The sequence below is a fragment of the Enoplosus armatus genome, chromosome 9 (genome assembly GCF_043641665.1).
Source record: "Enoplosus armatus isolate fEnoArm2 chromosome 9, fEnoArm2.hap1, whole genome shotgun sequence".
Lineage (NCBI taxonomy): Eukaryota > Metazoa > Chordata > Actinopteri > Centrarchiformes > Enoplosidae > Enoplosus > Enoplosus armatus.
The window spans coordinates 8,301,751-8,445,374 of NC_092188.1; the positions used below are offsets into that span (position 1 = coordinate 8,301,751).

Below are 143,624 nucleotides of genomic sequence, written 5' to 3' on the forward strand. Positions count from 1 at the left end.
AGAGCCCTCACTCCCCCACCGTCTCTCCATCCCTCTGTTCTCTTTGCCCAGATTGATCATCCACCAACAGCCAGCAGGTGTTTCTGGGTGGCATCTCTCAGCAGGCAACAGCGGATGTCAGCCATCCCCCTCGCAACAGCGGTTAATAATTTTTTATTTTTATTTTTCTTTGTCGCTTTACTGCTACGCCACTGCAGCTAATTTCCTTTGAAGGGGTGACAGCTGCCAGGAGAAGTGCGTGTACAAATGGACAGCTAATTAGTTTTTCTGGCCTCCTCCCAGAAGCAAACTTTTGACCGCTTTCTTTGTTTGGAGTCGCTCTCCCACTTGAAGCCCCTCTTTCTTTGTTGGTTCTGATGGGTCACTAATCACACGCAGACGCTGCACTAACTTTGTCAGGATGCACAGCAGCACTATTACAATTAACACTGTTTAAAACAATGGCGGCCTAGCCCGGTTGCCACGGTGATGAGTAATAACAGCCATTAGAAAAATAATTGGGATGGCGGTGGCAGGCCCTGATGGCCCTCGATATGAATCACAATATTGATGCAGAGAATGGGAGCAATAATGACTACAATTAGTGGTAATTGTCAAGATTTTTTTCTCTGTTCCATAGAGTATTAGAGTCCCCTTTGTCTTTATCCCCTCTTGGTTTCTTTCCGTCTTCAGTTCAATATCCACTGTGTCTCTCAGTTTCCCCTGATGTGATGAATATGTAGGCTTTGAGTATTTCATTAAAAGAGATTAAAATCGAGGGGAGAATTAAATTTGGATGAAGTTGGCTGGATCAGATGATGTCAAAGTAGCTTAATTGCAATATGTCAACCCCTGCATGTGCACACCCAATGCACATGCCAACCTATTGTGCATGTGCGCACGCACACACACACACACACACACTCACACTGAAAATTAGGACATGCTCGGTTGCAGATATAGACATTTATTTTGGCCCAAAGCAGTCAAGTCAGCAACTGCTGCTATGGCAGCCACCATCTGTTTCTCACAACATTTCCTTCCTTTTGAAGGTGTTTTACAGAGCTCAGAGACACTGCGAGACCCGGCAGTGAAATATATATAGTCCTGCCGTCTTTATCGGCACACCTTATTGCCTGCTTTATCATCATGCTTCAATATTGATGTCGTTCTTTCTCTAAACCCTTCGCATGGCCAACACTTTGCCAGGGAGATAGGGAATGCAAATGGAGATGCAAATTGGTAAATACTAGTTTGGGGAGCTCAGCAAGCTGGTTCTCTCTTCAAGGCAATCACATTCCACTCCTGGCTGCAGCCTTACAGCTAATTGCGCATAAATCATTTGAATTCAAATGGCAGAGCTCGGTGTCCATTGTGCTCAGCGGGAGGTGTGACTCAGCCGAGCCGTGTCAACAGCCTGACCCACAAACACGGAGGGCGCTCCAATCAGAGCATAATCAACCTCCTCATTACTGACTCTTGGGCTGTCAGCAACATCAAAGAGGCTCCCTGCTGTTCCTCATCCCCCTTGTCTAAAAATATTGGGTTTAGGGGCCAGACAACTTTGTTTGAAAAAAGATAATGTGCAAAAGTTTCTGTGAGTGTGCATGTCACTCCACATGACTGCATATTTCTGTGTGTGTCTACACATCCTTATTTGTGAGTGTGTACTTGCCAGAGCACATGCACACAGGTGTCTGTGTGTATGGGCATATTCACTCGCAAGAGCCAAAGTTGGTGCGCGATCCCCCCTAGCACTCTCCAAATACCTGCAATAAGAACCATTACATCAGGATAATGGAGTGTAATCAATTGGTTTAGCTTGCACCTGGATGAGAAATGGCATTAAGAATGTGTGAAGTGTATTGGAGGCTGCCACCATGGTCTCACTGCTCTGTACTTTGGCCGGTGTTTTCACACTGAATTGATCACAGACTCATACGATAAGGCTGCAGTTTAAACTACAACTATAGACACAGGTGGTGGCAGGGCCGCAGTCCAACCTGTGATCGTTTGTGTGCCTTTGTGTGAGTGTGTTGGTCCATATGTGCCCACGGTTGTGTTTGTGTATCCATTCATGTGTGTGTTTGTGCTGGTGTGTGTTTTAAATTCAAGACCAACAGCCACTTAGAGATTTAATAAGGCATTATGTATTCAAATGTGTGTGTTGATGCATTCTGTTAGACTAGCCAGAGGCAATAGGGCTGTTTATATGTGAGTGTTTGTGCACGTAAAAAGATGAATGGCAGTAATTATAATCATCCCTATTATAATCATAAGAACATATTGTTCATAAGGACCCTCTTTTACTTGTTGAGTCCTTCAGTGTCTTTTCTCTCGCTCTCAATCTCTTTATCTCTATCACTCTGTCTCCTCCTCTCTTTTCCTCCTCCTTTCTTTTCCTCCCCCTCTCCATTTCTCCCTTGTGTCCATATGATGAATAGCAAGTAAATGAAGGATGCTTTAAGTACCTTATTTTGAAAGGCTCTATCTCAAGTGAGGCACAAATTGAACATCTCCTTTTCTCTGCATCTGCTCCTCCTATTTGTCCCTCTCCTCTTCTCTCCCTCTTTTTCTTCCTCTCCATCATCCACCCTCCGTATCACTATATTAACGTCCATCTTTCTCTCCCTCAGCCCATTGTCAGGCGGTGCAGGCGGAGAACGTGACAGTCTTGGAGGGGGGCACGGCCCAGATCTCCTGCCGCCTGCAGAACTACGATGGATCAATCGTGGTCATCCAGAATCCCCGCCGGCAGACCCTCTTCTTCAACGGCACGCGAGGTGTGTATGTGCGCGCACGCTTGTCTCTACAGACAAACTTAATCTATCTGTGTCTATGCATTTGCCCTCAGCGACATTTGAAGGCAGCCTTTTAAGCACATTAGCAATAACTCACCAACACTTGCACTTTACATTTTTCTTATTGCAAATGTCCTCACTTTGCCTTTGAAGCGATTTCACATTAAAAAGGCAGATAACCCCAGAGTTAATTTAGGAGATGGTTTTATTCTCTGCTCTAACAGTGTGACTGCTTTAACTGTTTTAAAAGCATAGTTCGAAGCTCTCTGCATAATCCACTGTTAACCCCTATGATGAGATCAGAACTTAATACAGCTTCTCATTAGAGTATGGCCTTGGCAATCACATGTTTTTTTAAAGGCAGCTTTATTGCAAATTATCATTGTAACTAATATCATAATGAAGGCAGATTTCATTGAGGGCCTCAGGGCAGGCAAACACTACATGTTTTTTCTTAAATAATTAAGGGCAAAAGCTGCCACCTTAGCCAGATTTTCTGCTAGTGCTGCTAGGAAACCTCTGAGCAGAAGAACAAAGATCAAGGATATTAAACATTGCCTTTGAATTTTCAAATTAAGAATCCAGCTTAATTGGAGCAAAATTTTACGTTATGTTTTGCGGTGTAGCAATTGTTATTTATGCCCTACGTAATCTATGTGGTAAACTTATTAAGACGTTAGCTCGGGCTTCAGGCTATGATGTAAAACTGTGGTTTGTAACTGTTTAGAGTTAAGGGCAAGAGGGTGAATTTCAATATATTCAAATAGTTTTGGTCGTTCAAGCTTAAGAGACCACGTCTACAACCAAATAAATGCTAAACTAGTAGTAGCTGCTAGTTATACCAGTAATTGGCTGCGTAAAATCCCCCAAGTCACATCCAAACACGCATGCAAAAAAAACAACAAAAAGAAAACATGGACACTGCATGATCAATAAACAAGAAACAAATTGTTGGATTCAGAGGGCTTGACTTCATATTCATATATAAATCACTGACCAATGTTAATAGGCACTAAATTAGCAAACAGTAACAGGATCCAACTAACAAATCAGCTATCTATTGTAAGTAAACTGAGACTACCCATTAACAGTGGGACAGCTCACACATGCTGGATACGGAGCTCACATTGTATTGTGTGCTGGTAATGCTCTTCTTTTGCACAGCAGTTTTTCCCCAAATCACATCAAAAACACAGTCGAAGTCGATCCAACGCAGAAATGAGCTCAAACAGGTTGGCAGAGCAGCTAATCGGAAGCCCCAAATCCCAATGAAAGAGCACTCACCTTTCATCCGAGGTGCTTTGTGCAAACTCCTCAACAGTGTCTTTTATATCTACATCCTAAGATCTGATCCTCGCAGCTCACAGAATGGTCGGCGCATTCGGTCTCTCAGACGTGCTGCTCCAAAAATAGTTTTGATTAGTTATGATTGTGAAGGATTGTTCTGCTGTTGTGACTGTGTGACAGGTGTTAATTTTCCCAGCATGATTTAGACTCTGAGTCTGTTTGCTGAGTTCATTTTGCTCAAGCTTCTCTAGCTGAATGTTGCTGAGTTCACATTATATTATTTTAATCTCAATCTGCTTCTGTTTACGTTCTTTTTGAACTGTCAATTCAAGAGTCGTTGAATTGAATTGTTGTTGAACTGACCAGAGCATCAGACGGCCAAAATTTTAGTTCAACATGTTAGTCATTGTAATTTGGTTTTGAGCTTGTAATAGATAAAGAATTCCTCTGCAAGGACCATGCAAGTGGCAGTCTCACACAGCCTTAAACTGGCCCTCACTGCAAACACATGGCATGATATTTATGTATGTGAAAGTTTACACTTGTACACAGTTTCACATTTTGAATCATTACAACTTCCAGCACTTGTAATTACATTGATTTGACAATCAGGACGCCCACACTCCCCTCGGGAACAATCTCCGTCAAAGTAGTAGTCACTGCAGGTTTTCTGAGCAGTACGCCAAGATTAGACTAAAATTCTGAAGACAAAAGAGCCACTTTCACTGTTCATTGGTACAGCATTCAAATAGCTTTGTTCTACACAACTTTTCTTCAGTTGTTAGTCACCTCGATCACGGAGCGGCCTTAATTGGGTAGTTGAGGTCACTGCTTTGGGAAACCTTTCTTTCACCTCTCCCCCCAATTCCACCAGATCAGCACTACCGGTAAGTTCCATTAAGTATTTAAACAGAGCCGCCCCGTCTGCTCTCCCACAAGACATGGACTTGCACCCTTCGGAAAGCGCGATGAAGCCTAATCAGAGCGAGGGGGAAGAAGGGGTGTGGAAGCTAGAATGAAAGAGAAAATGAGAAAGAATACAGAAAAAAGTGTGTGTGTGTGTGTGTGTGTGTGTGGGGGGGGGGGGGTTACGAAAGACACAGCAACAGAGAGAATAAGGAAAGGGAGCGTCAGGCGATGGAGAAAGAGACAGCACTGGGAAATGATCCAAAGGTTAGGCATGGTATAAAGTATAGATGGCTTCCCGTAACTAATTTGGTTCCCGTAAGCACCGAAGAGCCTCGTTGGGGACATTTTCCGGGAGCGTAAATTACATCTTACTCTGTTTCTCTCTACCTCCACGTTTGCTTCATAGCTCGCTGTAGGGCTCTTCCATTTCTGCCTATTGCCCATCTGCCGCCCAGATATCAGACTAACAAACTGAAGCCTTTCTGTGCCGAGCCATTCCACACTAACTGCCCAAATAAAGGCGCCGCTGTAAGTGCTGTGAATTAGGCTGCCTGTTTTGCAAGTGAGCAACCAGTCAGGGGTGTGTTTTATGAGATTGTGGGGACTGATAGCTATAATAGAGCGGTGGAACTAACCAAATGGACCCTTTCTCCTCAGTGGTCCATATCTCTCTTTCTCCCCCTATTGCCAACTCTCCTCAGCATGCAAATGAGATAGGACAATAAAGGTGAACTTGGACTTGAACAGAAGTCTGACATTTAGTTGCCATTTAGTGCGGAGAGGGAAAAAGAGATTTACCTATCTGTGGGGAATAGCTCTCTAACAATGCTCTAGCTGCCATCCGGTGGAGGGGAAATTTTGGGGGTGGGGTGGAGAGATTAGTGTGGTGTACTTCCAGGAAGAGTGGACTAACTCCATTGCTCCAGGCCGCTCTTTCAATCCCCTGTGAATTTCTGTTTCTATCTATATTATTTTTTCCCGCCTGCCGCATTATGTGGCTATATTAGACTATTTCTCTCATTCTGTCCTCCTCTTCCTCCTCTCTCTCTCTCGCACACATGCACACGCAAAGCCAATATCTGTACTGTAGTGTCTGTGTTGTGATGAGTTATGCTGTGAGATGGTCGGCTGTTACATCAGGGAAAGTGTCTGCTGTGAGCCAAAACCAACACAAAGGAGCGCAAAGAGGGATAGAATAAAATAGAGATGGAGAGTGAGGGAGAGGTTTCACAGTCAAGTCGATACAAAGTAAGTCTCAAATGAGAATCTATGGACATCGAGCCACTGTCACCCACAGACTGTTATTAGCGTTATTTGTTATTATCAGCATTTCTCCCGTCATTGATTCTACTCTTTCTTCAGTAACAAAAGGAAAATTGTTGTATGTTCACTTCTTCTCATGCCTTCTTTTCTTTCTCCTTTATGCATCGTGGGGTTTGAAGCTCATTGGTCCATGGTCTAGGATTGGCTTTAGAAATTAAGCATTTAGAAAGCTGATGCGTTTTTTACTTTTCGTTTTCAATCTTTGGTTATGTTCCATAGTCTGAACGGCAGCGTTTAGACTGTGTACAATTGTAGTATTTAGCCTGTCTCTCACTGGCTGAAAGGGCAGCAGCACCCAATTCAATAGCTCTCGCAATATAATTTTTGGTTGTGCAATAAGCTTTATTTGCATAGCACTTTTCAAAAGAGTTACCAAGTGCTTCACAGTGAGTAAAACAATAATGATTAAAACCTAATAAGTTGAACAATAAAAATACCAGACTCTAATTAGAAATGGGCTTACAGAGGAATGAAGCAAGCAGTTACAAAGAGAATGAATGAATACATTCTAGTTTAGGTTAGTCCAATCAGTGCTGTGGAAAATGAACAACACTCTCCCTCAAAGCTGGAAGTAAGAGAACCAAGACATCTGTTATGTTGTATCAATGTACAGCCTCGAGCCGCTCCATCGAGACTGACTTTGCAAACTCTCTCTGAACTTTTTATATCAAACTAAGCTTTAGATTTAGCAGCACTATCAATTCCAGAGCAGAAAATTGTCTGGGGTGCTGTCACAGTCACTATTTCTCCCATGTTTTGCAATTTTTCCTCAGCAGAACTGTCCATGGGAGTGACATCACGAATTAGAGGGCGGCGAAAACTCTACTCTTGTTCCAGACTGTGGGAGATAGAACTCACTGTTTGCTAATACAGAACAAACTATCTTGAGGCGAAGGCATAACTGATTGCAAAGCTGAAAATGTCATACCACTCAATCAAAGCAGCCCTTGATTCTCTTGTGCTGTTTGAAGTACTTGCCAATTATTGCCTCCAAAAAAATACTGTATTTTCAAAGATTAACAGGAAAAGAAAAGTCAAAATTATTATAGCCATTAATTAACAAGGATACATGATGTTATTGATCCAAGAGGCCTGCAACCAGGCCTGGCCAATGTCATTCAACTGCAGAGCCACAGCGCAAGGAATTTCAGCCCTCCAACACTGGACATGTAGTTTCAATCTAACCTGCGCCCTTATTGGCAAAGAAAAGTGCAAGCAATTGCAGCAACTGTCACTTTCTTGTCCTGCAAGTAGCAACATCAGTGTACCAACAGCTACAGGTCTGAACTGATATCATTTTATTTCCCTGTAGGTGGTGCAGGTTTTCACTAGCCTGGCTTCAGACCTCTGAACAGTTGGCCACATGGAAGATTTTTCCAGCACTTCAAATAGGTTGTTTCCCTGGTTGGAAAAAGAACCAAGCCAATAAGTATGGTGCCAAAAATAGGCCAGATGAGCCTATGTTTACATTGAAGCCGCCAACTGATTTAGTCACTGATAACATGGCAGTGGTACATAAGACACCGCCAGGATCTCTTCATTAGCACTCTCCGAGGCGAGCTACCCACTCTCCGAGCTAGGCTACTAATTCGCCAAGCCAAGTAGTTCACATGCCTACCATGGCAACCCACTAGATTGGTAACTGACTTTGGCCCGTAACCGGCATTCCTCGGCGGGTAACTCACATTACTACCTCGTCAACCCACTGAATATGTAACTACTGACTTGGCTTATCAATAGCATCCCTAGTTAGTGGTTATAGCATCCAAGCCAACAAAGCAGATATTCCAAATGTAATATTATCTTTCTGAGCCAAAACCAAAAAACAGCTAGCATGAAAACAGTCAGACAGAATAATCAAGTGAAATGGCAATTCAGTCGGATTATCTAGCTAGGTTTGTAGAAATGGTCCGTCAATGACCGAACAGCCCCCCCTTGTGGAGAACCTGCAGCCTGCTAAATGTGAATACTCCCTGAGGTGATTCTCATCTAAAAACAAATTCAGAATAAAGCGAGCAAAAGCCTGCCAGTGAAATGTTTTTAAAGCACGCTATTTAATGTGACACTCTTTGGCAGTCTTATCTTGTGTGTGTGGTGCATTTCAAGCAAACAAAGCACCATGACAAAAACAATTATTCTCCAATGCTCTGTGTTTCTCTGGAGCATTAGAAAAAAATGAATCAATTATGACCCAGAGTAAAATAATTTTTGTTGTTGTTTTTTTCCCTTTGTTTTTACTTTTACTCTTACATACACATGAACACAGTATTTAGTATTTATTTAGATTTAGTCTCACTTCACAGACAGACTGTGATTTTTCTACCAATGACTGATGTACTCACCTTCCCTCTCCTTGGTCTTGGTACTCTTCCTGTCACTTACCCCCCATCTTCATTCCCCAACTCACCTCCCCTCGTCTTCCTTTCTCTCCTCCCCTCCTCCTCAACAACCTGTCTCACCTCCATCCCACTCCCTCCATTATCTTCATCCACCTCCAGCCCTGAAGGACGACCGTTTCCAGATGGTGCTCTTCACGCCACGGCTGGTACGCATCGAGTTGACCAATGTCAGCGTGTCGGATGAGGGCGGCTACTTCTGCCAGCTCTACACGGATGCCACGCACCACCAGGTGGCGACACTCTCTGTTTCGGTGCCCCCGGAGACGCCCACGGTGGAGGTGAAGCAGGAGGCCGTGGAGGGCGGCGAGGTGGAGCTCACCTGTGTGTCGCCACGCAGCAAGCCGGCCGCCACCCTGCGCTGGATTCGTAATGGCCGGGAGATACCAGGTACCTGGACATGGCTGATAGATGGACTGATGATTGGTTAGATGCTTATGAAAGATAAATGAGGAAACTAATGGGCGGGATATAAGGCAGGTGAAGCGGAATGGGTGGATTATATCACAGATTGAGTGTCAAATAAAAGAAGGATGGATGAGTGATTGATTGGTTGACAGAGGGAATGGCAGATGGATCAGTTGAGGGGAGCAGGTAAAGATGGATGGTGGGCAAACAGATGGAGAAAATGAAGGTTTTGGCTGCGGGGCTGCCCAAAATCTCTCCTCTCCTCCTGTTTCCTTGATTTTAATCAAACGCTCTTTGCAATATTTATAGGCGACGATCTACTTTCAAATGATCAAACACACTTTTTGAGATGTGAACAGTAATAACTTTTTTTGTTTCCATTCCTTCAAGGAAGAGCCATAAATTCATAAGTATATACAGGTATCCATGTGTATTGAGAAGACAGACATCAACAGAAAGTATTAGAAAGATTTCAGTACTTTTCTGTCGATATGTCCACTAGTCAAATTCTTTCCCTATCAAAACGGATACACATCTCCCCCCTTACCTATATATCTCTCGCCCTATGCTGTCTCTTGAAAATTGTAATTCAAACATGTTTTATTTGCACCTAATCTGACAAGTACACCATAACATAAAAGCACAGATGCTACATGCACTCAAGATTTTCTCGCTCTACCTCTCCATCACACTCTCACAAAGACACACTTTTTAATTCACCATCCAACGCTCCCTGCTTCTTTGCTACTGATGAATCTATGAGCCATCAGTTTGTTACCTTGATCTATCCTTCTTTCTAACTTGCTGTCTCCCTTGGCTTCTCTCAGTTAAAGGGGCACTTCATTCAATAATACATCTGAGACCCATCTTTCCATTGCTTTCATTGACCCCCGAGAAATCATATTTTTGTATCCCGCCATTAAATCAGCATTAGTGTATAAAGCTACATTTTGATTTGAATTCCTCAAAAACCTTGTTCAGTTGACTGAGCACAAACAACAAAACTCTTGGAGACTAAGTTATGCACAGCATCTCTTGCTCATTTTTAATAAATACAGACAACGTTGTTTAAATATACACAATTGCTGTCAAATTGTTATGTTATTGTTATTCATTAATTCATACTCGGCACCTTCAAAAAACTCACGCAGACCAGATGAAATGATGTGAGATAATCTGGTGTCAACAGTTTTTGGGACATGCATTGAGCAGTGCTCTGCCCTTTCAAACTTTATGTCAGCCGTTGTGTCTTATACTTTCTATTTTTGTCTGACACTCAACGTCTCTTTCATCCTGTCTCTTCCATCCTGTCTCTTCCCTTTTTTCTCTGTCAGAACACGCCTGTCATTCTGTCTCCCCCTTCTCTGTCCTTCCCTTCGACTCCTTCCCCTTCTTTTCTTCTGATCTCCCTTTCTTTTTTTTTTCCTTTAAATTTTACTGGTGACAAAGATGTGACGCTGTTCACCTTGGCTATTGGTTGCAAATGGCTTTAAGAGTCAAAGAGACAGACGGGCTGCACTTTTGTCTCTCATCTTGTTTACTAACGCTTCTCTTCTCTTCTTTACTCTCTTCTCCTCTCCTCTCCTCCTGTTTTCTGCCCTCTCCTCCTCTCTCTTCCTGTCTCCTCTCGTTTTGCCTCTTTATCTTTCCTCCCTTTTCCTCTTCTCCTGTTTTCTTTCCTCTCCTCCCCACCCACCCCTCTCGTTTGGCCCTGAGTTAAATGAACTGTGACACTAAAGGTTAAAGGCAGATCCCAACAGATATGGGAAAGCACTCTTTAATTAAGACGCTATCTTCCCACCGCTCCCTTATTCCTGCTCATCTGCACCCACCGCCGTCCTCTCTCACGCTTCGATTGGGCCTGCTTTCATTTGCTGGCCAGGAATAATTGAAAACTCAGCGCGATATAAGTAATATTGTTGTATTCTGCCTCAACAAGCACAAACTCCCAGTACGTGACCACGTCACACTGCTGTTCTTCCCTCCTTCTGTCTCTCCTCGTCCTCCTCTCTTCTAGCATCTTTCTTCCTCTCTGCATCTGGCTTGGCACTCTTATCGTCCTCTTTCATGTCTGGGCTTGTCTCGCTGCAGCTCTTCTCGCCCCCACCCTCCATCAATCATGCCCATTTTGCTGCCCTCTCTCTGTCTACGAGTTCCTCTCTCCTTTGCCTTTCTTCTCTCACCCTGCTCCTTTGACACCCCTCTCTCTCTCCGTGTCTGGCTCAGTTAAAATCTCAATTCGGTTATGCATATTCTCTCTTTTATCCGCCTCTCTCCCCCATCTCTCTCTCTCTCTCTCTCTCTCTCTCTTTCACTCACGCACACACGAAATATTCAGTTGATTTGCCATCTGCAAACAAACAGTTCTGCTGCTCATAATTGCCATGAAATATAGATGCAAATTGCTTTCTCTTTTCTTTCACTCTTATTCTGTCCTTCACCACTCACCCCCCCCCCCCCTACAGGTACTTGGTGCTGCTGTGAAAAAACTCATTCATCAGTCTCTAACTTCTTCTAACTTGTTGTTCCTTTCAGTCTGCTCTCTTCTTCTATCCACCTGTGTTCTCCTCTAAGAGTCTCCTCTTCTTTCCCCTCCCTGTCTCTTTCCCTCTCCCACCATAGGTGTGATGTCTCAGCGGGAAAAAGGAAGAGCGGGCATGTTTTGGATGCTAACTTGTTTCTTGGCTGCCCCACCTGTCTTCTTTCCTTCCATCATCTCATCCCCTCTGTCTCTCTCCAGGTGTGGTATCCCAGCAGGACAACGGGAAAACGTTCAGTGTGTCTAGCACCATCCGGATCCCAGTAGAAAGGAAAGACAACGGGGCAGCGCTGAGCTGCGAGGCATCCCACACGGCACTGGCCGGGCAGAAGAAGATTCGACACTATCGCTTGGATGTGTATTGTAAGTCTCTCCTTCAGGCAAAATGTGTGTGTGTGTGTGTGTGCATTTTATATCAAAGTGCTTTCTATCCATCTTGGAAACAAATTAAATAGCATAATGTTCATCGCCAAATATTTCAAAAACACAAATTATTCCATCTGTATTGCTGTCACTTAAGTTGTTACTTCAGTGCTATTCATTATAGTGTTTTACTTTAATGCCAGCCATAATTTTGTCAGGGTAGCAGCCTCATTTTTCAAATGGTGGATATCTCATTTTAGAATGAAGCTCATTTATACACAGTCCAGGATTTTAACAGAGTGATATTCAGAGCTGCCCTGTATGAGACCTGCTCTCATTAAAATCTAATACATACAAATCTTGTCAAGCAGAGAGCTGGCAGAAACAGGCCTGCGGCCAGGTTAGGGTCCTGGCCTGTGGTTTAAGGAGCTAACCAACATCCACTGAAAACAAACCTGGGTCACATTAGCATGTGCAATGATCCCAGTGCTGTTGTGGGATTGATGGATTTTTGCTGGCTTATTTGCACACGTTAGTATCCTCTGAAATCTCAGCACATATGTCCATTGGAGGCAGGCAAAAGCAAACAGCAAAAGTTCTGCAAGAGATTTAAATTTATAATTGGCTTAAATCTAATATTCACTCAGGGCAACAAGTTCAGATAGAACCATATTTTTATTTTAAGCTGAATTCTCAATATTTCCACAAATCTGTAGATGTTTCAGAGGGATTAATCTTGAAATGTCAGACAGCTATAATCTACATCCTTTTTGGAAAAGTCTGAAATTCATCATTTAATATCTATGAAATGTAAATCCATTTAGTTTGCTTCTAATCCTATCAAACAACAAGTCTGCTCCTACTACTTTAGTTTTGACATTTCTGCCTTAAAAACTTAACTGTCACTTGCTTACAATTTAGTATGATTACTATTTGATAATGGTATTAATTTATTTTATGTTGTTTGCAAATCCTTTTTTTGAACTCAGAAAAGTATTATCAGAAACTGAGAGGCACCAGATTTAGATTTTCAGTCATTAGTTGATACATAAATATAATGTATATCCAGTGAAAATAGATGCAATATGATTCTTATCCTACAATAAACCAATAATTAATAATAGTCAAACATTCCACAGGCATATATAGACATTTACAGTTGCTGATATTATTCATATTCAGCAAGTACACCTGCGTCAGTCTTTGGGTACAATTCATTTGCTGCATGTATACTAATGTTTGTTGATAGGTCAGAATGATTCATATTCAACAGTGTTGTCAATCTGTGTGCTGATGGTTCATCCAGCCAGAGAACTTGTAATAATGACCAACTGTCAGCGTGGATTTGGCTTCCCATCGCTCTGTTACTGAAGTAAGTGCAGTACAGCAGCTGCTGGAGCGGTGGGCTGCTTATGATAACAGGTGTCTCAACCATAGGATTGTTGGCTGGTTACCTTGGAAACAGATGTTAAAGACCCTTCCTTCTGCTACTTTCTCACTTTTCCCTTGTTCCTCCTTTTTGTTCCCTCGCTGTCTCTCTCTCATTCCTGATTTTTTTCTGCCCTGTCTGATTGTCGCTCCATTTTGATCCACTTTGTGTTCTATTGTGCCTTTCTTTTTTTCATCCTCACATGCATATTCATTTATCTATTTACCCCCCCCCCCTTCTTTTCTCTCTCCACACAGTTGCACCTACAGTGAGAATTGTTCCTCCTTCTGGCATTTTGCGAGAGGGCGACTCGCTTAGCCTCACCTGCTCCGTCACTGGGAACCCTCTGTAAGTAAATTGTTTTGTGTTGGTGTGATCTGCCTTCAGTAAATTAAATCATTGTCCTACTTTTTCATATAACATAATGACACAAACCTACTATAGAACCTGATGATATGGTACACAACATATGCACACATACGTACACAAACAAGGTCATCCTGCACAGCACATGTGCTATCATTGGTCATTTGCTATTATAGAAAATATGTTATATGTAATAATATGAATATTTGAGGTCATTGTTTAAGGACGTATGATGACTTTTTGTAGTCGTCATACTTCAAAAAGTTGTTTGAAAAATAAATTGAAATCATACATGCATTCAGCTTCACTTTCCACTAGATATGAAACCGGCACATTTACCAGCTGGCACCAAACGCTGCCTGTGAGGCATTTTGGGTTGTCATAGCAGTGTGTTTGTGCGTTTTCTCTCATTCCATAATGAATTCCTGACAAATAATCAGAAAGTATAAAAGGTTTGTCTCAACAAAGCGTTTGCGCTTGAAAAGCTGCAATGAGTCTTGACAAATCGGCTTAAGGATACACAGAAAGCGTTTGATTGACGACAACATGCAGGAGGTTGCCAAGTTCAACGACAACCCTTACAAACACAAAATTCCATAAAATGGTAATATGGGACAGCAAGTATACACATTAAAACTGTTTTGGGAAATTGCTTTGAGCTGCTATGAGAATGACATTTAGGTTGTAGCATCACCAAACAGCTGGTAGCTGCAGGTAGCAGCTACACACACCGACAGGGCTCTACTTTCATTCTGGCAATCTGTTTGGAGGGTAAAATTGTGGCTGGCTCTAGACGAGTTCAGTTCACACATTTACCCAGAGCAGCTTTTCTAAGTGTAAGTTAGAATAAGCTTAAATTCTGCAACCTAGAGTGATTGCAGAAGTCGGAGCCGAAAGTGTTTATTGCTGTGACCACAAACTATAGAGAGCAGTTTAGCAGTTAAACTGATGAGGTTGACACTGGGAATGAAAAATGGCCCTGGACCTTTTGACTCTGGTTTTGTTCCTTCATTAAATCCTTGTGCAAGAAAAATGGTGGTCAGTCTCTATTGCTAAGTACTTACTTGTCATTAACTTTTCATGCATAACACTTAGTTCAACATTAGGAAAGTTTGCTGAAGCATGTCAACCTTTTCTTAATGTCCCGCCTCATCCACACTGTAATTGGTCGGTTCGCGAAAAGTGACATTGACGAGCGCGTCGACTCTATGAAAAGTTGAACATGTTTCTACATAAGGCACCCAATAAAAAGCCAGCTAGCCAAACCCAAACCATGCTTATCGTATCCCTATTATCTTCTGTCAGCTTCAGCGGCAAAACCTTGACTAACAGTTGAACTTGTACCACTGGGCTCATTGGTCTGCTCTCTCTGCTCTCTGCTGCCAGTGCCTTCGGGCTCACTAGGCTGAGATGATTGACTGGTAACGGTGCCAAATGAATAATTTGTTGTTTTACAGTATTTGGCTGCATCAGCCTCAAGGGACTTCAACCTCTTCTCTCTCTGCTTTTCAGCACCACCTTTATGTTTTTTCTCTTTCTGTTTGTCCATCTTGCTCCACTCCACTATTTATGCAAATGTCACCACATAACAGAGATGGAAAGAGGCGGGGCCCGGGTAAAGTTAGAATTAACTAGACCAAAAGTAATTGGCAGGGGGTAGCAAGGCTTGATACCTCGCCTGGGTCAGTCAACCACACATTATTTTTATTTAAGCAGGAGCTGGGGTTATTTTAAAATATATATCTTGCATTGCATCTGCAACAATTGTCAAGCTGCCCACCAGGAAAACTCTATAGATGGCCAGTCAGACTCTTGGTTCATAAGTATCTGGTAATATTTCTTCGAAACTTCTTCAAGCAATTTTCAAAAACAATGAAAATGGATGAAAATAATACAAATAATAGTGTAAAGTTTTTAGAGTCTAAACACACAGATGAACACAGAGATACAGCAATGAGTTGGTAAGTTGTGCTACCAAAGGGTTGTTTAACTGAAGTTTGATTAATGGACTATAGAGATTAAGGTAGGTGATCTGTGAGTATCACACAGACAGTAATTACTATCCATCTTATGCAAAAAAACATCTTCTCCTTCTCAGAAATGTCCTTGAGTAACCTCTACCTGCTCCATTGGAGCTTTTCTCTGGGCACTGCAGAAAACAGTGGTTTTCCTGGATGGTTACCAAATGTGTGAGAGTAAAGCAGGGCACCACTGAAAGGAGAACATGTGCGCTTTATCAGCCCTCAATGCAGGTTCCAAAAAAAAGAAAAATGGGTGAGCTTTTCCCCTAAGTAGCTTAGAATATCCAGCTGCAAGAGATCTTACCCCTTTTCTCTTTATTATGTGTTGTTGAGATGAACACTGAATTGACCTCTTTCTATGTAATTACAGTCCCACATAATTCCAGGGTTCTTTCTTGGAAACCTCAAGTAATTAGCAAGTACTTCTAATCTAAACCAACTTCAATATATTCCCTATAATTACTGCATGATCTCTTCGTTCTTTCGAGGAACTATCCTTAGAAATGAACAGCAACTTCATATCAACTCCTTTCTAGGAAATTATTAGGAAGTAGACTATCAAAATTGAGTACGACCACATGCTGTCATCCACAAATGCTGCAGGCTCCCTTTGGGCCAATCAATCCCAAATGCATCACCCCTTCAACTATAATTGAAGTTAAACCAAAGGTGTCTGATATTACCAGCGTCATCAATCCAATCAGGATATTTCTGTAATCATGAGAACACAGTGCCAAAGAGGCATGGTGTTTCTAAGTTTGATCATGAAGAGTTGTACAGCATCTGTGATATCACCTGACATTTAAAGTTTGACGGACGGATAAAAACCACCTGATCCATATTTTATTGCATGAAGGACAGAGAGAAGAAGAGCTTTGGATTGAGGCAGAGAGGTTACTAGAAGAGTGTAAAAGGATACTAGATTTTGAGTATAAATGTGGACATATCATAAACTTGTATGTGACTCTGTGTGTGAGGGTAGAGCTACAAAACCCAATCAGCAGTCAACACTTTTAAGAGCCAGCTTTGAAACAAAGCCTTTTTTCTAGTGTGTTCACAGCCCTTTGTGCACTTTCCAGAAGGGTATTGGGTCCTAAGCTCTTAAACCCTCCCCTAGATGGTCCGTCTGTCTGTGGGCTTCAAGTCCACTAAAGCTCCCCAGTAAAGCTTCAGGCAGCCAAAGTGTGTGCATGTGTGTGTGTGTGTGTGTGTGTGTGTGTGTGTGTGTGTGTGTGTGTGTGTGTGTGTGTGTGTGTGTGTGTGTGTGTGTGTGATGACTTAAGTGAAATCTCACAGTGAGGACTGGCTGAGAAACGTATTGGCCGCAGCCCCACTGAAGCTTTGTAACGGCTGGTTGGGGACACTGTGTGTGTGTTTGTGTGGTGCATGCACGCGTGTGTGACAGCAAGAGATGGGACAGCAAGCTATTCTGGACTCTGACCCTTATCTCACGCTGGACTGCACACACATGCACACACACACACATTACAGTCCCCTTGTCGCCCTCCCGCCTGCTCCCTGGCCCTGTTAACTGCCTGTTAAGTATTAATGACCAATTATATGCCACTTCCTTTTGGTGGAGGGGTACACTCATTGTTTGTCCTGTTATTAGGAGGAGCAATGGAAACGACGTTTTGTCATTTTGCTTAATTAACTGCTTATTTGTGTGTTAGCCTTTGAAGGAATTACTGTGTGTGGGAGTGTATGTGTGTGTGTGTGCAAGAGAGAGGGAGATTTTGTTTTTGCACGTTTAGTAGGATGAGTGAGGGAGTGTGTGTGTGACTAAGCAAGAGAGAGGTTTAATTAGACGTCCTGAGGGATTAGAACCCAGATGAGTCAGGATTGTAATCTGGCCAGGGTGGCATGAGCCATGACTCTCCAGACACACGCGCACACACACACGCACGTATACACACACAGTTTTGTTCGCCAGAATGTTTCTGTAATCCTCACACCTCCTGTCTACTCTGCCTGCCCGTCTATCATGACCAATTCATTTCGTCTGCCTTCTCCTTCCCTTCATGTCCCATCACACCATTTATTCTTCTCTCTGTCTTTCCTCTACCTGTTGTAACATCACGTACACTACTTTCCTCTTTTTTTTTCCAACTCTGCACATCTGACACCCTATTTCTCTCTCATCTGCTCTCCTTTCCCTCCTGCCAACCCTTTCACACCATCGCCTGGCCTCTGACCATCCATCTCCTCATTATTTGTCAGGATGCAGCCCTCTGTTGCCACTGGCTCGTTCTCCAAACGCTTTTATACTTTCTTCTCGTGTCATCGTCCCCCTGTGGGCTTCTTTACCCTTCTTCTTCACCTCTCTTTTTATAGCATCCCCCGGTGCCTGTGCTTTGATCCCTTGTCGTCTTTTACTTCCTCATTTTTAATACCCTTTAGCATTTCAGCTTTTACTAAATGTGTTTAAGACTATTAGTCTTCTAGTGGTCTTAGTTAGAGAGGTAGTTGTTGTGTGGTTATCAGTGCTGGGCAAGATACTTGAAAAATGTAATAAATGATTCATTACTTATTACTCATTGAAGAAGCAATTATATCACTGTGCTAATTACTCAACAGCAAAAGTAACACGTTACATTACTTGTTACATGACTTTTGTTACTCGTCACTTGTCCAGCTTGATCAAAGGTGACCTTAAACAACTCAAAACCACACCCACATGTCCCATCTTCTGTATTTAACAGGTCTTGAAAGAAAAAATGAGACATTACGGTAGCAACCAGCCTACATTTTGGAGCTACTTTACTGACCACTACAGCTACGACTTTGGAGTTATCGGTAGTCCTATTTCTCCTCTTGTGGTGGAGGCTAACCACGTCCCCACACTGGTGGTTGTAGAGGCAATAGAAAAACGAGTAGAAGCAATAATATGAGTGTAAATCAACAATCTAGCTGTATTTAATTGTGCACAGTAGCGCTGAACATGTGGTGGCCGGACTTGTTATATGTTTGAATCTTTGTATAAATGAATGTGCATGCACATGGGAGGCTATGTAAAGTTGACAACAAACAACGCAAAACCCAAGTACGTTCAGTTTACTGTGATGTAAAACAGAGAAAAGCAGTAAATCCTCACGCTTGAGAAGCTGGAACCAGCAAATGTTGGTAAAAGTAAATAAATGAATTAATCACCATATAATTTCAGCACTATCAAACATTTAACCTCTCTCTGTGTGCTTCCCTGCAGGCCCAGGAACATTCAGTGGTCCAAGATTAATGACACCTTACCTGAGAGGGCAGAGATTTCTGGCCCCACCCTTCAGATTTCTCGTCTCAGCCAATCACACAACGGGACGTACCTGTGCCAGGCCCAGAACAACTACGGACGCGCTGCTGATCATTATACCCTATTGGTGTATGGTGAGTGTTTGTGTGTGGGTTTTAAACTTTGATGGCACTTGGCCACTTGTTGAGGCAGCGTTTGACTGCTGAAAATCCAGTGAGAGTCACCTGTTGTTGCAAGTTTCTTTAGAATTTCCACAAGTGATTTAAAAGTTTGCTCCATTGATTCTTTTTCTCTATTGTTTTATTTCCTGTCTTAGTATCTCAGGCAATTGTTGAATAATTTTATTTTCAGTGAATCTTTTGTTTGATACGTTTCTTGTTCTTGTGTTTTGATTTTTTTTTGAGAACTGTTATTGATCCTTTTATCTTCCCAGTGTCTTTGGAGTCTGGCTATTCTGGCACTGGGCAACAGATCCATGTTAAATCGTGATGCTTGTCTCATCTGTCTTTCAGCTTTATTTGTTTTCCTGATTCGGGTACACAGCAGGAAACATCTGCTAAACCTCCTGTGCAATTGATTCAACAGAGATATTGATTCCACAAGAAGACATAGGCTACCGTGCTCAGATACTAGTCACCAACATCATTATTCAGGCTATCTCTTGTAAAGAACCAATTTATCAAGTCCCCTGTGACCCAATCTGCTGTTTAAGGAATTCAGAGGAACTTAAATCTTCGAGTGCAATAATTAAAGATACGAGATTCTGTGACAACTACATGAATTTCACAATACAAGCTGACACGTAGGAGAGAAAGACAACAGAAGTTTACACACACACACAGTGCAAAGTATTAATGCAATGCTGAATCTGTTGAAACTCTTGAGTTTTACATGGTAACATTTGCCAAAAAAACAACAGCGGAACATCTGTTGCATTTAAAATTCAGGCAAATCAACTTTGCTTGTTGCTTGAGCAGAGGTATCAGAGGCGGAGGCAGATGTGGGTAAGGGGCTTTTGTTGTCAGGTTTTACAAGTTTTCCGAGATGTTGCACCTAGATTCACTGGTGGTTTCTAAATTCTTAATGAAGGATGACCCAGATAAACTGCACACCATGGCTCAAAGAGGATGACGGTGGAGCTTGCAACATCGCTTGAAAATCTTGTATCACCATAAAGTTATTTTACAGAAAATGTGACAAATTGGCCAACTTTCCCTCGGAGTTTGAAGCACATTTGAAAACGAGGTTTTTGATGCGTGTTAATGTTGTGTAATCCACACTTGAAACAACTGAGTAAACTTGCAGTTAAATAAGGACAAAACTGAATTTGTGGCATTTTAATGGGACAGCGACAAAGTTGAATTGCAAAGCTAGCTCATCAGTAGGGGCTTCTGTGGTTTCACATCCAATATGTTTGTGATTTGGCCTAATTACATGCACACTACTGTCACTCAGCAGGTTTGCCCTTTTGATCTACACCCCCCCTGCTGGCTGCTCCTGTCATTGCACCTAAGCACCTGATTTGGAGATCAGAAGCACAGGAACGGATGGAGGGAATAGAGACATGATACCTTATGTAACATTTTTTAGGCTGCTCTTGGTTAGCGCCCCCTCATCTATCCATCACACTAACGCTCTCTTTCTCTATCACACGCGCAAAACACACAATCAACAATCGCACGTTCTTGTACAAGCACGTCTAGCATCAAACGGCACACATAATGGCAGCTTTCCACAGGCATCAAGGGTGGCAAGATGAAAGGTGACATCCCCACCCACTTCCCTCCCTCTCTCTCCCTCTGTCTCTGTCTCTCTCTCTCTCTATCCTAGAAGGTTAGACATGTCGAGCTTTGATGTGCGTTGCCACCTCTGTAGAAAAATGTTCTGTCTTTCTCCCTCCTCCTCAGCTTCCTCCCTCACCATTTTTTAGCTGTCTTCTTCATTTGTTTTTCTCTGTGCCATTTCTTGTTTCCTACATTTCATCATTTATCTTCTCTATTTCATGCTGTTGCTCTGTGCTGATCATTAATTTGATTTATCTCGCTTTCTTTTTTTTCTCATCCTCTCTTATTGTGAAAAAAAAGAAAAAAAAGGGTACATTTAAACGAAGGAATCTTGCCTTGAACAAAATCCATAAAAGACCAGAAATCCACATAGCCAACATAAGCCAAGCTTCAGCTCCTCCGCTCTGCACCGTGGATTTCCAGCAATCAGCTTCTTAAATCCTCCTGCTGTAGCCCCACATCAGTGGTGGTTTGCTGTACTTCAAAAAATATGTACTTGCCCACTGGGCAGATTGTTTCGAACCTTATCTCAAAGAGCTCCGAGTTGTTGATTCAGCCATCATATTAATCTGTAGAAGGCTGAAAGTCACTCTTGATTTTCTTGTATGTCACAACTAATAATTTGGCTTACGCTGTGTTAATTCTTTCTCAAGAAATGTCACACGAACTCCTTACATTCAGGCTATAAAGTTTCCAGTAATATCTGTGTCTATGTAAACGTTACATAACTATAAAACGATGTGTTTGCTATACATCACTGCCTAGGCAATTAAACCACCATGGATGATTTAATATAGTCTTAGTAAAGTGCTACTTTCTGATGATTCAAAATGAAGTTCATCAGTCAATATGGAAAATAAATATGATTACACTCTGTGAAATATGTTAAGATGACTCATAACTCTAACACTTATCTACAGTGTGCTTCTTTTTTCATTCCAGCACCCACGTTGTTATAGTAGGTGTCTTACTATTTTTTCTTTTTCCAAATGGTGAATATCTCATTTTATAACAAAACTCTTCACTTATTCCTAAAGACTTTGGTGATAAAAAAAAAAAAAGATACAATGTGCCTCACTTTTTCATTCTTTGTGAGCTTATTTTCTGTTTCAGTCAGAACTATTTCAACCTCTCCATCTCTCTCTGTTTTTCCTCTCCTCCGTTGCCTCTCCTTTTTCTCTCCCTCTCCTCATTCCTTTTCCTCGACATCCTTCCTTTCTTTTACTCTGCCTGCTGTTCTCACCTTTTTACACCTCCTGTCCACTTCCTCTCTCCACTCCTCCCACAACCTTTCATCTATTTTTCACCTTGCCACCAGTTTGCCCTCCGTTCTCGGTTCAACTGCAGTTCAGCGTCTTTACTCAAAGAAGGCCTAGGTTTTAAGAGTATGGCTCGGAGAGAAGTGAGTGTAACTGAGTGAGGAGTTGGGGAGGGATAGATGGAGGAAGGAAGGGAGAGAGGGTAGGGGGAAGTGATGGAGGGATGAAAAGGGAGAGAAGAAGGACGATGGAGGTCGGATGCAGATTGAACACTCAGTACCACAGCCTGTCAGATAAACGGAATGTCAGTTTAGTTGGCTCCCAGCCTTCCCAGAGGGAAACCCAGGGTTCACTGGGGGAGGAAGGGGGGCAAGAAGGGAGCGCTGGAGGATGTGTGTTGTAAAGGATGAGTCAGCAGAAAAGAACCCATTTTATTGCAGGTGCAGAAAAACTACCAGTGCTCTCTCTCGTCTCTCTCCTTCTCATTTCGTGTCAGCCTTCCCTCTGTGAGAGTTATCTGCCATCAGGGTCTCTACAACGGGTACAAACTTAGGCAAAAGTGGCTGCCAATTTGTCGCAGGTGCTTTAGGCGCTGCCACTTTATGAAGGGAGACGGGCTTAATGCTGGCGAAGGAGAACAGAGAGCGAGAGGTGAGAAACTCTCTAGGGAGCCCGGGCTGTGGCAAAGACATGATGCATTGAAGCTGAGCTTTATTTGACTGGTCACACTTGTGTGTATATGTAAGTCTTTGTGTGAGTGTGTGTGTGCATGCGCTTTGATGTGTTTATGATTTAGAGAAAGAGAGTGAGATATTTCTAGTTAGAGTGCGTGTGTGTGTGTGTGCCGAAGTTAATTCGAAGAAATGAACTTTCGGCAACTGTCAGAAAGTTACTAATGATATAAATGTGAGAAATTGTTTCAAATGAGTCACAGCACACACATACTCGTAACACACACAGCAAGTATGTAGGATGTGGCCTCTGTTGGTTGTTTCATCTCTGTGCCACCATTGTTGAGGAGAAATTGGATTTTTTTATGTGCGTATACGCAAAAGTGCATGTGGACGCGTGTGCATGTGACTGGGAGGAGAATGTTGCAGATTGTCTGGTGAAAGCCCAGAGGGCTCCCTTATGTAATTGAACTGAGTTGCTGCACTCAGATGAATCGCCGAGCCAATAAAACCCATTAGAATTGAATTGCATGAGAGAGTGTGGGAGATGGAGAGAGAGAGAAATAGAGAGGGAGAGGTAGAGATGGGGAGATAAGAATTGTTGGTTTGCATATATGTAACACACTTGTATGTGAGTGAGTGAGTGTGTGTATATTTCTGCAAAACAGAGCAGGAAATGAGCAAGGGGAAGAATTGGGAGACTAATGGTTTTATAGAAAGATTCATGGAAAGCAGAGGGGAGTGATAGAAAGATGAAAGGATGCGTACATAGTGAGATGGAGAGGGATTCTAGGTGACCAGGGATTAGTCTGTGTCTCCTCGGCTGTTGTAATGAGCCGTCAGGATAATTGGAATGAGAAACATAGACCTCCATTTAATGAAGTGAGACTTTCAAAAAGCATAGAGTGAGAATGAAAGTGGAGAAAAGGTTGGGGGCTAGTGGCAGAGGAAGCCAGACGGAGATAATGCAGAGTCAATTTTGTTTGAAAAAAATTGTCTTGAGCACTGTTTTCCTCCACACATGACAGCGCAACTCTATTGGCGTCTGACTACATTCTGAATGAGTCTTCAGCTAATCAGTGTTGGCCTTTAAGGCCTCAGCAGTGGACCTCTGACCGATGTCCAACATTCAGTGCGCTTATTGACAGCTGGAGCCACCGCTGCTCTGGGCAAGGCCCTTATAATCAGGAACACTGAACATGAGAGAATAACAGGACTCATCCAAAATGGCGGTGTACTATCCTCAGGCGCACTTCTGTGAGAATGAGATACGAGGAGAAACGTCATTATCGCAAGTGCCGCCACATCCATCCCTGGAAATAACATGGGCTGTGTGCCTGATTGGCAGCCATATAGTGTTAATGAATAACAATATGATGTGGGGGAAAAAAAGGACGCTATCGGCCAAGAGAACGACAGCTGTATGGCATTCTCCTTAATTAAGTTGAGGAGAGGCAGTGAGGGAACGTAGTCACCGAGGAATGAAACCAGAGACGCAGCCGAATGAAGGAAAGTGAAGGAGGGAGGGGTTGCAAATGAGGGGAAGAGAGTTTGGTAGAAGAAGAGCAAGGAAAAAAGAAGTGAGAGATGTTGGTAGGAAGATAAGAAAAAGTTGGAAATAGGGAGAAAGAACAATTTTTAGGTCATTTGTAATAGTCAAGAGAAATTAATCAGCGTCCAGTTAATTAGCGCAGCGACCCCGGCCATTAATCCTCAGGCTTAAGTGACAACCACATGCGCACATACATGTATCCACACACACATGCAACATATACGCACTCATCCAGGAGAGCAGCAACAGAGACACATACTTAGACGACTTCGCTTCACAGAAAACTCTGCTCATCTCTTTGTCTTTCCCACAAAATACACTACGCTTCATGTACATTTCTTTACAGAGAGAAGGAGACCTATCTGGGCTTGAGGAACGAAAAAAAACAGGCTGGGGGAGGTATATTGCTGACATAAGAAGAGTGCAAAAAGAGATTGATGATCTCAGGGCCAGTGGGAGAAAGGGAGAGAAGAGACAGAGGAATACTTACCAATAAATTACTCCTGAGCAGAAAGGGCAGTGTGTGTGTGTGTGTGTGTGTGTGTGTGTGTGTGTGTGTGTACGAACATGTGGTCTGGGCATGTGTTTCAAAACACACTGCGTGTGTGTGCATGTGTCCTGAGACTTGGAGTGTATAGACTACCTTGCACGTTGCGGTTTTATAGAGATTGTTTGATGAAGTGGCATGTTATCCATTCTTAAAGTGCTGATGCGCACACACAGACACACACATTCACACCCTCTCCTCCATCTCCCTTTTAGTTCTTGTCAGCCATTATTTTTGTCTTTAACAGCAATATGAACTTGTCTCTTTCTACCTCTCTACCTACCATTGTGTCTCAGCCATTGATTCGGAGAATGTGTCAAGATCCAAGCTATTGTTCGCTATTGAATGAGACAGTCCTTGCATGGCACTGTTCCATTGGGAATGCATCTGTCACAGACAATGTCTCTGTCTCTCCTGCCATTGTACCATAGAAAATGTGTCAGTGATAGAGAATGTGTTCCCATATATTCCAATTGCCTAGTAGATGAATGTCAGTCTGCCAGGTGTAATCCTCTTCAGCCCGTCCTTTAAAGCATGTCTTTCCCATTGTAAACATCTTCTTTAACCCCCTCAGCTGGCATAGAGGCCTCCCAGAGAATATAATTTGTCTGTGTCCTTATCGCTTGTCAGGGGTTGAGATCGATTCCATTTTGCACACACAGTCAATTTTGGAATATAATTAGTAACATTTGTCTCTGGTATCGAAATGGCATCTGCCTCAATTGCTGATCAGCATGTTTGAAATAAGTCTTTCCTCCTGTTCTTGTACTTTACATCTTTTCCTCCTTCTCAAAACTCATTGGAAGAGACGAGCTGTCTTTGAAAGAAGCTCAATTAGTATTCAACCATAATAGCGCATGTGTCGTGTTTTATAGGCAGTAGTAACTTTGCTATAAAACCCTGCAACGGCTTTGTTGAAATGTCACTGCATGTTGTAGATAATAGCATTTGTGTATGTGTGTGTTATCCCATTCCCTGTCTGTCTGTAGAAAATGTGTCAGTCACTACCACGGTCCCTCCCACCCCTACCACCCAACCAATCACCTCCCATCCCGCCACCCCAACCCTCCTAACACCCAGCTTCGCTCCGGACCCAAAAGGTAACGCACACACCTTTATTATTCTGCATCTGCTACCCTGCATCTCTCTCCTCGTCCTTCCCTGCTCTCCTTTGGTGTCTTTCACTTCCCTACTCATTTGATGACTCTCATGTGGCCCACACACACACACACACATACACACACACTTTTTCTACTGCAACCTTCCTTTGCCCTGCATCTACGTGTGCATACGTGCCTACAGACGCTTGGATGTGCACCGTGTGCAACCACCCACTCTCTCCCTCTTTCTTATCACTGGCTGTTGATGCTCCCCACACACACATTGCCCCGTCAGCATTTGTGTACGTGTGTGTGTGTGTGTGTGTGTGTGTGTGTGTGTGTGTGTGTGTGTGTGCATATTCTCGGGTGGGCCTCTTGGTGCTTGGTGGGTACTGTTGATGAATCTGCGCCCAGAGTTTAAGGAACTGGCAACGCACCCAGCCTTTAGCTGACTGACGCTGGCCTCTGGAGGGCCGAGGAGATGCTACACAAACATATTTATCTGCAAACACACATATTCACAAACACACACATATACACAGTGAGAGAAAGAAAGAAAGATCAGGGATCCAGGTGGTTGTCTAATCGTATTCTCCCAGATGAATGTTACACAGCAGGGGAAAGAAAGGCTGCTTGGCACTACTCTGCTACCCTGAGAGAGAGTGTGTGTGTGTGTGTGTGTGTGTGTGTGTGTGTGTGTGTGTGTGTGTGTGTGTGTGTGTGTGTGTGTGTGTGTGTAAAACTACTCTTTCACTAGTTCCCCTCTCTTTTGGTCTCCAGAATCTATTTATCTCATACATGCACTCACACAAACACTTATCTCTTCTTCTCCTTTCTTTCCGTACCTTCGCCTGCTCTCTGTCTCCTCTCTGGTACTTAAAAGGGATGAAGTGAAGGGAGCGGGAGCATCCTTCTTGTTCTTCTGTTGCCGCTGCCGCTGTCTGTGGCAGGTAGAGGTTGTTCACCTGCTGGGCATGTGTGGAGATGTCATAAAGACTCATAGGAAAAGCCACGGCTTGAACAGTTTGGTGAATGTTTAGTCGATGCTGGTGTATCATCTGAGGGGCTCCTCAGAGAAACGGCATGCTTTTTTAATACTGTCAGTCATTTCCTTTGGAGCTTTGGGCTGCGGTGGATTAAGAACAGGAGGTGTGAGGTAAATGTATAGCGCTTGAGTCCTTGCTTTTTCATCCTCCTGTGAAATATTGCTTGGGCTGGCTGTTCCATCCTGTCCTGTTTACCTGCAGATGCACCATTTCATTTTATTATATGCACATGCCAATACTTGATCATACACGTAAGCTGGAATGTGATGCACTTTGTCACAGTGCTCAATGAGACACTTGTCCAAGAAATACATGCACATTCAGAATTTTTCTTCAGCTGTCAATCCCTGCTCCCCTCCCTCCTCTTCCTTTCCTTCAACTCCTCCGTCACTCTCTCTTTCCCTCCTGATATCCATGTGTTAGGACTGTATTAATGATTCATGTTTTAATTCCGCTCTGTCAAGGTCCAAGAGATGCATCAATAACTCCATGTCCTTGCCTCCTATTGGCCTTATCAGCTCTTACCCAACACCGCCTCAGCCACATCAAAAAAAAAACAATCTTTTGTTGTTGTCAGCAACTCATATGCTGTCTCAGACTCAAAGAGCTGTTTGTTGCAGCGCAGATTACCTTAATGTGTATTTTATCAAGCATTTCTTTCTCTTTCTCTGCACTCTATCAATCACCTGCTTTTGTTGTTGTCAGCCAGTGTTTACTGGTGAAGCTTTATGCATACACATGCTTGGTCTTAAGTTTGCTCTATGACCTATATTAGGGCTGCAGCTAACAGTTCATCTGTTGAAAATTTCCTTGACTAATCGATTAATTGTTTCGTCCACAAAATGTCAGAAAATACATCACAATCTAGCAGAGCTCGCGAGTGATGTCTTCAGATTGGTTGTTTTCCTCACATTTGAGAAGCTGGAACAAGTCAATATTTAGCATTGTTGCTTGATGAATGACTTTAACAATTAATCAATTATTGAAATTGTCATCATGTCAATTTTTCTGTCAGCCGACTAATTGCTTAATCGACTGATCATTTCAACACTAACCATTCGCTTTCTTTCATTATCCCTCTGTTTTTGTTTTAGTATTTGTCCTTTACTTTAAAACAATGTAAAGTTGGTAAAAGGTGAGGTTGACATGAATAACTCCTTACCACTACCACGCAATTTTCTACTACAGAATGTCACACAATTTAGCTTGCCTTTTTTTTTTATCTCTCTTCACTCATCCTGTGGTGAGGAGTTTGATTTCATTTCCCAGGGCTGCACTGCTTTGGGTGTAAACACACTCAAAATTTCCCTCATTCAAAATGCATTGTGGTCTTGACAGGTGCTTGGCTGGAGTGGGTTTTCAGAGGATGACATACTTATTTCTTTATTCACTCTCCTCACTTCTCCACCTTTTTCTCACCCATTCTGACTATCTGACGCTCTGTGCAGTGGGGGGTGATGAAAGGTGATAATGTAAGTTGGGTGGAAGATATTGACTTCTCTTTTCTCCTGTCTTGCTCTCTGTACTCTCTCCCACGCTGGCATTATAATGTGCTGTCTTTCTCTCACTTTTATTTTTTTTTCACTACTTTGCCTGCACTTCTCTTTCCCTTTATCTCCATATTTCCCTTTATATACCCAACACTCCACCCGCACACACGATTTGTCTCTTTTGTTCTTCCTCAGATCCCGGTGCAGTGGTAGAGACTCACAGTGCAGTACCATATGCAGTGATAGGTGGCGTTCTGGCACTGCTGGTTTTCACCATCATCTGTGTCCTCATTGTCACCATCTGGTGCTCTGTTCGACAGAAAGGTAACACACACACTCACAAACACACACACTAAGTAACACAAAAGTTTTTTTCACAAGCAGAGGACACATTTTGGCAATCAGAGTATTTTATCACATTTTTCATAGGCACGTTTTCTCATTTCTCTGCTTTCTGGCGTAACATGCTGTGAAAAAATCATTGCAGGCCAGTTACACCCAGATTCTTAGAAAATAATCTTTTAAACTGAGGTGTAAAATTGTCAGTGCAAAGCAGGCAGGATGGGATGCTCCTCTCCAGGCGAACACTGCCCATGATGGACGACCTTGGCCAGGATAGCGGAAGAGATAGGGTGGGGTGGGAAATGTAGGTGTGGTCCCCATGTTTTATGACTATATGTTAGTGTATCAAGGCTCATCTATTAAAAGCAGCCTCCCTGTGCACCCTATCTTTTTAAGTGCCCCCGTGTTGGCAGCCTTCGACTGTGCCCCACAGCTGCCAAGAAATGATCCGGGAACAGTGTAGCAGGCAGCAACAAGCCACTACTTACCCTATGGCTAGACAAGCCGTCAGTCAACATTCAGTATGGCTTGACCGCCAATCAGCACCGAGACAGGACCATTACAACCAAACCATGTTGAGACAGGGCCATTAGGGCTTTGTCTTCGGCCTGCCGTGACTGTCAGCATGCCAGTCAACCTCTGCGTTAAGGAGGATGAGAGTGTCACTCACCCCTAGAGTGAAGGGACACTCAAGCAGGAAGATGACTTGAGCAGTTCTTGCTCTCTGTAACCTGTACTGCACCAAATCATTAATCATAAAGACCTGGGGGGTGTTAAAATGTGTTTAATGGGTTTTCTGAGTGAAGCAAACGTGCCGTTGTTCTCTTGCACCTAACCTTCCCTCCCACCCTTTTCTGCCAACTTCTCCTCCCTTCCTGTCTTTTATTCTCTATTATCCCCCCCCCCCCCGCCCCCCCTCTTCCGCCTCTTCTATTCACACATCCATCTCCTACCTTTAATTTCCGCCGATAGGCTCGTACCGTACCCGAGAGCCTATTCTTGCTTGGTATTGACCTAACAATCAGTTAACTAATGAATTAATCAGTCACAGGTATGGTACTCAATAATATTAGGGCTGATTGGTTTGATAATGCTGCATGGCGCTACAATGATCATGACGCTTTGCCACCTAACCTTCCCCCTCCAATCTCCCTCTTGGTCTCTCTCTCTTTCTCTCTGTCTCTCCCTCTCGATCTCTCCGTCTCTTTTCATTCAGGTTCCTATCTTACCCATGAGGCCAGTGGGTTGGACGAACATGGTGAGGTGCAGGAGGCCTTCCTCAATGGAAACGACGCCAGCCAGGGCAAGAAGGAGTACCTACTGTAGCCCTTCTCCATCCCTATCCCCCTCTCTTCTGACCTCATCCCTCTATCTCTTACTCTCCCTGTCTTTCACCTTATATACAGTATACACACACACAAACACACACACATACACTTCTATACAACGCGCCATTACAGGCGGCCTTCTGAAAACGACTGTATACAGATACTGCACACAGCCAATCCATCCAACTCCATACCTTCCATACACACACGCATAACCCGAGACAGACTCAGAAAAAGAGAGTTTATAGACCCACCAGCCATTAACGACTGTGCCATATACTGTAAGTCGGAGAAACTGGGGAAAATGTTGAGAGTGGGGGGGCGGGGGGTGGGCGGGGGGAGGAGAGGGTGAGGTGAATGTAGAGAAAAAATAAATGACGCCGTAATTATTGTGATCGAGAGGGAAACGGGGAGCACAAAGAAAACAGGCACTCTGCCCGTGCAGCAGCCAAAGTGGAAGGGAAATTAGGGGCAGATGACTGCAATAATTCCACGCCTGGAGAAAACCATCCATTTCACAAAGCTCAATCTTTAACTGGCCGACACAGTGGGAGCAGTGTGTTTGAGGAGGGAGGGGGGGGGGGTTGACCAGGAGCTATTGAGCGGTAGACACAGGAAAATTGCCGAAGCATCTTGCCTACAGAGTGCAACTCATATATAATTCCCTAACAACACTGGAGTGTGTAAGGAAGTATCCCTACTTTATGAACAAGCTAACTGTCCTGTTTTGCTATCCCTGTTGGGTGGCCTGCCAATAATTTGTGAAAAGAAAATAGCTTTTAGCAATTTTTTTTCCTCTTGCTGCAACAGTGAGGAAAAGGTGGTTCTGTTTCCTTTTAATGAACTCTCCATGTCCTCCTTCCTCTCCGTTCACCTGTTACCATCCTCTCCCCTCTCCCTTATATCTCTCTTTCTCTCTGTCTGTCCCCCTCTATGGCTCCTCCTTTGTTGGCTCCTAATAATGAAAGGATTAGTGTTGGGCTGCGTTCCCGACAAGGAAGAAAGGAATATGACTTGTTAAGGCATTAAAGAAAAGCTTAATTATTTTAGAATGTCATTAAGAGGATAAAAAGGTTTAAAAGTCTAATAAGAAGGGCAAAGGGAGTGATAGCAAATGGAATGAATGAGAAAAACAAATGGATGGATATTTTTTCTGAATGCTACCACACATATGCAGATACATGCACACATTCATACGTACAGTATACATATCTCTGAATTCCTTATTTGTATAAAAAAGAACAGCAACATAAATTAAAGGAAACTTTTAAGAAATAAGAAAACAGTTTACTATTGAAACGCATTATGAAGCAACTATACTAACACAGAATATTAGCCTATAGAGGTGCAAAGCCGAACAAACTACTGTCCAGTGATCTTTAAAGAAAAGAAAGAAAAGAAAAAAAAAAAGAAGTAATTTGTCTTTATGATAAACCAGAGGTCTTATTGATTTTTTTATTAATTATTGTTTTTATTTTGAACAATTATGATTGTTGTTAATGTTATTATTATTGCCGTTGTTATTATTATAATTGTAAATGTTAAAGAAATGTACACTTCCCATGGTTTGTTTTGGGTTCTACTGTAGAGAAACTGCTGTCTTTTTTCACTCTTACCTTTCCTCTCTTTCCCAGTCTTTCTCTCTCTTCGTCTCCTGTGCCTAGTCGTCTCTTCTCCTGTCTTTCACTCTTGTTTATTTTAGAGTCCATGTGTCATTGTTGATATATAGCTAACTATTTCTTTATAGGGGAAAGATACAAAGCACGACAAAATAAAAAAAGAATCCGAAAATAACCTTTGGGATGAGACTGGTTTTTGGATGTGTTTACTGTGTAATTAGCAGGTGCTGTTTTTGAAATCCTGTGAAAAGAGAACAGGAGACAGAGCATATGATTAGATCAATGGGGAATAGTGGAGTTATAGGTGTGAAGATAAAGATGAAGGCGGTGGAGCCAGTTATAACTGGCAGCTCATTCAGAATAAATAGAATAAACAAAATAGAAGGTTCTATGGCACAGCTAATGAATCATAAGAACAGATAGCGGGGAAGAAAGGGTGACAGGAGGGTTGAGTCAGATGCACACAGAAAAATATGACTCTGCCATTAACTTCCACGCAATCAATACCCGATTCTGTGGAGAAGCACTCAACATGTCCATCTGTGCGCAGGGCTAGATTTGAAAGCCGCCGGAGGTCGCCGGGTGATAGATCGATGTGTTTCTCTTCCATCGATGGCAAGGCTCCACGGTCGCCTGTCATAAAGACAGATTGTCAAACGGCAATCAAAGTAATGGACTTGCTAGGCGCAACCAGCATGAGTTGACACTCCGGCCAACAAACAATTCATACACACACATACACAGGTCAACACCAGACATATCTTCAGTTTATGATGACGCAAAGGTAGCGCAGGTAGCTCCTGCTATCAGACCCACCGTGGTCGATGAGTCATAAAACTGGGAACATTGTCCCTTTATATGTCTTCAAAACAGACAAGGCAAGTGTATGTCCTTCAAACAAATGTTCCATCTGTTGTTTTCTTGTGGGATTCAAAGCAGTCAGGCAGGTTGTGTTTGGTGGTTGTTTGATACTGTTATTTCTGCTTCCTTTCGCAGAGAAAAATACCCTACAAAAAAGTAAACTTTTAAGTACTCAAGCACTATTTGGTTTGTTTTCCATAAAGGAAGATTTTAATCACATTCGAATCCACAGGGCTTATTGTTGGGTAGTTGCTAGTGCTGTTACTGCTTGCTCTGGTGCATCCTGGGAAACCGGCCATTATCTGACTATAACAATGATACAATTCAGCTGCTCGACCTGATGACAATCGCACCACCACTGTGATTGTAGAGGGTGATTATCAAATCAATAGACATAAGGAAAAATGAAATCGGGACAAGCCAGACAACAGTGGTATTACTTCCCGAGTTTATGACATGCAGTGAATGTTCGTATAGTCTGGCCAGTAATGACAGCAAGAAGTCTATGAATAACTCAAGCGGCTTCTCCCTGATGCTAGTTTCAGCGATTAACGTCCTGGAACGGGTTCACATCAGAGAAATCCCCGTTTATGACCCATTTATGAGAGTCATATTTCATTTCTACGAGTTGCTGTAGATATCGCAGTCCATCCAAACACAAACTCTTTATATTTGCGGTGGCTACATGGTGGATTAGACACAGTTTTATCCATCTGTAAAGCTAACCCTAATGACCTGATGAATGCAGCTTATGTTCACTGGTCTTGGCAGTGTGACCCGAGCGAGGCAAGGAAGTGTGTACAGACTGGCAGCATAGCATGAGGCATTGATTGAGGTGCCTGAGTGTGTTGAGGCTGAGCATAATCAGGAAGCAGAGAGGCAGACGGAACAATTGAATGGGCAGCCGCGCCAGGGAAGCTGGGGAAATCTTGTTTTTTGTTCCCCCTTACCAGATTTGTCAATCAATAATGTGTTCCGGTCAGGGACCTTTTTGGACTGATGCAAGACATACTGTACTCTGTGTATCTTCTGAGTGCATAAAGAGGAAAGCAGGGAAAGACATGGTGAGTGAGAAAATAAATGAAACATAGACATGAGATCTGTAGAAAGAGCTGATCAATCAAATGATCAACCAACAAAAAGAGCGGACAATAAATCTAAACCCAGAGCGGAAGAGCTGCGCTGGGATCATGACAAACAGAAAAAAGACGAGAGAAAATGTGTTGAATGTCATGCCCATGTTCCATGCAGAAAGAGATGGATTTCTCCTTTTTAACTCTATCAGTGATTTGTTACACCATCTCGGTTCAAGATGAACAATCCAATTAGTGTGGAGCAAGGCCCTTTTTATTACAAGAGAGCATCACATTGTATTTACAAGTTTAATCAAAACAGCCATGAAGATTGTGTCATAACCAGGTTAATTATGTTTTCCCTACAATGCTGCGTCCTCTCTGGACCACTGTGTTATTACTGAATGTTTAATTAAACGCTGTCACTCATATATCTACATTACTGGTGGTTGGCTTAGCAGAGACTTAGAACAGGCTTAGAATAAGACCCATAGGAAGAGCAGTCAAAGAAAACAGACATCTGTGAGCAGGATAGTAGTCATCATCTGGAGACTTAATTTTCTCACTGACATTTGGTGTGGGACCTGATAATTAACTGGCCTTTTCATTTGCGAGTTATTCATAACGCCTGTGCACAAGGTTGCTGATTAGTTAAAAAGCCAACAACAAACAGGAATATGCTATTTATTTTTCTTTAGTCTACAAGCCATTTGTTTCAAACACTAGCTTTTTCAATGGAAGGAACATTGTTATAAGAAAATAACTAAACAGCTTGAAGATGATGACAAATGATGACATCATGTTTAAACAGATCTTCCACTTTGTCAAGAATTCAGACCTCTGGGCACACTTTGGCTTTAAGGGAGTGTTTGGCTGAAGACCATGGAGCTGCCTGCACTGCCTCACACAGAGCCATACGGACAGATTTTCCTCTGGACGGGGCTACTGCAGGTGGAAGGTGGGGAACAGAAAGAGGAAAGGATGGCCGTTCTTCCCCAGCTTTTTTCTTAGGAGGAGTGAAGAGGATCTGGGGCACGAGGCTGTACAGCTGGAAGAGGAACATGGCAACAGCATGAGCCCAGGCAGGAAGATTGGTATTGGGGGTGAAAAGCAAAAGAGCGTGGATAATATGGAGCGGCAAGCACAGCAGAACTAAAAGGGAGAGGGACAGAGCCAGGGAACGGACCCGGCGGGAGTCATGTTTCGGGGGGTCTGCATGACTGAAAGGAGTCTTCCTGGGCTTGATGCATAGCAGGTCAAGGTAAATGGCCAGCAGGCAAAGTAAGGGGAGCATGAACACTGTCATCCCATGGACATAGACTAGGAACTGGGGGCTGAGAATGGTGTCAGGGGCGCACACTCCCCAGTGGCTGCTGTGAATCTCAGCGTAGGTGAAGTTGTGCATGTCTTCCACATAAAACTTTGACAGGAAGCCTCCATATGGAAGGTACTTTCCAATGACCTTGCGATCATGGTGGTACCTAGGGGGCGGGTAAGGGGTAAGCTGGGGTAAAGAGGTCGTCCAATTGCCATGCAGCCCGAGGCCAGCTGTGCCCGGACCAGTCCCACCACTTCTCCAGGTGTCGAGGACATCCGAGCCGATGAACTGGGCGAAGGAGCACAGAACAGAGCCCACCCAGCACAGCAGAACCACACACAGAGCTCGTTGACGGGTCATCACTGAGGAGTACCTGGCATTCACAAAGTGGACATTTGAAAGGCATTTATACTAAAACTGCACTCAAATACCCCAAAGAAAGAAATGAACACGAGTAGTTATAAAGTTACAGTCCTACACTAGGAACATTTTCATTTTACAATTAATTTCTGACTTTTGCAAGAGATCTGCTCTAACAGCTGTAATATCTACTAGATGTCAGCAAGCACCTTAATTGACCACAAGTAGTTACTCTTGAAAATAGTTCTGAATTGCACAAAAATCCCATCTTACTTACACCCTCTAGTTAACTGGTTGGTACAATGCAACTGAAGACCATTAAAAAAAGACATAATACTCACTCTCTCCCACTGAAAGGCTGGATTTGTAGGTCACTGTCAATCAAACATCTAAGAGCCCCAGAGCCTATTGATATTTACTCATCCTGTCTCTCACATTGCAGTATAAGTGCATGATAAAAACAGCCTTATGAGCACTGGACAAACAGCATACAATGGCACATCTTGACATGCTTGCTGCTTCTTTTTTCCTTTACCCTTATTGATCTTCTTCCTTTACTGCTGCAAGCACTGTTGAGAGTGTTGTTTGACTCTTGCCACCCACATATTCACCCTCTCCCACATATACAAGAAAGTATTAAAGCATTGTATGTAATTAAAATGTACAATATGTGATGTTTTATTATATTTCAGAGGAAAATATAATATAAGGTATCTAATTGGTATTAATTTGTCCCACATTAATATTTGACAGACACTTTTCCACTTTAACTCACACTGAAGATTTGAAACTAATTTAACCCTTCTCTATACTCACCTGTCTGCTAAGTGATGCTGCAGGTGGGCATCCAGTGTAAGCAGCATCAACAGGAACATGGTGAACTGCCTGACCAGCAGGGGGCAACACACCAAGGTTATGCAGGTGTACAGACACTGGGGGGTTCGCAGGTTGAGTAGCACGGTCACGGGGACCGCGACCGCACCCCCTACAGCCCCCACCCAACCCAGGCACAGCCGCAGACTGCATGAGACACTCCCGAGTTGGGGCCCTGCAGCCTGGGATCTCTCCTGGATATCGACCACTGCACCACCACCACTGACCGCCATGCACAACCTCACACTCACCACAATTACAGATACAGCTAGGATGCACTGGCACAGGGAGTACAGCCAAATGAATTCCATGTCTGGGGGAGATTTAAAAAAAAGTGAGACACAGACACTGATAAAGGCAAAGAATATGTTTGACTGCAGTTTAAAAAGCCATTACTGATAATGATGTGAAAGAGCAAAAATGTAAGAAAATGTATCGATGATTATGCAAATACAATCTCATTCACTCCCACTCTAGTTGCCACTCCTGCCCTATGTTCCCACGTGGCTCTATACGAAACGGTTGCCCCTGCTGCGTTAACTTAGCCTTAACATTGTCAAAGGAATAGTCCAACATAGGGAAAGACAAAGAATAGAGAGAATACAAATGAGAACGGAGTGACAAAGGGTGGAGGAAATCTTGAGGTTAAGCATAGGGGTGTACGTCAGAATAATAAAAACAGTCAGCATGAGAGGAAGAAAGTACAGATGTGGAAGGATAGGGAATGTGATTCAAGTTTGTGCTAGGGGCAGAGAGACGGGCAGGGAGAGAGTAGATATTTTGATAGGTATTGGAGAGCTGTAAACGTGCCTGGAAGAGTGAAAAGGTCAGGCCAGACTTGACAGAACTTCTCCACTGAGGATGTGAGCACCATGCAAACACAGAGTAACAAGCACCAAGCTGGGTGGCAACATACTGTTAACACTCTCTTTTCTCTGGTCTTTGTTTTGTCTCTCTTTTCCCTCTGGCCCACCATGCATCATTTGCACTCTCACACTCTCCGAAACGCAAATAGGCCTAGACATTTATACGTAAATACATGAGCACTGACACTCAATCACACAAGCGCACACTCCCCCAATGAGTAATTTCCAGCAAATGCATTCAAAAATGATTGGCAGCTAATTTTAGTGAATTTTCAAACAATAGTCTCAAATAAAGCGGAGTGGGGGAATATTGAAATAGCAGATTTGCCGCAGCAATATGACACCTGTCCATTCCACATAATTAGTTTGACCTTTTCAGAACACTTGGTGTTAGTCGTCACTTTTCCATAATAATCATGCCAGGCTGAAATAACCTCTTTATACTGCCTCATAATCACTTTACACAGTTGTCTCCTGTCTCACCAGTTGAAGGGCCTCAGCAAAATTGATTTACTGAAGTAATTAATGGAGTTTAATCCACCTTGTGTGAGTTTTCAATTCAAATTGGTGGCTGGTCACTCCCAGACTAATTAATTGCCTTAATTAATCAATTAAGCTCGTTGAATCAACATACAAGCTATAGGGCCAAACCTTTCAGCATGGTCATAGCTTTTCTGAGAGTTGAAAAGTCAGTGGTGCCTGAATGTTGATAATGTTAATAATGCCAGTAGTAAGTTAGGATAAAAAGGTACAGTTACCTGTTGTGAAGCCCTGCGGTGACACAGACACAGAGTTTATACAAAGCTCTATAATCTATCCTCGGTATGACTTGGTTGCCTTTTTATTCCCCCCCAGGATCTCTATCTCTCCCTCTCACCTCTCACTCTAAACCGTCTGCCCCCACTGACAGAATATAAACCTGATTCATAAACCTCTGCTTATCCACCTGCCTTCTATCTCTCCCTCTGTCTCTGCAAACATATCAATTGTGTCAATGTTGGAGCATGGCTGCCCTTTTCATCTGAGATGTGCAAAGGGCAACACCACCTCTGCCAGCCAGGGAAATATGTAAATAAGGTGTACACACACATGCACATATGAGCATGGACATGTACACAAAGATAAGATTTATTCTTTGTTCTCATCGCAAAAACCTTATTTCTCAGATTGTCTTTGATTCGTCCAATTTTCTCTTAATTTGAGAGAGACAAAGGAAAATAAGAGGCAGCTCTTAACTCCAAAGGCGATGTGCTTTTTGATGGGGAAGGCATGAGTTGGAGGTGATATGGATGAGCAGAGATATCAAAGACATTTTACACAGTCTATTTAAAGGCATTGTTCCATGAAACAAAAATAAACAGACAGCACCAGTGTATGAACTATATTGCTAGGAAACGGAGAGAATGCATGCCCCCAATAAAGAATATACCTCTAGGCTTAGGCTATATATCCATGTTATTCCTGTGATCTTAGACTGTTTATTCAATAACACATGATACTCTGCAGCCAACAGAGAAATTGTATAGGCTAAAGCTCAAGAGACAAAGCCTGGAGCTTGAAATTTGGTTGAAAATTGAGTTTTGTGTGCTCAAAATGTTGACTTTACATGCAAATGACCTTAATCGAACTGTAGGGCTGACAGTTATAGCCTGGAAAATGTTCCTATATTTCCAAAAAATCACCCAAGCATATCAGTGTTTATACAAGTCACTCTCCCACTGCCTGCCAAAAGGGCTGAGCTCCAGGCAAGGGCACACTGAGCGCAAATGATGTGGCTCCAGTTCACAAAAACAAAAAAAAATGAGATTAACAAAGTAACTTTTGCCTGCTGCAATTTTAAATACAGTATGTTTGTTGGTTAATTGTGGGCAGGGTAAATACAGATTAGTAGAATCATAATAAGTCAACACTATTACAATAAATGTGCTTCCTGTGTGCCCTCAGATAAAAAATAATGTTTGTGGCACCAGAATATAGGCCTATCTGAAAATAATATATTTGCCCTCTGGGCGATCCGAGGGCGAAAAAGACTATCGACAAATTTGGTCTGTGCTCGTCGAAGTTTTTCTCTGTCACAATTATTTAGTCTGTAGAATGTGATGAGCGGCATTGATGGAAAAAACAACGCTCCGGTCTCGCGTAATGGAACGAGATTTGCCCGTTTTAACATGGGTTGGAAACCCCATTCCACCCTCTTCCCTTCGCTGGCCACAAGCAAGGTAAAGTGCTATTTTCTGTCCGCGATTATAAGACACTAAACTGCTTAAAATCTTTAGCATTTACTCACGAAACATGGTTAGATTGAATTTAACATACACATTAATAAAGAGGTTTAGCGGTGTCTGAGTTTATTTGACTTGTTTATTTGTTTTACAAGGATTTTACTTGAGTGTTGCGCTCATAGTATACGCTAAGGCTGTTAGTAATGGCTGCCCCCATGCTACCTCGTTGAGGCCTGCTAGCTAGTGGCTAGCTGTCCCGATTTAGCTTTCTATTCATTGCTGAAATATAAAGTTAATATGCATTTTGTTGAAACATGTATTGCGTGCAGGGTGTCGGGATCTCGGTGAATTTTCATTTATTAAATACTTGGTGTTCACGACTAAATGGGGCTTCTCTTGAAACTGGTCTGGTAGCTAGTTAATAAGCGCTCGCTCGCCTGCTTCAAGGGAGTCTAACGCCGGTCGAAAGCGTGTAACCGAGAGCCCCCCACACATCACGTATCTGTCTCAATTGTTTACTTGCTTCTTGGATTGTTAAAATCGCATTTCGTGTTTTAGTTAGTTTTCACGTCGCGAGTGAAGTTGAGCGGGTCAGGCATGCCTACTTAATATAGTCAGAGTTGATATCCCCGAAACAACTGATGTCGTTAGTCTTCACTCACGATCTGTGTAACGGTAGACCACGTTATTTCTACCGGACAGAACAGCTTAATTCTAAAGGAATTAAAATTGGATTCACGAATAACGTTATTCAACTCAGTCTATTCCCACTGTATGACAGTAGTTGTGTTAAATGTAACGTTCGTGTGTCTTCCATATCATCTTTAGATGCCAGGTGTCACAGTGAAAGACGTCAACCAGCAGGAGTTTGTCCGTGCCTTGGCGGCATTCCTGAAGAAGTGAGTATTGTATTTTTCCACGCAGATCTTATTCTTGACATTTCAATAGATTATACACCCATTAGTGATCTCAGAGTGATTGTAGTTTTCAGTGGACTTGTTTTACCACAGTGTACCTCGTGTTTAAAGTATGTAGGGCTAACTTACAGAAACTAATAATACAAAGTATTTATGTGTAGTTTAGTTTATGCTGACGCTTCTTGCCTGTTCCCAGGTCAGGAAAGCTGAAGGTACCCGACTGGGTTGACCTCGTCAAGCTGGGTAAGCACAAGGAGCTGGCCCCCAGTGATGAGAACTGGTTCTACATCAGAGCCGGTAAGTAATGTGTTTTTTTATATATGTATACCACAAGTTTGTCTAGCTGATGCTGCCCCCCGAATCACTCTTACTGCATTGACATCACTTAAGGGATATGTAGAAGTTTGTACGTTTCATATGGTAATGGATGCTGTCATAAATACAGCATGGGCTTACTTGTGTTTGTAAGTGCCAGCACAAAACCCTGCTGTGATTTGCTGCTCAATTGAATTGGCCTTAAAGTGGCTTATAAAAAGTATTTGCATTTTCAAGAATGATTGTCAGCCTGTGTAAAGAACATACCTTGGTTCAATGTTTTAGTTTTTCTATTGACGTTTTTGGCTGGAAAGCAAGGGTAGCCCTAGAAATGCGAAAGTCTGACTGATTGAACTTAAACCATTGATCGGTCGATTGTTGGAGTTTCCTCATTGGCTGTTGCCCTTTAAAAATGAATAGGTTTAAACTGTCCTGAACTACATCTTCAGGAGGCTTTTACGGCGACGTGGAGACAATTTTCAAAATGTCCTCTTTGGGCTTTTAAGCTTTGTTAATGCTCGAGAGGTCCTCCACAGATGGCGCACAAAGGCATTAATGCTCAATGCGCTATCCGTTCTCCGAAATGCCATGGGATTTACAAACAAAACATTCTGTGAAGAAGCATGATGTCAACGAGTGTTACCATAGACCAAACATGGCTGCACACTCGTTTTACAGCTTCTCCAATGCAGAGGAAGAATTGTAAACATGTACATACTTAGTCACTGTTTTACAATCCCTGTAAAGAAAGAAATAGTGTCTGGAACAGCACATTCTAATGAAACAAAAATATTTATTTACTCGAATGGAGATCCCCCCCTGTTTTTGAAGCGTTTAAAATCCTTAAGTCACATTAGTACTAAACATTGTTTTACATCAAGTCATGTGCTATTATCAGTATTTGTGGCAATCATGTACTCAACAAGTGCAAGAGGCGTGATGTCACGCTTGCCCTTGGGAACATGCATCGTGCATAAACAAAGCTTAACAGTGAGGCGCGGAGAGTCCTCAATTGCATCCAAGGCACACTGACCATAATAACATCCTCTACTCTTCTGCTCCCACAGCATCCACAGTCCGCCACCTGTACCTCCGTGGAGGTGCTGGTGTTGGCTCCATGACCAAGATCTATGGAAGTCGCCAGAGGAACGGTGTATGTCCTGCCCACTACAGTGTAGGATCCAAGAACGTGGCTCGCAAGGTGCTACAGGCCCTTGAGCTGCTCAAGATGATTGAGAAGGATCCCAATGGGTGTGTACTTCTTACAATTGTATCCACTAGATAAGATCTTAGATTTAAAGCTAGAAATGTTTAATTATTTTGTTGAAGGTAACCCATTTTGAGTGGCAATTAAGTGCCCACAAATGGCACAATTTTTAAAAAACTCCCTGGAAGTAGTTTGTGTAGAGTTTGTGCGTGGACTTCTTATCTGAGTCTTGTTTGGATATGTATGTATTATGCATGTGTTAGTTGGCATGTGCACAAGGCAGTGTCTTTTGACTGGAGTAGTTGACACGCCCCCTCCTACACATGCAGTCACTCATTCTTGGAATAATCTGATACACATAGCCCTCAATTTCCCCTTTGCATTATCACCTTTGCAGGATGTAAAAGACACATTAATGTGATGTTGGAAAACTGAAATCTCTGAATGCATAAGCTTGAATTTTGCTCTGCAAGTCTGAAAAAAATATGTATTCACACTGTAACAAGAGGACTAATTGATTGGCTTGGTTTTCTTTCAGTTCAAGTGGGCAGGAAAATTAAATTCCACTTTAAATTGCCTTTGTTTCAGGGTTGATAATGAGTGATTTTTGCCAATGTGGATGGGTGAAGAATTGATGTGGCTTTCACTGACTGTAATACTGTGGTCAATGTGGCGTAAAGAAGTAATTATTGAAGACATAAGCATTTTGTGTATTGATTTTTGACCAAGTTATATGGGTTGATGTATTCTATTATGCTCCCTCATTTTCCTGTTTTTAAGTTTTTGCTGTTCTCTATTTCCCTCAGTGGTCGCAAACTTACCGCCCAGGGAACCAGAGACCTGGATAGAATTGCTGGCCAGGTGAGAAACTAATGTCTTCACTAATTATTATGCTGGCACACCAAAGTGTTTTGATTATTTGAGTAAAAGTCCAAACAAATCTATACAGCTTTCTGAATTATCTGTGTTTAATACTTGGGTTATTATGCAAGTCGTGGAAGCATCTTTACTTTTTTCCAGAGATTTGAGTACATGCAGTGGATGCAGCGCACTTATCAAAATGCATATAAATTTGTGCCATTGTCTGTAGTGTACCCAAAACCAATGGACCTGTCAGTTCATACTATATATGTATGTTCACTCATACAGTAGTATGTTTAACATAGTCAGTCCCTGTTGAACACATTCACCGTTCCTCGCCATTTCTTCGCCATGCTTCAATTTTTGCTGCTTTACATTGGGTTCAACTTTGGGACCTGTGTACAGAATCAACTGTCAAATAACAAATTGAGCCACACTAAGCTTTATACAGTACATTTAACCTAGTTTCTGTCAAGTTATGTGTAATCTGATTATGGCCATGATTAGTTTGTTAATATGACAGTTTAAATAAGATTATTTCCTAAATGCATCTGAAGTCTGTGCTGTAGGGGTAAACCTCTGGTGGCTGAGGGTTGAATCTCACCTGTGCCTCTACTTGTTTCGTACTGCCACCAATAATGAAGAAACACAAAGGGGGTCAACTTCCCAGTGCTTTAAATGGTAATCATTGTACTGTCAAGCTCTTGTATGTATGCTACCTTGTCCAACCTACTGCTAGAATTGAAATACTCCAGTATCAGGCTCTCCAGCTTTTTCATTGCAACAACATGCTGGCCAGGCAGAGGTTGTTTTCTGTGACTGTGTATGATACACTCTGGCATTTTGTGACGTTCAGACACACTTGGGATGATGCCTTAAGCGTGTGTGATCACAGAAATATCATCCCTTTGCTTTGACGCAACACCTTGTCTGTTGCGGCAGTACACGCCCCCAGTGTCACTTCAACATGCAAGGCTTTTTAAAGCGCTTGTCCTTGGGCAAATTTTCGTCTGCCAGCCAAGTGTGTTATGTGTCTTCTGTGGCACACTGCTGGAATTGTTTGTTGCTTTCACTAAAAAACAAATCGCAGTTGGGCCTTGTCAAAAATCTGGAGAACGGCAGCAGTGTTGTGATAATCCAAGGGTAAAAGGGGTAAACATGAGGAGGGAATTTCATGCTTGGCAAGTCTGCCGTATGGCACCAGTTTTCTCCTTGTTTACCCATGCTAATGAGCAGTATGCAGATGAGCAGACCTGGGCCCAGCCCCGCCTACCTGCTGCACAAAACTGACATGAAGCATGTTGGTGTGGATCCGCTGCCTCCACATGAATCCCCCTTGTGTTTTGTAGTTTCTGATGGCTTTGTAAGAGATTGATGCCTTTTCCCTTGCAAGCGAGATTTCTGCTATGTACCGCCAGTAGGCTATTCATGGTGTTTTTGGCAGCTGGCAACTGGAACACAGTAAACAGTTTCTTTTCCAAACTGTTCACTCTAAAGTCCCCATGAAATTGCATTTTGATAGCATCTTACTCCCTTAAGTTGCACATTTCCTGTTCAAACACAATGTTGTGGTGGGCTTTTTTAATGTGGTGAGAAATTTACAAGTAAACAGTAAACCAATAGAACATTAAGCAGATGGGAAGTTTCATTTGATTGTGATTGATATAAATGACTTTAAATAGTTGGCATCATTTGCCCCAATATGGCAGTGTGATGAAACCATTAAAATACCATTTTTCCACAGCAAATAATTGGTTTTAAATTTGAAGACAACACCTCGTCTGCTGCAGGATTTAACTTGTATATATGCCTCATGTTGTTTTTTTGTTTTTTCACAGGTTGCAGCTGCAAACAAGAAAACTGTTTAATAAATCTTTTTTGGAGAAAGTCAAATGCTGTGTGCTCTTTGTTTATAATGTATCTGAACAATGACGACGAACCTAAGGACATTCATGGTCTGCTCAGTATTTTGAAGTACTCTGCTCATCCTTGTCTGATTTTTAATTGCTTGAATTGGTCTTCAGGCTCATTTCATTGCCGTTGTTCAAGTTAAGCCAATTTCATTAAAAAGGGTAACATAGTTGACCTGATGAGCTATTTTCTGCAAAAGTATGAACAAAGAATTGAGCTTGGTGGAGGAAAGCCAGCTACTGCGTGAAATCAACCATAGCTGCTGTCTGTCTGCCTGGCTTACATCATTTAGTCTGAAGGGCAGCAAATGACCATTAGTTGTAGTTTTTCAGATAGTCTTATCCTCTAACTAGCAAAAGCTCACTACTGGGTGCAGTTTCATCAAGCATTTTGAAAAGGCTTCCTGAGAGCATTTCCACTAGTGAGCCAATGTAGCTTCTCATCAGTGGCCAACGCGTTCTACTGCCACAGTACCACTTGCACTTCCACATTGTATATTTCCTGCTATTGTGTTCATGTATCACATGTAGGTTGTACAGATTGATCCATGATACCATGACAGAATCGTCCAGTTAATGAAGGCAGATGATTACATTTCCATAGGCAACACAGTCGGCAGTTCAACAGTTGGTGAGGAATGATGTCATGATTTAGCTGTTTCATTCAGGGCCACAGTGCCACCTAGAGACTTAAACAATCAACAACAGGTTCTTAAACCAATTTGACAATGTTGCTGCATTGGGCAAGTGTTGTACATTTACTATTTTACGCTACCACTGCCAAGGTAACTGGGATATTTAAACTGACAAGATATTTAAACAAGTCATTTAATGTGTGGGTGATGGGTTGCCTATTTAAAGCAGCTGTGTCTTATTAAAGCTGCCTAAACAGTGAATGAGTTTATGGTGAAATCTAAAACCAGTATTTCCTGAAATGAGAGCATTTTAGATATTTGGTTTTCAGTTTGGTCAAGTTGATACCGTTTCTTGTGCTTTTAGAGACAGACATGCACGTTGGGTTGCACAAAGCCCAATCAGTGAGAGCACTTGGTTGATTTAATTTGGCGGTGCTTTGGAAATCCTGTAGAGGGTGCCAAAGCCTATAGAATATCTATCATGGCTATACATGCACTTTGAGGTGATTGCCTCTGAGATCCATTCAGGGTATTAAAAGTAGTAGCACGTATAAAACTAATAGCATCAGCCCATTTTCAAGGAACACCAAAAGATTCAGCTTTATTATAAATACAGTATTTTAAAAAAGCCTGGCTTTTTACATGTTCAATTTCAGGTGCAGGTTTTAATGGTTACTTGATGTTCTGTTATCAGCAGTTTTTCCTAAATTTGTTTAGCTTAAACATTATGCATAATATAGAACACTCTTTATTGTAACGGCTTCACAAGGTTTCCACAGAGAAATGTAATACGCAGGGCCAATTGACTGTAAAACGTCCAATCTGTCTGCAGTCTCATTTTCAATTGGGACCAGTGGAGCTTCATGTGCCTGCTTTTTTTCGTTCCTCAGCTAGCCTGCAGGCAACAGAGATACAAGCACAACCAAATGTGAAGAGGGGAAAAAGTGCAGTGTATCACGTATATCTGTGTCCCCTTTCAGATAATGCAGATTGCTTTTATATTGTTAACTCAATTGATGACCAGATTTGAAGAATAATAACCAGAAGGCATTGTTTGCTGACAGAGCTGAGCTGTTGTTCAAAGCTCACTGTGCTCACTGTGTGTGTGTGAGAGAGAGAGCAAGCTTATACTTGGTCCTGTGTTTGCAAGATATCGTGTGTCACAGATCCCTGGACAGTGAGCCTGCTGTGTTTGCCAGTCTATCATCCACTGTATCTGTGTGTGTACAGTATGCATAATGCAGCCTGCATCCATCCAACTGAGCTCGTCTTTTTATAATGTCAATCATCATAAACCGTCGCCATCAATTATTCTGCACGTCTCTCAGGAAATATTAATCTCTTGTCTTTTTATGTGCCCCCCTCATTCTCTCTCACTCATCTCCTCTGTCCCTCTTTCTGTCTGTCCTCTGTCCGCCCACTCCCTCCTTTTTTCATTTGAAGACCAGCTGTTCCTGAACACCTGAACCCACCTCTCCCCCTTTTCTCCCTTCATGATCCCTCTTTTTCCTTCTACCCTGTAATTTTGGGAGAGAGAGAGAAGGATAAACATGTCCTTGATTTGTAGAGAGAAATGTGTGGAATCCACCAGAGGAGGTCTGCGATGTTTGTTCGACTTTGCGTGTGTGTGCATGCTCACATATGTGTGCTTTATGTCCATATTTGGTGTTAATAATGTGCGCTGTTTTTCAAGGCAATTTCAACTCCACTCAGTCAATTTGTTGTGCACCGGTTTGTCATTGTGTGCAGTGTAATTATCAGCAGGCGTCACTATAGCAATTACTGTTGGGGAACAATTACCACTGAAACAAATGCACATCCAAGTGGTTTGTCGTGTGTGTGTGTGGAGGTGGCTGCACCTACTCAGTCTTCCAATTCTTTGGCAGCTCAGCTTGATCACGCTGAGAATGGATGCAGACCTGCCTCTCACCTCCCCAGGGCTGGAAACAGCAGATAACTAAGAAATGTCTCTGCTGCACAAGCCTTTCTAAAATAGAACCACTATCAGGAGAGCTCCTACACACACACACACACATTGTCAACCCACAGTTTCATGCCCTGTGGCATGTTTTCCTCAAAAGACTAGACATACCTCAGAAAGTTTCCCAGCATTCCCAGTCTCTGGCATATTGAGTTAACTGAGTTTTCTTGGGAAGGCTGACACAGATCCCATAGAACACGCTTCTGACTTAGCCAAGATAACATCAGCCCTTCCCGTCGTACAAGTCAGTGCTTTCTTATCAAAAGCATGATCCTTTGTTTTTCATTCAGTTTTTTAGACTTTCAAAACCTCAATCTCATTCACTTTTGTGTGTATGTGTGTTGAAAATCAGTTCTGTACTGATCATGATAAGCTCCTTGTGAATGTATTCTGTCGTAAAACTTAAGCCTTAATAAAGTCTTATACAAACCACCACAGCAGACGCAGTGTAGAGGCCACGTACGGTGTGTTTATGCTGTGTGGCGAGGGTCAGCCCTAGTCTACGAGTTTGTTTATAGAAATTAGTCTGAGGCCAAAAGGTCGGTGTTGTTTTTAGTAGAGAGCTGAGCCGCTGCCCTCTGAATTACTAAGTCTGCAAGTGAGAAAACTCCTCAGCTACAAGAAGCCTGGTTTACACACTTATCTCTCCCAGTGGGTGTGCGAAAGCTGATTGATGGATGGGTTCGTGTGTGTGTGTGGGAGAAAGAATAAGTTTGACCTTGCTGACTTCCTGGATAGTTTGAGGGTTTTATACTGTATACATCTGTCTACTGTATGTGTGTTGCTGTTCTTCTGTGTGCTGTCAGCTGTAATCCCTCATCCTGTGTTTGGCTTGAGAGCAGGTGGTGTAAACATACAACGTGCCGCTCAGTCTGCCTGGCACCACAGGGCACTGCAGCACTGCCCCACAGCAGGTGTGTATATGCGAGTGTGTGTGTAGGCGAAACACTCACCATGTGTCAGTGACTTTTGGGTCTCAGTGAGCTTTGTGTGTGTGTGTCTCCTTAGATCGCGAGTCTGAATCCCCTGCACCTGTCACAGAGGGTGGGGTGCAAAGGGAGGATGACAGGGCGCAGAACAGATGCTGTCTACAAAGCCAGCCGAACTGACTGAATTGCACAGTGTGTCTTCTGTATGTGTGTGTGTGTGTGTGTGTGTGTGTGTGTGTCATATTATTACTACGTTGTGCCAGTGTTTGTGTGTGTGCACATTCAGATCAGAGCTTTCATGTCATTCATACTTTGATGCTGCGGCCCTGCGCTTTCTTCAGCACAGAACAAAAGAGTGACAGAGGGAGACAGCCACACACCAGTGTGACACCGAATGGCTGTGGAGATAGTTGACACAGTGACAGACTGAGATAGGAGGAAGTGTGTTTGTAGCTCTGTGCTTCATCATTTCTCTATCTCTCTCAGTCTCCCCCTATCTGTCCATGTGTCTGTGGGAGGGAGGAAAGTGTTTCCAAAGAAATGCCAAGCAGAGGTGTCAGAAACTGACCAAGCCATGTGTGAACTTAACTAACAGAGCAGCGTCACTTACCCAACTCAGTTTCTAGGAAACCAGATTCTCATCACCCACCGCCCTGACAGGTCTCTCTCCTGCGTTAAACTGTAGATTTATTTTCCCAGTTTAGTACATGCATGAGAAGATACTTGAGATCCTCTTTAGCATGCTCCATTTACAGTGATTGGTTGCCTTAACCTTGCACTCTGTGGCCTTTTTGCTGAGTATCATGTCATGTTGGATTTACTGTAAACACGAGCACTTGACTGGAAAACTGTTCACCTCAGGCTCAGGCAGTGACATGTTGGAGAAAACTGATTTTGGGCTAAGATGCCTCCAAATTGTGGTTTAGAGTGTGTTACAAAATCATAAAATCGAATGAAATATATACCTTTAATGATCAAAATGATCAGCTGTCACTATCAATCTTCAAAAAACTGACTGACCCAGACACACTGCATTTTCAGCCATGCTAGTGTCATGGCTCTAGGGATGGCGAGTTGGTCCACCACTTTGGTCCAGACTGAAATAGCTTAACAGCTGTTAGATGAATTGCCATGACATTTTACACAGGCACTCACGGTCCCCAGAGGATGAATCCTATTGACTGAACTCCTGACTTTTCCTCTAGCAAATGAAATATCTCAACACCTGTGGGATGGATTGTCGTGAAATCTACAGCAGATATTCAAGGTCTCCGGAGGATACATTCTAATAACTTTCTTCTAATGCCAAGAGCATGTCATAGTTTGCACTTATCTTGTCAAACATCTCAACTTCTACTGTATGGATTGACACAAAAATGGGTACAGATATCCATGGTGGTGTATCCTGCTGACTTTTACTCTGGGGCCACCATGAGGTTGACTTTTTAAGTTCTGTATTGAAATTATCTTGACAACTACTGGATGGTTTGTTGTGAAATATGGTACACACATTCATGGTCGCCAGAGGATAGTTTGTAATAACTGATTTTTCATCTAGCGCCATCATCTGGTCAAAATTTCATACCTGCAAAAGTACAGACATTCCTACCTGCCTCAGCTGCACGTTGTGTTTAGTGCTAATTTAGCTAATGGTTGCATGCTAACACGGCCTTTAATGTGTAATGTAATGTTCACCAACTAAGATGGTGAACATTACTAAACGTCAACATGCTAGTACTCTGGTGTGAGCATTCAGTCCAAGTACAGATTAATAGATGCGCTAGCGGGACTGTCTTGTTTCATTCAGCATACTCCAGTTTTTGAGACTTTAAAGAAGCTTCAGTTAAACAAGAAAACTTTTTTGGACTTCTCACCTTCATCCTCATTCCTCTCTGTCCACTGAATCCGTGCCCCTTTCTCCTCCTACTCCCTCTTCCAATCTAAACAATCCCTCAGACTCTCACTTCATCGCTCTAATCTCTCTCTTTGAGCCTTCCTATTGTATGCCTGTGTTCCCTCTCTACCTGCTACCTGCTACCTTTCCCCTATTACCCTTCTCCTTTATCCCTTAGCACCATTACTACACGGTACCCCTTTCCTCAGCCTTACCATTCCTCATCAGAACTAAAATCCATCAGCTTCTTGCATTGCCATTGTGTCATGCTTTGCCTCTGCTAAAACAGTCCTATACTATACGACAAATCCCTGAATCTCTTTAAGTCATATCAAACATGGAATCAAATGAAACCTTTTCTGTTATTTTGAGTTTAATGACTAACATCTTTCTTTTTAAGTAAAGTATCAGAAGCTGTGATTTATGGGGCTGACAAAATTGCTGCAAATGTTAAGGATATTTTAATTTTATTACAACTTGGGTCTTATTTTCTTGTTTATTCTTCTACTCTATTACATTTCTGAGGCCAATCTTTTACTTTATACAGCACTACATTCATCAGACAGCTGGAGTTACTAGCTACTTCGCAGATTAAGGTTTTACATAGAAAATATACAATCAGTTTATAAAATATAATGCATTGTTAAAATTAACCTGCCCAAAAGTTGAAGAATTGGTATCTTTATTTTGACCAGTTACATAACATGCTGCATATTATTTTTCAGTAACAATAATACAATAATATAACATTGAGATATTTGCTGTTCTGCTGTCTAATGGGTCCATTTTGCTTCTTTATTTGTACTGTACATTTTTCAATTTTACTTAATAAATAATGGATCTGACTTCTTCTTCCACCACTGCCCACAGTTTAACCAGATTATCTAAATCTCTTTATATGGAGGTGAAACCCAAAACAAGTGCACCAGAAATGTATCTAACAATCCCTCATTGCACATGAAGTACAGTAGATCAAATAAAAAGCAGGAAGTCTATCTTTAAACTGTGTGATGTTTAAAATGGCCTAACCTAACCCTAACCAGTTTGAGTAGTAATTTTACCATTTGCCTGTTTCTTCTCTTGGATGTTTTGGCTGACTGGGGGGGTTGTCTGACTGCTCGTGTCTCTTGCCCTCCTGGACTTTTCTTTTTATTCTTCTTTTCTTACCAGTATTTTCGCTTTCCACAGTCTAGATAGCAAACAGTCAGTGACTCCTCACATGCAGCTTGTGTGTGTGTGTATCGCTTCAGTGTGATCATCTTGTGACTTTCTAACATGTTTCGTAATTGAATTTTGGGGAGTAATTTTATGAAGCTGTGTAGCTGCATGGATCCAGCGGTACAAGATCATGTACATTGTACAAGATTGGCTGTAGTTGCTGTACATGTTGCTATTTGCTGGACTTTCATTCATGACACCCAACCCAGGTGTGCTGTGTTTGTGTGTGTGTGTGTACACATGTGAGTGTGCAAGTGTGTTTGTTGTGCAGGGTTGCAGAGGTTAGGGAACTCATTTCAGCCTGCTGTTGTGCTACTGTGTGCTATACTTGTCTCTTACACACAGTAACCTCCACAGCCCTCCCTCTGGACAAATTCCAACATGCCCTTATTTTCTCTCGTCTTACATCGTCTCCTGTCTGTCTCGTCTGTTCTCCTTCCTCCTCATTTTCCTTTCCACATTCCTACTCGCTGTACCACTTTTCTGTTCATTCTTTATACTTGCTATAGTATTTTTATGGTTTCCTCTCACTTACCCGTTTTTCCCCGAACTGTCTGCATGTCTGTCTCTGTGTTTTCTATTTTTCATCCTTTGCCACTTATTCCGAACACACACTTATTCCAAATATATGTGTCCTTGGACTCAGGAAACCTTCAGTCTGTCAATGGGCTTTTGTTTGTGTTTCTTACCTCCCAGAAGAGATATAGATAAACTCGCTTATCCTCCACTGTTAATGGGCTACCGTCTTCCTCGTGCGTGCATACATACGTGCATCTGTGTGCGTGTGTGTGTGTGAGAGAGAAAGAGAGAGAAAACCTCAGGCACTGCCAGTGTAAATGTGTTTGTGCAAAAACAGTGTGACAGAGAGGTGAGGTTGTGTTAGCAGAAATCTTATTAACTGCTGAGCCGCTTTCAAAGCTTCCTCTCTCACAGTTCTCCGTCAAAACATCTCCTGAGAAACTTCTTCTCTTTGCTCGGTCCCTGCCAGGAAGAAATAGTATTGTTTTTTTTAACTAGTGCAAAGTCAGATTATGCAGATTTCTGCACATTTCACAAACAAATAGACATTATTTTCCAATTTCACATAATGAAATCGGATACAGTGTTTTGCAATTGTGCTGGTTTGTGAGCCGTGATTAGGTGCCACTTGGGACCTGTTGGATTCATGACTCCAGGGTGAGAGAAACTGAGACCAAACGCTGCATTTGACCACTGACAACAATCACAGAAATCGTACTGTTCCTCCATGGAAATCCAGGCACACCACGGGGACCCATCTTCTGAGAGAGCATTTAATTTGACGGCCGGGTCCTGCTGTGGCAGAGGTTTGGTACAACATTAGCCTAACAATATGCACTAGCCTCCGGGCCTGCCGAATACGGGCAGGCAGAAAGCACAGGGTCACGCCTCTCTGGGTCCTGATAGAGAAATTGTTCTCTTGGTTTCTCTGTCTCATTTTCTCTTCTCATTATTTCATTTTTTCATTTTCTATTATACAGTTTCTTCTCACCCTCTCTCTTTCTCTCTCTCTCTCCCTCTTTTTCCCATCTGGCTGTTCCAGCTGAGGTCAATACCCAGCGCTCCGCTGTAGCACCAGGACACAGGAATCTCATGAATAGCAATGTTCCAAACTGGCAGGCCCCCTGACATTTGGAAAGTGTGTGTAAGTGTGAAGTTCATTTCAATATTTTGATTGTAATGTAAAGGGGATCCATCCTGTGAATGTTCATTTCAATCCATATCAGTGAAATCAAGAACTTTATTTAAAAACAATAATGATTTCTCCTTTTCCCACCGTGTCATTTTGTAAAACGTTCCAGCTGGTAAATTAAACTCAAATGTTTTTCCTTCACTGTCATTTCTCTCCAACAGTTTGCTTCTACTTTCATCAGTACAATTCACCAAGTGTCCTTTAGCTTTCGATATCATTCAGACAAACCATGCATGCTTATCAGAAGTGTAGTGTATCTCTGTGCACTTTCAACAAAGTGTACAATGTTACACACACAGCTAATCATTTCTTTCAGCCACTGCCTTTCCAAACCAGCTTTCACCAGAGTTCAAGGTCTGGCCATCTAAAAGGTCAACCTGAGTTTATTCATATGAATCTTGTCTGGTCCATTAGAGCGTGTGTGTGCGTGTGTGTGTGTACCTTTGTGTCTGAGTGAGAACACTTGGTGTCTTTGAGACAGTCGTGATCTAGTTTTACACCATTTTGCAGCCCTTCCAGAGTAGATTATTCCACTAGCTCCGGCCCCGACATCTTCTACTTTTGGCCAAAATTATTTTACAGACCTTTTTCTTCCTCATTTCTCCCCACATTTACTCTCACTCTCCTCACTTTGTTACTGTCTGACTCTGCTTCCTACATTTTCCCTCTTAGCCTCCATCATCCACCCACCCACATATGCTCCTTTTTCTCTCTCTCTACTCAGCTGGTGGGCCTGCCAGGAGGCAGTGCATGCGTTTGAGGAGCGTAATCTGCTCTTTCTCCCCTTCCCATTTCCATTTCAATCCTCTGTTCACAGCTGGAACCAAGGCGCTCCGCATGCAGATGAGCAAGACTTGACTTTTTCTAGAAAGTACATTCAGACAAGATGGGCAGGAGAAGGGGAGGAAGAGGAGGAGGAAGAGAGAGGGGGGCACCGGGGGTAGAAGAATGAACGATTATGTGATGAAGCAAAGCAACAGTTGCTGACAGAGGGAAATCATTACATTTAACTTCATTTTCATTCAACCTTCACAAGTGCACAGAGGAAGATGAGATGTTTTTGCGGGTCACAACACCTTCCAAACAAGAACAAAAACAAGACAAGATGACAAGAAAATGCAGTCCTTCAATCAAACAGCAGGTCATGGCTCCATCACAGTAGTATAAAACAAAACTGTGCAGTGCTATAGCAAAAGTAAGGCTGGTTGTGTGTCAGATATAAAAGTAAAGCAACGGTAAAACACGGATCATTTCAGCAGTATAGACACATTCTACACATCGGCACCACAAAGATGAATAACAGTTTTGATGTTGCTCTCTTATTCAAACTGTTTTCATGCTTAAGAAATATTTCAGTGTGAATTGAAAAGAATAGAAAATGTTGTGAAAAGCAAGGAGGCTCTGTGTGCTTTGAGGCTACAAACCCTCAACATGATTTCTTTTGAATAATCAATGCTGTACGGAATTACACAAAGCTGATTCACTCCCTGAACATCCAAGTCAATATAACAAAAACAAAGATTCAGTTTCATGCGCTTCCTGTTTGTGTGCCTGATGACACATTATGATCAGAGACCATCTCTGTTCATTTCTGCCCAAGGTCAAGTGCTTCGCTGCCCTCCCTCACATCCTGACAGCAATGACAAATGACCACGAGGTCATCAGTGGGCGCGTGACTTAACAGCCAGAACTCTTGTGTTGATGACATCAGAGTTCTGCTTAGCGGTAGAAGCTGAATCATATTGGACTGATGATCAGTGAATATGGAGGATTGTTTTGGGCTTTGGGCAGTCATATGATCTGACATCAGCATCCATTATAAGGGGTGCAGATAGGAGCACACTCACGAACATACACAGTAATTGATGTTATTGTTGTGGGTCGGGGCCCCTAATGCAGCCTGCTCAAGTGCTCTGTAGCCGGCCACTCGAGTTTCAGTCAAATCCCATTTATGGCAAAAACCATCTGCTGCCAATTGATTACAAAAACAGATATTGATTCACTCATAAGGATGCAATGAGGTGTGACAAAATGTGCTGACCACTTAATATGGCTGTTTAATCTTTAATGCCATTGTCCACTCCTCTAATTACAAAGTCTTTCTCTTAAAATTGCAAATAATAAAAAGGCATGCTCCCTGTCTATGTGGGTGAATCAGCTAGAAATTAATGTAATTGAAAGTTCATCTCCTCCCCCTCCACACGTGGCTGGCTCCTCTTGCTCTGCCACAGCAGTGTGATAAACTGCCTTGCTACCCGTCTAGCAGCCATAGGTGGCCCACTGCAGAGTTGCATTAAATCTCGTCATGCCACACGGTCTAGAAAAACTGCATGGTCCGGTCAGAGGGGGCCCACCAGCTTGCAAGTGCTCACTTTTGCTTCTATCGACAGAAACCTTTCCTCTTGGCCGTTCTCCCAACTATTTTTCTCTTTCCATCTCTTGCCCCAGGTCGATCCACTGCAGTCTGAAACACATCAGTCTCTCCCTCTCTTTCCCTTCACTCAATAACTTTCTTTTGATCCTGACTCTACTCACATTCTCCCTTCTGTCTTTCATTCTCTACCCTTAAAACATCTGAGCATCCCACATCTCCTTCCCTGTTCTTCCTCCTCCTTTTACACTAATTGACTCGGCACACCTCTGACAGCCACTTACTGCTGCCTTTCTTCCCAACTTGTCATATTGTTTGCCTCCTCGATCCCTTATTTTCCCTTCCTCTTCTCTCCCCAACTCTCCCTCCTAATGCCCTCCTGTGGAGTCTCAGAAGTCCGTATTGATGGCAACACTTGGCCAGAGTGCGTGAGCGTGTGTCACGGTTCCTCAGCCCCCACTGCACAGTCATTGTGGCTGTAATGCCTTAATTACCCCCCATTATGGGCAAGAAAGGGGCAGAGAGAGAGGTAGTTTCAAAGGGAGACAGGCAGGCGGTGGGGGTGGGGAGGTTAGTGGACATGAGGAGAGATGGATGAGGGGGGTAGACAAGTTGGACAGAGAGATGAGTGAGGAAGACGATGCTGGACTCTGACAGAAAGCGTGAGGAAAAGAGGGAAAGATGTTTGAGGGTTCAAATGCTGACCAGTAGATCAGTCAGTTTGGTGTGTGTGTGTGAGGGAGAGAGCAAGAGAGAGAGAGAGCGAGAAAGAAACAGCATGGGACTGTGCGTCTCAGGGGACGGCCTGCTCTTGGCCTCTGTCGTGGGGGGCCATATCAGTAAAGATGTAATGGTTCAGGCTTCATTGGACACACACAGATGGGTCCCTCACTTAAGCTACAGCAGACAATCACATGCACACACAGGTGGAAAAAAAGATCAGACAGCGCTATAGAGGCATGGAGACAGATATAATTGGAGCTCAGACACTCAGATAATGAGCTGTTGACTTGATTGTGATTTAAAATCTCTGCAAACGTCAGTTCTGATTCAAAATCTTCAATATTCCACTTACTTACAAGCTACAAAATACAAAATCATAAAAAAAAATAGATCTGAATGCCTCAATTAAGTATCTCCTTTGCTAATTTGGAATATCAGCATCAGTATTTTAAGAAGAGAACATCTGCAGTAAAAAAATATATATAATTTCTGTTTAGACTTCAGTTATAAACTTCAGTTATAACCCTCACATCACAATCATGTTTGCATCCATGTCTGTCATAGCAGGTATTCTCTAATGCTGAACATCTCATCGTGGACAGAAACTAATTCATTGTGTTCATATTAGGCTATTAGTTTGACTGGTTAGTGGTCACACAAGCACATGTGTGTGTATTTGAGAGTGTACACTGCAAGAGGGCTTTTAAATTACAAGACAACATTATTTTAGGTCACATCGGGAAACCCACCAGGATAGGGTAAACATGCAAATAACAATGCGCTCACACATATTACTACACCGTTTATGCTTGACAGAGGTGGTAACACTTTCGTATTCCTATCATAACCCTGGGGCGGACACAGAGAAAATGCAGTTGCCTGCAATTCATTCAGTGGTGAAGGATGATTAATATTCTATAAAATGGTTTATGTATTCATATTTAAAGCCTGCGGGTTTGAGTGCAGAGACGACGCCAACGTTGAGTTGGTGTAGCCACGATTAAGTCCACACAGCCCAGCAGGCATGGAGGATTGTGAGTGTGTGTGTGTATGTTTGTAAGCAACAGAAAGTGCAGTGCAGAGACGTTGGAGACTTTGAAGGCGAAGAGCTGATTCCTAATTAATTTTCCTCTGAAAGCTACATTTACATGCATTACAGAAAAAGACGTCTGAAGAAAAGCCAACTGTGGTTCAAGAGCATGAAAGAGTAAGCTGCATAAAAAGAGAAACAATATAAGAATATATTCATTTAGAGTTTTGTGGGAAAGTCATATTTATATGGTCTTGCTCTTGAAACTCATTAAACTGTTCTTCCTGTTCCTTCCCTTAGTAATTTTATATCAGATCGTGACTGGCGAAATAAATGTACTGTGTGAATTAGAGACGCTATAATAAGGCACTTAGTAATACGTTTAATTTCGACACCTGATATGGCATGAAATTAAATAATAATAAACTGGCGATTAAGATTTAAAACTGTCTCTGAAGTTAAAATAGAAATCATGCTCATGATGGTCTGCCTCTAATGATGGTTATTGCTGATACTCAATATTCTCTTTTGAATGGCTTTAAAGGGAAAATCTTCCATAAAATTGAGTTAAGATTTAAGATAAGTTAACTGTGATCAAACATTTGAAGTAGATATATTTACTGTTATGGGTTACCTAGCTGAAAAATATTATCGCAAATTGATTTTCATAGTGTATTAGAATTGATGGGAAAATATTTGGTGTAAAAAACAAAAAAGTCATTTGTAGGAATAAAACATGCATAATACTGGTTTCTTCTTTGAAGCAAAGCAAGACGAATTTCAGTGGATTATAGCTGTTTTCCTCATGGGCCTCACAGTACAAATAATACTGAACAAATCTGGATAGAACAAATAGAATTATAAAATGCATTATTTCTGCCGCGCTGGAAATTATATTCTGCGAGGCTTGGGAACATCTCTATGACATTGAATTAGTGAGTGACTTGAGGGGATCAGACAATTTTTGTTTGAGATATTAGGCTACATGAGTTTTATTTGAATGCAGGGCTTACAGCTGTGAATCAGAAAATGTCCCTGTATCCCAGTTTAATCACCGTGGCTTTTGTCATAGTGTTGTAGGAGTGGTTTCATTATTCATTGTCTGTGGAGCAGCTCTAGGATTTTATTGTAGATTACATTATCACTACAATCCGCCCCTCTCTACCTTTCAGTTTAAGAAGAGACTAGCTCAAACCCTCAAATCAAAACTATAGAGACCATAGAAAGAGTGCATGTATACTCTCTTGACTGGATTTCCCCTTTAAAACAATGAAAACTGAAGCAGATAAATGACCGTCGTTTCCTGAGGATGAACTGGGCCGAGTATGACCCGGTTCTTGTGAACTGTGCTGCCAGCGGTTGACCACACAGATGACCTTTATGATGCAGTGACCCTCTCTATAGGAACAGAGGCGGGTATGTGACTGCCAGCCTGGCCCTGTTGATAGTGAGCATGACAGATTTCCCTCCCACTGAGTTACTGTCAGAGTGGGTGGTATTGTGCCTGGCACCCAGTCAGGCAGAATTCACTGTGATAGACACAACCACACATTAACAGACATGGTCCCAGTGAAACTCTTCAGGGCACATAAACAAAGAGCAGCAGCTCATTTGATCTTGTTATAACCAACACTACAAATGTTTTGTGCCAGCTACTGTTGTTGGGCCTACTGAATGATCCAATCTATTACATCTAAGGCAGGTAAAACCAATGGGACAGAAAACAGAGAGTGATGACCAGGATGACTCATAATGATTAGTTCATTTTAGTGACTCTGTTGTTGGGTCTGTTGATCATCAGAGCCAATTGGCAGTAAATGAAAGTTATGTACATATCACACAGTAGTGTTGAATTCCCAGAGAATAGCTACATCACTGCACAAATCCCGCACTGTGACTCATGCTCCACTATGTATCAATGCCTGGAAAACAGCTGTGTGATCATCTGTAGCTTGGCCAAGAGGAAAGAGGCCAAGAAAGAGAAGGAGACAGAATGGGGGGGGGGGGGGGGGGGGGGGGGGGATTAGAGTGGACTGAGATGGAGGGCACATACATAAAGAGAGACTAAAAGAGTGAAACAGAGGGATAGATCAAAGAGTCATGGGGGGAAGTGAAGGATGGAGCTTCAGCACGTCTTTCGTTCAGTCTTCCCTTTAATTCCGGGACCAGACATGAGAATTCATACAAGATTACAGCTACCTTCACTCTCTATCTCTCCCACTCTTTTTTTCTCCCTTCCTATACTTTGCTGTTATTCTCCGGGGCTATATGTTACCCATCCCCTGACTTTGGAATTAAAGTGCTCCCCTCCTCCTCCACTTCTAATCTGTTATCTTCATTATTCTTTCATTACACATCTCTGTTCCCTTTGTAGTTCCTCTGTGTCTCTGTTTCTCTTTATCCCCTTGCTTTAGGCTGACGTGTCAGATATTCTCCCTGTCAGGTAGCCTAATTTTTGACATGGGGTGGGAGTGGTAAATCACATAAAACAAGGGACTATAAAGTGGGCTGTCTGATTTATATTTTGCAAGGTGTGACAATTTGCATATAAGGACCTTCAATGAGTGTCTTATAACTGCATGATGTTATTTCTCTAGTCTGTCTAGAAATGCTGACTGGGGTTTGGCTTGCATGTTTTGGCCTTTATATTATTTTAGCAATCATGGAGTTGTTTGATATGCCATGAAAGGTCTATGAATGTCTCTCTCTCACACTGTTTGCTCAGTTCACCTGACTGATATCTCTCAACAACAATTGGATGGATTTACATGCAATTTTGTATAGACAGGGACTAGTGATTCCCTGACTTTTCCTCTATCACCACTGAGAGGTTTTGTGTTTCAACAGCTATTAAATGGATTGCCATGAAATGTGGTACAGACAGTAATGTCCCCCTTGGGATAAATTGTAATAACTTTGGTGATCACTTAAAGGGGAACTTCACTCATTTTACACATCAAAGTCTGTTTACAGGTCTTGGGGAATACTACTGCATATGTGACAGAAGTTGCATAAAGCTTTTTAGAGCTCCAGAGGAAGCCAATGACAATTGGGCCTGAAGACTAAGTTTGAAAATGAAAACAAATGTGAGGTTGTGAAGAACAAGCCCATCAGACCTCTGTAGCCTTCTGCTCATCTGTGCTTGAGATTAGCAGCTCAAGGCTACTTTAGCTGCTACTAGCATATGTAATGTTGGGTGACAGGGCTGGTGATACAAGCCAGGTGGTCCTTATATAACTATAGCAAGAGCTGTACTCTAGTCAAGGGCACTCTTGATGTCTCAGCACCAATTCTGTTGTTAATGAGAAGAATCTCTAGCCGAGTTTGCAGTCGAGGAGTGAGGAGTTTCCTGTTTGGTGATTATTACTCTAGTATTTGCTGGTGATGCAGTTCTGGTAGTTTATAAAGGACTATGACCTTAAGGATGCAGGATGATTGTTTTTAGTCTAGTGTGAAGCAGTTGTGATGAGCGTAAGCACCTCCAAGGCCCACAGTACTTCAGGTTGGGAGACAGTCGCTGTCTGAAGGAGTTGAAGTGTCTTGGTGTGATGTAGAGTGGGATCAACAGGCAGATTGGTAAAGACTGCTGTGGTAAACCTTGTGGTCGACCTTCCAACCCTCTTCTATGGTCATGAACTCTGGATAGTGACAGACAGAATGAGCTAACTGATTCAAGGGGCTGAAATTAGTTTCCTTTGCAGGGCTAGGAGCTTGGATGTCCAGAATGTGCTTGGCGTGGGAATGATTCTCTTTCGTGTTGAAAGGAGCTAGTTGCAGTGGCTCAGGCATTGAAGGAGGATGCCCTCTGGATGCCTTGTGGAGGTATTCTGGGTCTTGTTTGGGAGGAGATCCTGGGGCTGAACTAGAACACACTGGAAGGATGGCCTGGGAATATACCATGGTCATTGTAGGGAGCTGGAGGACATGGCTGGGGAGACGGACATGTGGGCTACCTTACTTAATCTGCTCCACTTGTGACCTGAACCCCAATGAGCTGCATAAAAGGGTTGATGGATGAGTGAATTCAAATTATTTCATCAACTATTGAGAAACAAAACAGCCCATTGACCATATTTAACGGCAAATGGTGATAGTCTTGTGTTCCTAAAAGACTGGAAATTCAGTAATGGCCTGTTCATGAAGAAAGTGTGGCTTGTTGTTGTTATTTGGCAATTTGTGTAATATGCACTATAGTATGAAAACAGTATGATTACTTTTGTTTAGACAAAGTGAGCATACAATTGAAGACGTATAATCTTTATGCCAAGTACGGGGAACATGGTTCTAAAATAATAGCATTTGAACAGTGCTCTGCACTCGATGGATTATGTCAAAGAACACAAAACACAGTCTGTCTGAAGAAGGATGACAACCTGTCATTTTAAAACCACTCTTGTCTGACACCACTTTTACATATCAGGTACAGGGCTACCTCCTCGTGATGCTCAAGTCCACCTTTTCTCTACCTTAGCTCCACCTGTGGTAACTAAACCAGCTGCACTCTGAGACAAAAAGCACTCGTTTGTCACCAAGACTGACATTGGCAAATAGTGTCTTCGTCTTTATTCTCCACTCCTTCAATCAATCCCTGTCCCTATCTCTTCGTGTATTCCCTTCAGTTCACCTTTCCTATTTTCCTCTCCTCTCTCTCCCCCCTCCTGCTGCTCCATTAGGTAATGAGCGAATACAGTAAATCACAGCCACAGCTACTGTATATATGACTAAAGGCCTTACGTAAGAATGCCCTGTGCTCGGCTAAATCAGCATTAGCCACAGCTATGCGGCATGATATAGGTCTTATGTAAGGCAGTGTGAGGGTTACGCTGTCCTTCTCCACAGGACAGAAGACTTGTTAGTGGATCTCATGTCTCTACAGCATGCAGAGATGATTATGACTGGGTCGATATCAGGGATGAGTGGATTATTGATGTGAGATAGTCAGTCGGAAGGCTTTTTTTCCCCTCTTGCTGTCATTGCCGGGAATAGACAGAGAGAAAGAGAGACCACGCTCTAAGAATCAAACTCTCAGTAGCCTATACAAACTCCTGCCAGTGTCTTCTTTATGTGTAGAACAGCTGTGTGTGTGTGTGTGTGTGTGTGTGTGTGTGTGTGTGTGTGTGTGTGTGTATTCGAGGCAGCTCAACTATCAGATCCATCCATATTGGTGACGGTTTTGTGTGTATGCTGCAGGGGAGCAGGTTGCAAGTATCACCTCTCCTCTTTGGACGAGGCTGAGAAAATATTAACCAGCTGTTTTGGACCAACTATGTTTGGAGTGTGTGTCTTTGAATGCAACTGCTCTGCGAGGGACTATTATTACCTGCAGGGTGTGCCGATTATTTAGTGTTTAGTCCGCCAGTCTCCAGTAGAAAGAAACTACAAAGATAGACGTTTGTTTTGTGCACTTAGATGAGCAGTGGTACTAATAAGCCATCTTACGGGGGACTGACATCTGTTTATGATTTCCAACACATAGTTTACGGGATTTAGCCTAAATCAACTTCATAGGTCACACAATACCCACTCCAAGCACTCAGACTGGTATTATAGCATTGTGAATAAGCCACTTACCCCCTCATGATAACTGTATATCTGAACTGTAAATGCCCAAATAGCCTGTACCATACCCTGTAAATACCCAAACTGATTCTGAAGGGATTACATGTCTAGGAATGAATGGTATGTCTGTCAGTGACAGACAGCTTAGCCTACTCCCAAGAAATGGCCTCCGGTTGCCTTGAAAATGAAACTCATTATTTAAGACATATGCAAGTTTGGGATGGTCCATGTTAAAGGTTTAATCAGGGCAGGAAATGTGTCTATGGAACAAAGCGTCTAAGGAAAGCTGGTTTTTCCAACCAATTAGTTTTTGGGTAATTCAAGACCTCTGAATGATGATTAGTAACCTGCTAGATTAATTTACTAGCCTTTAGCTATTGTGGATGAAAATCACTTCCCATGTCTACAATTGCGAAATTGCATCTTTTCCAATGTCCTACTTAATCAACAGTTAATTACAGCCTATTTTATTAAGGCTAATATGAGTTTTCTTTTCAATGCTGCGACATTACCTCGCCAGGTAAAAAAATAAATGAAATTTAAAAGTTAAGTTTGCCACGTTGATAATACTCTAAACAAAAATAAGGTGAAGGTACTGAAGGTATCTTAAGTTTAATGTGAGTTTATACATTTCTTTACTTCTGGTTCCTCAGTGAATTTATCTCTATATCATCCTGATGAAACTTATTTTTAAGACTTATTTTGTCTCAGGGTACATTTTTGGAGTTGCTATGAGTCAGAGAGCCTCATGATAAAATCACTTTTAACTTACTTTTAAGAAATCCTGCGGGCCCCTGTAGACCTATACGTGATTAGTCAAGCAGGTCTTTTCAGAGAGAGAGAGGAGGGGGTTGTATTGGGAGGAGGAGGAGGGAGGGGGTCACCTTTTGTGCAAATATATCAACCAAGAAAGACTACCACCAGCATCAGATTTCTGTGTGTGTGGAGAGAGAGAGAGAGAGAGAGAGAGAGAGAGAGAGAGAGAGAGAGAGGCACTCCTTTTGCAGAGAGAGAGAGAGAGAGAGAGAGAGGTCCAGAAAGCTTTGGAGCATTGAAAGAAGAAAGAAGACTTGCTGCTGCCAGCTCTCCACACTCTACAACCTAAAAACAAAAGTGAATACTTCTCCTTGAAAAAGTTAGAAAAGCGACCATGGACGGGATAACATTTGGACGCACGTCGCTCTTGTGCACCTTGCTGCTCTGGGCATTTCAAGGTAAATCTCTCTGATACTTTCCGCTACAATTTATAAATTGTAACCTCTCTTAGTAACTTTATAGCGCTTTGGACACCTTGCTGGTTAGTTTTTCGTTGCTTCAGGCTGCAGATTTAGACTTTCCTCTTTCGCGGACTTCGAGTTAAGAGGTCCGCTGCTTTCTGGACAAACCTGTCTGTGCACGCCGCGGCCAGAGGCGGCTCAGTAAGTTGTTCTCCTAAATCAAACACGTTGAGGTTTGGTTGTTCGCTCCTGATTGTGGAACATCCCGTTAGCGGCTACTCAGATAAGTCCGAACACGCCGATAGCAGGTGGAAAACCGGATCAATCCCGACAACGACATGTACGACATGTTTCAACAGTAGCCAAACTGGTAAAATACTCAGCAGTGGCCGTCAGGTTTCGCAGCCCCGATATTTATCTGTTACCTATACTGGTGGGATGTTTTAAGGGTTAATGGTGGCTCTTTGTAGCTACTTGTGCGGTAAATCTGAGCTCCGCACTTCAGTGCACTTCTTAGCGCACAGGACTGCGGCAAGTCGTTATTTCCCCCTGGACACCGCTTCCAATCCAATATAGCCTAATGCCAAACACCTCCATGCAGCCAGGATAAAACATACTGAACTGTCAAAACAGAACACATTTCAATAATCTGTCATGTGTAGATAAAGTGTAGATTTAATAATTTAATAATTATACATCTACAAAGAAAGGCTTCCAAAATGTTTTGGACACATATTTCCTTCCCCAGCTGTGAGAAATGTTCACCTTTTATTTTGAAGACCATGTTGCCCGTCTCAATCATGCTGCTATGTCTGGCTGCTGGGTGCAGTTTCCAGGTCTTTGATGTCTGATCTGCGGGATTTGCGTCTCCTTTGCTGGCAGTGCGCCTCACCCTCAGCACCCCTGGGTGCTGCCAGAAGACTAAGCCAATTTAAATTCAACTTGAATTTGGCCTTATATGATCTTCTCCAAAGAAAAGTTTTTGATTTCTGCCCAAAACTAAGTTTATATAGTCGCTGTGGTGCTCTACAAGTTAATTATTGAACTCATACGTTTACCATGGAGATTTAACACCCATGTTTTCCCTCTGACTATCTACAGCTCAGCTAGTGAGATTATGGTTCCACTGTACTTCATGGTGTTTTAAAACTTATTTTAGTGTCAACGTAGTATGTTAATGTCCTTATAAAATGCAAAATAGTTTACTTTTTTTTATGTTTTTCATTTGTTTGACTTGGAAGTATATGTTACAGCCTTCAATGGGTCCTATGTGACTGCGTGTGTGTCAAGATCAAATTTGCTAGAATGCTTTTTGGCCATTTTGTGAAAGCTACTTCTAATTGCTTGCCAGTGCAGGCAGCCTGTGCTGGTTTGAAGCAGGATGAGCTAAAGGGCGGGGCTGGAGTGGGCGACTCCCCTCTCTCTATGTTCTCTATCTCTTCTCTCTCTCTGCACTCACTGCATCTTTTAATATTTTTCATAGCAGCCCTTCAATGTGTAGCAGTTTCTTTTCCTTTTATACAAACATAGCTTGTATATCATCATTTACCTGGTTTAGCGTTTCTCTCCTCTTAACACCACTGCCCAGATCTATTTTTTTACGACTGACCCCCCCCCCCCTCCTCTCTGGCCTCAGAGACAGTTGTGCTTTGCTGTCTGTCTGCCCTTCATGGAGCCTTTTAACAGGTGCCTATTAAAAAGTACCTTGTAATTGATGGATGCAGTGTAGATCACACATCCCTCTGTACAGCTGTGGTGCATTGATTTAAAGGCTCAGCTCCAGGTGCTGAGCTCACCCCGTTCCTTCCATGCTGCTCTGAAGTCTGAGCGAGGGAAAGTCATTACTTCACTTTGGTGTTACAAATGTTGACTTCTTCGAAGAGAAAGTTTGCTAAATCCCTTTGTTACTGAAGTCTTGTGCCCTCTCTCTCTCTTTCTTTAGCTCTCTCTAGCATAGTTGTGTCTAATAATAGCAGGTCTTGCTGGGTCTCATTTGGATTCCGTCACACAGACCCACATTCTCACAATTACTGGTCACACACTTGCAACTTCCAATTATGTCAGCTCTGAACATGGTAGTGCACTGAATAGAACCAGGGGACACGTAATGCCCAGATGTGTGTCATCTCCTTTAAGTGTGACTACATGTCCCAAAGCATGTATGCTTGTATTTATGTATGTAGTTGTGACACATGGATGTGGTTCATGACAGCCCGAGGTGCCCCAAGGTGCTCAGCATGCCTGTGCCCAGGATCGCTCTGACCTTTTGACTTGCTCGCCAGACATGTTGGTAAATGACTCCTACTCTGCGCTCCTGAGATGCCATTGCCTTTTTCATCGCAGTCCAGGCTTCAACAGCGGAAACATGCTGAAATATGGCTTCACTTTAGGTGTCTAAAGTTTGTGATAGCACAGTCTCAACAGTCAAAATAAGTCAGTTTCTCAGCAGATGTTGAAGTAAATACATTACAACACTCTACCCTCGTGAGTTAGTTACAAGGCTACAAAGTACAAAGTTACATAAGGTAGGTAAAATACAACCAGTGCTTTTTGGGGGTATTTTATAGAAGCAATAACTTCACAGTAACTCTAGCATTGCCTTAGTTTCTCCCTTTACTTTGATTTTTGCAAGTTTTGGGGGATAAAAGGAACAAGGTGACATTAAGGCAAAGAGACAAAAGGAGAGTCAAATGGTCAGATGAGTTTGAGCTAAACTGTAGAGACTCCAAAGTGGTCAGGAACAGGTGGAAAGAATCGTAGTGACAAGCATCAGCTGAGTTCAAGGCGTTAAAGTCTAACACGCAGCGTCAGTCTCTTTGTCTATCGCCGCCTTAATTCCCACAGTCATTTCCTCACTTTTAATTTCTGCCCCCTGCCAGCGCTGCATCAAAAGTGCACCCCCTGCAGCCATGTGCAATTATTATGGTATTAGGCCAGAAAAAGAGCCATTTAGCCATGAGGAGATAAAAGCCAGGGGACTTCTTTTACAACTGTCCCCGGTCACTTGGTTTTAGTTTTTTGCAAGCATACAAACGTGCACATTCTTTAATACATGAATGCAAAAATATGAATAGGTAGCATACATTCGCTGAGCAATAAGGGTTTGCTGGCACAACCACACATTTACACGCAGATGTGCACATAATGTGTACCGTACATGGAAGGCCCTAATTGCAGGATTCTGGTGTTACGCAACACTGGAAAGCTTAGCTCGTATAGCAGTGAGTGACAGATTGATACTGGCTGCTTTGGGAGAGCAAGTCCATGTTTGCCCCCTTGTCATTTAGGCCTCTGGGGGAGTGGGCTTTGGAATGGTGGGGTTGTAGTTATTGAGGTGATTCATTCCCCTCTGTGTTTTTTTGAATGTGTGTGTGTGTGTGTGACATTGACGGAGTAGAGCACTGAGATGGAATGAGTGGCATTCCTCTGGACACGTCGGAGCTCGCTCTGTAATGTATGTGTTTGTTTGTCATCACCTGAGATTCTAAGGAGGAGGGCTTCCTTTCTCGCTTTAACACCCCCTCTCGCCACAAGTCACAGGCAGTAATCCACAAACAAACAAACGGCCACAATGCGGCTTCCATCTCACAGTCTAGTGGCAGTGTTATAGGTGCAAAGCTGGAGTCTGTTCACAGCCAGGGTGCATTCTTGTGGTTTGACTGGGTTTCACTCAGCCGAACAACCATGGGGCACCAGTTAAACATTAGTCAGTTAAAATAAAGGCATGTTCTGGCTCACTTGTGTTAGGAAGTCCATTTAGTAATTATTGAGCACTGAGAAGGGGATTTGAGCTCACTAGCCTTTCACATACCCACTGGTGTTTATCATTTGCAGGAAATGACACATTAAAGTCAATTACAGTGGTTTTTATAGCACCCTGATGTTAGCTGGTGAGCTGGCAGTCAGCACCGGCAACTGGGCATCAGCAGATGGTAGGTTGCATGCACGTGGTTAATCCTGGTTTGAAGTCAGTTAGCAAGAATGATGTGGTTCACAGCAGAGACGGAAAAGTTTATCCCCCCTGCTTTTTCATCCTCGTATCCCCACAAGAGCTTCAAAAGAGCAGCAGCCAAAGCTGTGATTACACACACATACTTCCACAGGTACTCATACATAAACAAAAGGTGTATTTCTCCAGATTAGCTTTGTCTGTGTTCCCATCTCTTTCCTTCTTATCTTTGTCTGTCTGCCTGTTGCTTTATCTTCTCTCTCTTGTCTACCCTCTCTCTTTTACTTTATTCACGTCCACTTGAGTTTGTGCGTGTGTTTGCTCACGGTGATTTACCATGTTGTCTTTGCCTGTGGTGACCACTGTGCTTTTGTTGCGTGGCTCACAGTTAATAACCCTGCATAGCGTCAGGAAGATTGCCTGCTGTGTTTTTAGTGGGAGAGGGCTCTGTTTGCTCTTTACGCCCATCCCTAGAGCCGTCCCTCAGCAGATTTATGGCCAGTATTGATAATTTTAAAATAAGAATGACCGTCCTCCCCCGCTTGGCATGTTTCCTGTTCTTCACTTTCCAAAGATCACATTCCAGTATGGTGTCTTTCTCTGCCACTGTCTGGGTTTGAATCTCAATTTAAAGTTGTTTTATAGTTGTGAAAAAGTGTAATGACGTTATTACAATGAATAATATTCATTGTCACGCATATTAAGAAGAAGGTGGAAAAGAGGTTGTTTTGGTTTGGCCTGCTGCTTTAAGGATGCAGTCTTGTCATTAGGGGGAGTTGTAGGGAGGGAAGGAAGGAAGCACGGAGGAAGGGACGCACAGAAAGAGATCAAGGGATGGGATGAGAGATGATTACAGCTGACTATTGTGTTGCCACTGTGCAGTCTTGTTCTTGTCTCAGGGGAGGAAGATGATGATGATGGGTAATTTCAAATGCAGCCTTGAAAAGAAGCTGTCTCTGTCTATGTGTCCTTGTCTCCTCATCTGTGTATGTGATGGTGGTGGTGGGGGAGGCAATTCAGGGTTGAAGCAAAATTGAAAATTCACAAAGCTCTTTTCGGGAGACGAGGTTAAGTGCTGCCAATCCATTTAGCGGGAGAGTGCTGTAGTAAGATGTGGATAAGAGCCTCTATTTCTCAATGTGTTTGGTGAAGGAATATACAAAGCTTTTTTAGCCACGTGCTGTACAAATCTGTGTCATAAAACAGCAAGGAAATGGGATGGCCCACATGTTTTGTGTCTGCCACAGAAAGAAATGGGTTTTATAGTACTCCTCTTGTACCCAGTTGTTTTCATCAATCAAATAGCATGCAGGGGGGGGGGTTAAAACGAACAAAAGCAATAAAGGCAGAGATAGCATTAGTGAGGATCAGACAGGCGGAGTACGTCAGGATTGAGGAATACCAATTAGGAATGGGGAATGTCATGGAAAAGCCTGGATCTGTGGCCAAGGAGATCATTTTCCTGGCAGTAGAGAAGAAATCCTAACCCCTGCGCCCCTCCAACCCTAAACCCTCCATCTGACTGTTGGCTGGCAGCGTGTCCTCCGGGAGCCCTGCAAGCTGTTGCTTTTCAGACATCAACAGTTGCCTCAGCAGCAGTTGTTGAATGCACCCCTCCAAAAAAAGCACCCCCCTTCCTTCACACACACACAGACACACTTGGGTTCCATTACCACCTTGTGTCTTTCCACACCACTGGCTTGGCCTGGTGTGGGGGAAGGAGAAACTACTACTGTATGTTTGCTGTGAACGCACCACTAACTTAACGTGTTTGTCCCTTCGAGTTTTTATTTGACATCGCAGAAAATGCCTCTACAAAATTACACAAAGTACATCATTTTAAACCGTTCCCATGTCACTGAGGCACATTTTTTAGCCTGTGGACAGATATTTGAATGCACCTCTGACCCAGTTATTCTTGCTTCCTAAGGAGTGGTTTCAGAAATATGACGGTGGAGCCTCAAGGGATTCTTTTTCTCCCTTATCTGTATCGCATAATGATAACCATGAGATGAGGGTGACTGAAAGTTCACTGGGCTACAGAATGCTCTGTGTTTACATATTTGTACACCTGTGTGTGAGAGCAAATTTAGTTAGACCACTGTCACAAAGGTAGGCCAACACCGCAATGATTACTCTTCTTGCTTTTGAACCACTTTTCATGTCCAATCTCCCTTTTACATCTGTCAGAGAACATTCCTGCGCCCCCCGACTTTAATCTAGTTAATGGTTAAGCAGCGGTGGTTAACCTCTCCAGTGAGGCTGGTCACTGTTTGACAATGAGATCTTATTGCTTTAACTGGGCCGGGGGGACCTGGGAGACAGCAGTGGGAACATTAATCCTCCATGCTGGAAAGGAAGAGGAGGAGCAGAGGGTGGAGGAGGGGAAGAGGGGTTGTGGATGTGTTTGAGATTCACAGGTGGTATTTGTATTACAACACAAGTATTTGGATCTGTGTGTTGGATGTTCGCTATGACTTCGTGTCTGAAATCATGTGTGAGAAAAGGGGGTTCCCCGCGTTACGTGAGAGGTATAGAGGTAAGGGTGTCATCACTGAACAGATCCAGTGTCAGTTTTCAGGGCTTCCGAGTCAGGCTACTCGCCTAAGGTCATAACTCGTCTTTGTTTTATTGAGGTTTCGCTTACCTGAGCCCCTCTGAAACAACGACCACAGCACTAAAGTTCCTCCTCTCTGCCTGTGTGAACTTGACTTTGAAAGAGAAAAGTAGAGGAGTAAAGTTACCGTGCTCTGACTGTTAATGTTCTCCTCAAGTCACGTTGTGTTCTTAACTTTAGTGTGAGTCCCTTTTCTCTCTGTTAGCTACATTTCTCCCTGGAATTCGCTGGTCGGCCTACTTTATGCCGAGCATCTATACATCTCTCACACTCATCTGTCTTTCCTCTAACTTTGTCTCACCTTGCATCCATCATCTGTCTCTCATCCCTGCCAGGGACCGACACAAAATACATGCATCCTCTTCACCATGTGTTGTCTAATTGCCACAGTAGCCGGAACAGAGCCACTAGAGGCATGATGTCTGAAATATCTGCTGATTCTTATTCTTAGCAGTAGGGGAAGATGATCTTGTTTTTTGACAGTTCACCTAATGACAATAATGAGACCAGAACACATATAGTCACTTCCTGCTGGTGTAACAGTATTCATAAAGTTGCATCAGTGCAGTGTGGCGGCGGAGGAAAGCACTTGAGTTTCTTTTTGCAGATCCACTAAGGCAAGGGCACTTTTGAGACGTATTTGCGTTGGCAATTTCAAAGCTGAATCTCCTGTGTTGCTCATCATTTGTGTCCATATTCTAGTAATACAAGGAGTGTCAAGTTTCATAGCTTCATTTTGATTCAGCTTAGCAGGAAACAAGTACGGGCTTTCTCCTGATCCATTTGAATATTTAATCCAAAATCAATAGCATTCAATTGGGTTATGACTCCATCAGGCTAAATGATTCCCAATTACATGTCTGTGCAATCTGCAGAACAACAAATGTGATGGATAGTTATTGTGGGGATAATGTTAGAGTTACAGAGTTCGTAACTGATTTAGCCTCTTGTTATTAGGGCTAAAGTAATTATAACCCCAGTATTTTGCCTCAAGAGCATCTTGCATTCTGCCCTGGCGGGCATGTTGTGGCAGCAAGACCAAATTTAGTTAACAATTATTCGTACTGAATGATTATCAAGTAGAAGTCAGCTGAACATACTGTTCGGTTGTAGTATTTGTGAAAGGAGACTGCGCTATATATTCAGCCTTTCCTGGCTTCCTGATGGAGTGTTGAGAGAGGCTGAGAGGTCTAGAACAGGCCGCTCGGAGGGACCCCCTTTGATCCCATTCCCCACTCACATCACACACACACTTCAAGATTTGTCTCCGTGGAGAATGATGAAAGATGCACCGACTCCACATGTCAATTAGCAGTTTGGGAGTGTGCAGTGTACTGTGTGTGTGTGCCTTGTGCATTGAAAGCTGTGTGTGAGGGTGGGGCTGGTTAATGGCAGGGGCAGAGAGGACACATGTTCAATAATAAGGCCTGACAAAGGGGGACAGGCAGGGGGAGGGATTGAGGGAGGATGGGAGGATGATGGAGCATTCAGTATGTCACTGCTTTTCATTATGTCTCGCTTCTACTTACGGCTGGAAATCAATATCATTATATAAATGAGAATATTTTTCCACATTGAAATATATCACAGCATGGCCAGTCACATATGAAATAATGAAGTTGCACGTAAAAACCAAAACATACAATGACCTCTTTTGTTTTTATTTGCAGTTTGCTGTGAATATTTTCTCCTTTAAATCAATGAATTGGTCTATAAAATCACAAAAATTAAATAACTAAAAAATACTCATCACAGACTTCTAAAACCAAAGATTTCAAATGTCTTTTGTTCTCTTAATAAAAACAGATGACAGATCGTTGCACCTATAATTTGGACTACTCATGTTGTAAAACAACATGATATAATCTATCCTCACTATATGATACCATCAACTATCAATGAACTATAATAATGAATCATCACTCACTGGTAAAGCAGCATTGCTCAGGTATATGGTGGTCACAAGAGTTCACAATGCGGTGTACTTGACTGATATACTATATGCATGTATGAGTGTGTGGTTTTTTTATGGATTGGCCTCAAGTGTTAGAGGCAGCATGAGAGCCAAGTGTATTCCACTCAACTGCGTTCATCTCAAATCATCAGTCTCCTCACTGCAGCACTTTTGTAATGTATTTTTCAGTGAGGTCTTTCTCTCTCTGCACCTGAACAAGGCCACATTGTTAAGACATTCCTGTAGGCTGTTGGAATGCAGGTATTAATGCTGGGCTGATTACACACACAGCAGAGAGAGAGAGAGAGAGAGAGAAGGAAAGAGAAGGAGAGGGAAGGAGAGAGGAATGGAGAGGAGGTGTAGAGTGAAGCGAGTGGAGGAGGGCAGCACGATGAGGCACAGTGAAAGGGCGACGAATGGTGGTCCCTGTGATTGTGCACGCATGGACGAATACATGTATGCATGCAGGTGCTTAAGTATGTCAAAGTGTGTGCGCATCTACATACTTATGAGAAGAGGTGTCTGGGTATTTGAATGTGTGTCCAGTGTGTGTGTCTGGAATGCATACCCCATTAACTGAACTAACACCGCAGTCTGTGTGCGTGTGACAAAGCTGAGAGTTAGCTGCGGGTGTGGGACAGGACCCCGGCTGTGTGTGTGGGCACCCGTCACTTGGAGCAGTCAGGGCTGTTGGGAGCATGTGAACATTACTGCAACCCCAACGTGAACTGGAATCCGGACTTAACGGACGTTATAAATAGGTGTGTGTGTGTGCGCGTCTGTGTGTGTCCAATCCCACGCTGATGGCAGTGCCAGCTGGTGATGGGACAGTGGTGGACTTGAAGCAGAGCCCACCACTACACTTAAGGGGCCTCACATGGCCAGAACCACCTCTCGTTTTCTTTTCCCTTTCATTCACTTTCCTCAGTCTTTCTTACTGGCCTTTTCTTTTGTTTCCGCATTTCTCTGCTTTCTTTCTTTCTTTCTCTCCCTCCTTCATCCTTTGTTCTTGACAATTAGAGGGCCTTTATGTTAAAATTATGTCTCCAAGTTAATATTTTCGATGTCAAGCTTTTCTTTCCTGTATTTTCATGTTCAATAGCTTCACTATCTCTCATTCCTCTCTTCCTCTCTTAAATTGATGGTAGTTTCTTTCCCTGTTTGCATTGCATCATATTGTGCCGCCATGGTTGTGGCTCCTGGCTTACCAGCTGGTGCTATATGATCACGGCTGTCAGAATTAGAGCCTGCTCTCCTTGGCAAGGAAGTTAGCAAGGTAGAGCCAGCCAAAAAAAATCTACCATCCACTGCCTACACCCTTTTCTGTAGCCCCTCACCCACACAAACACTCCCCACCTCGGCCCATCTGTTTGTGTGTGTGTGTGTGTGTGTGTGTGTGTATCCGTTTGGCGCTGGTTTAGGGGCAGTTGGTGTAACGGTTCAGGAGAGCATATAAGCCGGGCCCACCATCGGTATGACAGGGCAAACAAAGTCAAAGCTCAGCATGCAGCAGAAACCCCTAGCTAATGCTAACTTTCGTTGGTAAATCAGTGAGAGATGCTACATGCTAGGAGCAGTTTGAGGGGACGTGGACCTTATGGTTACATTGGTACTGGCCAAACAATGGCATACTTGTCTTCCTGTAGCTACCCACCTGTTCTCTCCTCCCTCGCTCCGCCTGTATCCAAGTATCAGAACGGGACCTCCTGTCCTTCATCGGACACTTTCTCCTTTCCCCACACTGTTTCTCTTTCTTTGCCTTTTCCCATCGGACAGGGTTAGAATTTTTAGCAGGACAAAGGAAATGGTGGCAGCGACTGAGAAAAAGGAGAGACAGCTGGACGGTCATGGACACGAGATCATGTTGCATGTTCTCACTTCTCACCGTCTGCACTTCTTTCTCTCTGTGTCCTCATTTCTTTCTTTCACTGTCTTCTCACCCTTCCCTGTCTTCTGACACTTTCACCTTTTTTCAGTTCCTCTTCTGTTCTCTTCACTACTGCTGTTACCACCAAGACTCTCTCCCAATTCTGTCTTTCGCTCATTTGATTTCTTTGCCACATCCCACTGCCTCTCTCTCTCTGCTGTTTCTTTTTTCTTGTTTGTGTCCGTCTGTTCCCACTCAACTATGTGGTCAGAGCCCCTGCAGTGGATTATCAGTCAGTTGACTCACAGAGGGCAGCCAAAGCCTCCAGTACAAACATGAGACAATATCCAAATGATTGGCTGGTTGGCTCTGGAGCGTGGAAACAAGCCTCCATATCAGCTTGGGCCAGGCTCGGTCTTGCAGGTCTGCCCATAAACCACATTAGCCGGTAACACTGACACACTGCAGTGCTTCTGTTTGTTTGCAGCAGCTGCTTTGGGTGTAGTACAATCCAAAATGGCATGAATTATCAGATAAATACAGAAGCTGCAATCGGTTGTTTTCACATAAGGTTATTATGCATGTGGGTGGGAAGAGGAGTGTGAATTGCAGAAATCATGTTGAGTAATGCTGGTGAGGGCATGTTCATCCGTGAGTTCAGTAAGTTTTGTTTTTACTGAAGTTTTGATTCCTCACTTCCTGCGTCTGTTGTCTCAATGGAAAAATAACTACAATTTGGGAAAAACTGGAGCTCAGTCGAGGCAATTCCCTGCTGTAGCTCTATACTTTGTGCAGATAAGATGGCTGTATTTTTATATATATTAAATCTTGCCTAGTGCACATTTTGTGGCATAACTCCCATATGTGGCCATTTATTTGCAAAATGTTGTGAGTGAAGCAACCAGTTGGTGTGATTTATGAGGGTGGTGAGCATCTGGGTTCTAGTATGCTAAATGTATATAATACCTCTTTAATCTGGGGAACACATTGTCCCCAATCTACTGGGTCTTTCCATCCCATCTGCCTTCACTTGTGCACGGCTGAAACTTAAGCTGGAATGTTACCTCCAAGTGTTGCCTCCATGTGTCTCCCTGCCTCGCCTGCCACCTCAGCCTGTGCTTCACAGCTCATTATGGAGATACAGGGGTGGCTTCTCTGCCCTCCAGCTACCTTTCTGCTCGGAGATGGAGAGTTGAAGTCATGGAAAATTCTGGTGCTCTGCTGATGACAGACAGCCTCCACGTCTCCTGTCCGTCAACTCGGCTTACTTCTCTTCCACATTCCTCGGCTCACAGTTCTTTAGTTCTTCTCACCTCTTCCTGGATTTGACAGACACCCCCTCCTTCCTGTCCTTACCCCTCTTCCCTCACTCTACCCCTTCCTGCCATGTACCTGTATGGACAAGCTTTTGCCTGCCTCTGCAAACACCATCTTACCCTCCCCACCATAAATGTCAAAATTTGCCCAAGGGTTCCCAACCCAACCACAGAATGTGTAATTCTAACCCAGGCATTACAAAAGCACACTGCTCTCAAATGACATTTAGTGACATACAGACTCAGAGGACTGAAGAGAACTCACACTGGTGACTCACATCATAACAATGAAAAAAATGAATGAAATGTAAATTGAATAGCTTACTCATCCTTTAAGTCATCTGTGCCTTTGGTTAAAAAAAAAGAAAACATATTTTATGAACAGGCCTGTGATTTTGGACACAGTGTTATGAATAATGAATGAATGATGCTAATGGGAGGTCCAGCTACACAGTGCCTCCACCACCGCCGCCTTTGAGTTCATCTAATTGAAACAAGTTCAGTAGTGTCATGTCTGCTTTTATCTGGATCTTGTTTCCTTTATATCTCCATCCCCCACTCTTATAATGAAAGGCACAGGCTGGCAGCCATGAATATAGTCATGTGATCACAGATGTCTGTAATATATGGGATGCATTTCATTTCACCCCTTTTCATTTTTCCCCATTTCATTTTCTTTTCCTCTCCAGCAACTTTTGTTAAATTGAAGTGAACTATTTTCAATGGTCTCTTTTTCTTAGGTCAGCTTCAAAAATGGCTAAAAATGTGAAGAATGCCAGTAGGCAGTTTTCCATCTTTATCTTGCTCTAAATGGTGTCCAGCCCGCTACCCTCCATCTAACCCTACCCTTCTATCCTCACCTCTCTCCACCCATTCAAACGTCTCTACATTATTACCAGACGCTTGAAGATGGAGGAGGTGGATGAGATGGTGCCAGAGTAGCAGAGGTGTTGATAGTTAAGCTTCAACACCCCTACACAAGTCCAGAAGCCTCCTCTGTACACACATACAAAAATATATACACACACGCAGTCAACCTGCTTGTCTTCCCACCATATGATGTTTTATTTCCTCCATTATCCTAAACAAGCAGCACCTGCAACGCCTACCTGGACCATCTGCTCCTGTAAACACTAACAACGAGATTCATCTGCTTGGACAGAAACCAGGATAGAGCCCGAGCTGAGATCTTGGACCGACACCAAGTATTCACTGACGTTACTCGTTCTCTAAATTAGGAAGGTACTGGTTCTCCAGGATACACTCTATTAATTAATTACTGTCTGCCTCTGTGGTATGCAGTAGCAATGATTAAAGTGATACAAGGACACCCCGACACACTCCCTTCCTATGATTCATCTTTCCTTTAATCTTGGTATGCTGGCGATCAGCAGAGCGTCTTCATGCCAGTTTTGCCACATTTGTTCTCTCTCTCTTCCAATCAGTGTCTGTCATCCTTGTAATCTCTGCCTGTCTGATGCCATCTTCTTGTCATCGCTTGTTTTCTTTCTTTTTTTTTTTGAGTTATTCTGACATCGTAGATCTATTGTTTTTCTTGATGTGGTATCTTGACTGAACATATGGTTTGTGTGTTTGCGTAAGAATGGAGGCATAGAGGCGCCATTTTCTGAAATGAGGTGGCGCTAGGTAGTATTTTAGTTGAGCGAAGGAAATCCGTTTATTGATATTCTTCAGTTTTATTTTCATTCTCAATTAATCTGTGGGGTACATTTTTGAATAAATATTTTGTCTGTAAAAGGGGAACAAAGTAAAAAAAAAAAATGTCCATCAAAAGTTTTCAGAGCCCAAGGTGCTTGTTTTGTCAACGATATTCAATTTAGAATAATTTAAAAGCAATAAAAGCACAAGTTCTCACATTTCAAAAGCTGGAACCAGATAATGTTTGATATTTTACTTGAAGGATTTTTTAATTTTAATTGAATCGATGATTCATTTTCTTTCAATTGACTAAACAATCCTTTCATCACTAAAATGAAGAACCACTTTAGTCTGCTTTTTCTGAACTGGTGTCCCTCCTCATAGACTTCTTATGTTCTTAATGCCACCTTGTTAACCACGCGTGCCCTTGGTTTTCCGTGGCCCATAAAAGAGGTAGGCTTGAGTAACCTAAAATGGAGGGGCCACAATATTGATGAAATGTCAGTGGGAAATGTAGACCTTACAGAAGTGTAAATTTCTTTCATTTAAATTAGGGTGAATGATTGTGTATGTGTGAGTGTGTGGGTCCAATAAGAGGCATAACCTTCAGGGTCACGGGCCCATCTGGTGTGAGATCTCATGGGAGGCCAAAAACATCACACGTCAGCGTATGACCTTGGGTATGTACACTTAAAAAGAGAGGAAGGGTTGATGGTATTTTTGTCCTGTGGTTTTCCCTGAAAAGCAGATACATGGGCTCTGTGTGAGAGGAGGAAGTTGTGGCACAGAATGGGTCAAATCTGCTGTTGGGTCCAGTTGGTTAAAGAGAGAGAGACTGCAAGACATTTTCAGTCATATTACTATGTCAAACCTTTCCCCCTCTCTCCCTCAACCCTCCTCCTTTAGCCCCCTTCACCACTTGTCTTTGTCTCCATGATGATGTCCCACTGTTTCTGTCTGTTTGTTTTTGACTTTGCTGCCTCTTCCAGCGAACCCTCCGGCCCTTACCTGCAACCCCCCCCCTCCTTCCGCACATCTCTCTCTATCTCCCATCTCCTGGAGTTGCAGGTCTGTGCAGGTTGAGACGCGTGTTGTTTTGTCTTTCTCAGGTTTCACACATTCCAGATATTATCACCAGACTCCGGTTAGCTTAGATGATAGCCATCTAGACGGGGCGGTCAATCATTTAACAGACAATGACCAATGTGTCAGGCTTGATGCCCACAGATGAAAGGCCTGTGCCAGGCGTGGCCTTAACAGCATAATATGTTTATCATGTTGGACAGTCATGCTGTTCTCTTGTCAGTTATATTTTCTGCTTTGCTCTGGTGAGTCACCAGACAAGTGTCCCTGAAATCAGTCAAAATGAATGTTGAATATTTAAATCTGAGCTTCATTTCCTTAATTATTTTGTCTGTTGTCTCCCATTTCTTTTCTAATCACATCACCATCCAAGCTATGAATAATGATTTAATGAAGCATTAATGAATGTGAAAAATGTACTGGGCAGCAGATTGGATTTTTAGGAGGATTGGAATAATGCACCTTCTGAAAGTCTCTGGTGAGCCTTGATGTGTAAATGAGTTAGACATTTTTGGTGTCTTAGTCAGAAAAATGTCCAATTTATGAGATGTGGTTTTATAGGGGGGGAAAAGAAATCAGAGCTTGGAATTGAAATTATTCATGGCTGACATTTCCTCCAGTTTCATTCTGTCAAGCTCTCTCTTTACAACCTTCATTTTATCAGGTAACTCGTGGACAGTGTCCTCATTGTTTATTTCTGTGTCTGCGTCTGTGCGTGCCTATGTCTATCTATCCACCTCTAATCCAGCCTTGGGCAGCTTCTGTCCCCTGCAGGCTCAATGTCAGCGGCCTGACTTTGATGTCAAGCCACAATTTATTCGTCTGTCTCTGTGGACTCCCCCACTGTCCACATAATGTCAGGCAATCAATAATAATGTGACCTACCTATCTACTCTGCCTGCCCACTGCTTTAGTTATTCCCCCCCTGGCCTGCACTGTTCCAATCTCTGACCTGCCACTGCCCCTGAAAAAAACCCTCTCGTGCCCTCCTTCCCGCTTTTTACCAATAATGCCTGTCTAGCTATGACAATAACCTCTATGTCTGTTACTGTGGTAACATACAGCCCCCCTAAAGCATAGACAAACCACTACTCTACTTTAAAAACAACAGACAGTTCCCTATGGAGACAGATCAAGGGCGGGAGGGTTGAAGATAGATGGAGGGATGCATAAAGAAAGAGAGAATTAAAAGAGAGAATGGATCAGCTGTTTGTTCATGAATATGTTTAATGTTCCCCCTTCTCCGCTCCCCCAACACATCACCCCTGTGGAGGTAATAGAGAACGGGAAAGGACAGGTGTGCCATTATGGTGCAGATTAGCGAGGAATGCTGGAAGGTTAAAACTGACGGGAGTTGGCCAACTCCATGGCGCATTTGTGTGCACTTGCGAGCACATATTCCCTCTGGGTTTACATTGAAATATGTGTGCATAATACGTGATCTGCATGCCGCTTATGACACGTGTGCTTTGCTCTGTCCATATGCTGAATGATATTTGGAATATGCTCACTGGGTGTGTACATATGCATGTGTGTGCATACACAGCTTTCTTCAGTCTCCTTGCCCTACCCATGTATGGGCAGGAGTCGGCCCCTCACTATCTCCTCGTCTCCCGCTTATCGCTGGCCTGTCTTAAAGTGTTGGTGCAGAAAATAGAAGCTACTTTGTGGGAATGCATTCTCTTTTTCTTTCCCCTGTGTAAAATATGCACCTCACATGTAACAAGATACCACCAGACACAAAAGATAATGCAGTGTGACATGGGAAATGATGTAGGATGCTTTTAACTGTGCACCACAAGGGCGTTTTATCATTTTATAATGAGTTGTCTGCATGAGAACAACGTTGGCATCAGTTTGAGACAGAAAGATATTTGAGGAAGCCGCCTGCATACAAATGAGTGTGTACCTATTGTATCCATATCTATAAATATATTGCAGTTAGCAATGTCTGCACACTGGTGTGTGTATTTTTCTGTGAATTCTCCTTACAGCTAGCATCTCACAGTGTGATTGTTAATGGGTCTCTCCAGTACCCAGCCTCTCAGTCTTACACCAGCCAGTCAGCCAGCCAGCCAGCCAGCCATGTGGTCCCTCTCCACTCTAATTAAACTCACTGTGGTTCCAAACTCTAACCAGAAAGACACAACCTCAATGCCAGACTCTGTGTCAGCTGCTGCCAAGACCTATACATTGATGTGTGTGGGTCACAGAGAGAAAAATTGAGAGGGAGAGAGAGCTCATAACCATATTTACCTCTCATTTTACTCTGTCAAGACATAGCGTAGAAGAGTCTGCCAAGGCACAAGAGGAGCAGTGGGGAAAAAAACAAATAAAAATGTGGAGGAGGAGACAAAGACGAATCTACAGTAGACAGTATATTCAAATGTTTGCCTGGTGGAAGGAAAGAGGGAGTTTAGTGGATTTAGAAATCAAGACGGAAAATGCAGGAGAATAGTAATTAACTCTGAATTATTCTATCTCTGAGGGATCAGGGGGATTAATAGGGGCTTTGGTTTGGATTCTGCACCTTTCACTGTGTTTCAGCATGGGAGTCTGGTTCCTCTATGTAAACGTGTGTGTGTGTGTGTGTGTATACGGGTGTCCGCATGTGTCTCGCTGTACTCCAGAAGGCTCCATGTGTCTGTGCCAGTGGGCTTGTGACCATATCTGCCTGCCAGCCAGCCAGCCAGCGATTGTGTGTGTATTGATGTGTGACTTTGTACCCCCCACTTACTGAAGTTCATCCAAGCATTATAAGTTAATCCGCCATAATAGGCAAAAAGACAGAAAATGGGGGAGAGTGGTAGGTAGGGGGAGAAGGAACAGGGGTGGGAGGTGGCGCATCAAAAGGTAGTGAGAGTGTGTTTCTGTGTGTGTGTGTGTGTGTGTGTGTGTAAGTAAAACAGTCTGCTGTGTGTGAGGTATGCCAGGCAGGAGACTACAGATTTAGGGCTAGACAGACCGTTCTAAATCTCCGGCTTATACGCTGTTTTGGGACAGCGAGCGTTGATAGCCCCGGCAGGCAGACAGCTCATGTCGGTCAGATGAAATCATGGCTTTGGCTGCCACACTATCGCGACTATAAATCTAACCAAATACGATAAGAAGGCTCTCATTTCAGAGGGAGACAGGGTGCAAATATTTTATTTTTACGAATGAATCATTGGTTGAGTGTGAAGAGGTGAGAAAGATAAGTTGGAATCTAGTGGTTTAGCTGACACATGGAGGTCAATGGTAGCAATGAATTAGCACAGGTTATGGAAAGAGCAAAAAAAAAACGCTTGGTGAGGGTAGTTTGCCAGTGCTAAAAGTTATATATTCTTAGCACACAATAAATGAGTTCACCTTTTAGCTGGGGTTTCCCGTATCTCTCAACCTCCCACTGAGTGTTGCCACTGTCAACACTGTATAAGACTGTTTGTCCAAGACAGGAGGGGTTAGGGGGAGGAAAAGAAGGGGGTGGGTGGGCTGGAGGGCAGGTGCAGGGGTAATTCTGTGATGGCGGAGGAGTGGAGGTAGGTTTTATCCAGCCTGTCTGGAGGCAGTGACCCGAACTGTGTCTCTCTATCTCTTGATTACTCCCTGTCCTCCATCTCTTGTGTGTGCCATATTTCACTGTGGCCTTTCTTGAGTTCAGGATTTCCAAATTCCTGTTAACGTGCACTTGAATATGTTTTCAGGAACACAAACACACACATACACAAAGAGACACGTTCCTTTTCAGGCTTTCATTTCCACACTCTTGTGCCCTTTTTCTTTCTCCTTTGCCCTATCTCCCTGCCAATGTGTTTACCCCTTCCTCTCTATCCCTCTATCAGTCCCTCACACACGGGCTTTACCAGCCTGCTGAGCACGATGGCCTGTTTTTAAAAAAATGGAGCAATGGATGGACAAGGAAAACAGCAAAGGGATAAGGGATGTAGAGAAAGGAAAGAAAGGAGGAACAAATCAAAGCGTACTCCAGTGGCCTGTTATCTCATTACAACGGTACCGGCTTGTCACGCCCGGCTGACTGGCCCCCTAAGGAGCGCCCTCGCCCCCTTATAAGACCCCCTTTATTCAGCGAGCGCTCTCGTATTTCAGCTTGGGCACAAAGAAGGGCAATTCTCTCTGGTTACTGAGCTGTCCACACCAGATTTGTGTATCCAGCTCAGCCAACATACAGCAGGGGCATGGGCACATACACAGAAGCCTTGTTAGTCAGTAGTTATGAAATGATGCTTGCGGATAATGGAGGCTAATAGTGAGAGTGGATATCCATTTGTTCCACCATTTTCTCCCTATTCCAGCCCTCTTGTATAGTCCCATGTGGGCATTAGAAGAGGGCTTCAAGAGGGAACTGCTGTCAGCTGAAGTAGTGGAAACGGTGTTCCTCTCTCTGGCTTTTCTCCCTCTTCTGCCAAAATGAAGGCTCATTAGAAGTGAAGGGAGGACTGTTTCTAAATGAGATGGGCAGAGTGCTACTCAGCACTCCTACAGAGAGAGAATGAGAGACAAGAGAGAGCAGGAGATAGAGAGTGAAAGAGGAGGCATCAGAGAGAGAGAGAGAATCCAGACAGAGTGGTTTTGCTTTAGTGGAATAAAAAAGAGGGATATGAAAATATATATACAAACAAAAGTACAGTTTCACCATTTTAATTAATGCATAAAATAGGTATAAATACAACATAACCTTAGCTTTCCTAGATATGCATTTAAAACCAAGTGATTATCCACTCTGGAGACATTTGGGAGTGAAAAAGAACGGCTTACTACGAACAGAAAACTAAAACTAAAAAAGATTTAAAAAAATGTGTTTTCAGATTTAGCCGGCTGTAAGGGTGGATGTGTCCTCAAAAGGAGCAAGATCAGGAAGCAAGCTACTGTAGCATCTTGGTGTTATTTACACCGTAGTCCCTCTGTTCCCTGCCTATGTTTACCTCAGCTTGTGCAGTGTGTGTATAGCTTGTCCACCCAGGAACAGACCCTTTGTCAGGCCAACAAAACACCTGGGTGCTACAATTCAGCGTGAGATGACTGCTGGAAAAAAAAAACGGGTGTCAGAGCGAGGCTGAGCATTTGAGGAATTGAGCTGTTGAGATATGAAGGGCAGGCAGGTGTGTTTGTGCGTGTGTTTTGCTCCATTTGTGAATGTAACAGTGATCATACTGTAAATAGGCTACTGTAAATAGAACTTGAGACATTCATCCCAGTATTAAAATACACATGGGTTGGCAGGACAGCCTGTTTCAGCCTTTACTATGTGTGTGTGTGTGTGTGTTTGGTGGTAGGGTCCAGAGCAGAAATGTGAAACCCGCAGAGAGACATGTTGGCCTGCTTTCACCTTTTACTCACCTTACAACTTATCTCAAATCTTATTTCCCCTCTGCAACAAAAGTGTCCGGGTCTTTTTTTTATTTTTCTATCTTAATCAAACACACTGTGAGCTATTGTACTCTTAAAGACACACACACATGTACAAACACTGTAATGGAAACGCTCTGGTGGCTTGTTTATTACAGTAAATGGACATAAGAGCTGCCTTACGTGGAGTATTTATCTGTACAGTATGCTAGGAAATGACTTGCAGAATGAATTGATTTGAGGATAGCGGGAGAGGGGAAGTGAGAGAGACGCAGAGGCGGCGGCACTTTGTCCTAACCCTTTTAGCGAGATTAGCTGTAGTCTTAATGTCTCTCCCCTTATTTATACTCTGAGTCAGCCTTTCTCCTCGCCCTCTCTCTCTGACAATCTGTCCTGACTGCAAAAGACAGAGGTGTCAATACGTTTTCATTTTGAAAGTATGAGACCATTACAGTAACAAACTGCAGTAAAATGAGAGTAGTACGGACTGTCCTGCAAGTCCAGATCAACAATTTGGCCGAAGTCAAGTTTGAAGTATTTCTTATTTCGTCAAGGTAAATCAAATGTCACAAAAAGTACAAGAGATAACTCTAAGTCCTTGTCCTAAGTAACATCTGCTCGATATCCATTGACATAACAGCAGTGAGCCTGTTCTGTGCTGCTTTGTTGCCACTAAACAACCTGGAGCCACGTGAGTTTGATAAAAAGAAAAACAGAAGCGAAGGATAGTGAATCTTGAGGACATCCTCACATAAAGGTCAGTTTACTGATCACTAATCTGAGTACTACACAGCCTGTGAAAACAGTTTTTATGTGACTCAGGAGGAGAAAATAGCCCCAATGATCATCAGGGTTATATCGCATTGGTGTTGGAGACTACAAATATGGAAAGCCTCTGGGTGCAAGGAAGAGTCTAACAAAAGATGGATTATATACAATGTAGGATGCAGTGTTTTTTGAGAGTCATCCAATTTTATTCAATTACCGGAAGTGCCCCTTTTAGAGAAATGTTGGAGTGCAGCGGTGAGACACGGTCCGTCGCTCCCCTTTTGTCAAAATCAAGTCAGTCGTGTCGAGCCACATACATAAACACAGCCTTTAGAATACTCCAGTTTGCCCTCCCTCGGTTGTCAATCCCTTGTCGTCCATCTATCTATCCATCCATCCATCCATCCATCCATCATCTTTCCAGGGCTGCCCCTGCCCTTATTTATAATGCCCCTCTCATCACTGAAAGCACCTCATTAGGATACTCCATTATGGACACCAGCAACATTAGCGGCAACATATGCAAGCAGATTGCCTCTGCCAAAAATTGCATATCATTCTGGCCCATTAAAGCAATTCATTTATCTTGATAAATAGGTAGAGGCAGAGGGGAATTGCAAAGACACGCAGGGGACCCTCTCCTTCCCTCACTTCATCTTTCTCCTTCTTCTTTGCTCCAATTTTAACTAACTGCATCTACGGGAGCTTCAGTGCACCATTTCCTTTCTCTGGTTTGATGCTCATGCCTGCATTTGCATCAGCGTTCTCCTGTGTCTGCTTCTTCTCTTCTTTGAGACCCGTTAGCCCTCTCAACTTGTTCTCATCCAAACTTTTAACACTATCCCAGTCAAACTCATTTCGCTTTTTACTGCCTATCCCTTCATTCCTGCCTCCTCTCTCCTGTTTCTAAATTTTATTTTTCGCCAGGGGCTGTGTTTCAAGGAAGGAGGGAATAGCGAGAAAGACTGGGAGAGAGGGGGAAGAAAAGGACAGGGTGTGTTAATTGGAGTGCCTAAGGCGAGAGGGATGGAAGGAAGAGGGAGAAGAGGGAAAGGAGGCCCAGATTCAGGAGGCCCGAAACATTAAATATTAACACCTTTTCTCATCTCTGCCCCTTAAGTGACATCTACTGATTGGTTTCTCTCCCAGTCGATCAGGACACACTCTCTCTCTCTCTCTCCCTTCTCTCTTTCACCAAATTGAGTTCCGTCTGAAAATGAAAGGCAGCCAGGAGGAGACATAGTGGGGTAATTGGCGGACCCTCTCTGTTTTGTGCCCTTTGATTTGAAAAGTAATGAAATTCCTCTTGATATTTTCATCCGATCATGCATTTCTTGCACCGATATGGCCTTTTTTTTTTCTTTGTTACCTCCCCTGTATTAAGACCCAAATGTGAACTCTAATAGGAGCAAGACACTGGCTATTGTCATGCTAACTCGCTGTTAATGGAGTCACATAAAATGGCACCAGATTGTGTCAGCTAAAAAAGATATTAGCTTAATAAATGGCCCAGATATTCAGTGTGAGAGATTATTTCAATTTTACTCAGCTGACTCTAATGGGGAAGGATACTCAGAGAATCCTTTGGTTTATCAGTGAGACGATATATCATAGCTACTTTTGCAGAAGCACTTACACAGCACTAAAACTCACGCATTCATAGCTCCATTTATAATCTCTTTACAAGACGTCTCGGCTTTGTTTTATTTTCTCAACCGTCGCTTTCTGCAGAATGGGGCGGAAGACTGCAATGTCAGCTCCACAAATTCATATTCTGCTCGTGCACTCATGTCTCCGTTTTTTCCCTTTTGTTTTTCTTCTCCTCGTTCCTCCCATCTATCCTTGTCCTCATTTCCTTCTCCTGACTCACTGGCTCATGTTCGAAGAGGACAAACACACCCACACCCATCCCAGCACCCACACACACACACAAACACACTGGTTCATTGACCACACAGCTCTAAACTTGCTCGAATGGGGTTGACTTCTCACCCCGTTGCCAGGACAACAGAACCAGCGAGGGGGAATCTCCTGCTTGACAAAAGAGTGCGTGAGGGGCAGACCTTGTAGCCCACTTCACACTGTTTGTCTTGAGCCCCTAAACTGCCGGGAGATGACACAACACACACACCAGTAAAGCTGTGATTTATCCATCGCAACTGCACACACTGTGATGTTACCTCTCTGCCCTCCACTTTAATACAGCAGACACACTAATACACAAAGAAATCCACACACCCGCTGCATGGCTGGCAGACCACATTTGCCGAGTCATTGAACTTTGCGATGACTTTGAGCCTTGCATTTTATTGCATTTAGTACCATGCACAGATGCTAATATTGTTGGGTTTATGGCGGTGGAGAAGACTGATGTGTACCCGGGCTAATTGCTAATAGCCTTATGTTTGACTCAGCTGCATTACGTCAACGTCAAGTCCCTGGGAATATCACACCTCTTCTAAACTCGTGTCCTTGTTCCCTCCATCTGACAACGCCCTCTGTCTCTCCTTGCTCGTTTTAAACGAAGTTCGGCTTATGAATCCAAATTAAGTTAAACATGTTTTAAGTGCTAATCACATCAACTTCATTCAAAGCGTGCTTCACACCTCAGACACCAAAGAAAGGACACAGATTTCAAGCAACAAGGTTGATATAAAATTCATAAAACTACAGCCTGACAGAGGAGACAAATGGAGCCAATACAAAAACTTTGGAGGACTGAGAACAGAACAATAAAAGGTTACAGGATTTGTTCCTAACAAGTGATAAAATATATTACAGATACAGCCTCTCCTTTGCTCTCTTCCATCTAGAACAGACACACGTAGCCGGTGGCTTTTGTGCCAATAAATAAACAAAGTGATAAAACACAGTCTCCTCTAGACTCAGACGACCTCCACAACCAGCTGCAACCTGAATGTATGTGTGTGTGAGTGTGTGTGTGTGTTGCTGCAGAGTCCCAGGTGTGAATTTTAGTTCTACTCAGGTGGTACATCAGTACAAGCCCAGACAGGAAGACACACAGTCCTTTCCCTATCCTGTAATTGCGGTGCAGAGGCCTCGCATGTGGCATCTGAACATCCGGGATCAGTCTGTCTTATCTTTAGTTGCCTCCACCACTTCCCAGCACATACAGGTATCACACATAACCCACACTGGCAATCCATAAAAAAACAAGGGGGTTCTGTTTCACCAAGCAACGAAATTCAAGCATTCAAGATATTATTGTTTGACTCCAATTAGAAGCCCTGATATCATCTTTGAAGCACAACAGATCTCCACTATCGACTTTGGGAGTTATGATTGCAGACATTTTTGACCGGCTTGTGAAGGGTCGGATGAGATTTACAAGACTAAAGTTTATTTTCTGATTGCTGTAATTGGTTCTTTAGAGTGCTACCATCCATGTGTTATTGGGTAAAAAAAAAATCCTTAAAAAAAGGTTTTCAGGGGATTCTTGGCTAAATGACTGTTTGTTCTTTAGGAGTTGTTGGGAAACTCTTAAGAGTTTCTCTTTACTTATTCTCTCTTTGGTAAAGATGCAATAAGAGACAGATCCTGAATTGGCATTACAGTCGCTATTAGGCCAATTAAACAAATTGATAGACTACAAGCAATGTTTGCAGTGACACTTGTGGTGGGAATGGTTGCACAGTTTTACATGGCATTTCCAACAGGATGGAGTTACTTTTCAGTATTGAGGATGTATGGAAATCAATTGCAAGTATTTTATGGCTCTTCTTGGCATATATTATCATATTGTCCTTATTATGTTGTCTTTCCGTCCCTACCCATTTCTGTCTTCTCCTTATTTTGTGTTCCTTCTCTCGCTCTGTCCATTTCTCTCCTTTATTCTACCTGATGAATACAGTAAAAGTGGGATTCTAATTAGCATTAGATACATATCAGTGCTTCCCTCTCAACACTCAGCAGGACACCAGCAGACATCGCAGCACTCTGCTATGCACAGCCCTGGTATGGATACACTTAGGAGTATCCAAGGAGACAGACAGCGAGTGTTTACTGTATCTATTTCTGTCCGGTTTTCTCTGCATGAGCTTGTTTTTATTTTGTGTCTCCTTGGTTGCTTAAAGTTTTACTTCTACAAACTTGAAAACTTCCTCTCTCCTCGTCTGTCATCTCTGTGGTTCTGTCTTTCTCACTCTCCCCCTTGCCCTCTGTATGTGGCATTCATTGTTGGTGAGGGTGTGTGTGTGTGTGTGTGTGTGTGTGTGTGTGTGTGTGTGTGTGTGTGTGTGTGCCTTTTGCTGCAGCTGCAGCTGCTGTTCCTGCGCTGCACCTGTTCTTGCCTCATCAGTCAGACGTTGACGGACTCAAGGCCTTACATGGACCCACCCCGACACTGGCAGTCTGACCCAGCCTGCCCCCTATGACACACACACTCACTCACTCACTCAAAGACAGCAATATACAGCATATATATGTATATGTATATATATATATGTATATATCCTCCGTCCAGTGGCCACTAGTCATCTCAAACTGTCTGCTATCCAAACTATGAGATAGAACAGAAAATAAGTGAAATTTCACTCTTTCTCTTTGTTCTTGCACCTTTTTATGTCTATGAAGTGTCCAACCACAACTGTATTATTTGCAAATGGCAACAACATACAGTAGTTTAACCACATTAGCAATTATGCCTTACTGCTGGCCCTCTTTCTGAGATGGATTTGGTTTGTCTGCTAAAATTAAACTCACTAAACAAACTGAATTTCTTGAGGTGTGTAAACTGTTCCCATCTAACAGGGCAGGCAGACTGATGTGAGCGGCGAGTGAATGTGAAAAGCCTGTAAACACAAGATTTGAGTCGGATCCAGTCTGCAACATTAACAGGCCATTATCACTGTGAGAGAGCTGAGGGCAACCTGCACCGTTACCACAACCCATACACGGGGCCTCTGGCTCATGAGGATGACTCCTGTGAGTCAGTCGTATTGTGTCTGTGGTGATAGTAACCATCACAACTTGTGGTGGGAGTGAAGCCACATTTACACTTGTGGGTCACGTGTGCAGCACAGCGGCACTAGAATGGATTCATAGCTCAGCAATTGATTTCACTCATTGATACTACCATAGCAACATTAGACAGATGTGTTGTACATTATCAGGCTGTGTGGTGCTTTTTACGTACCCCAAAGTAACTGTGTTTACATTCTTTCATTCAGTTTGTGATAGAGAGTGAGAATCCTGGTGAACTTTGCAGCAGAGATAACAAAATATGTCTGCTGTTACTGAAAATGCAAAGATTACAGAGCCGTTCTTCAACTTGGTTGATGTTGTCTTCACTGTCGACAGTCTCCACTGGCATCTGAAACTTGTAGAAGAAAAAAACAAGTAGAGCTGAAATGATTAGTTGATCAAAGTAAAAGTAATCTGCAGAGAATCAGTGAGTGAGCTGACCACTCACAGTTCTTGCCGTCTCCACATGGTATCTCCATAAAGGCTGTAGCCCTGATGAGTAATAACATCTTCTAAGGAGGTGCACGTTAGCTATGGTCTAGCCGCAGGGCCTATGTATCTATGCTGTAAGACCTTAACAATTAGGTATAAATTCAGCTTGAGATGTCAGCAGTGTTGATTAAAACACAGAAGGCATTTATAAAGAGATTGAGAATTCTAAGCATGTTGGAAGAGGTGCTGATAAATGGAAAGTGATGAATAAAACTGGAAGTTGTTGTTACACGTTGTTGTGAGTTAGTTCTCTTGACATTGAGGCTGTGTCTTCTGCAGCAGGACGCTGTTTGCTTTGCCAACAGTCAAACACACTAATCCTGTTAGAGGCCAAGGATGTTTTGGACCACACACACACACGCAAACAAGTACACACACACACACTCTCTGACGTTCCTCGTCCGTCACGTACCACGTTGCTCTCCTCTCGTCCTTTTCAGCTGTACACTCACTTCAAAGATCAAATCCTCCACATGCTCCTCGCCACAGTGTTGGCCCTGGTGCACAACTTTATGCTTTCTCTGTGACACATGCTGAGTGTAATCTAACACACTTCTCTTGCACCACTAGCACCATCATCCAGGTGTATACAGTAGACTTAAATAAAGCCAAGTTACCCAGAACACCCATTACTCTTCAGAGGAGTGGTGTTTGGGTTAGCCTGGAGACAAGCAGGTATAATCAGTGAAAGAACGTTCATGGTGGCTTCATAAAGAGGTTCTAGTTGGGTGACACTCATGTAGGTTGGGTTTCCACACACACTGCCTCTTGTTCTTTTCCAATCTCTCACCCTCCCTTTCTCCCCCGTTTCTTATATTCTTTGTGGCCTTTCTTTTGCTATCTTGCATTCTCTTTTTCTTTCTCCTCACACACATGCGCAAGCAAGACACACAAGTCAGTTCAGGCGCTGGGTATTAAAGAATGCTCTTTGAGAATGAGGGATGAAAAGAGGAGAGTCGGAGGGAGAAAGAGGCTCGTGGTTTGATGTCCAGAATACAACCGTGGGTGAGGGGAGAACAAGAGAGGAAAAGAGGACAGGAGAGAGAGAGAGAGGATCCAGCTGGTTCTTTTCATAATGAAGGACGCCCGCTTGTGTGTGTGTCGGTGTGTATGAAAGAGAGGGTGAAAGAGAGAGACATGCAGGCGGAGAGAAGAGACGAAGAAAAAGGTAGAAAGAGACAGACCGAGAGGGTATTAAAGATGGGTTCACATTAACTTTTCAGTAGATGTGGGACTGACACGAGTCTCTGGGTCTCCTCCACTCTGCCACGCTTCTTTGACTGCAGACTTGGATCTCTTTTTCTTCTACTCACACTGTACTTAATCTAAGCTTTTTAGGGTGGTTCGGTTGCTCATAAATATCACATGCATTATAGATATACTGTAAGAGTGTGTTTGTGTGTGTTTGTGTGTGTGTGTGTGTGTGTGTGTGTACAGGTCACAGTCTGACCGTCTCGTTCCCATCTGTCTTTGTACCCGGTCACGCACCCCATCACACACCACCTCACACACACTTTCCCTCTCTTTGGCTAAATCCGATTATCTGGCCTGCGTCAGCTAACGAGACCCCCGTGAAGCTAGCCCCCCCCACCCCCCACCCACCCAACAACCCCAGCCAGTTTCTTTCTTTCTCGCCCTCTCTCTCTCTCTCTCATTCATACACACACACACTCAGTGACAGCCAACAGCCTGTGTCTCTAAATACACAAACACCCTCGCACACACAAGCACACTCACGCTGCTCCAGGCTCAGATTGGACAGAGGACTCCCTAATTATGCTTTAATTGTCCGTCTCTGTCTGTCCAGCTGCCTCGTGTGTAAAACACAGAGCCGCGGCCTGACTGATCACTCTGGACCAAGACATATTGTGAACGACACCAAAAGATGTATGTGAAAGAGAGAAAAGGGGGAGAGTGGGGAGGGGGAGAGGAAGAGGTCGGCAAAGAAAGAAAGATGTGGTACAGATGGCACACATCATTGCTTTAACTGCCTCGCAGTAGCTCTGTTTACATGCATGTAGTAACCCAGCTACTGACCAAAACCCAGTTAAAAGAAATACGGATACAAAGATACAAAAACCTTCCAAACATCCTCAGGAGATCGTTTGTTCTGTGATTTATGTTAACACTTTCACTCAAACTGTCTTGACTGATAGGTGACTATTATTATTCCATAAAAGACAGAATTTGGGCTTGAAGCTGCACTAAAAGTGACGATTCAGCTTTTATCTTGTTCCATTATGTCTGGCAAATTTGTGTCAAAGCACACACAGCTGTTTCCACAGGAAGTGAATGTGATCAGTATTGTGACTTGCACAACTAAAAGTTAGTACTCAGCAGATGAAGACATGATTGCTCACCTGAAATACTATGGCGTCATCAGCTAAACTGAGTTCAGAATATTTCAGTTCTTCATCTTTAAAATACAACAACACCAACAGTCTACAGGCGTGCTTGCAGCACTGTGAGACTGTACTTTGGCACAGCATGCTAACATGCTGGTGTAATTTTACAGTGTTCACCATCTAAGTTTAGCGTGTTAGCATGGTATTTGCTAAATAGTACTAAACACAGAGTACAGCTGAGGCTAATGAGAATGCCTTTAGTTTTGCAGGTCATTAACCAAAGTATTAGACAAGTTACATTTTTGACCTGATGATGCACAAGATGAGAAGTTAAGGGATCACCAAAGTTATTCAAATTCATCCTGTAAGGACCATGGAACCCATTCAAAAGCTGTAGAGATATTTCACTAAAACAACAAAACTGTCAATCTCATGGTGGCACTAAAGGAAAAATCAGGGGATGAGTAAATTCAGTAGCCTTCATCATCTGGGGACCATGAATGTTTGTAAAAAATGTCATGGAAAAACATCAATAGTTGTTGAGATATTTCAGTCTGGACCAAAGTGAGAGACCAAACTCTCTTTGAGCATCACAAAAAACATCTTGAGGCCTTGGAATAAAAACCAAACAGCTTTAATATCCAAGGGTTTGTTTTCTTGATAGTCATAATGTGTATCACTTAATTAGGATTCCACTAAGAATTCACACATTTTTATTTTTGTCTGTTCACATTACTCTACAAGAAAGTTGACCAACCGCCAATCTCCCCAAAAACATGGTGTGATACACACCATTGATACCATGTAATTGATTTGCTATGAGTAGACTAAGTAACAGAATATCCCTCTTTATTTGAAAGTGTGAAAAGGAGCAGGCAACAGCTAAGTCCCCCCATTTTGATTTAATTTCCTCTAATACTTGGTTAAAACATCATCCAGTATTCAATTCAAAGGCTTTATTGGCATGAAAATGTTATTTTCATTCTGCTGATCATCTTTTTTTCATAAAAATGTAGTAAGTAGTAAGTTAAGATTTAGATTATCTTTGGATGTGCCAGCAAGTCACTTGATTTAATGTGGTATGTGTGTGAGTGTGTATTTTTCCCATGCACCACTTAACGGGACTCTTAAATCCTGAGTGCTGCACAGCGCTTCATTTACTCGCACATTCTTGTACGTTTGCTCGTCTGGCTTACTGTTTGTTTTGGCGCAGAAACAGAGGAGGATTTTCTTTTGGGCTACATCCCTCTCACAAACTCGGTACATGAGACTCAGTTTGTAAAACTAATGTTTTACTTGAGAGCTACTGAGCTAATAGAGCAAAATATTTGGAGAGCGAGGGATACTGGATATGGATGAAGATGAAACAGAAAAGAAGAACATAAGGAAAACAAGAGGCGGGATAAAAATAGAGGCAAGGGAAGTGAAAGTAAAGCAAGAGGAAGTGAAAGAACAGTGGAGCGAGACATGAGATCTTTTCATCAAATGTCAACGCTTGACTGACCCTTGACCTTCGTGTGTTTTGCGGGTCACGGTGAATCACAGCATCTGACCCTGGTGGAATGTGTCTCACAAACACTCACATACACAACACTGAGCAAGCAAAGTGTGTATTTTTGACAGCTCTCCCTATTATCTCCTCAATATATACTCAGTGCCTTCTTTTTTCCCCCTCCATCCTTCGCTCTCTTTCTTCCTCACAGCAGAGTGATAACAAGGCGGTCATCCCTCGGCTCCTCTCGTCTCTCTTTAGACATTTTGAGCAAACACTCTTTCATCTTCCCTGTCTATGTTTCTCTGCCCTGTTATTAAAACTAGCCCGTCAAACAACTATGATTCCCAGAAGCCCATCCTCCCCACCCTTGGCAGTTTCTCACAACAAATAAATTATTTAAATGTAGATTTTGTAGTCCAGAAATTGATGACATTATTAATTTATGTTATCATACAGAGCATGGGGCTGGGCTGTTCATTAGCAAAATATACAGTATGTCCAGAATATGAATATTAATTTGAGTGTAGATCTCTGGCTTTTAATGATACGTAACTTACTGTTTGGAGGGTTTTATAGAAACTTATTTTGGGAATGTTGTTGAGTGGTTGTTTACTGTTGCTTCCCTGATGTATCAATTATTTACTAGTCCTGTATCTTACAGTAAATCCTGGCATATCAGTTAATTTTATCTTATGCCTAGCAAGCACTATGTTTCATATAAGCCGTATGAAATATGCCCTCCATATGTTGATAACTTACTTTGATTGGAGAGTCAAAGATTGCTAAATTAATTTGGCAGTTTAACCCCCAGTCACTCAAACAACAGTGTCCTTTTCGTGCAGTTGTTCCTTGTTTCTACACATTTGAGCCTCACACTCTCAACACACTGAACTCCACTGCCTTCATGCATTACTGTACCGTAGGATTTATGACACTGTATGTGCTGCATTGAATTCATTAACAGAAATGGAGCTCCTTCCCTTCCTGCAGCTCTCCGTCCTTCCCCTCCCTCTTTCCCCGCCTCTCCTCTCTGTAATGCAATCTCCTTGTCACGTTGTTTCTCCATAGCTACATGTACAGAGAGTTAGAGAGCCGCACTGTTCCCTATCCCCACTGGAACCAGTTTGGGTCCATCCTGTGCCCTAGCTGCTACTCTCCCATTTATATCTGGGACACTGTGTGCATCCTAATGTCCCTATTGAATGAAGAACACTGACAGTGACGAGGGCCTTCTAGCTTCCCTCAGGGTCCCTTAATAGTTTTTACCGCAGCTCATACACCTTTAAGGGAATACTGCTACTTGTAGCTTGCGACTTGCTGCTGTTTGGATTTACAGCAGTTACAATAGATTCCAATGGAGAACCAAAGTCATGGCAAAAAACATGTTGAAATATCCTTAAAAACTTCTCGCCAAGCCAAGTCCTGCAACCCAATCCACTTCTTTGCAATTGATCCATATGTTTAGTATGCTCCAAAGAAATATTGTTTTGCTAAAAGTTGTAGTCATTGTGGTTTTATTGTTTGTCTTTGTCTCCTCCTATCATTCCTCGAGATGCAATGTACAGTACTGAACTTTTCTGTGTTTGTGTCTTTTTGACTTCCACTTACTGTTATGTATTTGAACATAACCAATACTTTTTGTAAACCAGCCTGTCATGTTATAATTCAGTGCTGTCAATCAGACCAATATATCTTACTGTAAGTCATTAGATTTTGTAATGTAGAGGGATTTCAGCTTAGTTCTGTATCTTGTGCTGTTAGCCACTGTCTACATGGGACATATCCAACCACTAAATGACACTCAGCAATACCTTTTTGAGTTTTACCTTAAGCAACTTTTCATCGTGATAAAAATTGTGTACGTCTTTAAAACCTGCATTGTTAACACATTACTACCATTCCCTCTGACTTCCTATGCTCAAGTTTTTAATCACATCCTTTTTTTCTGTCTTTTCTCTGCAGTATGTAGTGGGGCCGTGACTGTGGAGGTGGCTCCTAAAGTGGAGGTGTTAAAAGGAGAGACTGCCAAACTGCCCTGCACGTACAATGTCTCACCATCATCAAGCAACACTGTTGTTGAATGGTACATTGTAAGTAATTTCCAGATATTAATATTCTTTATTCAAATATTTTTTGACAGGAAAAATGTGAAAGTTATTAGGAATACTTTGTAAAGCAGTGTATTGTCAAAAGTTGTATTTTTAAACTCAATTTCAGGTTTCAGGTCCCATATTTTCTCTACTTATTTCTTTTTCTTTGTCTTTTTTCACCTTCTTCTATTACACCTCTCACCCCCCCCCCCCCCCCCCCCCTCTCGTTTTGTATCTCCTGTCTGTCCATCCACTCAGGAGGAGCAGGGAACCAGGAAGCGCGTGGCTTTCCGCTCCCAGGGTGGTGAGGGAAAGAGCGATGACGGCAGCCCTGTGACTGGACGGGTCACTATCGGAGAGGACTTCACCTTGACCATCTCCTCAGTTCAACCCTCTGACGAGCTCGTCTTCTACTGCCAGGTCACCGCTGGCCCTGCTGGGGTTGGAGATGCCGCCACTATGCTCAAAGTCTTCTGTGAGTCGGCCAGAGCCCTTTGGCCTTTTATATGACCTTAACATGACCTTTTTCAAAGAGACTCCCCCCTCACTTTCCCATCAGTTGGTGATGAGTGGAATTTATGTCTTGTTTTGTTACTGTCACTGCCACTAGAGGTTTATGGCTTTAATCAGATCTATGTGTGTGTTCATGCATACTTTAATTTAGAAATGGCTTAATTGTACCTTATGCATGTAATGCATTTTGCTGATTGCATTTCACGCAGACTCAAAGCAGCTCCATGCAAAATGTCTTTATGTAAATATAGTATCATAAAGTATGATTTGTCACAATCGTCTACATCTGTCAAGAATAGAGCAGACTTCAGCTAATATTTTTTCATCAAGTGTTGGACTTTTCCAAAACCTGAGGTTACCAATTTCCTTTTGATAAGTTCCCCTGAGGTCAATTAGCCACAATCTAATCACTCATGACACAATTGATGAATAGTTCAATCACACCTGTCATGTCTCATATATCTCACCTTAATAACGGTCCAGATTTATCACCAAGGCGCTGAGGGCTGACCCTTGATGCAGGCCGCTGTGTCCTTGCCGCTTCCACAGCAACCCCTGAGCAGACATCAATCACACTTTTAGCATCTAGTGGCCCAACCAAAATGAATACGATTCATTTGCATTTCGGATTAGACTCTAAAGAGGGAAAACTTGTGTTGGGAGAATAGCAAAACAAGCCTTTCTTTAGTCAAGCTTCCACTTGAAAAAGAGCTTCCAAGTTAACCATTAACATTTATGCACTCAGAGGCACTGAAGTTTAAAGCAATCTCATAAAATAAGCTATTAATCTTGAATGGGCCAGTCAGTGGTAGGCAATCCCTCAATGCACTGCTATTTGACAAAGGCCTTTTAGATGCCCACAGTTGTAAGAAAACAACCTGTCTCACAACCAGCAATTATTCTTTGTCCTCATTCGACCACTTGGCTCATTGGGGGATGAATTATAGTGTGTCTGTCCTGCCTTAACTTAATAGGACTGAGTTATGAGGTCTCATGTGGGTTGAGCTGCAGCAGTGATAGTCTGGTTTCTCTCTCTCGGGAGGCCTGCAGTAGAGAGTAAACAGTATGTCTGCTAAGCAGGAACAGAATATAACGGACTTAAAATGAACCTGCCTGTACGTCTCTGCGTGTCGTGTGCCGTCTTAACTCTCTCAACATTTAGATTACTTATTTAAGGCTAAAAACCTTTATTCAGCTGAATGTAAGAGGCTGTAAAAGAGAGCTTTAGTCATGGTCAGAGCGTTTAGGGTGAAGAAACCAGCTTTTGAATGTTGTCGTTATACATCTAATTGCATTGCACAGTATGTGGAATGGCTATAAAAATGCATCAGTAGTTTTGGGAGCAGTGTAATAAAAAGGACTAAAAACAAATGATTGAGCCAGACTGTGAGAAGAATACCCATCTACTGTTTATTTTTATAAGCAGTCGACAGCTGCAGGCAGTGATAAGTTGACCTTGCATGTGAACAAGTGAGCTACGGAATAAAGCAGAGAAACAAGAGGGAGCTCTCACACCTGTGTGTGTGTGTGTGTGTGTGTGTGTGTGAGTGAGCCAGAGAGAGGGGGAGTGTTTTTTTGTGTTATTTGACCCTTATCAGCTCATGTGAACCAGGTCACAGCGAAATAATGTGAAGCAGGATATTTACTGCTCAACTTAATTAACAAGGTCAGCAGGATTGTGCGTTGAACTGCATACATGGGAGTAGACTGTGCGGGTTTGTGTGTGCTTGTATCCACGTTAAAGGTTTTCCTTCCAGTGAATCATAGTGATATAATAACGATTTCTCTCCCTCCCTTTTCCTGTCTCAGTTGCTCCCGAGAAGCCAGAACTCACAAAGCCCTCAAGTCAGGCCATTTCTGCAGGAGAGACTACCAGCTCAGAGGTATGTGTGTGCAGTTTCTATAGTTGTGTGTGCATCCTGCGTGTGAGCATAATTTCTGATTTCATATGAACATTGAAGACAAACATTTTGGGTCGATTTGTCCATGTATATCAGATTGGCACTTGTGTGACAAAGAATGGACATCCCCAGCCAAGAATTATCTGGTTCAAAGATGACCAGCCCCTACCTGAGGTCAAGGACAGGAAAGAGAGTACGTGTCTAATAGTAAATATATATTCTAATATCATAAACTGTGCAAAGCAGAAGATAATCTGTGTACTTTATTCCTTCCTTCCTTCTTCCATCCCTCCTCTCTGTCAGAGACCTACATGATTCCCTCGGTGGTGAAGGAGGCCTCCGGTCTCTACACTATCAAGAGCACCCTGAACATGCAGCCCACCAAGGCAGACAAGGACTCTGTGTTCCAGTGCACCGTGGAGTACAGCATGCCAGCAGACCAGATCAAACAGAAGAAGTCCAACACCATCACCATCAATCTCAACTGTGAGTGGACAGGAGGGACAAGAGTTTTAATCAGTTAGCTTTAGAGGTGCTGGTAGTCAAATTTTGTTAGCAGATTTAGCACCAGGCTAGCTGTTTCCCACTGTTTCCAAACTTTATGCTAAGCTAAGCTAGTATTTGGTCACAAATCAAAGCACTGGATAGTTGTCAAGACATTTCACTTAAAGCCAAAAATGTCAACCTGCTGGTGGCACTACAGGAAGAATCAGGGGATCACCAAAGTCATTAGGATTCATCGTCTGGGGACCATAAATGTTTGTACAAAATGTCATGGCAATCCATCCAATACTTGTTGAGGTATTTTTAATGTGGACCAAAGTGGTTGAGACTTGACATTCGTAGAGCCGCTGGCATGGCATGGCAAAAAAAGACCCCTGATATTTGAAAATGAATCTATTTATCTAAGCCTCTCCCTATCTTCCATCCTCATTCTTCATTTTAAGAAAAACATATTCTTTTCAAAATTAAACATTGTCAACAAACAGCTATTAGTGTTATCTTTACTTCCTGGACCCATTTCATTGGTTGCATATCTTTCCTCCTGCTAAACACTGTGGAATTTGATTCTGCTAAAGAAGAATGATGAGGCAAGGAAAGAGGAGGTACTGGGAAAGTTAAACATCCCTTCTGGAATGCATTGCACATCTCTGACTGATGATATACAGTATAACAGTGTAAATGTATCCAAAGGAGGAATTTTCACCTGTTCCATATCTGTTCTCGTCCATCTAGATCCCTCTGAGAAGGCAACCTTTTCCCTACTCAACACTGATCCAGTCAAAGAGGGCGATGCTGTTACCATGAAGTGTGAGACTGATGGAAACCCTCAGCCTGAGTTTGACTTCACTAAAGATGTACGTGTGCATTTCATGTACATATACACAAATGTTTTGTTGTTTTTACTGCTTTTGCAAAAAGTACCCCATCTTTTTATAAGAATTTGATAATCTTTGTTCCTCTCTCACACATGTCTTTACTCATGTCTCTCTATGCCAATCCCTGTCCTTCCACCTTCAGGGAAAAGACCTCACTGCTCAGGGCGGTCTCCTGACGCTGAAATCTGTCAAGCGCACAGACGATGGTGTGTACAAGTGCACAGCCACTGATTTCGATAACCTGGACGCTGACTTGAGTGGAACAATCACCCTCACTGTCCACTGTGAGTGGGCCAAAGACACACACACACACACACATAGATGCACACAACTGCAGAATTATGTAAACACACATAAAGAACAATTTATCTCCTGTTTGTGCAGTTTTGCCTTCGCAGTAAGCCCTTCTTTTCATCAGTAAATCATAGAATTAAAAAGGTTAGAGTGAGAATGAGCTTTAATGGAATCCTTTCAGGAGGCTGCTATCCAATTCACTTTTTCACAGTTCATCTGTTACTTTAATGTTATTCCAACTACACTCCCTAATTTGATCTTATCACACACATTAAGCGGAGATAGCATGGAATAGGCTTAACTTGGGCTTCGAAATGGGCTTAACTTCAGAGTAAGTGCATTAGCTTTGTACTCACAAAAATAATTAAATATTCTGCTTAGTGCGGCTGTTTTAACAGCCTTATTACATGGTTGTTTAAGCTATGACAAGCTTTTTGATTGTAAGTGGCACTTCTTTAACTCCTTAGAATGTATAGAGGGCCTCAGGTTTCATGTGTCTTCAATTGCTCTTTTTCTCTCTGTCAGACATCGATCCAGTGAGCGTGATCCCTGCCCAGCCTCAAGTCGTCATGCTCGGAGACAATGTGGAGTGGCAGTGTAAGACAAAGGCCTCTACTGCGCATACTGTTCAGTGGAAAAAGGTGTGTTTCATCGCTTTCTCAACCTTCCTTCCTTTCTCCTTTCATAAAGAAGTAGTCTAGTAGTTTTTAAATGCAAACCGTCTTACATATTAACAGCACTGGCTGGATGTTGAACAATTATTCAGTCCTTCCTGGGGCTCCGTATTTGTGGTCTATTTTGTGATTCTGGATTAGCTTTCGTGCAAGTTTTTAACAACACCACGTTTCTTCATTGGATAACATAGAATTTCATAATGTGACACCAACAGTAACTTACTTAGTGCGCAGCTGTCATACAACACTGGAGCCTTTGGATCGGTGGCAGTGCTCCCTTTAAAGACAGTTGTGGCCCTGCTACACAAGCTGCATTGTGTTGTGTCCAATTGCAGCAACTGGAGAGTGGACACTGGTGTTTGTTCCTTTTTGTGAATGAGAAATAAACAACACCAATACATATTGTACATTATTATATACAGTACTGTATCATATACTAATGACATCTTATATAATTCATCATAAATCCTAAGAATTGTTAAGCTAGATGTGCTGAAACAGCAACAGCTGATTAGAGTAATAGATAATTAAAACAATTTGAAGTTTGCACACTCTGCGTGTAGCAGACTGAATGTAATAGTTAACAGCAAAGAAAGCGCTCCTTCTGTTGACTCTTTTCTGTGGCAAAATAAATATATGCTCTGAATTTATTCTCTCCAGTAAACAAACCAAAGAAAAGACGATTTGCTAACTCTTACAGTCTCTTTGAAGAGGATCAGTACATTCTGATACTGGTGTGGTAGCAGTGGAGTTTTTGGTATTCATCTCTTCTCCTCCACTTGTGATGTGCAGAGTGTTCCTCCAGTGTCAGGCCTGTTGTTGTAGCCTGTGTATCTATTGTTGTGTCTCCTGGGGTGTGATATAAACTCACCGACTGCTGGTTTTCTGGGTAGAGAGCGTGTTTATTCTTATTCCTATGAGAAGAAGTTGAGAGGAATTGCAAAAGGCAGGTTCATCATGGCGGACTGACTTTGATCTGTTATCACTGCGCTTTGGAACAGTGTGTGTGAAGGTTTCTTCTTCTGCTTTCCCAGCATAGCAGCGCGCCTTCAAACTAGATATTCACAATGCTGTTCTGCTTTTATATTCGCACACAGAGAATAAAAAGAAAGAAGTGAGGGCTGATAGCGTGAGTCCAGTTGGTTTTATTTCTGTGTGTGTGTTCATGCAGGGCTCTGAGGTGCTCTCTCAGGATGGTACACTGTCAATACAAGACGTTTCCTATGATAAAGCTGGACAGTACATGTGTGTTGGAGCCGTGCCATCTGTGCCAGGACTGACTTCCCAGGCCAGTGTCAACCTCACTGTCAAAGGTAACACACTCGCATAGACACACACACACATTCACAGACCTACATGCACAGTCGACCTCTAAAAAACAAATGAAACTGTGTTTGGACAAGACTATATTGTAAATATTTCAATCACATCAGCATCTGTATTGTTATGTTTTTTTTGAGGATGCAACTGACAGAAGGTGTGGCTTCCTATTCTGATTATAATTTAGTGTCAGCATGGGATGAAACTGTTCGTGCACTGTAAAACATCATACAGGAGTTTGGTAGAATTAACTAATCTTTTGTTATTTGCTTGGGGGGAACTTGTGTTATTAAGTTGAACCAGCCTAAAATTATTTACAGTGTGTGTGTGTGTGTGTGCGCATATACGCGCATTTGAGCTTTTGCTGTGTTGTGCTGTGGAAAGTTCCCCCCTGGTGACTGGCTTTCTCACGCCCTTTCCAGGAAAGCCGATGATTGAGACTCCAGCTGTGGGAGAGGTGGGGAAGGAAGGAGACATGGTGACCCTGAAGTGCTCGGCCTACGGCTCTCCCGCTCCTCAGTTCACCTGGAAGCCCTCAGGAAAGGAGGTGCGAATGTGAAAACACAATTGAGACAAGTGGAGATAAAAATACAACATACGATTACCTGATCTGTTTCCTTACAGTTAGCAGGAATCAAGATGTAAACAGATGTAATTGCTACTTTCCTGGGAGGGATTGCACAAGTAAAACTATAAAAACAGAGGTGAAGTTGTATTCCAAACAAACAGAGCTATCACTGTTAGGGTTTTCATTTGGGTCAAGATGTGAAGTTTGAGGCATGATTTATCATAAATTCTTAAGCTCTTCTTCTCGGTATACTGGTATGTTAGACTTCAAAAGCAATTGAAAAAAGAGGGAGAGAAATAGCTTGCGGGACTATGGAAAGTAATATTTTATTCTAATATGTCATATTGATGTGATATAGTTGAAAAGAAATCCCATACGAAGCAGCTTTAAAGAAACGACACAGGGGGAATACAGCTTCATAATTGAAATACTGCATAAAATAAAGTGATAAAATGAGATAAAACTTGATGCTTCTGAAAAATTTCTGAACATTTCAGAAGCAAATAGTGATGTATGTAAGACCAAAGATGAGAGATATTTAAACTTGCATAAATGACCATTTTTTAGAGAGCAGATCTTGATGTAGAAATGAGAATCAAGGGAAGATCAGATCAGTAGAGTGTGCAAATGATAACAACCAGACTTTTTAAGACAAAGAAAGAATGAGCGCAGTATATTAAGAACAGGAAACTATGCCACAGATTTAAAATGTAGGCAAGAAATGATGGAGGAATATGTAAAAATGCATGTCTTCTCTTTGTCGTCCTTCCTCCATCTCTCTTCGCTCCTGCCAGTCAGTATCAGTGGAAGGTAACAAGGTGGTGAGCACCATGACTCTAGAAGCCACGGCCGAGATCATGAAGGACGGCGTGACCTGCGAGGTCTCCAACGAGCACGGAACAGATAGCAAGACCTTTGCGGTATCTCTCAAAAGAGGTCAGTGTCAGGAGATGACAGCAGCGATAAAGCCTCTTTATCTCCCTCCCTCCCTCCCCTTCATGTTGTCTCTCAGGATGTTGTCTTCAAGTCACTGCAGGCTTTTGATCTTTAGTCGTGATACTGAGATGTGTTTTCGTAATGAGCCTAAAAAGTATTTGATTTGATGAAACATGTTTTGTTGGAAAAAGGTGAAACAGGTGTGTGTTCACTAAGTGGACAGGTTGCACCACACAAACTAGTTCTTATGTAGAGATTAGTTGTTACTAATATATACACCCAGAAACTACTGGGTGTCACTGTTGTGTAGCTAACTGAGCTAACTGACTAAACCAATGTTAGCTTGCTAATAAATGAGTAAAAGACATACGGAATATAGTCGACAAACCAGACCTGACGCTGCTGTTTAATGAATGAATGTTTGTGAACATGGATTTTTTTAAATTATACTCATGAAATGACTAAATAACATTAGCTGCATTAGCTTAATCAGATATTTCTCCACTCATTCTAAACTGCATCAATACTGCTAACTCTGAAACTCATATTTCTCCATGTAAGCAGATGTTAGGTTCAATATATCGTTTGCCTCCTAAAACAGTTTTCATTTTTTGAAGTCATGCTATAGCTTGTGATGCTACAATGACTTCCTGTTTACATAGTCGATTGCTTTTGACTGGACATGGTGCTATACATGTTTTCTAGCAACCAATTTACACATCACGGTTGCTGAAGTCATAAGATGTTTCAGTATAATCTAAATTAGTAAATCACTAGTTTGAAACCAGCTAGTAGTTTCTAAGAGGGACTTGCACAGTCTTAGTAATGGATTTAAGAAGAGCTGGTGCAACCAAATCCTGGTTTCTTTTGCTCTTTTACTGGCACCACAACCTGCAAACTGAAACCTTTCTTCTTCTTCTTCTTCTTCTTCTCCTCTCTTGCAGCAATTGACAACTCGGCCAACAGAGGTAGAGCCTTCTCCCTTCTCCTCCTCCTCACCTCCCTCCTTCTCTCAGGACTCTTTGTTGTACAGACCCTTTAATTTAGAAATCCCCCCTCCACCCTTCTCCTCTTGCCCCGGCCCCTCCATCTCACACACACACACACACACACACACACACACACACACACACACACACACACACACACACACACACACACTCACACTCTCCCTCCACTGTACTGTAATCTTGTATATTTGCCCTCTTGCTACCGAACACTGTGGATATTGTATATTGTTATTCTTCTTCTCTTGTCACCTTTGTATGATGTCTGTCCTATATTTTGTGGATGCTACTACAACTTTTGTGGCCCCTTGGGGACAATAAAGGAATCTATTCTATTCTATTTCTTCCTTTCCTCTCTGTGCTTCTTCACTGTGTCTCCTTTTTGGTCACCTCTTCTTTCCGACTGCCTTCTTGTTTCTCGCTTTTCCCTTTCGTCGTTTCCGCTCGCCGGGGTGCCGTGTGTAGGATCTTGTAACCTTAGCTTTCATGTGCGTATGCTCTTAGCGGTGTGTGTGTGTTGTGGTTGTTGCTTTGCTATGCTATGGGACTGAGAAACTCTCTTTCTTTCAAAGTGCTGCTCTCTGGAAACCCTGTGCTTAAGTCAGGTCTGTATCGCTAACCCTATTGACATGTGTATGGCGTTCGTCTAGAACTGTAAGTCACTGTATGTGTGTTGATGTCTGTGTGCACACACAGGTTAATGTATTTGTGCTTACAAGAGCTAATGTGTTTGTGTAAACGTACTTGTATTACTGTAGTTGAGAGGACAGACTTTTATATTGGATTTAGAAACTTTGCTGTCAGTCTCCATCACGACTTTGAAATATTTTTCTTTTCGATTAATCAGCTGATTATTTTCTCAACGAATCATTTGGTCGCTAAAATGTCAGGAAACTGTGAAAAATGCCTCTTACAATCTTCTAAAACCTACATTAACGTCTGCAGATGTTTTGTTTTGTCCAATCACCCCTAAAACTATCAATTCAATATAACATGAGACAATGAAAAACAACAAATCCTCATAGTTGAGAAGCAGGAACTAGGGAGTTTTTTTTAATTGAAACAATGAATGAATTGCCAAAAAAAGTGCTGATTATTTTTTTCTATCGACTAAACAATTAATCGATGAATCTTTTCAGCTCTACAGGAATGTTGTCTACTACAAATATGATAGACGTTACTCCCTGAACCACAGCTACTGTACTGTTCAGCAGTAATATCACATTTTCTTTGTATGTTTTGTTTTTTCATTTAATCTTTTACTTCAATGTGGTCCCAAATTGAATATATCCAGTGAATCACCCTGCCCTAATGATTTGCTAAAACTGAAATAATTTCATTATTTTGGTTTTCAAAGAGAAGATCAAGTGTATCACAATGGCCGACAAAAGAAACATTTAGGTGGAAATGTTTCAGGTGTCCTTATGTAAGACAGTAATGAACAACATGCAGGCAAAGAACCTTTCCTCCACGTGGTTATTTTGCATATAAGTACACCTCAGAGCATAATGACATTCTTACACCACAGCCACTTATCACAGTCAAAGAGGAGTTATGTTCAAATCTGCATCCATTTTGAAAGCTTTTGTAGTTAATTTAACTCATGCTGAGTTCAGTTTAGCCACAGAGAGAAGCAGAAGTACTGACAAGAAAGCAAACGAGCATATTTAAATAAAAACAGGTATTAAATGTTATAGTTTATGTAGAACAACATTTAATCTGATCAAATTATTGTTGTGTCATGTCCTCACAAGTATGGTAATACAAGTGTAGGTGGATGGGTGAGTATGTTCAGTGTTGTTTTCTGGCTCTGGTCAGCTGTCTAGTATTATCTGTGAGTGTACAGGCCCCGCTTTTGGGTCCCATAGCTTTTCAGTCATTGCATTCAAAAGTTAGGCTAACCCCACATCCCACTCCCCGCCCCTGCTCCTTCCCCTTCTCCTCTCCACCCACCCATTCATCCATCCATTGTCTTCATCTGGACCCCACCCGTCCCCATCCTCTCCCTCTCTCCATCCTCCCCTCCTCATCCCATCGCCTTTTCTCTCCCTCCTGTGGTATTCCAAATGAAATTATTTTCCTGCCCCTGCCTCACTCTCTTCTACCCCACAAATCAAACACATCCATCCCCTCACACCCCTCATGATGCCCCTCTCCCTACCACCAAATCAAAAACTCCCCATTTCCTCCACCTTCCTCCCACCTCCTCCACTGTGATCAATCCCTCACCCCCCCCCCCCCCACACCTTCCTCCCACCTCTGTCCTCCCTCCACCATCCCACCAACCCTCCACCCCACCACCCGTCCCTCCATGTGTCCCTCCATTGCGGCGCTGTAGCTGACAAGCAGCAGGGAGGCTCCAGCGGGGTGGTGATAGCCGTGGTGGTGTGTGTTCTGCTGCTCCTGCTGCTGGTGGCCCTCATCTACTTCCTGAACAAGAAGAGCAAGCTGCCCTGCAGCAAGAAGGACAAGAAGGAAGTGTAAGTAGACGGGAGGGGGGGGTCGAAGGAGGGAGGGAGGGGAGGAATAGGGGGTAGAAGGGATTAATGTTGGCTGTGATTACCTCATGTGACTCAATAACCACTAAAGGAAAAGTACACTGTGGTGCTGTTTGTAAGGATGTTCTTTGTGAAAAAGATGGGAAACAAACTCATCAGAAGTAGATTTATTAGGGGCTCTACAAAGAAAAGTGATCATAAAAGAAGTAAAGTACATTCCAGCTTGTGTACATACAAAATAGATAAAGTTAATAAAATGAGGAAATATTGCACATCAAAGCATCAATGATTCAGTAAACAAATGGATAAATAAATCCAATAGAAATAAAAGAGACTTACGCTTTTCAAGAAATGAAGACAATCTTGGATGAAAAGAAAATGACAATTCCAGTATGAGAGTAAAATTATTACAGAGCTGCATTATTTAACTTTCCGCCAGAAGTCTTGATTGCTCCACTCCTTTACATTCTGCTGAGCAACATGCTGGGTTTCCCCATCTTTCGAAGAAGCCATATTTGGCCCAACAGTCAGTGTGTCAGCATCATTGCTCTAGTACTTCTGGCATACATTCACACAATGTGTGTAAAATATGAATATAAATATGTTTATGCATTGTTTATAATGCTTAATTGGTTGCTGAAGAAATGACTGATCATAAAACAGAAGCCATTTTGTCATTTTCTTTGTGCAGCGTGAAGAAGACTCAAAATTTGTGTGAACTTTATCCATTTTTTGTTCCTGGTTTGAGAGTTTTCATATCAGTATGGAGATTACAGTCTGAAAATCTCCAAAAGTCTCTGCTATGAAATAATCCTCAAGAAGACATTGCATTGTCTTTTTACTTTACTAGGATATCTTAATTAGGTGGAAAACAGTTTTATCTTAGATTTGTAAATCTTAAAAAGTTAAAGAGTTATAGTATACCCCATTCATTACAGAGAAACTGTTAATGGTCTCTAAAGCAGTCATGTTTTGACATTTTGATTATGTCAAAAACATTTTGTAGAAGTCAAAAAGGCAGTCAACATGCTTCAGTCATGTCTAGATCCATTAGCTGTACAAGGCAAATACTCAAGGTGAGGCAAATAATTCCCTTTTCTTACATCTTTCTGTGTTTTTCTCTCCCGCTTGCTCTGCAGGGCCACTGGAGAGGTGAACAACGACATTGTGGTGGAGATGAAGACAGACAAGGCCAACGAGGAGGCCGGTCTCCTCAACAAGAGACCGTCCACAGAACAGGTGAGGCAGTCTTTGTCTTTGTCTTACAGTGCACCAGTTTCCTATTTGATAAACTCAATAGTTAAGGATTACTGGCTTCTTCATTCATGACTGTGAGTCATGATGCTAAAGACTAATGGTATGCAGGGACAAGTCAAGGACACTTCAGCAAGTAAGTACAGTGCAGTGGATGAAAACAAAGCCATTCCTGATCTGAATGGGCTTCTCACATTAAAATAGTTTCCATTTAGTCACTTTTTTCATTTAGTCACTGTTTGTGGTCGGGCCTGTGAGATGCAGACTCTTATCACAGAGGACCAAAAGAAACTGGGGATTTTCCAAAGAGTATAGTCATGTTTTGATTTGTATCCAGCCCGAGAATCAGTTCAACTTGGCCTGTAAATGTAGCCAAACAAAGTAAATTATTGTTCAGACCTGTAGACGCAAGCAATAGTAACTTAAAGTAGTATGATAGTCAGCAGTCATCTTTGGCTTTATCGCAACACCACGAGGCTGAGAGTGGTCATGTAGACATAAACTTGCCTACAAAGATCCTTCATAGCAAGTGCGATCAGTTTGACATAAACACAAGCTTTACAGTCAACAGAAATATCTTCAGACACACCAGTCATGTTGACTGAGAGTCTAAAGTCAGTTTTAGTTCAAAGAAAGCAGGTTTGAGAAAGCTGTCCCTGCAGCTCAAATGATGGATTGTGACAGCTGTACAGAGTCATCTGAAAATGTCATCACAAATGTGAAACATTTCATCATGAATATCACGGTAGTGGCACATTTGACGTGAACGTAAAAGCCAGTTTAAGCGAGTCTTGTTTTATGTGATTTTTGAAACTACTGACAGCAAACTGTGTGACATTTCAGAATTGCAGGGAGATTGCAGACACATTTTGCTTTGCTTTTGAAATGGATATAACGAGAAGATGTAAAAATCGGTCTCTCCATATGCAATCAAGCGATGTTTCTTTCCAGAGATGTCACAAAAAGAAAATATCACCCTATAAGCTGTCTTCTGAAAGGCTGCAGCCACAGACAGATTTAATTTTATTCTCAAATTAACTTGTACATTTTACAACAGATTTATTTAGGAGAATGCTTATAGGATAATAGGATAATAACTTACAATTCATACAGCTTATAATGCCAACACATAGCAGTGATATAGTGTTGTGAAATATAGTATTCTGTTATCAAATGCTCTATATTTTCTACATCTGCCCTTGTTCCATGTTAGCTCTCTAATTAAGGCATACATTGAGCCAAAAATACTTGTTGCTAATTTAGATTTCACATACTGACCAAACAAATTGCACTGCATGTGTTAAAGGAGGAAGGCACATTGTATACATTGTATACAAGCAGCAGCCAAGATACCATGACCTCTTCATACAGTCTGGTTATATTTATGTAGTTCTTTGTGTGTTTTTCTCTATTTCTCTCTGACAGTGATGAAACAAGACAATGAAAGTAACCGACAGAGGGATGAAGGGAAGGAGGAGAGCAGTTATGAAGACAACAGGGCTCATTTTTATTCACTACACTAGACTGAGGGGGACAGTAAGAGGTGGCACATTGAAATTGGTTTGGGAGGTGCCCAAAACAAAGATTAAACTCCATCCATCTACACTACCACATGTTTAAAACCACACATGTGCAAAATCTATAATGTGACAGCACTGGATGACATTATTATCATGGCTTCTTTTTATTCGTATTCCTTATTCACCAATCACGCCTTTGGTTGACTCCTCTGCGGAAACAGAACTGTACAGTGAGGCGTGGCTGACACAATCCAAACACAGTGGCAGAATCTTTCTTATCTACCCCAAATGAAACACAAAATGCCATTAAGCCGCTGTGTTTTTTCTGGAGCGTGTCGGCGTGCAAGTGTAACACTGAGCGTCTGGTCTGTCTTGGAGTCTGCACTTAAATTCTGTGCTCTCTGCTGGGTTTATTGGGGGAAAATAATCACAAACTGCCATTCTGTTTTATTCACCTCAATAACGAGTGATGATTTATGCTCACAACATTTAATCCCTAAGCACACTGTTTGGCACACATTGCTGTAACATTTCCGCTCAAATAAGCTCTGTGTTTGCTTTAGTGCTGTTTGTTTAATTGCATTTTTGCCACCTGTGAATGTGTTTTTTTCCCCAATTTCCCAAATTAACTTTCCATAGAAACAGCCCAGGCATTTAATAATGCCAATCCTTTCTCTAAAATTGCTTGTCTTTTTTAAATCCAGCTAAAAAGCCACCAAACAAGCAAGCTATTAGGTTGTACAAATTCCTTGCCATTTCCAGCATATGTGTATATTATGTTAGTAATCAGTTGTTCACTTGTTTTACTTTGCTTTCCTGTTTTCTCTGTAAAATTTAAATACTGATTACACTGTCTTATCAAGCAGGAGGTGTACTGTGCGTGATGTCGAGCTTGAAGTGTCTGTGGTTGCTAAGCTGCTGGCCCGGGACCGTAATTGCTACCATTTCTTACCGAGTGTTTCACAGCCTCTCAGTCCTCTACTCTGGGATGAAACCATTCTCACCAGCACAGCACGCAGCGGTTCCGCTCAGAAAGCCCAATTATCATCAGCTTTCACTGTAAAATTGGTGGAATTTAGGTGAAATGGTCTGCGGCCTGCTGTGTTGTCGTTTTTCACATGAAAACAAAATGGGGCTTTCAGGGGACTGCGGCGCAGTAGTCACACATTCACCTGTTAAGAGAAATCACTGCCACAGGTTCACTCTAGTTTGATAAAAGCAGGGAAGGGAAGGGAAGGTGTGGGAGGGATCGGGGGTTGTTGCTGGAGTATGTGGTGTACCTTTTTAGTTTTTACCAAATGAAAGAGTTTTGAGTGTCACAGCAGGAATGGTTCTGTGTTTAGATACGCAAGACTGGCATTTCTGTTTCTCCCCTACACTGTCGGCAGGCCAGAGAGGTTTGATAGCGGGTTGACGTGCCCTTTTACTTTGTTGTACACTGGAACCAATGGCCTTACTTCTGTTTTTTTTTCTTTTTTTTTTTTTTTTAGAAAAGGTCACCTCAAACCACTATCTTCGGCTCATTTTATTTTGTAATGTCTGTCTACTGATCTTGCCATATTGACTGTTAGCAAACCTGTAATGGCAGGTGAAGATAGATGAGTGAACTTGGAGCATCGTTTGTTGATTTTTAATGTTTTATATAAAAATATTGTGGTATAAAAGTTGTTTTTTAGAGAGGGGATTCTTAATTTTGGAACTACTGAGTTTTCATTTTCCCATGCTTTTCCACTCGCTCTGAGAGAAGAGAGAACTGTTTTTGTTTTTAATTTCGGATTCTTTTTTATGAGATATTCTCAGTGCTTTACTTCTCTCTCTCTGTACTGTATACTGTATATTTTGTGGTACGCTGTTGTGACCTCTGTGGTGTGTTGATGTATCTTTTTATTTTGTTCCAGCTGTGTAGAATTTATAATGAAAAAAAAGTCAAGAAAACCAATCCCAACCCTATATTCTCTGTGCTTTTATTTCCATCTCTGCAACAGGCCATTGGGATTTCTTCAGCAAGATCACTGTCATTTTGTATCATTATCACAAATGGGTCTAAATTAGTTTTGAAATTCACTGTGTTTTTTTTCGGTACACAAAGCAACAAGAAAGTGTGTTTGACCATATGATGAGGCAACTGAAAGCCTTGAACATCATGTCTAAAAACTTCACACTCCAGACCAAAAGCGAAGGCCTATCAGAAATCAAATTGCTTTTGATGTGATTCATCCGTGTGTGTTTTTTCTTAGACTTCCTAGAAGATGACATCTAAATTGATTCCTAGCTTGCACAGAAGTTTAATCTCTTTGATATAACCAGCATTATGTAAATTTCCCCTCACATTGATTGATCCCATGATTTGTTGTGACAGAACAGAAAAATCGAGGAAGCTCATGTTTTGCATCGATAACTGCTTAAGGGACGGGCTCGCTGCCAACTTCATGATGCAGCATTCTCTCAATTCGCTTTCATTTTTAGAAATGAGTTGAAATGAAGCCATCAATCATCAGCAAATTGATGTGCGGCTTTGTGCACAGATCAGGAACAGTTAGTAGGATGACTCTTATCGATAGCAGCTATAATCACAATTGGCTATTTGAAAATTCATGTATCAAAACGTTAATCAAGAGACTGGATGAAAGAATTCCTCTAAAAATGTAAACTAGGCTGTTTTATTCTCCACATTGAAAATTCCCCCACCCCCCTCTAACATTAAGCTTACATAACTGTGCCCTAGCCTTGTACCGCTTGGCAATTTAGCCCAACACCATGCATATACGCAGGCTTTCTGGTTGAGGGCCTATCAGCGCCGTTGTCCTGACACACACCCCCCTGCTCTGCTGGCTCTCCATTAGGAAATTAGAAGTCTCCCATCATTGTGACCTGGAGAAATCGATCTGTGCTCCGAATACAAAGCAGCGAAGGCAAGTAGTAAGGGCGTATGGGCGGATAGAAGGAATTTATGGAAAACGTAAATAACAGTGTCAGGATACATGTCAGCATCTTCAGGGGTTTCAGACTATAAAACCTTCAGACACTTGCTGTTTCTATGGAAGCCCTTTCCTATGGAGGAAACTTTCAGCCAATGTGATTAAAAAAAAAGATCCTGCAACTCTTTATAATGAGAAACATTTCTCAAAATAATGACATAGTGTCTCAAAAGAATAACTTACTATCTCAAAATAATGACTTAGTATCGCAAAACAATGGTGTTGCAAAATTATGAGAAACTTTTTCCAAATAATGACTTAATATCTCAAAATAATGACTTAGTGTTTCAAGTCATTATTTTGAGAAAGTTTCTCATTATAATGACTTTCAGGATCTTTTTTTTCATCACATTGGTGGAAATGGGCTTCCTAATCCTAGTAAGAAAAGCACCAATGTCAAAGTATCAAATGTTGGGACATTTTTTATTAAAAGTACCTTATTTAAAGAGAGACTAAATATTTGACCAATTTTGCCTGAACAGCAGCCACTGTGGCTACAAGGTGGACCTTAATTTTCTGGAGTTAGATCACCTGACGACCTGCCACAAGCAGAAACAACAAGGTATGGTGTGTTTACTATCAAAATGTTTCTGTGACCAGTTTCAACTGCTAGCTTGGTCCCAGTTATTTCTCAATAAAGTCCAGTGGATAATCTTAGCAAGCTACCTAAGAGCACATAAAAAGATCTGACATCTTTTGAGTAACCGGGAGTTGCATTTCTTCTCTTTTGGTTGACGCTCGCTGCGTTACTGCCCAACACTGTCTGTGACATGCTAAAATGTAGTGTAACTGTGGAACAGTACAATTAAAGAAGATGCACTGAGTCAGTAAACACATTACATGACACATTAATGTTATATATACATCTAAAGTTTTCTAACATTAGCACCCGTTAGCTACTAGTCATGTCAGGCCAAGTAAGGCTGTAGCAGAAAAACCTCCCTCATAGAGTGGGCAGAACTGAGAAAGGGTGTCTTTATGAATTCAGCAGCTTTTCATTTGAAATCGGAAGATCGTGTTATTTCCTCTTTTCAAAGTCTCACTTCAAGGGTATGCTCTCTGTGATGTTGGTAATACTGATGAGAAAATGCATGAAATGTAATCATATGTACAGTAAAACCAGGCTGTGTGGATCAGGAGCATGTCGGGTAAGTGTGTGTTTGCGTATCTTGCTATTTTTGTATGTGTGTGATCCTCTCAGCTTTTGTTTTACAAAGAATGAGAGGATCAGAGCTTTTCAGTCCTGCTAACAATGAGCGGGATTACTGTCATTCCTCCCAGTGCCCTTCCCTTCCTTCCTCCTCCTTCCCTCTACCCCCTGTGAGTTTTCCACTGGGTTTAGTTACAGTAGCTTTAAACTGATTTTGCCATTTAGTGTCAGCCTATTGAGGGATGACAGCCACTGTCGGTCCCCTCTGCCTGCTCGACCCGGATCTGATGGCTACTCCGTAGCACTTGGCTTGGATTCAACTCACACACACACACACACACACATGCGCAGAAATGGACACACTACTCTTTTCTTTATGCAGCGCTGTTGAGATGGATCCAGGTTGAACAAGGCTCTGGTGACAGCCTCACTGACAATATGTGCTCCATCATTCTACATAATCAGCACACACATGCAGTTTACACACACGACCCCAAGAGCAATGAGGCTAGAAGATCAGCATGAATGCAGAGACTAATAGAGGACTGGTTCTGTCGAGGGAGGAAGGGATGGAAGAAGATAATTGATAAAGACACTTGAAAAGGCAGAGAAGAAAAAACGAAAAAGCTAGTTGGAGTGAACTGAAAGTGGATTTCAAGGCAGGATGGAGAGGGGAGCAAATTGAAGGAGGAGATATATGTAGTAGGAGGGGTTACTGTGAGGATGAGAGGAAATGAAAGCAGTGATTGGTGATGAAGGACGAAACAGAAGATGCCTTGTTAAGGTGTCATAAATCTGCATTGGCTCTGGGCTTTAAACAAATATGGGCTCTAAAGAAATAAAACGGGTGATAAAGGGAGGGAGGAAGAAAAGGAGGGAGGTAAAGAGTGACGGTGTATAGCAGAGAGGACAGAGATAAAGAATGAAGGCCGTTTGTGTGATAAATGTGTTTATCCCCCTCAGTCCTAAGGTTTAATATCCTGTGTGGCCTGAATGTGTTTACTGTTTGGGTACGATTATGAGAGACAGAACAGAGAGATGATACCTGTGTACTCAGTAAGTGTGTGTGTGTTACACCTACCTGTGTGAGCCTGCATTTATTTGCTGTATTTCTGATATCCATCTCGCAGCATGGAAGATTTGTTTCATTGATTGTATCTGTGAGTGTGCTATTAAGCCAAGAGGCGGCCGATCCCCCATCGCCCGAGCTTCAGCGAGTGTGTGAGCGAGTGTCACTCAGGTGAGCCAGACTGCCTGTGGGATGTTTGGTTATTAAGGCACAGCTTGGTGTGCTTTAATTTTAATTGGTTTGGCTGCTTTGTGTTGTGTCTAAGGGAATGAGAGGCAAATACAACAGAGGGAGATCGAATTTCCAGCAGGGTTTATGAGCTAAAGAGTGTAAAAAAAATAAAATAAGTATGTAGCATTGATGTGTAGAAGCAAAAATGTGATGGGAGATTGAGAGCTGTGTTTATGTGCTTCACTCCCTCTGGGTTCATCTAAGTGCATGGAGTGATGTGGTGTGTGAGCCAATTCACAAGGGTCAAAGGTCAGTTAAATTTTCCACGACAGGCTAAGGTCAACTCCAAGACTCCATTAGACCATTAAAAACACAACTTCGGGACTATTTTTAACCAGAAACATTCAAACACGTAGTCCAAAATGCTGGAAAGGTTCTGGGGAACTATACTGATCTAAAACACCAGGGATAACCAGGTTTTTGCTAAATATTGTCCACCAACTGCTGCCGCCAGCGTTCAAAAATCACGCAGGAGGAAACCCATCATGGAAGTGGAAAAGATTTCAGTCTCCAGACACAATAGCACAAATATACCAAAATAAAATGCAACTTAGCTGGAAAAAAACACTCTCACTCCGCATTTTATGATGGGTTTCTGAGACTACTTCAGTAGAAGAAGGTAGGGTAAATAAAGGGAAGCTAATAGTTACAACATCATCATAAATGACACTTGGATACCTACAAACATTAGCAGTTAGTTGGATATGAATTAAAAACCACTATAAAAAGTGACACCTTCTTTTAAGAGTTAAAAGTAATAAAATTTGCATTTGCTAACTAAATTAATAATTAATAACCAGGCTTAAAGTCAGGGAGTAAACATCCTTAGTTATAATCTAATAGTAGCTCAATGCTCACAAACTCAGCATCTTTTCAAGCCAGGGAGAAGCTCACAGAGAAATCTCCTATGTGAAATATCCAATATTGTTATTGAAAACAGGTTTCCAAGGCCTTTAAATTAAAACTGATTATGCTGTTTTTAATGGTACAGAAAGTCACAGAAGCTAACTTTTATTTGTTATAGAGATATTGAATAATGAACTTCCTACTTGTGAAATATTTGGTGAAATCAGACTGAAATTTTTACCACAGACTATTCCACCAGCTGGATGCTGCCACATGTAGTTTCATGACCTTCAAGAACAAGTTACATACAAGTTACATGAATACAAAAATATACTGTATTTTCGGTCATTGTGTCATAAGAATAATCCAGGTACAATGCACAGCAGAGTATCCAGCCATTTAAAGCAGTCTGGAAGTCCACTTTATGTCCTAAGTCATCACATGGGTTTATTGATGAGAAATAATCAATGTGTTTTAATTTAGCTGGACCTTCCCCAAAAGTGGGGTGGGTGTTAAAAGGTTTAAGACTCATGGGACCAGACATACTTGTCAAAGAACATAATGAGAATGAGTCCATCAATCAGATTAACTTTACTTTAAAATCGTCTGATAAACTGCGACAAGGACTCCTTCATCGGCATACTGGATTACGATAGAACACTGTATCTTATAGATGCATTTGTGTTCGCACGCAGTCACACACCATGAATGCTGAGATTTGCTGCCAATGGCAAAAACATCCCCTGTGGCCCAGTAGAGAGAGATCAGCGAAGAAAGTCAGCGTTAGAAGAGGAGGAAGGAGGGAGAAGGGCCTGGAGGAGCTGAAGAGCAGCTGTTGAGTGCTGCTCCTTGGAGAACTTCTGTACATGCAACAGGCTCCTCCCATTGGCTAACATTACAGCACAGCAGCTGCCTGGAGGATAGAACACTCACACACACACACTTACACACTTGTGTTGTTGGTGATGATTTACGCTCAGAAACGCAGTATCCCCACATCGACGCACATAGAAACTAAAGTTACGCACACACACATTACTCCTATCATGAATGTGTGCTTGTGTGAGCGCGTGTTAAAACCAAGGCTCTGAAAATGGCAGACATACCTAGAAGCATGTTGAGCTATGTAGCCTAATGAAAGAGTAGCACATTCTTTGCACTTGACCCTGTTGCCCAACGCTCACTGTAGAAAATGCACCTTAAAACACACACACGTACACACACCTGCCTGAGGCCAAGAAAAACAGTGGTTGCATTTACATCATCCAACAGTATTCTAGCCTATATTGCTCCTTCACTCTCCTCCATCACACATGCATATTGCCGCACGCACTGTGAAAAGTGTTCGTTACCCCTGTGTGTTGTAGCAGTAATAGCAGTGACAGTAAGAGCGACTTAGGGCATCCCAAGAGTACACCTGGTAATTACCATCATATGCTCCACTGACTTACTAATGGAGCTTTGCCATTATATCCCATCCTGTCCTACTTTTTTTTTCTTCCCTCATGCATTCACCCTCGTCTGTCCTGCTGTCGGGAGTAAACAGGATCTCATGTGCGTGTGTCGCTTGTATTGTTAAACGAGGGCGAGAGTGTTTAGAACAACCTGAATAGACTTTTTTCCCCTCATTTATATCCTTTTTATCATTTTCACTATCCCTTTTTTCGCCTCAACTACTATTTCATACCACTTGTTCACTCGTGTGACCTTCCCTACTCCCTTTACCTTAATGGAAAAAAACAAACAAACTACCAACTATCTAACGATGAGAGAGCCCTGCTTATTACAGAGCCAGAGGGGTCGTATCAAGCTGCTCTGTGCTGTAATAGAAAACACGACACAGCGTTTAGTCACTGACAGCTGCTGTGCCAGTGTGTCTACCTGCGTCAATGTTTTCCTTCCTCCTGCATCGCCTCTTTGTGTGTGTAAGTAAGGAGCCCTGGTATTTCTCTCAGCTGCATCCTTATCAGCTTATCTGACCTGTCCACTTTATTTGATGCTGGATCAGAGGACATAGCTCTGCATAACCTCACACACACACACACACACACACACACACACACATCTTATGTGTGTAAGAGAGAGTGTTTTTGTATGAGATGTTTTGCAGAGGCTCAACTACTGTTAGTGTAAATTATTTACTTCCAAAACCCCCAGACTCTCCTCTCTCTTCCTTGCACCGCCTGGCCGTGTCTGTCTCTTACCACACTGCCATGCCCATACACACACACACACTATATAAATGTACAGTATATATATTTCCTTCCTATACTCATTTACAGCAACTTTGACCTTTGTACAACTGTATGAAACTTAAATACTTTCAGAGCATCGCAAGAAAGATTTCTGGTCCTCTGGTCACTGTATGAAAAGCAGGGCGTGCTTCTTTTCTGAGCCGCATGCTGCAGGCTAAGGGGCAGCATGGGTGGGCTAACATTCCTTAATAATTGTATGTGTTCTCCATCCGTCTCTTCCCTCAGTTGGTGTGTGTGTGTGTGTGTGTGTGTGTGTGTGTGTGTGTGTGTGTGTGTGTGTGTGTGTGTGTTATGTCAGCGTTTGGAATAGTTTGGAAAATTGCCACCAAGACATGCGTTTGTGTTATCGACCTTTGCCACACGGGGTCAGAGCCGGGGTTAGGTTTTGTGTTTCAAAGGTTAGCTGTTACGCTACAGTAAGAACGAGGTCGGGGGTCATATCAAGAGACATTTGTCCAACTGTGATTCTGCTTGAAAGTGCTCTCTGTGTAAAAATATATATTTGAAAATAATAATCTGTGACACTGCCCTTATAAGTCAGTGTTAGTTTTGCTACATTTGCTCTATCGGCAGAAGACGTAGCGCAATATTGATGCAATCTATGCCCAGCTCATAAAAGATTTTACATTTGCTGTTTTAGCCCTCAGGGGAACAGGTCTTTCCAAGTAGAAATCATTTGCTGCACAGGAAATGGAAACAGTTTGTTTAAAACACAAGAAGAAGCAGAAGTCGGCTGTTAGCAGTGACGGCCATCATGGCTGCACAGGCAAAGCTGCTTCTACAAAAAATGCACAGAAAAAAACATCTTACCTCAGTATAAATGTGCTACTGGATACGTTTAAGACACAAATGATCAACATATAAAGTTGTGGCTGCCATTCTGCCTTAGATGATGATGATGTCAGACAGGAAAATGTTTAGATGCGTTTAATTCCCAATGATCCACTAGAGTAAAGATTTCACTCGTGCTCTCTTTCCTTTTTTACTCAAGGTAACATTGTAATAAGCAATTTTCTGACAACAAGAAGCAGCTGAATCTACATCATCCTGTTCAGGATGTCCACATTAGTTAATTAAACATCTTTTGTGTTTGATTTTTCTATAATAAGGAACAGGATTGAATATCTTTATAGTTCAGAGCATCTCAATCCAAAATCAGATCCTTCCCCAGTTTAAACAGGTAAAACCTGCTCTGCTCTACTGCTCCTGCAAAACTTCTATAATTTTATGATATTGTAAACAAACCCCCAGACACCCTTCCCTATTACTTGCAAGTCGTGTCTGTTCTCCAAATTTAATTACAAGTCTCAGGAATAAGAACTTAATTCTGACCTTAAAACCCCCAAAAAGTCTCATACTTTCAAAGGTGGATATGCTGTTGGCTGTTTGTAGAAATCGATTGCTCAGTGTACAGAGAGAATCTTGCCAAACGATTTATTATTTATGTTTCTCAGGCGTGAAGCAGGGCAACTCAGCTACGACAGGACCGCTGAGATGAAATAAACTATGATCAGCCAGCCGTTCACCCAACATGCCTTTTGTAAGTAACACTGTCTGTGGCATTTTCAGTATTCTGTGGGTGACATTTTTCTGCAGGCGGGAGTTTCCAGGTCTGCAGTGATATGTGAGTCACCTTCTCTCCCCTGTGTGACAGACCTATCAGTGAGTCCCGGCTAAGCTCAGGGGGGGTTTGTCAGGCTTACCTGGTGTTAGCGATGGGACATCTCTCTCTGCATGGGGTTGTGTATGTGTGTTACAGATATAATGTCTGTGCGTGTAATGAGAAAACATACAGTGCCTGTTCACCACAGTGAGCAGCTGGTAACCGCATTACACACTGTGTATCTATTTGTGTAGGATCATTGGGCATCATTCTTCTGTCTCCATCAAGTAAAGTGTGCCCTCAGGTGAAGCTTTCTTACTGCATTCCTCACACACGGACACACACATTTTCTCAAACACTTTACGACATGCTTACACGCAGGAAACAACGTGTTCTGGTATGTAGCAGGAGTGTTAACCAATCCATAGGGATTGCAGGCCTTACAGAGAAAGAAAGATACATTGGAAAAATGACAGAGTAAGAGGGAGGGTTGAAGCGGTGTGTATCCATGGCAACGGCGCCGGTCCATGGTGTTTTTAGAGAAGTGTGTGATGATTGCAAGGGAAGGCAAATGGATTCCCTGTGGGGTTTACCTCTTTGTAGCTGTGGCCCCTTTTTGAGAAAACCATTACTGAAATGCACATGTGTGTGTGAGTGGGAGGCATTTTGAGTGTGTGTGTGTGTGTGTGTGTGTGTGTGTGTGTGTGTGTGTGTGTGTGTGTGTGTGTTCTCTCTATCCCCTCTCTGTAAAGGAGTTTGTGTAGCACAAAAGCACATTCACTTCTACAGCTTCATTCCCACTTGGATTGCTAAAATCAAGGTGTAGACTGAAAAAATAAATTCTGCTTGAAGGTATAAAATATATATATATTTATTTATTTATTTTTTCCAACGTGGTGGTGCAAAAGTGCAACCTGATCCCATACTGATAAATTTTGGCATGTTGGAGACACTGAAAACTGCATGTGCCTTAAAGACAGTTTATTGCATGCCTTCCGCTTTATTTAAAGTAACTTTACCTCAGCATTGGCACATCTTCAGTACAGAATTGGTTAAATGATTTGTCAGGTATCATCCATCTTGGAAGAATCAGGTTGTCCCTGCAGGATACATTTGATTATTTTAGGAAAATGTCTTTTCTATCAGTCAAATCTTAGCAACATAGTGGCCCCATGGACAGGGTTGTTTGATTTTTGATGATGTTTGTCTTTGTTGTGAGCTTGTGTACTCATACCTAGAAAACATAATTATCATTCATTATTTTAATTCAAACGTGTACAATCTCACCCAACACAATAAATATTATTGATCATTTTTATGTTCAGACTGTGTCAGAGAAGGGTCGATGCTGATGTAGCTCTAGGGTCATTTTTTATGTATTGAGAGAGAAGCTAGGGTGTTTGGCGTACAATGTCCCCATTATTGTGTCCACCCCATATATGCACGCACTCATGGCACTGCAGCGCACTTTGTGACTGCATTTACTAAACAGCTTGCATCCACCAAAGTGCACATGCTCATTTAAATTCACAGCAATTTCCAATATGAATGCATAATGCCTCCCCCACCTCTATCTCTTCACTCAAACACACACACACACACACACACACACACACACACACACACACACACACACAGTCTCAGAGCTGTATGTGTGTGTCAGGGTTGGATTGTGCAGCAGGTGTGAGCAAACTCACTGCTCCACTGTAGTGCTAACTCTGATGGAGGGAGTGGGAGAAAAGTGGAGTTAAACTGAGTGAGGCTGGAGGCTGACAGCCACAATATTCATTACCCCATCAGCTTCCATATTATCACCATCCACACACACTCTCTCATAAACACATGTATCAACAAAACACGATTTTAATCACTTATTCACTCACTCACTGCCTCTAAGAGACACCTCCCACACCTTACCACATATGCAGGCACAAATACACACATGTACACACCCAGAGGAAGATATTGCTGCTCACAATAGTCGCTTCTTTGTCTCATCAGAAATAAATAATCTTCTTTTTTGGAGATTACTGGATTCTGACCTGTTTCTCCTAATTAAGAGAAATAAGGAGCAAAAGAATAAATCAGTCTGAGACTAATTATCCTGTCCAGTTTGCTCTACAAGTAATGCTCTTCATTCGGAGGCATTTGAAATGTCTTTGTGATAAATCAATGAGAAACGGAAGTTTTTACATAGATCTTGTTTTAACTCTTTTTATGATAGAAGTGAGGCAACTCTGAGAACAGATAAAATACTCAGAGCTGAGACTTAAATTTGATCACTGAGACACATTTCTGATATTGTGCAGACTCATTTAAGAGCCAGTCGAGTTTTCTTTTGGATCTTACTGTTATATTTCAGACAAATAAAGATCAGCATTTTAAGATCTTGAACTGGTCGGAGACAAGAGGACGGCTGTTTCTCAAGAGCTGATTTTGAGAAGTATGTATAAGAAAATGGTCAGACTCCCATATTGATGTTAAATTGAGCTCTGTTGTGTCTAGGAGAAATTAGGCTGGACAAAGAAGGGAAAGAGATCTTATTTTGCATTTCCCTTTCCTCTGGGCACTGCTGCCTCTCACTGTGCTCTTGTAGCTATTAGGCTAGTATCATTAAAGCTCTTCAGGCTAATTATCTCCCCTGATGAGTCACAGGTCTCAATGGGACAACGGGGAGAGATCCGCCATGATTGACTTGGCCTGTGCTATTCTCAATGAGCCATTAGCCGAGTGAACAGAAACGCACGCACATACAGTGTATACCCACACAGACGCACACACATGCACAGGCTTGTGCTCATGTAAGTCAGCTTCCTATATTCATTTACATCTTTGTGAAAACGCCTGTCAGTTGTTAGGAAGAATAAGTGTATGAAGGAGGGATGAGTGTGAATGTGCAGTGTGCACTTTCTCTCTGTTTGTGAACGTGCGTTTGAGTGTGTGTTCGTCACTTTTCCACTCTCATGAGCCAGGTGCCACTGGGGAATGCTGGGAATGTAAGCCGGCGATGAGTGATGGCGACAGTTTGCCAGAGAAACAGAGCAATGGAGGGAGGTGGAGGACGGGAGGGAGATACCTCGCGTTTACTCTAAAGATATTGTACCAACCACTGATAAGCACTGTCACACCCAGGAAAAAGATTTCCCCTTATGGATCATCATTCATTTTAATTCCCTCATTAATCAGTTTATGCCATGGTGTTTGGGCAATTGAGGATGATATTTGTTTTCAATGTGGGCCGTGTATGCATGCCTGAGTTACGAAAGCCAGAGGAGAGAGGAGGAAGAAGGGAGGACATTTAGAAATTGGGAAATAATTTACTGTATGTTGGAAGCAGGGAGTGTGGTAGGAAGGAAATAAGTGATGGTTAATCATTAATAAATGTAAGCATATTATAGCTAACTAGGATTCAACAGTCTATCCTCAATCTGTATGTGTGCATGTGTGTGTGAAGGGTACAAACAACAGAAATGGAAACAGAATCAGAAGGGGAGACAGGGAGAGTAGCTCAGCGGGAGTCAGACTTGAATTGTCTTGAATTTATTCCAGGGCATAGAAATCCCTCTGACCACCAAGGTCATCTTATCTTTACAACTTGGGATTGTGTTGGTCCATTAAATTCTGAGTGGGAGTTTAGGAAGGTGCATCTGACCTCTACAGGCCAAGAAACAAGGTGTCCTTCTGAATGCGTCTGTCTCACACACACACACACACACACACACACACACACACACACACACACACACACACACACAACTATGCTGCTTGTCAAGACAGCAACATTGTTTACTTGTTGTTGTTGTTGTTGTTGTTGTTGTTGTTATAAAGAAAATTTTCTTTGTCCCCAAGCTCCAAAGAGATTGAGACATCCTTTTGGGCCATTAGGCAGAGAAATGTGTGGATGACGATTCCTCCTGAAGTCAGTTAATCAACTCTTTTTAATTTGTGGAACTGAGTTTACCTAACTTTTAAAAACCTTCATAACATAAATCCTACGGCCGCAGCATTCAGTTGGTTTGGTCTAGACTGAAATATCTCAACAACCATGGGATGGATTGCCATGAAATGTGTTACCGACATTCATGGACCCCAGACAATGTATCCTAAAGACTTTGCGGATCCCCTGACTTTTACTCTAGTGCCACCATGAAGTTGACATTTGTGATTTTTAGTGAAATGTCTCAACAACTATTATTTTATTGCCACAAAATCTGGTGCAGATAATCATGTTCCTCTCAGGATGAATTGGAATAACTCTGGTGTTCCCTCAACTTCCTTTCTTCTAGTGCCATCACCTGGTTAAATGTTTTATTTGTCCAATACTTCGGTTTATGACCAAGTACCTGCAAAACTAATAACATTCCCATCAGCCTCTGCGAGCAAATGTTAGCATGCTAATACGCTAAACATGGTAAACATTATACCTGCCAAATATCTGCATATTAGCGTTGTCATTGTGAGCATGTTAGCAGACATTAGCTTTTAGCACAAAGCACCACAATGCCTACGTTCATTCTCACAGAGTCGCTAGCATGACTGTAGACGCTTAGTCCTGTTATCTGTTATATCTCAGGCATCAGTGTTCAAACTTATTTAATGCCGTTGACTCACTTTATTTGCAGAGGAAATGACAGGTTGAATTCCAGCTTGAAATTAAAGGGAAGAAATGGGCTGTGGTGTTTGCTGAAGCACATGAGATAACCCATTTCAATTACCAGAGAGTTCAGGTGGAATTTATTAGGGAGATGCTTTAGAAATCCAAAGCAGCCTGGTAAAACCAGAACCACGCCCTCTTTGGGGGGAGTTTGACCACATACAAGCCATAACAAACTGCAGATCATTTGGGATTCAGCATACAAAGAGACCAAGAATGTATCCAGTGGGAATCCTCCCATTCCCACAGGATTTCACATTTGTTGTGTTGGGTATCCTGCCTGAGGGAATAAGTTAAATATCTATTGTATCTATTACAAAAGCTAGAAATTACTGACACAGTTGCTATTGCATTAAATTGGTCAAATCCCCCAGAATTATAGACAATGGCCATCCAAATTGAGAGAAAAAAGCAAACACAAACAGCAGCTCTTCAAACCCACGCCAATTAATATCACACTGCTTTCTGAAGTGACATCCCTGTTACCAAAGTCAGCCCCTCAGTTTGCCTTCTGTCTCCCACTGAGGTGGGAGAGGAGGGGGAGAGGAGGTGAGGAACGGAGAGAAATGCTGAGAACAGATGGCGGAGTGGCCCCTGTGTTCAGCTGCCTGGGTGATTATGGACACAGCTGTCAGTCATTTTGCATGTAAGTGTGTGTGTGTGCACATGTGTGTATTTGATTTTGTGTATGTATGCAGTGTCTGTACTTTGTGTGTGTGTGTGTGTGTGTGTGTGTGTGTGTGTGTGTGTGTGTGTGTGTGTGTGTGTGTGCCTCTAACTCACCCATGTGTTCTCCAGTTCCTTTGTACTCCGTAATGTTACATTAGATCCATGTGTTTATTGCTATAACATATTTCTTGTGAACATATTTGGTGTCATGGCAGAGCTCAGATCTCAGATCAGAGTTCACACAAAACCTTGCAAAGAATGTAAGATTCATGTCACCTGTCCACACTGTCATGAGCAAAATATTTCCTTTTCTCTCTCTCTCCTCTCTCTTTGGGACTTTGGCACAATGTGCTTCTTTATTATTGGGCTTTACCCCCACCTAGTGGTGCCTCACATTAATGCTGCTCACCCTTTGTCTCATTACCTGCTTCATTCTGTGTGACTTTAATTTCATTTAATTTCATTTTTATACATTTTAACTGTAAGAAACAGAAATTAAGTGTTTCAGTCCAAACTAACATTTCTGTTAAATGCAAAACTACCCTTGTAAAACATAATGGTAAGTTTACTATTACTGACATCTATCTTGACCAATTGCTTAAAATTGACAAATCATTAAGTTTCAAACAATCAACCTGCATTATTTGATCTTTTTGGCCATTTATGGCAGCAGAGCAAGCTGTAAACACAACACTGACTGACAGTATTTACTCATCCAGCAAATAGAGCAACATTATAACTCATTTGTATTTGTGTCTCTGGCCACCTGACGAATGTAAGTCTGATATTCCCTCATCCTTATCAGCAACATTCAGTGGTTTTAGTGATCAACATGTGGAACCAAATTGATAATTCACCATCACATACTCAGCAGCATGTGTGAAATTATGATCTACTGTGGAAAAAAATCGGAGCTAATTAGCAGCAGCTATTAGCCAGCTGTGGAAACGGTTTGCTGAGGAAAAAGGAGGAATGACAGAGTAAAGGGTGTGTTAAAATACAGGAATAAAACATGACATTTTATTTTTTTGTTTTTTATATCGACATTTTGAGTTCGCATACAGATTTTTTTTGCTGGATTTAAAAAAAAAATGAGAGCAGGATTTGCATTTGTGACTGCAGCGTAATGTTCATAGAGTATCACTTTCATTGAATGCAGTAGTAATTATGTGTCTTGCTTAATTGGCTGAAAGGGCAATGCCTAAACCTTTGAGCATGGTTTTCATAACACTGAACCTTCCCAGTAAAGTGGTCTGGAGTAATATTTATGATGGTGTCAAAGTCAGTCTGTGAATAAATGTCTCTCTGTTGCCTCATGTCATCATCCCTGGAGTTGTTTCAGTTGGAAGAGTCGGTGCGTAGCGGCCCATCACATCGTTGATCCAGTCATTGTACTTGCACAGCTTGGTGTAGACGCTGGGGTCAGCTGGGTCTCTGCAGCCGTGTCTCAACCACTGCACACCCTGCAGCTGGCCATTGCACACCATCACACTGCCACCATTGTTCTGCAGAGAGAGGAGAGAATAAGAGACTCTGTTGTGGTTGTTTATGGGAAATGTGTGCTCATAAGTGAGTTAACATGAAATGAAAATGCCACAGTGAGAGGCAGGGAGGAAGGGTGAGGAAAGAGAGACAGATGACAGGTTAGATTAAGCGGCACAGAAGTAGAGGCGAGAAATACAGCAGTCTGATTTCTTTGGGTTGTGACCACGCTCACCATGCAGTTATCTGTGTTTGCTTGACCAGCGCAGACCATGCCCAGGCTCCAGTACACAAACTCAGGGAACGTGTTCATACAAGTCAGGTCATCCACCACAGGCACCGTTATACACTTCAGGTGCTGAGGAGGCTCATCTGTTCCGAAGAGGAAGAAGGTGGGTCATAACTAAGTATTTCAAATCATAGATATCTCATGGGAATCTGTAACATAAGTACAATGCAGTCATTGTGTATTCTGTGGCATCACTCATCTATCTGCCACTCATTCTTTGACAAAAGCTTCCTTCCTTCCCCTCAGCAGGTCTATGGATTACTTCCCATTTTTATGCATCGCCACTTCTTGCACTGGAGCATGAAGTCTAAACCTTGAATAAGTACTATTTTCAAGGTCTACCTCTTTTAATTAGTCTTGATCACTGACTGGGCATTTTGACAGGCAATTAGAAACTGATTAAAGAAAGCCATTTTTAGCCGTTATTAAAACAGAATGTTCATGCCTTGTTAGAGCTGCAATGACCAGAATATTGATGAGCTTTTTAACAAATACATACCCACCTGCTGATCAGAATCCAACATCCCCTTGTATCATGATGAAAATGAAAACGTAATGATAGTACATTTTGTATTTCTTTCTCATTATTAAGCCTAAATGTCCAATAAATGTTTCTTGCATTTGTTCTAAAGAGCACTATATAAACACTAATTGCAGCCAATAATAACAGCAAGCATTTCAACAATGCAAGCCAACACAACATGTAAAACAGCAATTACAATAAAAGCTCTAGTTAGAGCAGATATTCATAGGAAAGCTGGAGCAAAACTCTAGCAGGACAGGGAATACTTGTGGACTGGATTAGGGAACACTGGCTTTGCAACAATTATCCTAAATTCTAATGTGGTGACAAGTTAATGAGGTGTAAAAGCCACAGTGGCACCTTTAAATCCATTTACATTGATTTGGGATGGTGGATCCCCAGCCGCTGACATAGCAGGTGTCTCCAGGCTGTGGGCAGCGACTGGGCAGAGGGATTGGCTGGACGTCCTGGGTGAAGCGGGCGGGTTCGGCCAGACGGACCATCGTGAGGCTGTGGAGGGGTGAGCGGTAGGGACTGTGACGGATTACATCAGCAACATGGATGTGCTGCTCGGTGCCCTCCGCCACATTCACGTCATGTTCCCCAAGAGATGCAATGGTGCTGTGGGATCTGCAAGGGCAGGGGAAGAGAGGTTAATGAATGTGGTTTAATTTGCAGTGGTTCTGCCAACAATATCAAGCCTTTCTAACACCGACGTTCAGCACTATTACAAAGCTAAATACTAAGACACGTTTTTTAAATTGTGGTGAAGCTATTAGGATGTAAATAGTGCTCATCCAAAACAAATGCAACTTTTTACATGAAATGTGTAGTTTTGAATGACTCCGACAAGAGTTAGTCACAAAAATGTCTCAACACATTGGAAAGAGACACAAAATATGATGCTTTGAATTCAACATCAGTAGAGAGTTTTCATTTGGCACTAACAGTCATTTGTACCCACGTGGGTGCACAGTCAAAGGAGGTTACTATCCACCACTCGTCGATGAGAGCTCCACTGCAGGACGCTCCTCCACCATGCAGATAGACCTGCCAGGGTCTGGAGTGAGGCTGGCACACTTTGTCGTCCTCCAGGGGAGATGCTCCTGTAACACACCAACAAGACCAAACAGAAACTAAATGTCTCTTCTAATATTAATTTCTGTTATTTTAGACACAACATGGTAAATATCTACCTGCGATCCCCAAAGCAACCACCAGAAGGAAAAGATTCATGCTGTATCTGCGTTGTTTTTGTAGTGTTAACTCTGATAGTGTTCAATTGCTGATTTGTCAGGCTTCTTTATACCTGCAAGATTTTTAGAGGACAGTGGGAGGAACAGACTGCTGTATGACAATCCAGCATCATTTCCAGTACAGACGTAACCTTTGTAATAACCTTATCAGAGACATTTTCAACATCTCTGCATAACAATACGTTCAGTTAGTGACACACCTTGTTTACAGTAACCTTTCCTTCCTTTTCTGAGAACAAGGAAGACCCTGATTTATGGTATATGAAAGATATTGTTCAGACATAATAGATCCAGTTACAGTTTTTCGTGTTTTGGTGAAGTTTATGTCTTTTTCATAGATTGAAGACCAACAAAAACCTGCCATGTACAGATTCTTTTGTCTTAGCGAGCTACATTAAAACCATTTTTTATGGTTGGTCTGTGCTAAGTGCACTCTAAAATGAACAATGGTGTCATAAATAAATGAACAAAGATTTTGTAGAACTGCAAGTAATAATAATGAGATAAGATAAGATAAGAGCAGAGATATCATGCCCACTGCTGTTTATATGTTTAGTACAAAGTTAATATTTTACCGTGGTGCAATTTTAAAAAGCTTGTCTTAAAATATCACAAATTGCACAACTCAGACTGCTGTTTCTGGAAACCAAAACATGTCTTAATAATATTCTCTTCCCTTTGAGTCTCTAAAGTCTCAGTTGACATTTAATAAGCTCATTTTTGGTGACAAGATTCATTGATTTAAGTACAAATTGTGTTACAATCTAGCTGAGGAACATTGTTAACTAGTTCTTACACGATGTTCATGTTTTGTGGACACTTGACCCCAAATGACTCAAAAATGTAAGGAATTATTAATGTTTTGCATTATCATTTCCTTCCTCAATCGTATGTTTTTGATACAAACAGCACAGTTGGTGTGTTTATTCTATTGGATCCCCATTAGCTTCTGCCATAGCAGTTGCTAATCATCCTGGAGTCCACACATTAAAAGGTGTCTAAATAAAACATTAATACATGAGAGCAAGGTCCAAAACAAAGCACCTAATTATGATACAATACAACAAATCAACCACGACACAAAACAATTAATAATATAACCCTAACCCTTTTTATTAGCAGCAGACCATGTGACTGAACAATACTCAAGATGACACAAGACTAATGAATGAATTACACTGGACATGATAGCTGGATTGACAATCCTTCTGATAGCAGTTTTTTTAACAGCATTGTCAATATGCCAGACAGACGGTGATCAAGTGTAACTCCCAACAATTTGACCTGATTAACTTGATCCAGCTTGAAGCCTTACATAGGAAGGCAGTGCTGCATGGGGATTATTAGATAATTTCCAGTTACCAATGATCATTGATTTGAATGTAGACATGTTTAAAATCATATTGTTTTTATTGAGTTGTACACAGCTTATAATTCCTAACGCGTTGGTTAAGTCATGACAATGATGTGCGGAATAATATACTGTCGAGTCATCTGCATACATAACAATAGAAGATTTCTTTAAAACACCGGGCAAATCATGTGAGAAGGCCAAGGCTCTCTGATTGCACCTGACAATAAATATGGCTACAATCAGAAAAGTAGCCATTGTAGTATAATTTTTGCCTTCTGCCAGATAAGTCAAAGGTGTAAAACTATAACATTGAAGCCTGGCAAACAGCAAAGTATGACTGATGACATCAAAGGCAGCATTAAAATGAAAAATATGGCTCCTGCTTATTTGTCAAGTTCTTTGTACCAACTATCCGTCATATGAACAAGAACAGTGCTGGTGGAATAACCAGTCTGTAAGTATGCTGACTCTGAGTGATCAATTCATTCTTACTCTGGAAGATCATTCTCTCCATGATTTTGCTTAAGACAGGGAGCAAACTAATAGAACTGCTGTTTGGATTTTTGCTCTTTGAAATTGGAATTGTTTTGGATTCTTCCCACTGAAATGGAAAAGCACCACTTAAGAAGCATCTGATTAATATGTTACACATAGGAAGAGACACATAACAGCAATTTGAAGTAGTCCATATTGTGGATGGGAGAAATATCCACTGAGTGATGACAAATGTTCAACCTTTTCATCACCAACTGTAACAAAACTGAGTGAACATTATTTGTAAGTAATAAGAAAACATTACAAAGACGGGTCATCATGAGACAAACTAGATTTAGATTTCTAAGTTTTAGCAATATAATAATGATTCAAGTCATTTTCAAAATCATCTCACTCACACAAACACTCACAACGTCCAGGCACAGCAGAGCCCCTCCACAGAGCACATGATGACTCCTCCTCACTCCACTGGATGTATACACTCACTTTAAAGCGCCATCCCTTTTATGTAGGTGTGACAGCTCTAAAAGCATTAAAATCCGATCGGTGGACAGCTCTGAATAATTTTTTTTTAGAAACATTTTTAGAGCAAGAGAATAAATTATATTAGTGTCAAAGCCAAATCTGATCACAGCTGTCAGTTTACAGAAAACATCTCAGACAAATTCTGAATGCCAAATACAAAATGCAGTTCTTTTCAAAATGATCAGTCTGGACCGATCTGGATACAAATACTAACGGGGCAGCAAACACAAGGATCTGCATGTGGCCTTATATCTAAATTATTTGTCTGTATAATTGTAGTAGTTGTATAGTAACAGTAGTAGCAGAAGTGGTGTTTTTTTTATTAGAATACCGTAGTCCTTCACATATACACAAATGTGTAGTTTGTCCTGTGTCTTTTGTAACAACTGAACAAGCTGATACTTGAAAGAGCAGATTCATCTCTTTTGTTTGTGTTGGTTGTAGCTTCAGAAGAGGCCACATGTTGTGGATTTATGCATTAATTAAAAATCACAACATTCTGGCATCATTGGTTGTCAGAATCCACAGAACACACTTCACAGTCTGTGTTGTTTATTCATCTCTGTCTGTTTCTCTGCACTCACATTTTACATGTTGTTTCTTTTCATCCATTATTAATTGCGACAGAAGCGTGCTGCCTCAGCTGATACAAGTCTGTTGCCTCATTGCAGAGTCATAAACATGTGAAATGAAACACAAAGAGGCAGGAGAAATATGCACAATTTACTACATCGAACAGCTAAATTCTCATTTATCAACCACACACCTGTTTTGTTTGTATAAATATTTTATTTCAAGGTATGACACAACGATTTAAATTTATTCAGAGGTGGGATGACCATAAACTATGAGGAAGCAAAAACACCAGCAGGGGGTGATAGATCATTAAATTGTTCGCATTATTTTCACGGCTGGTTGTTTTCTAATTCTGAGACCCATTGAGAAATTTGGCGGTACATGATTGCTTGTGCCCACCAAGATGTTCTGTCCAGTTTCTCTGCAGGCTGGATTTCAGTTCCCGTTGGGTGGTTATCATCATTTACTACCAGTGCTGTGGCCCGAGAAAGTAGCACAAAGAGCACGGGGTCCATTGTTTTAGATGATGCTGTTTGAGGTTTTGAGGCTTGTCAAATGACGTTTGGGCCTTTGGTGTGGAGCTTGAAAGTTCCTATGCTGTCAGAAAAGGTAGCTGAGGTAATTGGAAATGTGTTTTTGTTTACTACTGGGAGTAAAAGATGTGGTAAATCTGGTCTTGCACAATGCCAGCGTAGGTGCTCACAACTGTGGTAGTATCAGTGTAAAGACTCCTGTGGGTGACACACAGAAAGAGAAGAGTTTAAATATAAATCCACCCTTTTTTATATACTGCATCAATGAATCTGCATTTAAAATCTCTTACTTTGCCTTCTCCTCCAGCTTCAGGCCCTTGATGCCGTCCAGGTATTCACTGGCAGAGTTGATGGCACTGTCATAGTACGACCTGAAGCTATCGGTGAACTTGGACAGGGTCCCCTGCTCCTCCTCAGCCTGCCTCGGCACACGGAAGCTTTCAGCACCTGCGCAAAATAGGTCAAAGGGTGCTGCCTTTTATCAGAAAAACAAAACGTATTTTCCCATCATGGATTTATCCTGTTCTGAATTCAATTTCATGGTCTGAGAATGCACTTACTGAGAGCAAGGAGTGTGACCAGCACAGTAATGACCAACAGCTTATTCATGGTGTCACTCGAGTCTGTGAGGCAACAGAATAAAGAGACATTCAAAGTTTACCTCACTTTATCCACTAGGGTGAGACATTGTCATACATTTCTCCACTCATGTGTAGCTGATAGATTTGTGTTGATATGAACTCTCTCTGTATGAAGAGTCTCCTGTTACTCATCTAGCACGAAAAAACTATTCTGCTGAACACACAGTTTATGTCTCGAAATATACATTTTCTTTCAAATGTACTCATATCTAACACAACATTCATGCATTTCTAAGACTGTTACACTCTATCCCATTCAATCACTGAAGTATAAAAGTGTCAGTACTCACTGTATTCCTCTCCAGAAATGACTGTGAGTAAGAGGCACCACTGGCCCGACCTGTTTATATAGGAGCGATGTGTTGACTTGTCGCTCACAGAGCCAAAGTGCACTCTGGTAGATAAACCTGTGCTGTTGCCCGGTGCGTTTGTGGGAGTATGTGGGACATTGAGTCTTGATTAAAGTGACATCGTGGCTATCTATGTAAACAGGAGCATGTGGACAAAGCATCAATAGGGGCTTTAAACGTAATCAAAAGCCACTCAAGAATTTAGTCTGATTTGATTTTATAAACACAGGGGAGCTGAAGGGGGCATCATGTTGGTACGTTTCCCTCTAACCGTATGTGTGTGACCCTAACTTTGAATGCACCACAATCAATTTTTTTCCATTGATTAGGTAAGTAGTTAATTAATGCAGCACATTCTTACACCTTGCCCAGTTCACAACCTACTTGTTACTTGCATAATGGTGGTGATGCGTTCATGCCACATTACAATGGTCCTAAGTCTAGAGTGTGTCGAACACGTCATCTGGCCAATTGAGGTTATGAAATATTTTGGCCAGCTAGATTAGATTTATTTGGCCGCAGTTAAAAGATACTTTTCAGCTCTTTTTATATATTGAAGATATTTTAAGGTTATTTCTTTGTTATTGTTGTTGTTGTTGTTGTTGTTGTTGTTGGGGAGAGACAATTCAGAAACAACTGTTTTAGTATAGGGTTTGCTGGAAAAGGTGTGGGCAAAAATGTAAATGTTTTGTTCCCCTTCATGTAATTTGTTTTCAAATTAAATTGGGAGTACACAGTGCAGATTTTGTTTATGTTCTGTTGTTTGTGGTGTGCTCATATGACTTATTTAGGACTGATATATTTCTTTTTTAATTATATTTTGTGTTTGATACCCTATCCAAAATTTAAAGTTTGCATTTTTGATTCTTTTGGTGTTTTTTTTTAATGAATTAGTATTTATTGATGGTTTCTGGTTATATATTGATGATGCATATTTTGGCTCTGCTTAATAAGTGAAAATGCTTTGTACACAGTTTTGTCAATTACAATCACATGTGTTCATTTTTTAGCTAAAGTTAAACATTCTTTGTGAAAATCACAGAGGAAAAACATTACATGGAGAACACAGGCTTTAGATTTCTTTTTCTGTGACAAGAACATAATTTTTATCTATTAATCGTCAGACTTCAGCACAAGAAGTTTATTAACTTCCCAGCTGTCTTTGTTCCTCATTGTGTATAACTGCAAAGAGCGACAATGAAGTCTCAGTTTTGATCTGTAATGGCTACATGTTGATCAAGTCCTGTGTAAACATCCCAGCCAATCATGTGATCCAGCATCGCATGTCATGTTGCTTGTGACCCAAGAGCTTAGGTCAGTTTGAGGACAGCTGTGGGCAGCAGTAGGATTCAAACTGTCAGAGAGCTTGCAGGTTTTGATTAGATCCAGCTGATTCAGTGCTGTGATGACTCGGCTCTGCTACAGACGGCGTTAAGCTGCATAATGGCACAGTCAATGCCTACAGGAACAATGACACGATATCAGTTCTGTTGTCTGTTGTCTCTGTGTCTTGTCTCAAATACTGTGATTACATCCATCCATCCATCCATTTTCTCCTGCTTATCCATCAGATTACACAGTAGGTGTATTTGTATTTTTCATCGAAATGCTAAAAAGGTTTGAAAAGTCTGAAATGAGCACATCCTGCTGCTCTCGCACATCATGCCATCATTAAAAATTACCCCAGACTCGTCCCACAGGGAACATGTAATAACACTAAATATAATAATTGATTCAAGGAGTTGTGATTCATTGAGATTATTTAACAATCACTGAGAAGTTGTCTTCAACACTTTCATTTCAGGTAAATGTTACTTATAATACACCCGAATAATCTGTGTGGTTTTGTAGTTTGATCAGTGAGACACATTACTCATTTTAGTATAGGAATATACAGCTTGCTGGCATAATCTTTCACCATTCTGGCAATAAAGTTTGATTTACTGGTCCTAAACTGAGCATGAGATCCAAGAGCTCTGTTCAGAGTAAAGATGCACTTGTTCAAAATATGAGACAAATAAATGTCTTATTAATAGTGTTTACTAGTGTAAAGCATTTCAAATCCAGTTCCAATTTTATATAAGCGGCAGCTGATCTTATAAATCAACACAGTTCCATAATGTTTGAATGTTTGATGTATGTGGCAATAATTTAATTCAAATATATAACTATAATTATATAACATAGTGATTAGTGGAGTGTGGAACAACTTTTGTTCTGCTCACAACATAATGATCGGATCAATTATGCACAGAAGCACATTCCAAATAGTTTCCAGTTCATTTTAATGAACACACACACACATATACATACATGATCACACTTTGGTTAGTGTATCAAACACAGAATACTGTACATGCACAATTTGCATAGGTGGTATTGACGTGTTTGCCCTGCTTTTAACTCTGCGTGATTATCTGACAAAGGATGTTGATTTGAAAAGAGGCAAAGGATTGTATTTGCATTGTGCATTGCTCTGCTCAGCCTAAACTGGTGTAGTTTCTATGAGCTATCATCTATTACAGGCTGCTGAGAGGTGGTTTGCTCCAGTTGGCCTTCTTTACTGAGTGGGCAGGTATACGTCCAGGAAGGCCTTGATGTGGGTGATTACTTTGTCCAGCACTTCGCCAATGTGGGGGCGAAATCTTTCTTCATAGAGACCCAGCGCTGATGTGCGGAGCGTGTCCACCAGGGGACCTCCCTCCTGGGCCACACCACTGCACAAATCAGGAAAGACAGATTATTTAAAGACATCTCCATGGTGAAAAGATTCATTACCTAACTTTGTGTATGTTATATTTTCAATACAAATTGTGAGATATAATTATATATTAGTACTATTTCACAGCAAATTGGCTGTTGAAGTGGACACATTTCTGAACATTAGCAAGTGAGAACAGTTTCCCCTGAAATTGACAATGACGCAATACAAGATCTTCACTCACGTGGCAATCTTGACGAATGCTTGGAACTCAGGCTTGGTCTGGAGGTCCTCGATGTAGTCTTTGGTTAGCTGTCCACGCTGGCTTTCACTGGCTTGCTCCACATAAGGACCAACGGCGGCCTGCAGCTTGCCATAAGCATTCAGCAGCCTCTGGTAGAACACAGCTTTCATCTGATCATACTTTTCAACAAGTTCTGCTGATGGGAGAGTCTCACACATGCTCATGGAGACTGGAATGAAATCAGAAAGGTAGGATTGTAATGTTAGAAAAAAACTGATGAGAACCAGTCAAAAATCATCCAGAGATGTTCATTTGAACTGTCTATGCAAATTCTTGCAGTGGAAGAATAATCAAAGCAACTATGTATGGGTTTGTGTATGAATGTGCCTTTAAGGCCAAAGAAAAGCTGCTTTGCATTTGCTTGGTTTCTCACTCTTGGTAATTGTGTCAAAAATCAGATTTCTTTGACCAGTATTCACTGTGTAAAATGCTGGCTGCTACAGTTCAGTGTTATTTAAAAATCACTCATTATATTGCATGTCATGAAGAAGTGCAGGAGCCAGCCATGCGGCAGTGTTTATGAAGTTATGGCAACAAATGTGAATGCAATTAAAACATTTTCATTTTTATAATTTTTACAACGAGGAAAGCAGATTGTCTAAAAAATGAAAAGCATTTGCGTTTAAAGTCAGTTGCTTCTAATGGCTCTCTGTCACATCGTCACGTAGTAGTAATGTTTTAGCTGAAAATCAAATCCATACTCTGCAAGTGTTCAGATTGCATTGGTATGTTGCCTTACCCTGCAGAGCGAGGATCAGTGCCAGGGCATATTTTGCATTCATCTCTGAAACAAAAGAAAAAAAGACAAACACTTAGAATGGATCTCTCTGTTAGGTGAATCAATATCCTTTTCCATATCTGACGTTTCAACATTAGAAGATGATAAAAAAGTTGCTAAAACTGCAGACATTGAATGCAAAAATCTAATACCTAAATGTTTTATTAAATAGATGTGTATTGAAATCTATTCAGAAGAAGAGTGATTACCTGCTGCTGTGTTGGATGTACAGATCCAAGAAGTGACAGTCTTCTCTGAAAGCGAGTGGTCTGTAACTCGAAGCTCGCATCTGGACAGGATGATATAGGGGGGGACTGCAAACAAACGTCATCTGATGAGCATACACACACCTACACACACAGACACACGTGCATGCACATGCACACGCACACACACACACACACACACACACACACACACACACACACACACACACACACACACACACACACACGTTCACCTAAACAAAGTCCAGTGTACATGATATTCACTTTAAATACCGTATGTGCAAATATGACTTAGTGGTTATGCAATGTTCCTCAAATGTAAGTTTATCTGTATTCATATATGGCTATGCACTTGGAGACCTGCTGATACTGCATTAGTGGTGTGTTTGCAAAATGTCATAGTGCATGTACTGCATGTCATAATCGTCACATCTTATATGGCAAAAAAAAAATGTATAGCAGCTCCTGTGTGTATTACCTGATGCAATAAATAACACTGTTGAATAGATTAACTCTTGCTAATCAGCATTTATCTGACAGCAGAATCACTTTATAATGTCTGGTCAGATCAGAGTCAAATGGTCAGCAGGTCAATCAACCAGGACTTGTCTAGACACATTGTGCTGAACCCAGAGCAAGGTATGCTGGGATTTCTGCCTTCACCTTTCACCCTCATACCCTGACACAGACAGGGTGAACGTTTTCCTTTGTCTTCAGTTTTTTTCTACTTTATATTCAACTCTCCTTTTTTCATCTGTCCCGACTTCTAGACTTTTGCAAATAGTAGTAGTAATAATAATAATACTAATACTAATAATAACAAACTTTATACAGCACTTTTTCTTAACAAGGCTACTGATGTGTATTATTTGATACTAATCATAAAAGGAATCTTTTCATAAAATGATATACAGTACAAAGTTGTCACGTATGCAATGTTCCAGGTAAATAACTAGCAGATGTTGGGGCCCCATACTGATAAGATTCATTATCGTTTGGGTGTCTCCCTTGGAATGTGGGAGTTATGCGATAGAGGTCTCTTTTCCTTGACCCCTAGACTGCTGTCCAAATAACTTGTATATCATAGGTTTTGGGGTACTGAGGGACCCTAGGGAAATATAAGTTTATAGATTCATGAGTTATAGTAGGACCCTATGTATGTCTAAATGTATAAAGGACGAGGTTGAACAGTGTTCGAGGCAGCAGTACTGATTCGGCTACGGGTGCTGTACAGGTCAAGATGCGCATGCCTGTTGATCCTGATCTTTGATGCAAATAAAGAATATTATGTGAAAAGTCAGTATCAGCGGAGTCTCCTTCCATCATCAAATCATCGCCTACATCTGGGGAATGAAGAAGAAATTGACGACACTACAAAATGCCTTACAGAAAAACAGCAGATAAAACAGCAGCGGATAAAACAGCAGATAAAACTTAATGACTGCAGCAGCCACAGTCATGAAAGGTCACTAAAAAATAGACCGACTTATTTGCTCAATAGCCAAACTGAATGTAACTCATTCAGTATCTTTCTAGATAAATGTCACCTGTAGCAAAAGCACATGTTCATACTGGAAGTGAAACTGCAAATTGTGCTTTAATAAATAATATTATGTTTAGTATGTTGGGGCCTTTAAATATTCCCTCTTATGCTCTTTACCTCTCTCTTTGCCTTTATTGCAGGACAAGCTGGACACATACAGCAACATCTACCACAGAGACGACCAGAGCTGTTTGATATGATATTTTATTATAAACCAGTTTGATTCTTCCTGTATTTCACGTAACCAGCAAAGCCCGATGAAACCTTAAGACATTATCAGTTCAGCAATGAGTAGTAAGAATTGTAGATATGTCATGTGGTAAGAATATTCTTTAGTTTTGAGGGGGTTGATCAGCTGGATTTTTGGATTTTCAATGGCATGCAGTTGTCAATGGTTATCTGGATCTTCTCCCATACAGAGCTTTTGATATTAGAGGACCATTCAGTGTAGCTGTCAGTCACTGGTTGGATGTGGTCTTCATAGTAAGCACCAACGAAGTCCAGCGCTGCTCCCACAAAGACCTTGACTTTAGCTTTGGCTTCCCTATGACATGAAAAAGTACACAAAGTATCAAGGTACATACAACATAACACAAACTCATCGATGTTCACACAAACAAAATATTTAAACCATTCTGATAACTGGCAATCATTTACAGAGAAGTCCAACTTGCATGCTTTCATGAGCCTTTGCAGTATTGCTGTAGAGTCAGGTTGTACTAGGGCCGGTGTCTGGGCCGCAAGCTGCAGAGGAGGATATTTGTCAGTCAAGAAGAGCAAAGACGCAACCGGAAACGAGCTCAGAAATAAAGTAACTGAGACTAAAGATGTAGAATAATTATTTTTAAAGCCATATCTTGCTTTAGCAAGATGGGACTGAAAACAAGCTCTTTCATGTGCACCTGCCCTGACCAAAGAGGAGAGAAACACAACCATCAGCACTTTATTTGTCATAATATTGTTTTTATAATGTTGAAGTTGTCTGTCAAAGCAATCCATTTGCAGTTCAAGTTAAATGTCACTTCGCACATTTTGTTCCAGAATATTGTTTTCTTTCAACTCTGTCATCAGAGATCAAATAAAATCACAGATTTCAGAACAAAGTTTGATCGTAGGTTCATTAACATCACAACAAGCATATGCCAAGGAGTGACAAAGGGTATTTTTACCTTTTCCTCCTGTAAATTCACCCGCTGTGGGATAAATAAAGTCAAAGTCTAAGTCTAAGTCTAATCAACAGAAGTTGAATGCAACAAGTATTATCAAGCCATTTTATTTGTATTAGTGACCGCAACAGAGTGTACATTGGTCCAGATCGGATGACCGTTCATCGTGCCGTTTTTTGTCTTGGCTTCATTACATCGTCGATAAAGATCTGAGAGACAGCAAAGCAACGGGTCTTTGACTAAAATGTTATAAAAAAAAAACACAAAGTAGGGATCTATTTTCTCTCCTTAGACTGTTTTGATGTTCTCACAAATAAGAAAACATTAATACATAGACATGTGCCCACACAGAAAATGCACAGATAAATGGACCAACAAGCATTTAGAGACAGCAAAGCAAGATTTCAAAGACAATTCTCCTGATTTGATGTGAAAAGGTTTCACCCATCACAGATAGTTATGTCATTTGTTTTCTCTGTTAAATGTTAGCTGTATTACAGTGTTAATGTTGGTATCCAAGTTAAGACACATTGCTATTTAGATCTGCCGATCCTGAGCTCTTGATATCTTTTCAAGATCAACATTAGCTGAGTTCAGTAACTGTCCGAGCGCCCTTTGGATCAGATATCTCAACCCATTCGGCGGGGGCTGATATGTATACAGGCTAGTCAAAGTCTCTGTTCTGACAGCAGAGATATGGGTTTCAGTGAAGACTGGAGGCGGGTGAGATAGATAAACATTTTCAGCCAAGCAAAGCATTTCTGTGGCCAGAGTCCACCACAAAAAATCTATTTAATCTTGTCAGTACTTTGGCTCTGTGCTTGCTGCACGTTCTCAATGGGAACAACTAAACACTAATGTTCAGATAAGAGCTTATAACTACGTCGCACTTACAAACCTGATCTCACAGCTGTCTAAACAGATGGGATCAAGATTTTTCCTTGTTTTTAAATTGTGTGTTGGGTGTTAAACATCTGCACTGTGTGTGTGTGTGTGTGTGTGTGTGTGTCCCTGACATGACTTCAGCCTCTCATTATGCATCAGAAAGGCTACATGTATTATAACACATATACATTTAATAAATACAAATCAAAATATACACAGTTTAACACTTATTTTACTTTAGAGTATTTAGGTATTATGTTTTGCTAAGAATACAATTTATGTTAAAGTTTAAAATATAGTGTATACAGTATGTTTGCATATACTGTATACTGTATAAATCCCTTCATTTAGAGCTTTGTGATGGCTTTTAGTCAGGAATGGTTGCAGACAAGACAAAACTTAACATCTTTGATCTTAGGGTCAAGTTGCTTTTAGTTTAGCCACATTAGGAAGTAGGTTTTCCTCCAAATCCAAAAGTTGAAGCACAAACTTTTCTGAACACGTCCAGTGTATTCTCTAATAAGTGAAGAGGCTGAATAGGATGTGCTCGATGAGTAATGAAGAAGTAGCAGTTAAGTTGTCATCTTAAACTAATCAAAGTGAAAGTGATTAGTTGAAGAATTGCAGTCCGCGGCCTCTGTGCAGCAGCAGCTGACCTCTGTCACTCTGTTCTCTTCACAGAAACAGATCTCAATGAACTGGGACAACTGGTGGATGATTAACCCAGCATAAACAGTGACTTTAGCCCAAGAGTTGTGAAATGCCACAAAATCTGTGATGTTGGCACTTGCCCTTTGGTACTGGCTATTAACACAAATAAACCACCTATCAGATGCTGCTGGCTATTCTTTGATTAAGTGATCAGCTTTAGTGCCCGTTCATATGATATTGACCCTGGTATACATTCATTATTTGGTCCATTCAGTCACATTGTGACTGGTTGGTTGTTGATAACGGCAAACTTGGTTTTTGACGTTCATTTTTTATTTAATGTGTCTTGAGATGTTGCGAAGAAATACAGCATCAACAGAACTTTAGCTACAGCAAATATGCAAAGGCACCTGCACTTTTCACATCCATTCACAGCATTGGTTCGTTTTTCAACGAGACAGCACATTTCGTATCTTACAGTTCTACTGATCTCAAAGAAATCTCATTAACATAGGACTTGATTATCTGCACATCATGATTGGGTTTTTTAGTGCCTGGACTTAATACAACAGTGATTGTCCTCTGATTGCATGAGGACACACGTTTAAATGATGAACTGCAAGCCTGGAAACTGTTTATGTCGGAGTTCAGGAAAGGCCTATTTCAATTTGTTAATGTTCCAGCTCCCTTCATGTTGACCTCAGATTAGATTTTGTATTTAAGATTCTTGATTTGCAGTACCTGTTTCATTGTCGTTTCATTTACTGCGTTTAATGTGACCATTAGCCACCAAAATCCCAAGGCAAATTCCTTGGTATTTACTTGGCATACTTGCATACTTGTACCTTGTACATATATATAAAAAATCTTGTATGTATATATATATATATATATATATTAAAACTAACAATTAATATATCTGTCAATGAGTTCATCCCACTTTATTCCTAACCGTAACAAAACATAAGAAAACACTTCCTTCTAAAAAATTATTAAGTAAGGTCATTTGAAAATAATCTCAACCCATCAATAGTTTCTTTCCCACTTATTATATATATAAACACAATTTTAAAAAATGTAGGGAGGAAATGAATTGCAGTGATTTTTATAACATATGGAGGCCATACTGTCGTTGACCAGAGCTGTTCATTTATTGATATCAAACATCCTTAACAGACTCTTCCGCTCTAATTCAGTACACTAAGAAGTTGTTATTTTCTTTGCATTGACAAAATACTGATGCTAACACCAGATTTATATAAAAACATGTATTTATTTTCTGATGTTTTTATTGCACTTCACATTGTTTCTTCAAAAAGATTACACACAAATTAAAAAAAACATCTCCTTACAGAGAGGCTATGCAACCACTGTGACTATGCCCCAACATGAGAGGGTGAAGAGGTCAGCAGTCAGAGGTGCAGGTGGAGGTGGAGGGCAGAAACCTATCTACTGTCTACTGGGAGATTTCCTCAACCTTGGTCCTTAGCTTGCTCATCAAGTCATCAAACCAGTTCCTGAGGGGGGAAGTACAAAAACCGTGTGTTACACAGAGTCAAAGTGTGCACATGAAAATCTGTGTATTTTGTTATTATTATTATTTTGTGTGTGTGTGTGTGTGTGTGTGTGTGTGTGTGTGTGCGCGTGTGTGCGTGCGCGCCTACCTTGTGTTGACTGCAAAGTCGCTGTTGTGGACTTGCTCAAAGGTAGTCTTGGCCTTTTCAGCCAGGTTCCTGCCCACCTCAGACACTTGCTCGCCAAACTTAGAGAACTTCTGCTCGATGGTGTCATCCTGAGCCTCTGCGATGGACGGAGACAGAGAAAGTTACACGACACGGAAGAAGAGCCACGTTTTAGGGGCGTAATTAACACAAAACCCACCTGTGAATGCGACAAAAGCCAGCATCAGCACGGCAACTGCAAGGTACAGTTTCATCTTGGCAGTGACTCTCTGAGGAGGAAGGACGGAGACATGTTGCTGTTAATGTGCACCTAACGCCGCGCACTAAGTGTCTTTAAAAGTAGCGCCCAGCACGTCAGCACCACCGCGACTGGACAGCTCCCTTTACGTCTAGTCCATTCGTCACAATTTAATAACTAACAGCTAAAACAAAAAAATCATTATTAAGAGATAAGTCACTTCAGGTTCGAGCAGAACTTTTTGTTTGTCATTAAGCTTTAAGTCCCACAGTTGAGAAAGTAACAAAG

At 42.0% G+C, this 143,624-nt stretch overlaps 8 protein-coding genes across 8 annotated transcripts in view; 3 read left to right on the forward strand and 5 right to left on the reverse strand.

Moving 5' to 3' along the window:
* Positions 1–30,490, forward strand: part of cadm4 (cell adhesion molecule 4) — a 137,367-nt gene extending 106,877 nt beyond the window's left edge. Inside the window, exons 2-9 of the mRNA XM_070912407.1 lie at positions 2,616–2,762; positions 8,798–9,085; positions 11,844–12,005; positions 13,692–13,782; positions 19,027–19,199; positions 25,868–25,978; positions 28,710–28,838; positions 30,073–30,490. Coding sequence (XP_070768508.1) covers positions 2,616–2,762; positions 8,798–9,085; positions 11,844–12,005; positions 13,692–13,782; positions 19,027–19,199; positions 25,868–25,978; positions 28,710–28,838; positions 30,073–30,182 — 1,211 coding nt within the window. The 3' untranslated portion in view covers positions 30,183–30,490. The remainder of the gene's footprint in view (positions 1–2,615; positions 2,763–8,797; positions 9,086–11,843; positions 12,006–13,691; positions 13,783–19,026; positions 19,200–25,867; positions 25,979–28,709; positions 28,839–30,072) is intronic.
* A 4,079-nt stretch (positions 30,491–34,569) lies between these two features.
* Positions 34,570–36,599, reverse strand: LOC139289656 (adenosine receptor A1-like). Its single transcript, XM_070911261.1, has 3 exons — positions 36,232–36,599; positions 34,684–35,428; positions 34,570–34,629 (listed from the first exon to the last, which is right to left on the reverse strand). Exons 1-3 carry the CDS (start codon positions 36,597–36,599, stop codon positions 34,570–34,572), a joined length of 1,173 nt encoding a protein of 390 aa, XP_070767362.1.
* A 2,708-nt stretch (positions 36,600–39,307) lies between these two features.
* Positions 39,308–44,569, forward strand: rps19 (ribosomal protein S19). The gene is made up of 6 exons (XM_070911627.1): positions 39,308–39,373; positions 40,205–40,275; positions 40,490–40,590; positions 41,676–41,859; positions 42,622–42,676; positions 44,515–44,569. Exons 1-6 carry the CDS (start codon positions 39,323–39,325, stop codon positions 44,542–44,544), a joined length of 492 nt encoding a protein of 163 aa, XP_070767728.1. The 5' UTR covers positions 39,308–39,322; the 3' UTR covers positions 44,545–44,569.
* Positions 44,570–63,724: 19,155 nt separating this feature from the next.
* bcam (basal cell adhesion molecule (Lutheran blood group)) lies at positions 63,725–110,899 on the forward strand. Its single transcript, XM_070911931.1, has 17 exons — positions 63,725–63,851; positions 95,691–95,818; positions 96,077–96,293; positions 98,141–98,214; positions 98,329–98,425; positions 98,536–98,718; positions 99,469–99,590; positions 99,754–99,895; positions 100,431–100,546; positions 101,751–101,892; positions 102,322–102,446; positions 103,262–103,403; positions 104,348–104,371; positions 104,983–105,015; positions 106,749–106,890; positions 108,048–108,147; positions 109,588–110,899. Exons 1-17 carry the CDS (start codon positions 63,788–63,790, stop codon positions 109,588–109,590), a joined length of 1,854 nt encoding a protein of 617 aa, XP_070768032.1. The 5' UTR covers positions 63,725–63,787; the 3' UTR covers positions 109,591–110,899.
* A 15,551-nt stretch (positions 110,900–126,450) lies between these two features.
* Positions 126,451–128,667, reverse strand: LOC139290840 (trypsinogen-like protein 3). Its single transcript, XM_070912708.1, has 5 exons — positions 128,628–128,667; positions 128,396–128,537; positions 127,808–128,061; positions 126,855–126,991; positions 126,451–126,642 (listed from the first exon to the last, which is right to left on the reverse strand). Exons 1-5 carry the CDS (start codon positions 128,665–128,667, stop codon positions 126,451–126,453), a joined length of 765 nt encoding a protein of 254 aa, XP_070768809.1.
* A 2,929-nt stretch (positions 128,668–131,596) lies between these two features.
* Positions 131,597–133,175, reverse strand: apoc2 (apolipoprotein C-II). Its single transcript, XM_070912455.1, has 4 exons — positions 133,102–133,175; positions 132,731–132,793; positions 132,461–132,617; positions 131,597–132,368 (listed from the first exon to the last, which is right to left on the reverse strand). Exons 2-4 carry the CDS (start codon positions 132,777–132,779, stop codon positions 132,281–132,283), a joined length of 294 nt encoding a protein of 97 aa, XP_070768556.1. The 5' UTR covers positions 132,780–132,793; positions 133,102–133,175; the 3' UTR covers positions 131,597–132,280.
* Positions 133,176–135,721: 2,546 nt separating this feature from the next.
* apoa2 (apolipoprotein A-II) lies at positions 135,722–137,211 on the reverse strand. Its single transcript, XM_070912487.1, has 4 exons — positions 137,154–137,211; positions 136,906–136,950; positions 136,107–136,335; positions 135,722–135,878 (listed from the first exon to the last, which is right to left on the reverse strand). Exons 2-4 carry the CDS (start codon positions 136,946–136,948, stop codon positions 135,722–135,724), a joined length of 429 nt encoding a protein of 142 aa, XP_070768588.1. The 5' UTR covers positions 136,949–136,950; positions 137,154–137,211.
* Positions 137,212–142,444: 5,233 nt separating this feature from the next.
* The window catches only part of apoc1 (apolipoprotein C-I), a 1,304-nt gene continuing 124 nt past the window's right edge, over positions 142,445–143,624 (reverse strand). Inside the window, exons 2-4 of the mRNA XM_070912421.1 lie at positions 143,298–143,367; positions 143,081–143,216; positions 142,445–142,933 (exon numbers count right to left, since the gene is read on the reverse strand). Of these exons, the coding sequence (XP_070768522.1) occupies positions 142,873–142,933; positions 143,081–143,216; positions 143,298–143,352 (252 nt within the window). The 5' untranslated portion in view covers positions 143,353–143,367 and the 3' untranslated portion in view covers positions 142,445–142,872. The remainder of the gene's footprint in view (positions 142,934–143,080; positions 143,217–143,297; positions 143,368–143,624) is intronic.

Coding starts and splice junctions, on each gene's coding strand:
- LOC139289656 (XM_070911261.1), bottom strand. CDS start 36,599: ATGGAATTCATTTGGCTGTACTCCCTGTGCCAGTGCATCCTAGCTGTA. Junction 35,429..36,231: donor CAGCATCACTTAGCAGACAG/GTGAGTATAGAG, acceptor TGTGAATGCCAG/GTACTCCTCAGTGATGACCC. Junction 34,630..34,683: donor TTCCCCACCTTCCACCTGCA/GTAGCCCCGTCC, acceptor GAGGCAGTGCAG/GCAGCTCCATGGTCTTCAGC.
- LOC139290840 (XM_070912708.1), bottom strand. CDS start 128,667: ATGAATCTTTTCCTTCTGGTGGTTGCTTTGGGGATCGCAG. Junction 128,538..128,627: donor GGTTGCTTTGGGGATCGCAG/GTAGATATTTAC, acceptor GGTGTGTTACAG/GAGCATCTCCCCTGGAGGAC. Junction 126,643..126,854: donor CAAACACAGATAACTGCATG/GTGAGCGTGGTC, acceptor CTCTCTCTGCAG/AACAATGGTGGCAGTGTGAT.
- apoa2 (XM_070912487.1), bottom strand. CDS start 136,948: ATGAATGCAAAATATGCCCTGGCACTGATCCTCGCTCTGCAGG. Junction 136,336..136,905: donor ACTGATCCTCGCTCTGCAGG/GTAAGGCAACAT, acceptor ATTTCATTCCAG/TCTCCATGAGCATGTGTGAG. Junction 135,879..136,106: donor GCATTCGTCAAGATTGCCAC/GTGAGTGAAGAT, acceptor TGATTTGTGCAG/TGGTGTGGCCCAGGAGGGAG.
- apoc2 (XM_070912455.1), bottom strand. CDS start 132,779: ATGAATAAGCTGTTGGTCATTACTGTGCTGGTCACACTCCTTGCTCTC. Junction 132,618..132,730: donor GGTCACACTCCTTGCTCTCA/GTAAGTGCATTC, acceptor TATTTTGCGCAG/GTGCTGAAAGCTTCCGTGTG. Junction 132,369..132,460: donor AAGCTGGAGGAGAAGGCAAA/GTAAGAGATTTT, acceptor TGTCACCCACAG/GAGTCTTTACACTGATACTA.
- bcam (XM_070911931.1), top strand. CDS start 63,788: ATGGACGGGATAACATTTGGACGCACGTCGCTCTTGTGCACCTTGCTG. Junction 101,893..102,321: donor TGTCAACCTCACTGTCAAAG/GTAACACACTCG, acceptor CGCCCTTTCCAG/GAAAGCCGATGATTGAGACT. Junction 106,891..108,047: donor AAGAAGGACAAGAAGGAAGT/GTAAGTAGACGG, acceptor CTTGCTCTGCAG/GGCCACTGGAGAGGTGAACA.
- rps19 (XM_070911627.1), top strand. CDS start 39,323: ATGGGTTGGAAACCCCATTCCACCCTCTTCCCTTCGCTGGCCACAAGC. Junction 40,591..41,675: donor CTGGTTCTACATCAGAGCCG/GTAAGTAATGTG, acceptor CTGCTCCCACAG/CATCCACAGTCCGCCACCTG. Junction 42,677..44,514: donor TGGATAGAATTGCTGGCCAG/GTGAGAAACTAA, acceptor GTTTTTTCACAG/GTTGCAGCTGCAAACAAGAA.